A 144179-nucleotide genomic window follows, 5' to 3' on the forward strand; every position below is an offset into this window, starting at 1 on the left:
AAAAAAATTAATGGAATGTTAGCAGATTAGCAATATATGATTGGTTTGATGGTGCAAGTATATAAAAATAATGTTCCCTTCAGCCTCACCATAAAGATGTCTGCATACTGTGGGACCCATTGCTGCTCCTATTAGCTCCATTGGGGGAACCTGAGAATGCAGCTGGTGTTTCTGCCAGCTGACCATAGAGCTAATTGGAAACCTGAATGGTGCCAATCATCTCTATAGTCTAAGAAATCGGAAGCTACGAGCATTTCATCACTTCAGTTTTGCAGGATATAAACAGTGCCAATCATCTCTATAGTCTAAGAAATCGGAAGCTACGAGCATTTCATCACTTCAGTTTTGCAGGATATAAACAGCGCCATTTGTAAATTGAGAAAGCATCTGATCACACCGATCTTGGTGAGATTAGAAAATGTAAGGGCAGAGGAGCTAGATCTCAGATTTATGAAAAAAGAATATATGACAATGCCCATTGAAGTTATAGGGGATATTTGAATTCCCTGTGATAGCATTAAAAGTGATAAAAAAATTTTTTTACACAAAATTGTCAATTAAATGATTTATTGCTCACACATGCCATGGCTATATATGGAATTACTCCATAAAAGTACATTCTGCTACTTCTCCCGAGTATGGGGGTACCACATGTGAGAGACATTTTGGCAGTCTAGCCAAGTACAGGACCCCAAAATCCAATAAGCACCTTCAGGCTTTTAAAGGGTTTTATGTCCTCATTACACTTCCTGACTACCTATCACAGTTTTGGAGGCCCTGAAATGCCAGGATAGCACCTAACCCCCCCAAATGACCCCTTTTTGGAAAGTAGACACCCCAAGGAATTTGATAAGAAGCATGATGAGTATTTTGCAAATCTCGTTTATTGCCACAAGCTTTTGGAAAATGAAGAAAGAAAACAAAAACATTTTTTCTTTTTTTATATTTCAAAACCTTGTGAGAAAAAATGCAAAATACTCACCATGCCTCTTTTTAAATCCCTTGGGGTGTCTACTTTCCAAAAAGGGGTAATATGGGGGGGGGGGGTGCTATCCTGGCATTTCAGGGCCTCCGAAACTGTGATAGGTAGTGAGGAAGTGAAATGAGGAAGTTGTGCACCTTCTGACTTTCAACGTGGTCATTGGATTTCAGGCTCCTGTATGTGGCTAGGCTCCCAAAAAGTGGTATCCCCATACTGGGTAGAAATAGCAGAATGTATTTTGGGGTGTAATTCCACATATACCCATGGCTTGTGTGAGAAATATATAATTTACTTGACAACTTTGTGTAAAAAACCCCCAAAAAACTAGCTCTGATGAAGAAGGGACACCCTTCGAAATGTGTCAGCTGTACTGAATATCCATCCCCTCGATGGGATTCGCGCTATCTTCAAGTCCCTTTGAGGACTTACATGCCTGATTTTATTCGCTGTTTGTGAGTATATTTTTATAATTAATTAATACATTTTGGTTACTGAGGTAATGCGCAAGGTTGGTGCGCTTCATTTCATTCTCCACATATACCCATGGCTTGTGTGAGAAATATATAATTTAAATGACAACTTTGTGTAAAAAAAAAAAAAACTTGTGAAAAAAAAAAATCTTCCATGGACCTAGTATGCCTCTCAGCAGATAGCTTAGGGTGTCTACTTTCTGAAAAGGGGTCATTTGGGGGTATTTGTACTGTCCTGGTATTTTAGCACCTCAAGAAATGTGATGGGCAGTCAGAAAGTAAAAGCTGTGTAAATTCCATTATCTATACCATAGTTTGTAGATGCTATAACTTTCACACAAATCAATTAGCATGCAGTTAGTGGGATTTTTTTTTACCAAAGACATGTAGCAAAATACATTTTGGCCTAAATTTATGACGAAATTTGAGTATTTTTATATGACAGAAATGAGAAAATATTTTGTTTTCAAAATTTTCTGTCTTTTTTTGTTTATAGCGCAAAAAAATATATACCTAGAGGTGATCAAATACCACCAAAAGAAAGCTCTATTTGTGTGAAAAAAGGACATAAATTTCATTTATGTACACCATTGCATGACCGCGCAATTGTCAGTTAAACTAGCGCAGTGCTGTATAGCAAAAAATTACGTAAACTGCAGCAGAAGTGGGAGCGGGTAGCTGTCAAAATTGGGTACCCGCTCCCCCAAGACGCCAATCCTAAATGGGGAGAGGGGGACAAAGCATCAAAAATTGTCAGTCTTTTTTTGTTTATAGCGCAAAAAATAAAAACCGCAGAACCAATCAAATACCACTGAAAGAAAGCTCTATTTCTGGGAAAAAAGGGACGTAAATTCCGTTTGGGTGCAGCGTTGCATGATCATGCAATTGTCAGTTAAATTAACGCAGCTCCATATCGGAAAAAATGGCCTGGTCAGGAAGGGGGGTAAATCCTTTGGAGGGCAAGAGGTTAATAAAGGACTTGTCAAAAACCGTTGCTCTATTTTTACAAATTTTTTCCACTTTTTTGGTGAATGATTCATACTCGTTCACTTGGGGAATGCTGGGATCTGGGGGCCCCCTTTGTTAAAGGAGGCTTCCAGATTCCAAATAAGCCCCCACCAACAGACTCCCACAACCACCGGCCAGGTTTGTGGAGAAGGGGCCCATGTCCCATGCCCGCCTGCCCCAAAGCACCCCCCCATGTTGAGGGCATATGGCCTGATATGGCTCGGGGGGGGTGCTCACTCATCCCCCCCTTTCCTGCATGCTTGGATAAGGATCTGATATGGATATTTGCGCTTGGGGTTGCCCTCAAAATCCATACCAAACCTAAGGGTCTGGTATGTGCTATGGATTTAGGGGGGACCCACACCGTTTGTTTTTACATTTTGTTGTGGGGTTCCCCTTAAAATCCATACCAGATGCTGTTTTTTCCAGAATTTTTAACCCCGCTGACAGCTGATGACTTATTAGATGTTAAGGACATGACGGCTGCCTGCTCCTTAACAATCATGACAGTTACTGGTTGTTAGGGACGCTGGCGGATGCTGGCTCCTTAACAACCAGTTAAAATAGAATACTTTCATTAGCTACCGCATGCTGGATCACCACTTAATTACCACATGCATTTAACTATTTATTTCCTTCTGTGAATTGACTTTAACCCCTTTTTATGCGGCATTTACCAAGCATATTGACCTAAATACTGCACGTGATCTGCTGTTGTGAATGGAGCCCAGTATCATCAGAGCAGATAGCCAGTGTACCCGACCACTAGCCACCCCAGTATAGTGTCACCATAATGTACTGGGGTGGCTAGTGATAAGGAGCGCTGACTGGCAGACACTCTACTGTGTAAAAACAAAAAAAACAAACTGCTACCAATTATACCAGTGCAGCCAGTCAACCCTTGATTGTTGCTACAACAGTACAGAGTCACCAGACCAGTTCAGCCAGCAACAATGTCCCTGATCACCATCACATGAGTTCCAGTTTCATCAGACCAGTATTCCTGATTACTACCACACCAGTCCCAGTGGTGCTAGACCAGTGTAGGCCAGCAACATTGTTCCTGATTGTTAGCCACACCAGTCCCATTGTCATCAGACCAGTGTAAGCCAGCAACAGCATTCCTGATTGCTGCTCTCAGTTGACCATGTTGCTGCCTGCCACCTAATCTAACACAGCTGCATGTCCCACTGACTATGTTTCTGTGAGACACTATTCCTTATTCCCTAGTCTTTTTCCTGAGGACTCCTACCCTTCTGGAACCACAGGAACTCTTTTGTTCACCTTTTGTTCTGACTCCTGTACTTCCTGGGCAGTGAATATAGCATTCTTGAGGGCAACCTTATACCAGAAGGCTAGGTTTGCTTGGCTTAAAGGAATGGAGACTTTGAGGAGATGAAGCTACATTAAGATATATTCCTTGACCACTCATACAGAGGTGAGCAATACAGTGCACTGTTTTTGGTACAATATTGGTTAATTTTTGTGATACACAAGACAAAATGTCCGGTATATAATCAGTCCAAACATTGAAAAAGACTTATACTACTCAGGAGGTGCAGCAGAATGTATTTTGGGATGTAATTCTAAGTGTGTCCATGCTATGTGTGAGAAATATCCTATTAAATGTATGTCATTTTGAAAAAAAATAAAATTACTTTTTTCTTTCCACATTTTCCAAAAACTTGTGGCAAAAAATACCTCAGAGTATCTGCTTTCCAAAATGTGGTAATTTTGTGGTTTTTTCTACTGTCCTGACACTCCATGGCCTCCAAACATGTGATAGGTAGTCAGGAAATTAGATGCCATGTGAAGTTATGCCATGTGAAAGATTGAAGGTGCTCTTTGGATTTTAGGCTCCTCTTCGTGGCTTGACTGCAAAACAGTTTCACATATATGGTATCCCCATACTAATGAGGAATAGCAGAAAGCGTTTTGGGGTATGATGTGAATGCTATGTGTATGTCTACTCTCTGAATAATATCTTATTCATTTACAGTTGTGGGTAAACAAATACAGTGTATTTTCATTTTCTTCATTTTCAAAAAAAACTTGTGGCAAAAAATGTGATCTTCAAAAGAGTCAACATGCCTATAATTAAATATGCTGGAGGGTCTACTTTGCAAGATGGGATAGTTAGGAAATCAGATACAAAATTTATGCCCCTTTTAAGTCTAAAGGTGTCCATTGAATTTTGGGCCCCTCTACGCATCTAGTCAGTGAAAAAAATCTCAAAAAAGGTGGTATGTCCATACTTGAGGGGAGTGGAAGAATGTGTTTTTGAGTGTAATTGCAAGTATGCCTCTGCTGTGTGTGAGAAATAACTAGTTAAAATGACAACTTTGTGAAAACAAATTTTAAATACTTTCTTTATTTTCAAAAAACTAAACTTAACAAAACTCAAAATCCTAAATACATTGGACTGTCTTTTTTCTAAAAACTTTGGGGGTTTAGTAATGTCCTAGAGTTTTAAGGGCCTCAAGAAATTAGATAAGCAGAAAGAACATAAGGGTTAATAGAATTCAAATATACAGAAGGTACAAAAGAAAGCTCTGTTTCAAAGAAAGTATAAAATTCTTATAAATACAATATCGCATGACCAAGTACAGTAATTGTCAGGCAAAAGTATCACAGTTCTGAAAACTGAAAAAAAAAAATAGCCTGGACTGGAAAGGGGTTTTAACACACTGATCTTCATGTGGTTTAAAAGGAATGTGACAGCTAAAACAGGAAAAACATAAAAAATATACAGTATACTGGATAAGATATTTAGAAAACAGCACCAAACTATGTTAAGAAAGAGAAAGACCATTTAACAACACTTATATGACTGGATATAGCAGCACATTAGCACATTAGCAGCACATTAGACCATGGTCAGAATCTACCCAGTTTAAGTGCTGAAATATATAAAAAAAACACAAAAGGCAAAAAAATGCATTCTAAGTATAAACCCAAACTGAGAGATATTAATAAATACATTAAAAATAAAGCTAATTATGTTTAAAAAAGAAAAAAGTTAATGATGTGATGCAAAAATATGCCTCTTATAAATATGTATAACTACGGTAAAGTGCTCAGTTCCAGAGATGAAAACACTAATTACGGTCTGTCTGTATACTGTCTGACACTTCTACAAATATACAGCTGTGTGTGACAAAGCAGATAAAAACATTGAGAAAAAAAATCTAACTAATATCTGAGAATTTCATGAACATTTGCAAAAATAATAACTTAACTCCTTATCTCCCCCTAAAACTAAAGCTTATCTAAACCCAAAAAACAAAGATGTAATATTGCAGCTCACCAGTTCTTAGATGTGTTGGTCATATTAGGTTTCTTTTTGCAGGAATCTTCCTTTATTTCCTCCTGTGATCTTGCCTATAGCACCCCTCCTGTCCTAGGTTGACAAAGTTCACTCACTGTACTGTATTTATAGAGAAACAATGGTGTAGTCCTAGGATGGATCACAGAACATCTAGTATAAAGGGAGGGGTTCTGTAGTCCTTATAGATATTTAGGCACAAAGTAGTTGATGAGAGTGCAAATAATGCACAGGAAGTTGGCAACTTACTAAATTTCGGGCAGGATCTACAGGTATTTTGCACATTGAACAGACAACCAAAAAATGTTGATTTACATCAATGGTCATGGTTAGAGATGAGCGAAGTATTCAAAAATTCGATTCGGCTGATTCGGCGAATTCGAGGAATAAATTTGATTCGAGTCGAATATATTCGCTGCGAATTTAACTTATAAAAAGGGTGTTTCTAGGCTTCAGAGAGCCTTTATATTAGTGCAGAACACTGTACCTTTAATTTAAATGCCCTTGGAGTCTGTTGGGGAAGAGAAATAATACTGTCAGTCAGTATGACATGCAGATGAGTGCCGTCGATCTTAGAATCACCGCACACTTCACTCATTTGGGCAGTCACGGGGCCAAAACCAGAGTGTGGAGCCACAGTGTGGCGGTGGAGGCAGCAGCAATGGGAGGCCATACAGCACCCTATGACAAAATGGAACCCACCAGCAGTGTGAGGAGACCTGAAAGTGGCACATGGCAGAGTGTGGCGATGGAGACAGCAGCAATGGGAGGCCGTACAGGGACCCATGACACACTCTGGACCTGGCAGCAGCATGAGGAGGCGGTACAGGGGCCCATGACAGATTACAGGCCTGGCAGCAGCATGAGGAGTCGGTACGGGGGCCCATGGCAGATTACGGGCCTGGCAGCAGCAATGGGAGGCCCGTAATCTGCCAGCACCCTATGACAAAATGGAACCCACCAGCAGTGTGAGGAGACCTGAAAGTGGCACATGGCAGAGTGTGGCGATGGAGACAGCAGCAATGGGAGGCCGTACAGGGACCCATGACACACTCTGGACCTGGCAGCAGCATGAGGAGGCGGTACAGGGGCCCATGACAGATTACGGGCCTGGCAGCAGCATGAGGAGTCGGTACGGGGGCCCATGGCAGATTACGGGCCTGGCAGCAGCAATGGGAGGCCATACAGCACCCTATGACAAAATGGAACCCACCAGCAGTGTGAGGAGACCTGAAAGTGGCACATGGCAGAGTGTGGCGATGGAGACAGCAGCAATGGGAGGCCGTACAGGGACCCATGACACACTCTGGACCTGGCAGCAGCAAGAGGAGGCGGTACAGGGGCCCATGGCAGAGTGGCGAAGCGTAAGCAGCTTAAATTGAAGGCCATACAGAGGCCTATGTTAAAAATAATAACATGTTTGGGGCATGATTCATGGCGGATTTAGTCAGTTGTGTCAGGAACTGGTGGTTTGAAATCCAGACTAATCCACTCCTGATTCATTTTCACAAACGTGAGTCTCTCCACACTTTGGGTGGACAGTCGTGTCCTCCGCGGAGTTACAATACCTCCTGCCGCACTAAACACGCGCTCCGATGCCACGCTACTGGCCGGGCATGACAGCCTTTCAAGGGCAAATTCAGCTAGTTGGGGCCAAAGGTCAAGTTTCGTTGCCCAGTAGTCAAGGGGATTGTCTACCTCGGTTGGCAGGGTGCTGTCCAAGTAGGCCCAAGCCTGTTGTTTGAGGTCCTGCTCCAGGTCCACCTGATGCTGCTGCTGCTGCGGCTGGTTAGTAGTTTCCTCACTGCGCTGGTGAAGAAAGCTACTCATCATCGACTGCAGACTGAGGCAGCCGCTGCTGGTGGAGCTGCCACTGCTCCTACCACCCCACCCCTCCCCTGCTGCCATGGCAGCGGAACGCGAGCGCACAGGGCCCACAGTGTCTGAGGATGGACGTTGGTGCAGAAAGGCAGAGACCAACTGACTACATAGGTGGTTTTTATAGTACGTTATTTTGGCCTCCCTCTCAGCAGGTGTGAAAAAGGCCACCATTTTTGATCGGTAGTGAGGGTCCAACAAGGTGGACAGCCAAAAGTCATCCCTCTGTCTGATGGTTATTATTCGGCTGTCGCTACGCAAGCAACCGAGCATGCTATGGGCCATTTGTGCCAAGGAATGCGAGGGACTCCCTGCCTCCATCTCCACAGCATACTGCCACGGTGCGTCTGGGTCCTCTGTCTCCTCCTCTACCAGATGCTCCTGCTCCTCCACTCCTGTCCGCTGAGTGGAAAAACCACCCATTTCACTCAATAATTCCTGAGCACCAATGTCCTCCTCTACCTCCTCCTCTTCTTCCTGTCCTGCCCCCACAGGGGTCATGTGGCATTGAGATCTGTGCGCCACGTCTACCGCACCCTGACCAGCCATTGTTAACAGCATTTGTTCCAGGACGTGCAACAGAGGAATGACGTCGTTCATCCCATAGTCCTGCCGACTCACGAATAGCGTGGCCTCCTCAAAGGGCCTGAGCAAGCGGCAGGTGTCACGCATGAGCTGCCAATGGCTGACATCTAAGTTACACAGGGGAGTACCTTTATCCGCTTGTAACATCAGGAAATCGGTGATGGCCTTTCGCTGTTCGTAAAGGCGGTCTAACATATGTAGGGTTGAATTCCACCTTGTTGCAACGTCACAGCATGAGGAGTCGGTACGGGGGCCCATGGCAGATTACGGGCCTGGCAACAGCAATGGGAGGCCCGTAATCTGCCAGCACCCTATGACAAAATGGAACCCACCAGCAGTGTGAGGAGACCTGAAAGTGGCACATGGCAGAGTGTGGCGATGGAGACAGCAGCAATGGGAGGCCGTACAGGAACCCATGACACACTCTGGACCTGGCAGCAGCATGATGAGGCGGTACAGGGGCCCATGGCAGATTACGGGCCTGGCAGCAGCAATGGGAGGCCCGTAATCTGCCAGCACCCTATGACAAAATGGAACCCACCAGCAGTGTGAGGAGACCTGAAAGTGGCACATGGCAGAGTGTGGCAATGGAGACAGCAGCAATGGGAGGCCGTACAGGGACCCATGACACACTCTGGACCTGGCAGCAGCATGAGGAGGTGGTACGGGGGCCCATGGCAGATTAGGGGCCTGGCAGCAGCAATGGGAGGCCCGTAATCTGCCAGCACCCTATGACAAAATGGAACCCACCAGCAGTGTGAGGAGACCTGAAAGTGGCACATGGCAGAGTGTGGCGATGAAGACAGCAGCAATGGGAGGACATACAGGGACCCATGACAGATTACGGGCCTGGCAGCAGCATGAGAAGGCGGTACGGGGGCCCATGACAGATTACGGGCCTGGAAGCAGCAATGGGAGGCCCGTAATCTGCCAGCACCCTATGACAAAATGGAACCCACCAGCAGTGTGAGGAGACCTGAAAGTGGCACATGGCAGAGTGTGGCGATGGAGACAGCAGCAATGGGAGGCCGTACAGGGACCCATGACAGATTACGGGCCTGGCAGCAGCATGAGGAGGCGGTACAGGGGCCCATGACAGATTACGGGCCTGGCAGCAGCAATGGGAGGCCCGTAATCTGCCAGCACCCTATGACAAATGGAACCCACCAGCAGTGTGAGGAGACCTGAAAGTGGCACATTGCAGAGTGTGGCGATGGAGACAGCAGCAATGGGAGGCCGTACAGGGACCCATGACAGATTACGGGCCTGGCAGCAGCATGAGGAGGCGGTACAGGGGCCCATGACAGATTACGGGCCAGGCAGCAGCAATGGGGGGCCCGTAATCTGCCAGCACCCTATGACAAAATGGAACCCACCAGCAGTGTGAGGAGACCTGAAAGTGGCACATGGCAGAGTGTGGCGATGGAGACAGCAGCAATGGGAGGCCGTACAGGGACCCATGACACACTCTGGACCTGGCAGCAGCATGAGGAGGCGGTACAGGGGCCCATGACAGATTACGGGCCTGGCAGCAGCAATGGGAGGCCCGTAATCTGCCAGCACCCTATGACAAAATGGAACCCACCAGCAGTGTGAGGAGACCTGAAAGTGGCACATTGCAGAGTGTGGCGATGGAGACAGCAGCAATGGGAGGCCGTACAGGGACCCATGACAGATTACGGGCCTGGCAGCAGCATGAGGAGGCGGTACAGGGGCCCATGACAGATTACGGGCCTGGCAGCAGCAATGGGAGGCCCGTAATCTGCCAGCACCCTATGACAAAATGGAACCCACCAGCAGTGTGAGGAGACCTGAAAGTGGCACATGGCAGAGTGTGGCGATGGAGACAGCAGCAATGGGAGGCCGTACAGGGACCCATGACACACTCTGGACCTGGCAGCAGCATGAGGAGGCGGTACAGGGGCCCATGGCAGATTACGGGCCTGGCAGCAGCAATGGGAGGCCCGTAATCTGCCAGCACCCTATGACAAAATGGAACCCACCAGCAGTGTGAGGAGACCTGAAAGTGGCACATGGCAGAGTGTGGCGATGGAGACAGCAGCAATGGGAGGCCGTACAGGGACCCATGACAGATTACGGGCCTGGCAGCAGCATGAGGAGGCGGTACAGGGGCCCATGACAGATTACGGGCCTGGCAGCAGCAATGGGAGGCCCGTAATCTGCCAGCACCCTATGACAAAATGGAACCCACCAGCAGTGTGAGGAGACCTGAAAGTGGCACATGGCAGAGTGTGGCGATGGAGACAGCAGCAATGGGAGGCCGTACAGGGACCCATGACAGATTACGGGCCTGGCAGCAGCATGAGGAGGCGGTACAGGGGCCCATGACAGATTACGGGCCTGGCAGCAGCAATGGGAGGCCCGTAATCTGCCAGCACCCTTTGACAAAATGGAACCCACCAGCAGTGTGAGGAGACCTGAAAGTGGCACATGGCAGAGTGTGGCGATGGAGACAGCAGCAATGGGAGGCCGTACAGGGACCCATGACACACTCTGGACCTGGCAGCAGCATGAGGAGGCGGTACAGGGGCCCATGACAGATTACGGGCCTGGCAGCAGCAATGGGAGGCCCGTAATCTGCCAGCACCCTATGACAAAATGGAACCCACCAGCAGTGTGAGGAGACCTGAAAGTGGCACATTGCAGAGTGTGGCGATGGAGACAGCAGCAATGGGAGGCCGTACAGGGACCCATGACAGATTACGGGCCTGGCAGCAGCATGAGGAGGCGGTACAGGGGCCCATGACAGATTACGGGCCTGGCAGCAGCAATGGGAGGCCCGTAATCTGCCAGCACCCTATGACAAAATGGAACCCACCAGCAGTGTGAGGAGACCTGAAAGTGGCACATGGCAGAGTGTGGCGATGGAGACAGCAGCAATGGGAGGCCGTACAGGGACCCATGACACACTCTGGACCTGGCAGCAGCATGAGGAGGCGGTACAGGGGCCCATGGCAGATTACGGGCCTGGCAGCAGCAATGGGAGGCCCGTAATCTGCCAGCAACCTATGACAAAATGGAACCCACCAGCAGTGTGAGGAGACCTGAAAGTGGCACATGGCAGAGTGTGGCGATGGAGACAGCAGCAATGGGAGGCCGTACAGGGACCCATGACAGATTACGGGCCTGGCAGCAGCATGAGGAGGCGGTACAGGGGCCCATGACAGATTACGGGCCTGGCAGCAGCAATGGGAGGCCCGTAATCTGCCAGCACCCTATGACAAAATGGAACCCACCAGCAGTGTGAGGAGACCTGAAAGTGGCACATGGCAGAGTGTGGCGATGGAGACAGCAGCAATGGGAGGCCGTACAGGGACCCATGAGACACTCTGGACCTGGCAGCAGCATGAGGAGGCGGTACGGGGGCCCATGGCAGATTACGGGCCTGGCAGCAGCAATGGGAGGCCCGTAATCTGCCAGCACCCTATGACAAAATGGAACCCACCAGCAGTGTGAGGAGACCTGAAAGTGGCACATGGCAGAGTGTGGCGATGGAGACAGCAGCAATGGGAGGCCGTACAGGGACCCATGACACACTCTGGACCTGGCAGCAGCATGAGGAGGCGGTAAAGGGGCCCATGGCAGATTACGGGCCTCGCAGCAGCAATGGGAGGCCCGTAATCTGCCAGCACCCTATGACAAAATGGAACCCACCAGCAGTGTGAGGAGACCTGAAAGTGGCACATGGCAGAGTGTGGCGATGGAGACAGCAGCAATGGGAGGCCGTACAGGGACCCATGACAGATTAAGGGCCTGGCAGCAGCATGAGGAGGCGGTACAGGGGCCCATGACAGATTACGGGCCTGGCAGCAGCAATGGGAGGCCCGTAATCTGCCAGCACCCTATGACAAAATGGAACCCACCAGCAGTGTGAGGAGACCTGAAAGTGGCACATGGCAGAGTGTGGCGATGGAGACAGCAGCAATGGGAGGCCGTACAGGGACCCATGACAGATTACGGGCCTGGCAGCAGCATGAGGAGGCGGTACAGGGGCCCATGACAGATTACGGGCCTGGCAGCAGCAATGGGAGGCCCGTAATCTGCCAGCACCCTATGACAAAATGGAACCCACCAGCAGTGTGAGGAGACCTGAAAGTGGCACATTGCAGAGTGTGGCGATGGAGACAGCAGCAATGGGAGGCCGTACAGGGACCCATGACAGATTACGGGCCTGGCAGCAGCATGAGGAGGCGGTACAGGGGCCCATGACAGATTACGGGCCTGGCAGCAGCAATGGGAGGCCCGTAATCTGCCAGCACCCTATGACAAAATGGAACCCACCAGCAGTGTGAGGAGACCTGAAAGTGGCACATGGCAGAGTGTGGCGATGGAGACATGGGCCCCCTGGCCACGCTTGACTTTCTGGCCACATAGTCGACATACGGCTACGATTACTTCCTCGGGCGGCTTGACGAAAAATTGCCACACCGCCGAGTAGGAAACTTTGCCCCCGCTACTTCTCACTGGCTGACTGCTACTTCCTCCGTGCACACCGGCACCACTACTGGCCGTGGTGGTAGGCTGCAGTGGAGCTGGTGCTCTACTCCGTGGCCGTTTGCCTCCACTGACACTGCTGCGACCCTGCTGCCTCCTGGGCAACCCACCGACTGTTTTGCTCGCTGCCAAGCTGGCACCCTCTTCTCCTGATGATGCGGAAGCAATAGCCTGATGACGACGAGGCTGCCAAGTGCGATCAGCCTCATCATCATCAATTAGGGTCTCCGCCTCACTACTAGCCCCCTCGGCTGCGTGTGGGTCAGGAGACAGACCTGTCTCTAGACCGGCTACCGAGCCACTCTCCTCGCCAGTACTTCTTCGCCTGGCTGCTGAAGAGGCGGATGTCTCCCCCCGTTCCTGACCGCCCTCTGTTAGCTCTTCCTCACTGTACAGTGGGGCTGAGCCCACAGCATGCGATACTTCGCTTGGTGAGGGAACACCAAAGGACAGGGGCAGGTAGAGGACACGTGATTTCAGTGGGCTTGCTCCCGGGCTATGCCAACTAACGGTTGTGTCTGACGTACCCACCGACCGTTGGCTGTAGGTGTCAGAGGTGACCTGGGAAGAGGAAGACGACCGAGCCAACCAATCGATGACGGCAGGGTTGTCGGTGGAGACACGACCGCTGGATGACACCGGGAGCACTGGCCTCTGGCTGCGACTAGTGCTGCCTCGACCCCTTCCTCTGCTGCCACGTCTGCTCGCTCCTGAAACATTGCCTCCTCTGCCACTCCTCTGCGTGTTGTCTGACATACTCTTTAATTCAACGATTCTGTGTCCCTGAGTAACGATTCTGTGTCCCTGAGTAACAATTCTGTGTCTGTCCCTGAGTAACAATTCTGTGTCCCTCAGTAACAATTCTGTGTCCCTCAGTAACAATTCTGTGTCCCTCAGTAACAATTCTGTGTCTGTCCCTGAGTAACAATTCTGTGTCCCTGAGTAACAGTTCTGTGTCCCTGAGTAACAATTCTGTGTCCCTGAGTAACAGTTCTGTGTCCCTGAGTAACAATTCTGTGTCCCTGAGTAACAATTCTGTGTCCCTGAGTAACAATTCTGTGTCCCTCAGTAACAATTCTGTGTCTGTCCCTGAGTAACAATTCTGTGTCCCTGAGTAACAGTTCTGTGTCCCTGAGTAACAATTCTGTGTCCCTGAGTAACAGTTCTGTGTCCCTGAGTAACAATTCTGTGTCCCTCAGTAACAATTCTGTGTCCCTCAGTAACAATTCTGTGTCTGTCCCTGAGTAACAATTCTGTGTCCCTGAGTAACAGTTCTGTGTCCCTGAGTAACAATTCTGTGTCCCTGAGTAACAGTTCTGTGTCCCTGAGTAACAATTCTGTGTCCCTGAGTAACAATTCTGTGTCCTTGAGTAACAATTCTGTGTCCCTGAGTAACAATTCTGTGTCCCTCAGTAACAATTCTGTGTCTGTCCCTGAGTAACAATTCTGTGTCCCTCAGTAACAATTCTGTGTCCCTCAGTAACAATTCTGTGTCTGTCCCTGAGTAACAATTCTGTGTCCCTGAGTAACAGTTCTGTGTCCCTGAGTAACAATTCTGTGTCCCTCAGTAACAATTCTGTGTCCCTCAGTAACAATTCTGTGTCCCTCAGTAACAATTCTGTGTCTGTCCCTGAGTAACAATTCTGTGTCCCTGAGTAACAGTTCTGTGTCCCTGAGTAACAATTCTGTGTCCCTGAGTAACAGTTCTGTGTCCCTGAGTAACAATTCTGTGTCCCTCAGTAACAATTCTGTGTCCCTCAGTAACAATTCTGTGTCTGTCCCTGAGTAACAATTCTGTGTCCCTCAGTAACAATCCTGTGTCCCTCAGTAACAATTCTGTGTCTGTCCCTGAGTAACAATTCTGTGTCCCTGAGTAACAGTTCTGTGTCCCTGAGTAACAATTCTGTGTCCCTGAGTAACAGTTCTGTGTCCCTGAGTAACAATTCTGTGTCCCTGAGTACCAATTCTGTGTCCCTCAGTAACAATTCTGTGTCCCTCAGTAACAATTCTGTGTCTGTCCCTGAGTAACAATTCTGTGTCCCTGAGTAACAGTTCTGTGTCCCTGAGTAACAATTCTGTGTCCCTGAGTAACAGTTCTGTGTTCCTGAGTAACAATTCTGTGTCACTGAGTAACAGTTCTGTGTCCCTGAGTAACAATTCTGTGTCCCTGAGTAACAATTCTGTGTCCCTCAGTAACAATTCTGTGTCCCTGAGTAACAATTCTGTGTCCCTCAGTAACAATTCTGTGTTTGTCCTTGAGTAACAATTCTGTGTCCCTGAGTAACAGTTCTGTGTCCCTGAGTAACAATTCTGTGTCCCTGAGTAACAGTTCTGTGTCCCTGAGTAACAATTCTGTGTCCCTGAGTAACAATTCTGTGTCCCTGAGTAACAGTTCTGTGTCCCTGAGTAACAATTCTGTGTCCCTGAGTAACAGTTCTGTGTCCCTGAGTAACAATTCTGTGTCCCTGAGTAACAATTCTGTGTCCCTCAGTAACAATTCTGTGTCCCTGAGTAACAGTTCTGTGTCCCTGAGTAACAATTCTGTGTCCCTGAGTAACAATTCTGTGTCCCTCAGTAACAATTCTGTGTCCCTCAGTAACAATTCTGTGTCTGTCCCTGAGTAACAATTCTGTGTCCCTCAGTAACAATTCTGTGTCCCTCAGTAACAATTCTGTGTCTGTCCCTGAGTAACAATTCTGTGTCCCTGAGTAACAGTTCTGTGTCCCTGAGTAACAATTCTGTGTCCCTGAGTAACAATTCTGTGTCCCTCAGTAACAATTCTGTGTCCCTCAGTAACAATTCTGTGTCTGTCCCTGAGTAACAATTCTGTGTCCCTCAGTAACAATTCTGTGTCCCTCAGTAACAATTCTGTGTCTGTCCCTGAGTAACAATTCTGTGTCCCTGAGTAACAGTTCTGTGTCCCTGAGTAACAATTCTGTGTCCCTGAGTAACAGTTCTGTGTCCCTGAGTAACAATTCTGTGTCACTGAGTAACAGTTCTGTGTCCCTGAGTAACAATTCTGTGTCCCTCAGTAACAATTCTGTGTCCCTCAGTAACAATTCTGTGTCCCTGAGTAACAATTCTGTGTCCCTGAGTAACAATTCTGTGTCTGTCCCTGAGTAACAATTCTGTGTCCCTGAGTAACAGTTCTGTGTCCCTGAGTAACAATTCTGTGTCCCTGAGTAACAGTTCTGTGTCCCTGAGTAACAATTCTGTGTCCCTCAGTAACAATTCTGTGTCCCTCAGTAACAATTCTGTGTCTGTCCCTGAGTAACAATTCTGTGTCCCTCAGTAACAATTCTGTGTCCCTCAGTAACAATTCTGTGTCTGTCCCTGAGTAACAATTCTGTGTCCCTGAGTAACAGTTCTGTGTCCCTGAGTAAGAATTCTGTGTCCCTGAGTAACAATTCTGTGTCCCTAAGTAACGATTCTGTGGCCCTAAAGTCTCTTTGGCCCTAACTCTGTCCCTAATACAGAGAGGTCTGTCTCTCTTGAATGACCGGAGGCTAATGAAGAATTCTAAGATGGCCGCAATTTATAGCTCGACCATTACACAGTGCTGGCTGGCTGGCTGCTGATTGGCTAATGCGATCACATGTCATGAATGAATGCATTATGGGTCAGCGTGCCTTGTCTGCGCGCCTTCCCAGAGATCCCCGCTCCGTCGCCACACATGTCGCCGCCATTTTTGGAAAATTTCGATTCGCGCATCCGAAGTCTGCTAATTTTCGGATTCGGCGCGAATCAAATTTTTCCTAATCTTCGAAACGAATTCCACTTCGCCAAGTTCGATTCGCTCATCTCTAGTCATGGTCTTAAACTGCTAATGGGTGGGCTTCTGGTCTTCTTTTTTAAGGAAACAAACTGTAATACTTGTTTTCATGCACCTTTGAAGATATTAGCTGATTTAGACTAAAAGTTCTATTGAAATGGAATGTGTTTAAATACAGATTAATAGGCAGTGCGCATGCGCGGCCGCCGGGATCGTATGTCCCGTCGATAGCTCCGCACACCTCCGGCGCCGATAACAGCCCATATAAGGGCATAGTGTGACACCCTCCACTCCATATAAGGGCATAGTGTGACACTCCTGGAGCCCCCCTCGGACCTAGACCGGACCTCGGACACCCGCATGATGCCAGGAAAAACGGCGGAGAAGAGCCGTGGTGGCTCCCAGATGCTGCTCCCTGTGGGGACTGGGAGGCCCAAGATGGTGCCCGGATCAGCTCCCGTGGCTTTTGTCACCTCCTCTGCCTCTCCCAAGGCAGCACCTCTCCTCCAGAGGAGAAAATCAGGCACTTCATCCCCACCAGGATCGAGGAGGACTGTGCCAGCATCACTGGCTAGGGTGAGTGACCCCTTGCAGCCCCCCCGGTCACCTTCCAGCCCTGTACCACCAGAGTCCCAGGCTTCGGCTTGTTCCTTAGGCAGTGACTCCCCTGTCTCTTCGCCATTGAGTAACAAGATTGCTGCCATCTCCACCAGCCAGAATAGCGGTCCAGAGCCAGCAGATGACAGCCCTGCCTCCTTGCCAACATTTCCTCCAGACCTGCCACAATATTCAGGTGACGCGACCCTGATAGCTCGGTTCGCAGATTTGCTGCAACGCGAACTGGATAGAGCTACCTCAAAGTTGGCGGCTGACCTTAAGCAGGATTTCCAGGTCCTGGGCCAACATCTGGACAGTATCGAGGCTAAAGTTGATGCAGCAGCCCATAGTGTCTCCCAAAATTCCAACATGATCACTGACTTGCAAGATCGCCTAGAGGAAGCATACTTGATGATTTGGAGAATCGGGCCAGGCGATGCAATTTTCGCATTCGAGGGCTCCCTGAGTCGGTTAAGGAGCTCACTAGCTGCACACAAACCCTCATGCGGTCTGCTTTGCCCGATATTAATGACCTTCATCTTGAGATAGATCGTATCCACAGAGCATTGATCCCCCCTCGGTAGGGGGGGGCCTCCCATGGATATCATCATCAAGGCTCATTTTTTCCGGGTCATGGAAGCGGTTATGAAGTATGGCAGGGAGAATCCAGACCTGGAGCTTACGGGGCACAAGATACAAATATTTGCTGATGTCTCTCCGGCCACTATCCAGAAGCGGCGATCCCTCAAGCCACTACTCTCTCACTTAGTACAGAAAGGCGTTAGATATCGCTGGGCCTACCCCTTTCGCCTGCAGTTCACTCTAACTGGCAAGCCCTATGGGTTTTCTACATTCCAGGATGACGAGGAATTGCTGCTTCAGCTGGGTGTTATCTCTCGCAGTCCAGGATCCCATTCCCCTACGGGATCAGCTTCTCACCCTCCATCGCGCTCACCATTGTGGACTACGCCAAATTCTAAGAAGAGGGGGTCACGGAAGCCACCTGAGAAGACCTCTTGAACTTCCTTATCCTTTTGGGATCCTTTCACTGTGCTTTTTGATAGGTGGTGGCCTCTCTGTGGCTCCTGGGGAGCGTTGGCCGCTGCTGCTTTGTTGTTGTGGTGGGATTGGTGGGGGGGTGTGGAGGGGACTGGGGGATTACATTGCATTTGTTTGCTGAATATAATTAAAGAAGGTTCAGTTGTTTTGCTCTTATATTTATATGCACTAAACGTTTGATATATTGCTGATGGGTTACTGTTACTGTCGGTGCCGGAGAGTGTCTTTGCGCTCTCCTTGACTGGAAGACTTTTCCCCGAGATCGTTTCTCTGGGTAGATCCATTCCACTACAGGGCTATTGCTCTGTTTTTCTTGGTACATAGTCTACTTCGTTTATATAGTATTGTTTCGTGTACCGCTCTTGGGTTACTCGACATGCGGTTTTTTGTGCTCCGCATGTCTTCTTTTCTTTTTCACCATTTCTTCTCTTCTTATCTTTCCTTGTTTTCCTCCGGGGTCAGCTGGCAACATTTAGGGACACTTTAGAACATTTTCACTTGTCAGGAATGGAGGGTCTCTATCCTACTTAGTTCCTTGATTGTTTATAATGATTTCCCTACGGTCCTCTAGAGGAGTGATTCATCTAGTTTCCCACAATGTTTAGGGGCTCAATTCCCCCTCCAAACGCATACAGGCTTTTAGCTCATACCATGCCCTTGGGGCGGATATTGTTGCCTTACAGGAGATGCATTTTCCCCCCTCCTTCTCTCCGCGATATATCCATAAGAACTACCCTGTCTGCTTTTTTGCTAATGCTATGGAGAAAAGACGGGGGGGGTGGCTCTTTGCTTTCTCGCCGACTGTCCTTTACCGAATGTAAAATTGTCCGGGACAGGGAGGGGCGTTATCTTCTGGTGAAAGGCCACTTGGGAGGAAACCTAACCACCTTTCTAATTTATTACACTCCAATCAGGTGGAATTTTTTCAGTCCCTGTTATGCTTTATGGTCAAGGAATTTGAGGGTGATGTAATTCTGGCAGGTGATTCCAATTTAGCACTGGACCAGACTCTGAATTGTTCCCAAACCGTTACGCTTCAGCCCCCTTCTAGACGGAGCCGTAAGTTGGCCCAAGTATTATATCGCTATGACTTTATTGATACGTGGAGAGAAGCTAATCCTACTTCTCGAGATTACTCCCATTACTCCAGGGCTCATAACAGTTACTCCCGCATTGATCATATATTTCTTCATACACATTCACTCCCCAGACTTCTTACTGCTAAAATTTTCTCCACACCCTGGTCTGACCACGACCCAGTTTCTATAACTTTGTCATCCGGGACACCTGGTAAGACGGCTTTTCATTGGCGCCTTAATGACTGAATCTTGGGTAACCCCTCTCATTGTTGGGAAATCTCCTCACACTTGCAAGCATTTTTTGATCTCAATAAAGCAGAGGACACGAACCCGACGGTTAATTGGGCAGCTCATAAAGCCTCGGTCAGGGGATGTTTTATTCAACTTTCTTCTCAATTTAAAAAAGCTCGAAATGACCTACTTACCACTCAAACTCAAATTTACGATGACCTGGTTGCTCAACATAAGCAAAATCCCAGTCCGGATTTGTTACTTAAACCTGACCAGGCCCGACTGGAACTTAATTTATGTCTTACTACCATTGCTGACAAACAGCTTCGTTGGTCTGATCATAAATTCTTTACTTGGAGGGAAAGACCTGGCACTTTATTAGCACACAAGCTGACTCCCAGGCATTCCCAGATGGCTCTCCCCAAACTCAGATTGGATAATGGTTCGCTATCCCAGGATCCTGCTAAGATCCTCCACAAATTTCAGTCTTTCTACACTAAACTTTATAGCTCACCCCAGGGGGGTACTTCTTTATCTATTGACACCTTTTTGGGGTCTGTCTCGCTTCCCACCCTTCAGGAGGCCCATAGGGAGATAATGGAGCGGCCTATCTCAGGTGACGAAATCGGGAATGCTGTAAAATCTCTTGCTTCTCATAAGGCCCCAGGACCAGATGGTCTTCCCAATACTTATTATAAAGCTTTCCCTAATATTCTGATGCCCCATATGGACCTCTATTTTAATTATTTGCAGATTGGGGGTATGGTACTCCCGGATAAAAATAGGGCGTTCATCAGTGTCATCCCCAAGCCTCTCAAAGACGCCTCTATGGTCTCCAATTATCGGCCAATTTCCTTGATTTATTGTGATTTAAAGATTCTTACTAAAATCTTGGCCCTACGTCTCCATAAATTTCTGGCCCTATATATTCATGATGACCAGTCTGGTTTCATAAGCGGTTGACAAATATCAGATCAAATTCGTCGGACTCTTAACATTACTGTCAGCTGTGCAGTCCAATTGGGACGGGTCATCACAAAGGGAAATTCTACTACTATCACTGGATATTCAGAAAGCGTTTGACAGTCTGTCTTGTGACTACTTGTTTCAGACATTAGACAAGTTCGGGTTTGGCCCTCATTTTACAAAGCTGTTACAGGCCTTATATTCTAATCCGTCCGCTCAGGTTTCCATTCGTGGATATAAATCAGCCCCTTTTTCGATAGAACGAGGAACTACACAGGGATGTCCTCTTATTCCATTATTGTTTGCTTTGGAAATGGAACCACTTGCGATTGCTATCCGCGCTGATCCCACTATCTCGGGCGTCTACTGTGGTCAACGAGATCATAAATGCGCCTTATTCGCTGATGATGTTCTCATGTATATATCTAATCCTCGAACGTCTCTACCTGGTTTCTTCCATTTGTTTCATCGGTTCTCTGAGGCCTCTGGTCTTACGCTTAACTCGTCTAAAACGGTTGTCCTAAATATCTCGTTACCCGATTCGGAGGTTCATTTCCTCCAGAAAAATTTTGATTTTCAGTGGGCCTCTGGTTCTCTCCCCTATCTAGGGATTCATCTCACGAAATCTATCTTGACGTTATACAAGACCAACTATCTCCCGCTTTTCAAACGACTTAAAAATGACTTACTAGACTGGCAGGATCTTCCACTTTCCTGGTTTGGTAGAATCAACTCTATTAAAATGACCTTTTTACAGAGACTATTGTACTATTTCCGGACGTTCCCAAACATGGTCCCCAAACGGGAACTGTTATTACTGCAAACTGCAGTCTCTAGATTTATATGGAGGGGAAAACGCCCTAGGATTAACAAGTCTACCTTATTCTCCTTGAAGAGGCATGGCAGTTTGGGACTCCCCAATCTCTTGGCCTACTTTCAGGCGGCTCAAATAGCACAGTTATCGTGTACTAAGGCCAGGGGGTATGTCCCCCATTGGGTTGGGATTGAGGCTCTATCGTGCCATCCATATGCTATTGGTACTCTAATGTGGCTTCCCAGTGGATTGCGTCCTCCTATTTTGTGCCCTACTCTATCTTATTCGTTATTGGTGTGGGATAGATGGCGAGAGTGCAAACCTTTCTCCTCTCCACATACCCCATTAGCTCCAGTATTTGGTAATCCTGAGTTTTCTCCGGGTCTATCTCCATCTGTGTTTCAATGGTGGTTGAATAAGGGTTTGTTGCGTATCAGAGACTATTTAGATGGGTTTCGCCCCCGGTCCCTTCAACACTTTTTGACAAAATATCAGATGCCTCCCAGAGAGATATTTCGTTATCACCAACTTTGATCTTTTATCACTAGCAAACTTAGATTACTCCCAGAACCTTGTGCGCTTACTTCCCCTGAGGTCTCCTGTGGGGCAAGTGGGATGATGCGAGGTCGTTTATCCATTATTTATGCATCCATTGTTGATCCCCTCACTAAATTATCTTACATGACCCAGTGGGAGGGGGATTTAAATAGTTTGTTAGATCTGGATACATGGCAGAAAGCAGCTCATACTTTATCAAAGATCTCAATTAACACTGATCTTATTGAATCAAATTATAAAACGCTACTTCTCTGGTATTTGGTTCCTACTCACCTAGCCAAAATGTACCCCTCAGTATCATCTAGCTGTTTCCGACGCTGTGGTCAGGAGGGTACTATGTTCCACGTTTGGTGGAAATGTCCAGTAGTGAGTAGGTTCTGGATCCGCATGTTTAATTTTATATATTCAGTAACAGGAATTAATATCCGTAGATCACCGGAAGTGGCCTTGTTTCATATACTACTCGCTCACGTTCCCAAGAAATTGGCTAAACTAATTCTATACCTCTTGCTGGTGGCTCGTATTACCATAGCTAGAAGTTGGAAACAATCTTTGATCCCATTAGACTGGGTAAAACGAAAACTTAATTGGATAATGGTGAACGATAAGCTTAGAAGTATTGTCAATAACAATGTGTCCAGATTTGAGGGAACGTGGGAGCCTTGGATCAGTTATATTTCTATATCATGAGAGTCTTAAGGCTGACCCCCCTTCTCTCCCTTTCTTCTTTATTAATTGCTGAAACTTGAATATCTTGATGGTACTGGCACTCTCTGGGTATATCACTATAGCCATTGTAAGCCACTTTTTGTTTGCGTGCCTATCTGTGTTCTGATCGTGTTCTATATGTCGTTCCCCCATGTGGGTGGACTTTATTGCCATCTCGTTTTATGCTATTGTTTGCTTGTTTCTCAATAAAAATATTGAAATATCAATACAGATTAATATTTAAAAATCTAAATACAAAAAAATATGTATTTTACTTACCTTTGAAGGTGCAGTGTGCTTCAATTCAACAGGTATTTAAAAAGTGCACAACAAGGGGCCACTGGTTGGTGCTGAGAAGCATATAATTTGGCTGCTCAGACCTACAGTTCCAGCCCTATTACAGAAATGATATTGGATCGCTCTCTCACCACCTTGTTCATTCACAAAATGTCTTGTATGAGTTTTAATAAAGGGAAATATATACACGTGCATTTCTTAGTAAGAGGCAATAAAAAGCTTCACTAAGAAATGGCAGAATGGCAGTAATGAGTACCTGGCCTAGAGAAAGGGCCAAGGTAAGCAGGTCAATCAATAAAGAAAAAAAATCTTCTTTAATCCAGACATCATGCAGAAGCTTTGGATCAAAACGTCTCTGTCAATGCTGTGTATAGAAGCTGAAATAGAGGACAGTGCATATTGGCCAGTATGTGTTCTAGAACCCAACCACAAACACATAAGTGAATAATTTGTATGTCTCTACCCCCATTTCTTTTAAATGTACTACTAGAACTACAATGGCTATAGAACTGACAAACAGTAAATATTCCAGTTTACCTTAATTTTTAGTACAAAAAACAAAACAAAAACAACACCCCTAGTCCTATGTATATGCCTATGCAGGTCCAATACAGTGTCTAGTTAAACTGGTAATATGCATGCTGTCACTAGTGGTGGACATTTACTGCAATAGAAAAATCAGGAGATGGGGGCTGATTTACGGAAGACAAATTAACTGTTCACTTTGCAAGGGAATTTTCCCAGAGCTTAGTGAATGCTGTGAAAATTCACTTAGCAAAAAACACCCAATCACATGCAAGGAAAATGAAACCATAAAAAAACAGTACTTTTGTTTGCATATTATTGGATGATGCAATCTGCAAAGCTTCCCCACATTCACTAAGCTAGGGGAAGATGCCCTTGCAAAGTGCAAACTACCTTACAAAGTGAACAGCTTATGTCTTAGTAAATCAACCCCAGTGTCTTGGCTGTGCTGCCTTGCAGGGAGTACTGGACTTACTCCCCATCTTTCTCTTGGAGGACAAACACAATGCTGATTATAGCATACCGTGCATAACACTAAGTTAACAATACAACAGAAATGTATTTACTAGACAGGTGAAAGTAGGCTTTATCCACAAAAATAAACCACCATTTTGTGAGAATATAAAGTGGTGGTATACCATTTCTTTTTGATTACTAAACTATACAGTAATAAAAACAGGACACACTTTAACATTTCATTAGATTTATTTACATATATTTTTGTTACAGAGACATAATAGTCAAACTATTGTGAATAGAATTACACATAAAAATGTTATTGTGTGGCTTAAACTAAATTGAAACTCTGCAAGCTTTGTGTTAAAGTAATAATGGAATCTCTCCAAAATACATCATTAACATACATTTGAATGACCTTTCATAACACAAAATTCTGCTAGGTAACCGCATTTACAGCGGTTTCCTTTTTTTAGCATTAGCAAGAAAGTTAGTATCATGAATGCAAGGAGGTTAAAGAAGAACTCTGATCTACAGGGAAAATGTTCCCCTAGTTTATACCAACAGAGCTGATAAGATGTCTCAGTGAGACCTAGTAGCAAATCTGCTGACTATTTTTGTGTTATAAAGCTAAGAAGCAAATGATTGGAAATTACCTATTAAAATCTTTTATGGGTAACTGCACACAGATTTGTTTTTTTTCAGCTTGTTAATACCAGTTTGAAGTGTATAATTTTTCACTTTCATGGTGGATTCCCTTTTTAAATGCTTTAGAAATGCTTGCTTAGCATATTGTTCTTCATACTAGTGTTTACAAATAAAATTAAACAAATGTCCATGTATACAGCCTAAATCATTTTTTAACTGGGTCCACCCTGCTTCATGAGTATGGGGAAGCACGGAAATTAAACTCTGTCAATGGCCCACCTCACAGGGGAATGTATGGCATATGATAACATGGCAAGAGAGCTATTGGTTTACATCAACAGAGCTTTTCTGTTTTTGGCTTAGACCTCCAGTTTTATTTTACTTCTTATGCATGTGTTTGACTTAATGTGTACCACCCCTAGCAAAAAGTATGGAATCCCCACTTTTTGAAAATGTTCATTCAATTGTTTAATTGTGTAGAAAAAAAACTAATCACAGACTCGCCTCAAAAATATTTCCATTTAACATTCTAATCTTGTGGCTTTAAGAAACTTAAAAAAGAAAAAAGAAAGAATTGCAATTGCAACTGTTTTTGCAGACTGCTATATCTTCATCTATTTCTAGAAGCCCATCCATCATGGATTCTAGAAAGCTGATACCAATGTCAATGTTAGCCAATGATGTGGAGGTCAGGTCATTTTAGGGCTGCATTTTGTTATAGAAAGGGTTAGAAGTATCTCTGAAATTGCATTGTAGTTATGCATTATATTTGGCCAGTTTAGATAAATAGTGCCTGGCAGAGTTCTTCTTTACAAAAGTCATAACACCATGCTTGCATTTCAATTTACAAGTCTAAAGGCAAGAGTAACTAGTGTTCAGTGGTAAAAATAAAACATCAAAAGAATGAATTACAAATATTCACATTTCTACATATATTCTGTAACTCACAGCTGTCATCGTATTATGTAAAATGGTAAACAATAAAATACAGACAATGGGGTAGATCTATTAAAAACTAGAGTATGTACAGGTGTGTTATCTGATGAAATCTAACTGTTAGATGTGGAAGCCAAGGCACATTGGGGTTTATTTACTAAAGCTGAAGAGGGAAAATCAGGTGCACTTCTGCATAGAAACCACTCAGCTTACAAGTTTTATTGCCAAAGCTTAATTACACAAGCTGAGGTTAAAAACTGATTGACTACCATGCACAGCTTCACCAGATTCCGAATGAACTGGCTTTAGTAAATCTCCCCCATTCTCTCTTCCAGGTGTATTCATTCCAACCCATTATTTAGAAAGTCGCACAAACCCATCCAACATTTACTAATTTCATGTAGTCAAGTCCCCCTTCTCAAAGCTCCGTAGAGTCCACATGTATGGAAGGTAGGTTAGCTTCTTGGTGTGTTGGTTTCATGTTCCTTTGTGGTAATGTCACTGACAGTAGAGTTAAATGTGTTAGAAAAACCCTTCCAGATGGTGGCATTTTTTTTTACATAGGACCACCATTTTCCAAACCCACTCCAAGGAAAAAAATTTGAACAAAAAGGGATCAGACAGTTCTAGATTTCACATGACCTTGACTATTTGAGCCTTTTGAGCTTAGAAGATTGGTTTACAGTATAGTCACTGAACATATAAAGAACCACACAGTGCTGCACAATGGGTACCATAGGGAGAAGATGTTAATGCCTGTCTACAGCACTGTCACAGCTTCTTAAAAGTAGTGTAGGCACAACCTCATTTTCAATACAGCTCTTGATACTTGAGCAACCTATAACCAGACCCAATTGCTTTCACATAGGGGATTCAAGCATGGCTATGCAAATAGCAACTTTCAGAAAGTTGGATCAGTGGTGCTATTAGATGGGTATGAACAAGCCTACAGTACATGTTGCCCATAATCTTAACATCTTAAAAATCAAACAATGTTTGGTAACAATACAATTTTAATTTAAATAGACTACAAAGAATAACCTTTAGTGTGTATTTTACGTTTCTAGTTTTATCCTCAAAATCACAAAATTCTTGTGTTCTGTATTCTTAAAAATTAAACATTTGATATATTATTATCCAGCCTCTTTAGTTAATATAAAATTATATTTCTAAGTTCGCTAGTAATGCTACAAACCAAATGTAAATAGGGAACTCATTTTATACAGTTTGCTTTGTAGTACAAGAGGTGTGACATTTCCTAGTTCTGCAGTTAAGGCAGCACAGAACGAGGACAGTTACATTAAAGGCAGTGCTACCCTCTTACATATATAAATGGCATGGATACAAGTAAAATAAATGTAGTAGTAAATGTGTATAAAATATAAATTAGAACTGGATAATTAAGTTTTGTTCTGTCTTCTCGACAATATTTTTACCATGTATTGCAAATTGGGTTTAAAAAAATGATATAACACATTTCCTAATAGTAAGCCCAGGCTAACAGATGGAGTGACTATATTCCATAGGAAGAATGATAAAATCTAGAGCCTGAAAATCTACCCAAACATATACATTCCAGCACCACACATACTACAACACACACTTCCTGCTATAGTATGTTTTCCTTCAAAGACAAATTAGCTAGAATAATCAGATGATGGCTCTGTTGAAAATAGCTTATTGTTTTGATAACACACAGTATATGTAATCACCTAGTTGGCTAGGATGGTCACTGCTTTTTTCATTCTTTCATCAGCTACTATAAACACACAGTACAATATTTATTTTTAGACCTGCAAATTGCAGCAGAACATGAAGTAGCCAAATTGTGTTTATGAAACAAAAAGGATATTCTTTTATATAGCATAAAAATAGTAATTTATATTGACAAAACAAAATAAAAATCTCCTGTTGCATTATAAGTCAATATACATACATTGCATTTGATTTTGCTTTAGCGCACATATTAGTAGTCATTGAAATTAATATTTATAATGCGTTTAAACCATAATATAAACAAAATTAGTTTGCCTTAAAAAAAAAAAAAAACTTTACTAATGGTCTTCTGTTGCCAATAAACTGGCACTTTTAATCATGTTGCATATATTATGTTATTATGTTGACGCATGCTTTGTAAAATTACATATGTACCCAGGAGGATATACTTTGCCTAAGCTAAATGTACTCTATTTTGAGGTTTATTTTTTCCTAAACCTAACCAACAATACAGTGTTTGACCAATCGCACATCATTAGACAATTTACTTGATCCCAATTTTGTTACCAGATGTGAAAACTACATTTAGTGGCCATAGCTAAACCATATTTACAGGAAACATGCACGGAGCAAAATGTTAGCCTGCTGGTTGTTTAGCCGACCCAAAGGCTTCCTTTAATTTCACTAGCTGCATGCTTATTCTAAGTCAGTGACTCGTAATGTACTGAGAACAAAGTCAACCAGAGCACTAATATTTTGCCTCCTCAGTCTCTTAGCAGAGGTTTCCTTTACCTGCTAAAAAATCTGGTGATGGCAAACTGCTACTTGCTATACAACCTTTCTAAACCACAGCTAAATGCATGGATCTGTACAACTTCCCTCTGTCTCAAAGTTCTTAAAATGTCTTAAGATCTGGTCATTTAAAATCAGACAAGCACATGCGATAAAATGTAGTTTCTGATAATCAAATATATTCAGTAACAAAGCTGTATTTAAAAATTCAAAAGAAGCAGGTAATATAAACTCAAAAATTATAAGATATAAAGGATTTGGAAGCTATATGTGTCATAGAATTATCAGTAAATGAATAGGTATAACTATATTACTGTTCAGTGTTTATGCTTTTGTGCCTACGTTTTTATGCATGCTAATTTTATTAGTGAATACACATAGTTTCATGTACATCTTTTAAGTCATCGTGCAACTAAATACGAACATTACACTTTGCCATAATTCTCTATAAGGGTAACCTTGCTTGGTAAGGATTTATTTTTCATTTTAACTTTCCCAATATTCAATAGTAGTTATTAGAAGTTATAGTCTTTAGTATATATTATCTAAGCATAAACATATCTTTATCAGGGTTGGACAAATGAATATGGTATTTTGCATTTAGTTATTCCACAACAGAAGCTGGTCTTTAGTGGTTGTGTGCACAAACACCCAAGTCCTACCTGTTTAAAGCTACACTTGAAGAAAGTGAATAAGAGTGGGGATCTTTAAAAAGGAACTAAACTCTTGAAGTGGTGCCCTAAAAAAAGCAAAAGACGATTCACCATCTCTTGTTCTGCACTGTCCTTCCATGGAGGCATCCATCTTGGTAGACACAGGGTTTTGTTTTCCTATGCCAGAGCCTCCAGCAAGGTGATCAGTGAGCAGCATAGTGGTGGCATCACCAAATCTTGTGTCAAATCTCCTGAGACTAGCAGTCAGATGCAGCAGGGCCTTAGATCTCACACTGCACTGTACAATTATGATGCTATAGGCACAGGAGTGCCTAGGCACCTTCACAAAGTAGGAAGTGCACTTCTATTTTTTTAGAAGGAATTAAACAAAAAATTAATTCTTTCATGGTACAGCTAGGGCACAGTTTTCCTACATGTTCCCTATAAGATAGCAGAACTCCACTTTTTTTTAGTTCAGGTCTACGTTAAACCCTACTGGCAAACCAAGAAGTGCTATGGAGTATAGGTTGATCCAAATGCAAACATTTTAGGTTCCTAAGTGGCACCTTTTGGGGAAAATGTCATTGAATAAAACTTAAAAGGATATTTTCTTTAGAGGGTGAACTCTATAGCTCAAGGGATTTATCCAACCTGATCCGTACATGACATATATATAATATTGGATGTGCAATAAAAATGTGAACATGCAAAGCATATGTATGTTTAGCGCCATAGTACAAATATGACTAAAATTATTGTTTAAAAAAGTATTTTTTCTTTTCAACCCGATAACTGAATATAATCTCCAGTTTAGATTATATATGAATGAAAAAATAAAATATATAATATGCACAAGTTATACATATAGGACTGGTTTAACAAAAATATATTATATTATTATGTTCAAAGTAAGGTTGAGGGGAATTAGATTAAAAAATTATCCATCTAAATTAGACTGTAAATTTCTACTGGTCATTAAAGGGACCCCATCATTATCATCAATTTAGTTGGGCAATCACATAAAATAACTATATATATATATATATATATATATATGATGTGTGTAATGTGTGTGTATATATATTTTTATAATTGTGTGTGTATTCTATTTCTTAGGAGCACTGCTTATCCTCCACTAGCCACCATCCATCTTGGGTAAGTACAAAGCAAGGGTAGTATATGTTTCATTTCTTCCATGTCCCGCAGTGCAATATACCCCAAGACACTGATATTTAGGGTACTATGGTGCACTGAAGTGACTGAGGAGGTAACGAGCATTCTTGACAGTGCCCCTTTCAAAGTGTTGCCTACACAAAATTCTAACTTGTTTTACTCATGAGCACCTGGCACTGTCCATTAGATTCTGGAAATGTAGCCATAGCCATTCCATAATTATTGACATTGCAAAGTTCTTACTAGTGACCTATTTTGTCTTGCCATGGTATGTCAATGTACAGTTTTCTGACTTTCTGTGGTGTATTGTAATATGCAGGGACTGATTTACTAAAGAATATGTGTGTGCATCAGCACACCAATTGTTCACAGACATCTAAATCATATCCTTACAATATTGATTATGTGCCAGTGACATGTGTGGATACAGGTTAGTAAGTGGTGGTTGGAATGTACACTCCAGTGCCCGAATATACAGTAAGCCAGCTGAGCCATGGCATGCCTGCCTAAAGTACAGGGCATTTTCTCTTTTATGTTTTGGGGTCATCTAACTGCTACTAACATTCTTAAAGCTGGATTCCAGGTATGGATATTTTTGCATAGTTACACTGGCCTAGCTTAGACCAATGTCGCTATGCATGTGCCATACCTGACTGATCTCCATGGAAGCTGGAAATCACTGTAGTAGACACTGCTTCTACAGTGATTGCTGCTAGCTTCATGGTCCCATGCACGGGCACCATTCAGAGAACATTTAGCGTTTTCTCAACCATACTTAGACCGTGCATATTATTAGCCATATAGATCTGTTTTAAAACTATATTATATGTGTGTGACAAGGACATCATGGTCATGATAATGATTGGAAATAAAAAAACTGACAAAAGTGTCAAGGATAAAAAAAAACTGGCTGCTCCTCTATCTATTCTACAAATTCAGAGTCAGGAATGATAGACTTGTGGCAGGTGAGATGGTTCAAAGTAATTGCATCCAATGGCTTATACTGCCATAAATATGCCATTTATATATTCTGAAGCCATAAGACCTTAGTGCAGCCAGAATAAAGAAGCTGAAGGAACAGATGTGAATACTGTGTTTTGGTAAAATAAATAATTATCATATTATACACAGTATTCATTTACTCAATACGTTACAGCAGTAAGAACATTTAACTATATAAATGTAAATTGTACATTATCTCCGCTACCTTCTGCTCATCAATGTATCTGCATTCAATAGCGTGGCGCACTATAACACATGTACAATTTTTCCTAAACTTGCTTCTATTACATAAAAACTAACTTCTGGTAGATATAGGATTACATGACATGTACTTTCATGACTCAACTTAATTACTAAAAAACACAGTCCACACAATAGTAGTAAAATTTTGAAGGCAAACATGACCCTCCCATTGACTGTCATGTACATTTTATTCTCCAGTGTTTCCGAAGTGTAGATCTGCGATACATCCCCATCAATCTATGCGATGTCTTTGTACCATTACCATCTGTACTATTACATTTTACCAAGTGGACCACCCAGCTACACTGTTACAACACTGCTTTAGCTATAGTAGATGTTACTGAGCAAGGTTATCCAGGAACTCTAACTACTGTATATTGACTGGTGTGTTGGTAAGAGCTCAAATGTTTAAGGCATTGAGTCTTAAAGCTGACCTATAGTCATACCATTAAAGTTATATTTATATTTCTGATGATAAGAAATGCTGTGGAATATACTTATTATAAGTGAATTCCAAACATTTATATCTGAAATCACTTGCAATTACCTCTATTGACAGCCTGTGCCAGGCAGTAATGGAATGTCTGTGGCAGTGGGTGCAGACTCCAGTACATCCCAATCTCATTACATTTACAGAGTATGTAGTGGTGTGGATTAGTGGATAGAACAGTTTCCTGACATCCTCAGCTAGGCCTGTGCCTATATTATCAGTCTGCAGCTGCGCAGCCTGGCAGCAGCAAACTTTCGAAAAAACATCACTAAAAGTAAAGTGATGAAAACATTTTTTAAAAACACACTAGTTTAGCTGTGTTACATTGTATTTTCTAGAAAGCTAGAGTTCAGCTGTAACTGTCAGGTCTGTGGGTACTCACAGCCACATGATCTGGCTTTTTTTGAACAAATTGGTCAACAATCTGATGTCTGAAGGGGTCCTTCCAGGCAGCCGCTTGCTTTCAGGGACAATGGTCAATTGATCGACTTAGAAACCTGATCAACCTTTCCCACTGATATGCTGCCTTTCTTCCGTTCCCTGCTACACCTCCCATCTTTGCTCAATAGAGTTTATCTGTAAGCTGAATCAAGCTGAGCTTGCAGGCATATGTGACTTGTTTTTTGCTCCAGCTGCCTCAGGATGTACAGACTACATCTGACTATCCTCTTCAATATATTGGCGGCCTTGGGTGTATATTGACAGCAGGAGGAGAGGCAAAGAATGTGGTCAGTTTGCAAAGTGTACCTGTTTGCCAGATTACCAGCTGTTTTTCCTTCAATTACTGCCATATAATCTCACTTGCTATTTTACCTATGTAAACAACTCATTGGTATGAAGTGGTCTTACTCTAGTTATATTTATACGTAGCTTAGAGGAAAGCTTGCCCTAAAATGATTGAAAAAGCAGCTCGAGAGTAGATCTGGCAGTTATCAAGTCTAGATCATACACTATTTAAAAATACATGCAGACATAAGCAAGCCAAATATACATGTTTATATCTTGTGTTGTGTAGGTTATTAACATTAATTCAAAAATATACACAGGCGTGAGCAAACAGATATACATTTTTATGTTAAGTGTTGTGAGGGTTAATAGTGTCTCTTTCATTAAATATCTCCCTAGTGTGTGCATATTAATAAAACTGTTAATATTGAGATTAAATTGGGAGTTTAACATTGCAAACATATAGTTTATAACAAAGAAGGGCCAATTTCAGAGTGGCTGTTTTTATATATTTCTTGAGAGCTGCAGTAGTTACAGTCTATTTATATACAGTAGTATTTGGGCGAGTATTTAAAGCAGGGCAGGAGATGTCAGCTATATACTCTTTCTCTACTCCCTTAGAATTCCTAAGAGGTGATAATGACTCTGACTACTATTTAGCCCCTGGTGTTCCTTAAAAATGTGTGAGTCTATTGTGTCAAATTCTTAGTGATACTACAAAATGTCTCAAATATGTGAGAACCGTATTCCTCCCAGCACCAATACTACTTTCTACTGCCTTTAAAACATTCCCACCAATAATTACAGTCAATTCAGCTAAAGAAAGCAGTATATATATATATATATATATATATATATATATATACATACACACTTATTTCAAACACACACATATACATACATACATACAGCTGCTGTCTACTGTTTTGCTAATGTACCACAATCTTTATAACACTGTGGCTAGATCACTGGACAATAAGTGTAAAGGAAATCTAAGTCATTTTTGTTACTATTTAGACCACTTTCTATAATACGAAACTTACCTAAAGTAACACACGTCATAAAACCCTGGGTGACTTCATTTAAAGAGAGCCTGTCAGGCATTTTAAAACTTTGCCAGTAAAAGTCCTGCCCAAAAGTAGGAACTACTAGATGTCTGCCATTGATTTTATAAGGTATTTTTCCTTCATGGTTAGGTACACTTTGTTAATAAGTATACACTGACTTCCCAGAATTCTGCCCTATGAAGCCAAATGTGCAGCAGCAGTCTATCTATGCTCATGTTAAAAATTTTCATTACATTTTCTTTATTTTAGGAGTTATGTCAACCACTGCAGACAGATTTCAGAGAGCACCTCACAGGGTCATTTGATGTGTACTTCTGTTCTCTGTATAATCCCATTTCTATTTGAGCGGAGTGTACCTTTAAATGTTAAAATGCCTGGCAGGCCACTTTATGTAAATTGAGATGTGTTTATAGGCATATTTTCAAACTTTTTCAAATTTCTTTCATAATAATCTGTCATTAAGAGAAGCCTCTCTCTCAGAAGCATCTGATGGCATTCTATGATTTCTGGGCTACATACAAGTTCTCAGGTAGTCACTCACATTAAATCTAAACAGGCTCAGTTTCACTGCCCCGAGACAAACAATCAATCTGTAAGTCTTGAAATGGCAGATAACATCAGAAGCTTCAGAGACAGGTGTTTTTCTCCATGTCATATTCCTTTAGGTGCTTATACCAAAAGCATTATGGCTTGCTCTAAGTGCACCTGCATTTAGCAGTCCCCTATCACACAGTGCACCTTGCAAACTATTTTGGGCAATTAAATGCCAACTTGGGAGAGAAGTGAGAGTAGTGTGTAATTTACACTTAGAGCTGCATCCTTAATCCTGGCAAAACCTTTTGAAAGGCCAGGTCTGAGCTTTTTCAATATTGGAGAATAATGAACTTCCTGGACCCTGGAGATGTCCAACTGATTTGTTGTAGCAAGGAAATGAAAGTTCAGTACAAAGATACCATAAGTCACTCAGCCTGTAATTTTCAAGTGGCGGAAAAGCAGGCAGAAACCTTTAGCCAGAATTAACACACTAAACTCACTTTATTTTCTTGCCTATTCCCAGTTGATACCTTAGAGTGGTGTATTCTCTGCTCTCACAGTGTCAGGGTGTGTGGTGCACGTTTTAAAGATCAATAACTGATTAATTACCTCAAGTTCTTTCAAACTATAAAACTACAATACATTATAAAAGGATAATATTGCAGTCACTGTTTTATGTGATATAAATGCAAGGCAAATATATGAGGACTAAAATTAACAAAAGATTAAAAATTGGTAGCTGCTTACAAGATTTTTTTAAGAAATAAACTTATAAGCAGCATCCTAATTGAAATCTATTGCTACCATCTAAAACAAGATTTTTCCTTATCAAAACATATTACCACCTGTATCCATTTAACAGCTTTCATTTCCATATAAACCATGACTTAAAATCAGAGGCTTATATATCAAAACCACCTTAAGCACTTTGGTCTATTTGGAGAGCAGTTGACTGAGTAGGTGCTTCATAGGATTCTTCTAGTTCCTCAGGTGTTGGCTTATATTCAGTGCTAAATGGATTCTCGCTTTCAAAGTCCACTTCATTCTCATCTTCATCTTCAACAATAGCCAACTCTGTACTTTTCCTTATCACTTGTACTTCCTCAGTTTTGTCTTCTTTATCTGTGGCATCTTTAGTCACCTTCTCTTCTTCAAACACCTTTGCATCCTCTGTTGGAGAAGTGTTTTCATGTTCTGGACTGCCATTCTGCTCATTCACAGCTTGTTCTTCTACAGCTTCATTTTTTCCTTCAGACTCTGTATGTGTCTCCTCATCATGAGATTTCTTCACACTAAAGGCTATTGGAACTTTGAATGATGAGCCTTTTGAATTTTTATTATGGGATGGTGTAAAGGACTTTTTAATTTTTTCTCTTCTTTCTGGTGACACAATTTTAGTGCTAATCTTGCTCATTTTCTTTTCTATGTTTTGACGAGAAAAAGCTTTTTTCAGGCTATCTACTTTCTTTAGACTAGATCGCTTCATTTTCTCAGCTCTGGTGGGCTCTAACTTTTCATCTATACTATCGTCATGGCCATCCTCATCATGATTAATTTCGTCATCTGAAGATAGGTCAATTGTATGCATGGTCTCCTCCTGTAACTTGTTTGGGTCAGCAGATTCTTCAGTGCCTTCTGTAATGCTGGGAACTGGTGTTGGTTCTTTCACAAAGACGCTTGCAGGTATTTCATTTTCTTCCTAAACACAAAAAGGCATTGCATTACTAAAATTTAGATATTTTGCACGTGGAAACACAAATGACAAAGTAAATACTGAAATCACCTTAAAAATGGGCATAATATTAATGTTACACTAGTCATCAAAACAAGAAAAAGGCAGTCTTGCCTCTTCAAAATGTTTCCTTTTTTAAAATGTGATTTTTACTAATATCACCACATAATCAAATGAGACTTTTTAAATAAATTTTCATCATAATGAGATTTATGGGTAAAAGTGTCTTTCACAATGCTTACATTCAGAAATAACAGTTTACTTGTAAATTGGTTTATATATTTGTAAAATATGTTTTGAAGGAAACCTGTAGTAAGACATAAGATATATATATTATATATATATATATATATATATATATATATATATATATACACACACACACCTAAAAAAATTAAAGGAACACGTTGAAAACACATCAGACCTCAATGGGGAAAAAAATATCATGCTGGATATCTATAATGATATGGAGTTGGTAATATGTTAGGAACGTAATGATGCCCCATCATTTGATGGAAATGAAAATTATCAACCTACAGAGGACTGAATTTAAAGGCACACTGAAAATCAAAGTGAAAAAATGATACAGCAGGCTAGTCTATTTTGCTGAAATTTCATTGCAGCAACTCAAAATGGAACTCAGTAGTTTGTATGGCCCCCATGTGCTTGTATGCATGGCTGACAACATTGGGGCATGCTCCTAATGAGATGACAGATGGTGTCCTGGGGTATTTCCTCTCAGATCTGGACCAGGGCATCAAGGAGCTCCTGGACAGTCTGAGGTGCAACCTGGCGGCATCAGATGGATTGAAGCATGATATCCCAGAGGTGTTCTATTAGAGTTAGGTCAGGCGAGCATGGGGGCCATTCAATGGTATCATTTCCTTCATCCTCCAGGAACTGCCTGCATACTCTCGCCACATGAGGCCGAGCATTGTCGTGCACCAGGAAGAACCCAGGATCCACTGCACCAGCGCAGGGTCTGACAATGGGTCCAAGGATTTCATCCCGATACCTAATGACAGTCAGGGTGCCATTGTCTAGCCTATAGAGGTCTGTGTGTCCCTCCATGGATATGCCTCCCCTGACCATCACTGACCCACTGCCAAAACGGTCATACTGAACGATGTTACAGGCAGCATAACATTCTCCACAGCTTCTCCAGACCCTTTCACATCTGTCACATGCGCTCAGAATGAACCTACTCTCATCTGTGAAAAGTACAGGGCTCTGGCAGTGCCCATCCTGTTCCGCCTTGCACAAAAGAGCAGATACCGGTCCTACGGAATGGTTAAGGACCTTCTACGGCCCTGTCCAGCTCTCCTAGAGTAACTGCCTGTCTCCTGGAAACTCCTCCATGCTCTTGAGACTGCGCTGGGAGACACAGCAAACCTTCTAGCAAAGGCACATATTGATGTATCATCCTGGAGGAGTTGGACAGCATGTGCAACCTCTGTAGGGTCCAGGTATCGCCTCATGCTATTAATAGTGACACTGATATACTGTATATGTGTATATATATATATATATATATATATATATATATATATATATACACACACACACCATTTTGAGTTGCTGCAATGAAATTTCAGCAAAATGGACTAGCCTGCTGCATAATTTTTTCCCTTTGATTGTTGGGGTGTCTTTGAATTCAGTCCTCAAACAATGGGGCATCCTTATGTTCCTAACACATTGCCCAGTCCATATCAGTATAGATATCCAGCATGATATTTTTCTCCATTGAGATCTGATATGTTTTCAAAGCGTTTCTTTAATTTTTTTGAGGTGTGTGTGTATAATATATATATATATATATATATATATATATATATATATATATATATATATACATACACACACAATTTTACGTCTTACTACTGAAGTGTTCCTTTCATTTTTTTTTAGCAGTGTATATATAGGCTTCCATTTCTAATCATCTACTGAAAATGCTAGTTGCATGGCTATCCCCTACTGCAATATATGATGCACTTGCCTAGAATAGGCATGCAGATCTGCATAGTCAAAGAAATTGATTTAATATGAATCATTAAATGAGGTGAAGCTCTGCTGACTTTCATCATCCAATCATGTTCAAGCAAAATCTGGTGCTGCTGTGCAGAGCAGCCAATTGGCTTCTAACTTCAGCTTGTTAAATTAAGCTTTGACAAAAAACTGGAAGCTGATTGGTTTCTTTGCAGAGTTGCACCAAGTTTTGCACTCTCCAGCTTTAGTAAATCAATGCCATAATGTTGTTTATTGTCCTTGCACATGATTGGGTATTATTTTTCTCTTGCAAAGGGAACAGTTAACTTACCTTAGTAAATCAACTGCAATGTCTTAGTAATTACTGAAGCCATTGGATCAGCATACAGGTAAGGGAACTTTTATTTTCACAAGAAGTCAACCTTAGCAGCCTGAAAACTTTCTTAGTACAAGTTTTCCTGTATCTCCTGCCATTTCAAGGTTATTCATAAATAATTACTGAATTCCTTACGACTGGTAGAAAAAGGTTTACCCTCCACATATAAAAAGGACTATTTACTGTAAGGGCTATTTAAAAGTGGGAACGTCTTCCATGGGAACTGGCTCTAGCTGACTCAGTGGAATACTTAAATAGGGCTGGGTGTTTTTCCAAATGTCCAAATTATATATGACTAAAAAATGTAAATGGCTACTAATACATACGGAAAATAACATTGTAGAATGTTGACCTGGGGAGTTATCTAGACACATTATATGATTTTCCAGAAGTTGTTCCCGCTGTTTAAAGCCCAAATAAAACTTTCAGTTTAAATTGAATACATTCAATCAACATCAACACAATAGGTGTTCAAAGTCTTACATTGTGTTTTTTTTAAAAAGTAGAAAAGCTGGTCCCCTGACAGAATTTTGCAGTGAAGGACCCGTGCTCTCTGTTTTGAAGCATTGGTTTTTCCACAAAGATATGATGCATTCCCTGCTCAGTCAGACCTATAGTGTTGCAATCAGCAAAGCTCATACCCTCTTCTGATTGGAAAGCTCTAGTTCTGACTTGACAGCGGGCATGCCAGATCTTAGCAGAAAGACCACTACTTCCACAAAGAGAGTAAGGGTCCTACTGTGTAGCTACAGTTGCTTTAAAACATGAAGGAAAACGTTAGATGTTTGGATTCTGCCCGAACTATGCTGAACTATCCACCAATGTCCACAACTAGCTTGGAGCAAAACAAAATATCTAATAAGTCAGCTCATCTGACATTCCAGAGAGAACAATTTTTTTCTATCTGATTTTCTATGTTCTATGTATATAGATAGCACATGTATATGGACCTTATGTGTATCTCTTGTTAAAAGAGAGCGGATGAAAGAATTCATGAATGGATCTTACAATGCTGGTGAGGTGCAAATGGATGTCTCCAAATGACAAATATAGCCAACCTCTGTATGACTGCTGAAGTAAAGGGCAGCTGTGGACAATACCTTTTTCTCACATATACTTCTGCAATGTAACATGTCAAGACTGACCTGAGGGTTGTGTCATACTTCCAATGTGCTGATTGTTGTCTTCCCAGGACCCTTGCTATTTCATGTACTAATAAAATCACCAACAATGCTACATGTACTAATCTCTTAATTTTTCTAGCTGATAGTAATTGGATAGTGGTATAAAAAACACAGCTAGCCTTATGTGTAAAAATGACACATTCCAAATGGCTTCTACAGTTCATCTAAACTAGGGAATTGTCTGTCTGAGGTTCTGAATGTTTTTACCCTTCATAAGCCAGGCCATTTTTTGCTATACTGCACTGTACTACTTTAACCTAAACTAAATTTATATCATTTTTTTCACACAAATAGAGCTTTCTTTTGGTGGTATTTGATCACCACTGGGTTTTTCATGAAAATGTTGAAAAAAATGTTTTTACTTTTTACCATAAAACATATCTAATAAAAAAAATTAATGCATGTCTTTGCTGCTACATGTCATTGATAAAAAAAATCCCAAGAAGTGTATATTGATTGTTGTACATGAAAGTTATAGTGCCTACAAACTATGGTATATATATTGGATTTTCTTTTCTTTAGACTAGTAATGGCAGCAATCAGCGACTTATAATGGGGCTGTGGGAGTGCGGAAGGCAATTTGACACTAACTGACACTGACTAACTGCCACTGCCATCACCAGTGACATTAATACAATGATTGGTGATAATACTATACACTGTCACTGTACCAATGACACTGGCTGGGAAGGGGTTAACATTTAGGGCAATCAGGAGTTAAATGTGTGCCTATGTGTAATGTGTGTAAAGTGTGCTGCTTTTACTAAGAGACCTGTCAGTTTCTCATCTCTGCTTTGCAGAAACTGACAGAATACTCCCTGTGTACAGAACTCAGTGTTGAACGTCAACACGGGGCTCTGAGCTGTGACAGTACACAGCTGATCAGCAGGTCCTGGAGATTAATCATTGGCTAGGACTTGCTAACAGGGTGGGGGAAGGTTGCATGCACGCGCCCGAAACTCAGAAGTAGGCAGTGACGTACCCATGCATTGCTCTGCCTACAGCGGTAGCCAGTCTGCTGTATAATGCGGGCGGGTGGTTGTACAGGGGTTAATGTTGATTGTTCTACTTTGATGTAGATGGTCTATTTCATGCCTCTTGGAAACAAGTTCTCTTACTGATACTCATTAGAAGTGAAGACGTGGTTTCAAAAGCTATGAAACGTCTTCAACATTACAGAACAAGTTTAGTTGAATGTGAGTTGTTACTAGATTTACCATGACTTACCATGACCTGAATAAATGAGAATCTTCACAGACATACTCCACCTATCACCTGAGGAATACGTTCCTCTATACCTAGGAGAAACTAAGTTTTTCTCTTTGGAAGAGTGGGCAAACACAGTGGTGTTCAAGTGAATGGAAGGTGAGTAATGTATAAACCAATCACACAGGGAGGGGACAATAAGATGCACCTGTTTTGCCCTGGAAAGGCAAGGCCCAGATTCACTCTAATGCTTAAATTGAAATAAACCTTAGCATGCTTTTCCACCATTAAAACAAATTAGTAAAACTCGCATGAAAAAACTGCATGAATAAATCAAAATAACCCATGTATTCACATTATGGTTCTTCTGTCAGAACTTCATAACAGCTATGGCTGGAGGCAGAATATAAGTTCTATGCTAGTGAAATTTATAATACATCATCTCTCTTCTGCTACTTTTATACATAAAATGATGAAAAGGAGCCATGTTCTATCAAAAGGAACGTATAGTGTATTTTCTATGATCACGTATTTTTGGTTCTTATTGCAATGTTAATGTCTTTCTTTATTTTGTTTTAGTATTAAAAGTAGATCAGACACCTGAATCTACTACTGAGGAGCAGAGTAGCTACTAAAATATCTCTAACTGAATTGTATAGGATTTGTATAGGCATGACCAACATTTACCCCCAAACCTCCTTCCCCTGTATTATTTTTTTTTTATTTTTTATGCAACCAGAAACAGCTTGTATTACTCCCTGTAATGTCATCAGCAGACTTGTAAAAATATTTTTGGTTGGAGGAATCAGCAGGGTGCCATAGTGCTTATGGACGCATTCCCCACAACTTCATCTCCCAAGAACAGGCTCTTGGTAGTCAAGTCAACAGTATTGTTTTCCAGGAAAGAAATAAATGTATGAATATGGAAAAGAACAGAGAGGAGTGGGGATAGGTGACGGTGTGTGGTTTAGCAGGCAAGGATGACACTGCTTCTGATTTTAGAGCAACAAAGGCAATGTTGTCAGCCAGCAACAGGATTTCCAGCGGAGAGATACTGCACAGTGCACACTTTAACAACTGTTAAATGATGAGATTTCGACTTACATTGGAAGTACATTGTTATCAAATTTGTTTTCAAGTTGTTTAACACACAGGTGTCAAACTGGCGGCCCTCCAGCTGCTGCCAAACTACAAGTCCCATGAGGCATTGCAAGATTGACAGTTACAAGCATGACTCCCAAAGGCAGAGGCATGATGGGACTTGTAGTTTCACAACAGCTGGAGGGCCGCCAGTTTGACACCCTTGCTGTAACAAATTAGCTTTGTGTGAAGGAAAGGTAAAGCACAGTCAAGCAGTGTAGTGCAGTGTATACTACAGATATGTATACACATCACTTCAAGTGATTATTTACATTATTCTGCTCATTTGTATATCTACAAACAACATTAAAAACAATGTAAATTCTATCTAGGCAACACTATGGGGTTGATTTACTAAAGCAAATATTGCAAATTCACTTGACAATGGAAGTTATACATTGCAAGATAATTTTACCCAGAGCATAGTGAAATTTTACTTTTTAAAGAATACCCAATCACGTGAAAAACAAAAAAACAAAAACAAAAGAACCTTTTGCTTGCACATGTATGGATGGTGAAAGTCAACAGAACCTCACCTCATTCACTAAGCCCTGGGGAAATTTTTCTTGCACAGTCAATGGTCTATTTACCATTAGTAGACCCTGTATTTGAATAGGTTACATATTTTCCTCCCATCTTTAATTCAAATGCTCTTATATTTATAAGCAACTATTGTAAACAAATGGAGGGTAATTCTTAGAAACTAGAGCAGCCAATATCTGGAGCAGTTTTGCGTGGCAACCAATGAGCTTCTGTCTTTAATTTTTAACACTTAGCTGAGCAAACTGAAGATAGAAGGTGATTGGTTGCCATGCACAGCTGCTCCAGATTCTGTCTGCTCCAGTTTTGATAAATCCCCACCAAATACTTCAATTTTTTGTCTAATTTCAGAAGAGTTTAAAGAAAGATTGTACAAGGGGAGTTGCTATGTTTTCTAGTCTATATTCGAGTTAATTAAGTGAAGGCATTTAACCCATCACATAATGTGTTATTCTTCTCAAAGGCTGTGTCAATTCACAGCCTTGTTTGGTACACCAGGAAGGCTTTGCCAAGGAATGCTCAGCCATTTCCTGACAATTATCACAGCAAGAGATACCAATTATATCTTTAAAAATGAATGTTTTTTTCAAATCCAATCACAAATAACTTATTTTCATCCTGTGAGCTATTAGATAATAATTATAAAAAATGAATTAAGCACTATTCTCATAGTCACTTTATCCTGAGGTAGTATTGCTTAATGAGATTATTTCCTGATGCTTGGCTGGCTTGTATTCAGGAGTTAATGACCAGTAAAATGGACAGAAAATGTTTCTGAAACAGGGAAACTGTGCCACAAAATGATATTATGTTGCTGAATTCCTAGGCTTTAGCAATTAGATATCGATAAGCCTTAAATAGCAGTAGAAAATGTTGTTATCAGTCATTCTCCTTTGTATTAAAATAATAAATTATTTTAAAATGAACCTATATGGAGCTTTAGTCTCTTCTGGCATTACCACTGCTGAAATCAGTTTATCTGCCTGTTGGTGGTTCTTATTAACATATCAATCCCTTATAGCAGTATTCTACTCAGGTATGCTGAGGCATTCAAATATTTTAACCTGCTATTAAGCAGACTAATGTGTGCCAGCAGACCTAAAACCTTTGATCTAAGACCAGATGGATCCATGCCCATGTACATCAAATTCAGATCAATATCAATATTTGCATGTTGCAGGATCATTTATAAATCATCAAACCAGGCATCCCTTGATTGTCCAGTTTTGATGAGTTCATACTTACTTTGGTTCTCTGCTGACATTTGCTATAGTCCTACTTTTGACCAATCACCCCATGTTGTGCAGGCCATGAGATTCCCTCCTATACACCTCCGTTGTCTGGGCATTCAAGTTGTGGACTTCTCCATTTACCATCAACAATATATTTTTGCTCACAGAACTGATGCTCACAGGATCTTTTTTTCTTAACTTTTCTCAGTTTCTGAACCTTTACAAGCACAAAATAACCTCTTGACCATGTCAGCATGTGTTATATTTGAAATTTCAGCCATGGATATCTTCCTCATATTCCTGGCAGACAGGGTCTACTTATCATTTAGCTGTCCATGCATAGATCGACATTCACAGGGGACAACCAAGCCTGTTAGTTCTAGACCAATGTTGTGATTGGTGGGTAGCTCCTGGACCCTGTAGTGAGAGCTATCTGTGATCTCTGTATTCCTGTACAGCATGTGCCCCCCTACTGGCTGGTGAGTCCTGTTTTATTAGTCAGTGCTAATAAGAAGCTGTATATTTGTTGCCCTAAAGTAAAGCATTTTTTTATGATAGAACTTTGTTTGTTACCATTACATTTCTGTTTATTGTGTCTGTAGTGATCTAGAATTTTTAGGTGTGGAATTTTTAGGTGTGTTACATTAACCACTTACCTACTGAGCATGTTCACCCCCTTCCTGCCCAGGCCAATTTTCAGCTTTCAGTGCTGGTGTACTTTGAATGACAATTGCACAGTCATGCAATATTGTGCCCAAACTAAATTTTTATAATTTTTTTTAGACAAATAGAGTTTTCTTGTGGTGGTCGCCACCAGGGTTTTTATTTTTGCTAAACAAATGAAAAAAGACCAAAAAACTTAAAAAAATGTTTTCCTTTCTTTCTGTTATAATGTTTTGTAAATAAGTGATTTTTCTTCTTCACTGATGTTCGCTGATGAGGCTGCACTGATGGGCACTGATGAGGCTGCACCAATATGCAGCACTGATGGACATTGATAGGCAGCACTGATGGGCACTAATGGGCATTGATAGGTGGCACTGATGGTCACTGATAGCCAGCACTGAGGCAACACTGACAGGCACTGATACAAAGTACTGATGGGCACTATTAGCCGCACTGATAGGCACTAATGATTAGTGCACTGACAATTACTATAGATGTCCCCTCTGAGAAATGCCACTTACCAGCTCTCCTCTGCTCACGTGCTATCAGCATGAGGAGAGGACTGCCAATAACCAGCATTTCCTATTTACACTGTGATCAACTGTGATTAGACGGCTCTGATTGGCCCTTTACCTGGACACGCTATCAACTGTGTCCAAAGGACAGAGTGATCACAGCTTGCACATGGTGCACACTCCAAGGGGTGGTTTGGTTCTGGGGGGGAACATCGATGGATGTCCTCCCAGAACTAGCCTTCTTTGTAGCTGTCTTTTGGCTATAGCATGGTCGGGAACTGGTTAGATGGGTATTTTACTGGTAAAAGACGTCTTTTCCCATATATGTTCTTCTCATGAAACATTTTATCACCAGCTCAATGCCATCTTTTCCACCTCTCCACAACAGAAACCCCCAATAGAATGTATAGTTAACTCCTGCTTGAAATGAACAACATTCAAGTAAAGAAAGCCTTGTTGGTAATTTTGGGAGCTGATTTTTACAACCTAAATACCATGAACTGTTAAAATATATTGGTTATCTAAAGGCTGTGAGGATCTGTGCACATGTGTGCTAGCTGTTCATTTTCCTCATTTTGTTATTACATTTAGAGATATAGGAATGTCAGGGTCTTGAATTAAAACCATTCATTTTGGTGGATTGAAACAGAATAGGCATGGCTATTAGCAGCAGTGAAATGCTTTTGAAAGGCAGAGAAAACAGAGTGTCAGCATATGATCATTATCAGTTGAAAGCTCTTCAGGATTATCAGTCACATTGACCCACATCTAACATGTCTCAGCTTCTGAAAATAATGTATGTAATATTTTAATGCTTCACTGATTACAACTCCTCTGCCTAATATATATGAAGTGCTCAATATAAGCAACACGTTTAAAAGGAAAAAATTTAAACCGAAGCTCATGCCAAAGCAATACTGTTTATTTGATATAAAGGAAAACTTTTCCACGTTACATGAATAACAAAAGAAAAGGCCATACGTCCAACTTCTATTTTGTAATGCCAAAAAGTTGTAAGCTTTAGAAAGTGTTATTTAGTTTAACATTTAGTTTAACATAAGTGACAAGGTTTATCTTCAGTTAATACTTTCAGATATTCCCCTAAAGGAGATTGTTTAGATAAAACTGTAAGCTATTTTTCATGGAAGAGGTCCAAACTTAGTATCACATTTCACACACCTCTACTACAATCATCTAAGTGTAGTAAACTAAAAATAATTTCAAAAAGGAGGAGACACACTGAAATGTAACATTGTGTTAACAGATAAATGTGCTTTTGGAGGTGATACTGTTTCAGCAATAGTTAAAGTGGTTGTAAACCCTTACATATATACATTGAAGTGACTGGCCTCGGGTGATAGATTAAATAAAGCCTCCTACATAAGTTGTACCTGTCTATCTGCAGTCTTCTCTTCTCTACATCTTTTCAAAGTGCTGAATTTATAGAGCTTATCTGAGAGTTCAGAAAAAAGAGAAGAGAGCTGAAATTACACACTGCAGAGCTCTGAGAGCTGATTGTTGGAAAGAGAAGCACCCCCCCTCCACACAGCACACAGGAGCAGAACTGAGGCTGTCAATCTGATGCAGCTCCCTAACTTGTCATTCTTTTTCTCTTAGTGTCAGGAAAACATGTCTGAAGTTATTCATGCTGACAGCAAAGGTATGAAGCAGCAGACAGAAATGGCACTTAGTGCTCTTAATTGAGACAAGTACACATTATAGAGGAATATGCTTTGTTCATATTTGATGTCTGAGTATTACAACAACTTTAAATTACTTCATGCATGTTTTTGATGCTACTTTAACATGTAAATATCATTATACAAGTGGCTGGCCCAGTGGCTTATGTACAAAATAAGGCTTTTCTTTCCTGGAATAAAACACTCACGGGTTTAGGGTCAAATGTGTCTTGACTTCCCCTTTCTCTGTTCTCTAGAAATACAGACAGCTAAAGGTTTACCCCCAAACTAAAGTCTATGACCAGCTTTACAGCAAGGCAGGAGCATCATATTTAGATTGTATCCTTCATTATTCTATGGAAGTAAAGAGATCTAATAAAAACACCAGGAAAATTTTCCATAATTTGCTCTTTTCCAAATGAGCAGAGTTCACAAACTAAGGTACATTGTAACCTAGTGCAGGTTTAAGTGTTTGATCTTCATACCATATTCTGTGGCTAGTATGGGGGCTCTCAATATGCAGCGCCTGACAATTGATAGGCTTACTTATTAAGCCAGAAAGAAACAGACTTCAGTAATTAAAGCAGAGCTCCACCCAAAAAGGGGAAGGTCCGCTTTAAGCCTTTGTCCCCTGCTCTCCATTAAGAATTGGCATGTGAGGACAGCAGAAATATTCTTTTATTTTTGTGTTGTTTTGTTTGGGGCCAAACAGTCAGCTCCCCTGCTTTGTCTACCATTTGGAGTTCCTGTGCCCACAGGGGGGGGGGGGGGGGGAATGGGATGGATCTCAACAGGGAACAAAGACAGCATGGTCTTTTGTGGCTGTGAAAGACCACACCAGACCAGTTCTTAGCAGGAAGTTGGGGGGTGGGGACAATTGAAAGGGACATGCAGTCTCTGGATGAATAGGAGAGCTTGAGAGAGGAAGTCAGAGTCTCTCCTGGCCGAGCCCTAACTAGGAGATGCATTGAACTGTGCTTTGCTGGGACTTGTGGTCCCATATTGCTTGTGTAGTCTTGAAGCTGCGGCCAAGACACACAGCCCTCTGAAGACCTGTTGGTCCCCTGCCCTGGAAGAGAACAGCTGTGTGAGGTCTGAGCTGAGGCCAGACCCCACAGTCCAGACCCCGCTGAGTGTCTGCTGACCGCTGTGTCCCTGGAAAGCTGAGTGCCGCGAGGGTCCCTGTCTACTGGCTGCTGTCACCCCTGAAATCGCGAGTGGTCCTGCACATGGTCCACTGGTTGCCCCTGAAAACTATCTGTCGTGAGTGCCCCTACAAGCCGCATGTGGCGGAGTGTGGAACTGTCCTTATTGTGTGCCCCTTGCCCTGGCCTGGTCTGCCTAAACGTGTGCCCATATCACCCCTGCCTGGACTGCCCTCTTGAATTCCCATCTTTCCCTTGCCTGAACTGCCCCGTTGTGTACCTGGATTAATACCTACCTGAACTGCCCCATTGTGCACCTGGATTAATACCTGCTGAACTGCCCTATTGTGTACCTGGATTAATACTTGCCTGGACTGCCCCTATTGTGTACCTGGATTAATATTTGCCTGAACTGCCCCTATTGTGTGCCCGGATTATTGTAGCTACCTGGACTGCCCCACTGAGTGCTCGGATCATCGCTACCTGAATCGCCCTACCAGGGGCTGGATTATCACTGTTTGGACTTCTCGCTCTCTTCTCTCCGTTTTGGGTACCCGGACGCTACCCTTGTTACCCTGATTGAGTGTCTCTCCTATTTTAATAAAACTTTGTCTGTTTATCATCCTCCATGTGCGTTCTGTCCCGCCTATGCTTCCATCACATGGCACCTTTGGGGAGCAGGTACCCGAATTTGCCAGGCACCCATTTCCACTGCAATCGCCTAGGTGACTTGAAGTGGAAGTTGTCCCCCCCCTCCCCGTAGTCTTCTGGGACATGTGACAGGTCCCAGAAGACTACGGGGCCATTCACAAGTGCAGCGCTTATCGCGCATGAGCAGTGGGAACCCTGCTGTGAAGCTGCAAGCTGTCACAGCTAGGTGCCCACACTGAAGATGCCGGCGCTGGGGAGAGAAGATGACCGCTAAAACCAGCCATGGTGAGGACATCGCTTGACCGAGGGACAAGTAAGTGGCTGTATTTTAAAAGTCAGCAGCTACAGTTTTTGTAGCTGCTGACTTTTTTTGTAGCTGGAACTCCACTTTAAATGAAAACTAAATCTTGAGAGGTACAGGAGAGCCCTTTTCCCTCTAACATAGGCAATGTACTGAAAGTATCTCATGATGTTTTTTCCTAGCCATGGCATTTACGTTTAACAGCATAAAGAGTAGTGCAGGTTCACTTGAAACAGAACGTTCTGAGAAGGGCACATTTACTTAACCCCTTTAACCTACTTGAAATGATAACTTTCTAGCAGTATCCTTCCAGCCATATGTGGAAACCTTGTGAAAAAGCTTTTCAAGCATCCCATAAAACACCCAATTTTTGCTCAATCTTATTTTCTTGATAAAACAAAAATGCTTCTCTTTTGAAATGCTAATATTCATAAAATTACAATTCTTTCTAAAACAGACACCAGGGAAAACAAGGGGCACAAAATTCACCTAGCCATGATATGTTAGTTTTTGAGCTAATCTCATGGCAAAAACTGACAGACACAGAGTACTTCCATCGGTTGACCATCCCCTCCTCCTCAAAAAACTCCACTCTCTTGGCCTCAGAGACTCTGCTCTCTCCTGGTTCTCCTCCTACCTATCGCAGCGCTCCTTCAGTGTTACCTATAACGCTGCCTCCTTCTCTTCACTCCCACTTTCTGTAGGGGTACCTCAAGGTTCTGTCCTTGGACCCCTTCTCTTCTCCATCTACACCTCCTCCCTTGGTCACTTGATAAACTCCCACGGCTTTAAGTACCATCTCTATGCTGATGACACACAAATCTATCGTTCTACCCCTCACCTCACCCCTTCAGTCTCTTCTCGCATTACTAACCTACTAAGTGACATATCGGCATGGATGTCACTCCACTTCCTCAAACTCAATCTTTCCAAAACTGAGCTCTTAGTATTTCTTCCAGCCCGTGCCCCCTCCTCTGACTTCTCCATCAAGATCAATAACACAATCATCAGTCCCTCCTCTCATGCCAGGGTACTAGGTGTAATCCTAGACTCCCATCTGTCCTTTCGGCCCCAAATCCAATCACTGTCCAAATCTTGTAGACTTCACCTCCGCAACATCTCCAAGATACGACCGTTCCTAACCTCGGAAACCACTAAGCAACTTATTCACTCCCTTGTCATATCTCACCTTGACTATTGTAACTCCCTCCTCATTGGCCTACCTCATCGCAGGCTATCCCCTCTTCAGTCTATCAAGGATGCTGCTGCCAGACTCATCCACCTTACTAACTATTCTGTATCTGCCACTCCTCTCTGCCAATCCCTCCACTGGCTTCCCATTGCCCAACGGATAAAGTTCAAAACACTAACAAGAACGTATAAAGCCATTTATAACTCTGCCCCAAATTACATCAACGATCTTGTCTCTAAATATCACCCAAACCTTACTCTCCGGTCCTCGCAAGAGCTACTACTCTCTAGCTCCCTTGTCTCCTCCTCCCATGCTCATCTCCAGGACTTATCCAGAGCTTCCCCCATCCTCTGGAACTCTCTACCCCAATTTATCAGACTATCGCCTACTCTGCTCACTTTTAGGCGATCTCTGAAAACCTATCTCTTCAGGGAAGTCTATCCTGCCCTCAGCTAATATTGGAATCTTCTACTCTTCCAACCAGTCCATCCCCCACAGTTACTACCTTTTGTACCACTAGCCCCTCCCTCCTAGATTGTAAGCTCCAAGGAGCAGGGCCCTCAAATCCCTCTTGTATTGAACTGTATTGTTACTGTATTGTCTCCCATTATATTGTGAAGTGCTGAGCAAACTGTTGGCGCTATATAAATCCTGTATAATAATCTCCATACCTCAAGTAAAGCAGTTTTAAGAACCCATTATTTTAAAGTAAACCTACTGCCTATACTAACCAATGTAACATGTTTCATTTGCAGGGGAAACCAAATGCTTTCTACATGCTCCCTTTCAACTGTCTGTATTACAATCTAACCTAAAAAATAGTACCCTGGTAAAAACTACAATAAAAAAATTGGTAGTTTGAAGCATACAGGAGTGTTTGCTCACTAACCCAAATAAAGCATAATCTGATTTATTTCTATGACTTAAAATATATGATTTTGGAGTAAAAAACTGATTAAATTAGAGAAATTGGATGCAGAGAGAATTAAAATCACTGGCATAGTTAGGATAAATTAAATTAAATAGCATAGGATAATTCATCCTACATAGTTTATAAAAATGAAGTGCGGGGCATGGATATAGTGTGGGAATGGGAGACACAAATGTGTCCTAGATCCATTCCAAACAGCCATGCTGAAAAATAATGAAGAAAGAGAAAAACAGACAGTGTAACTATAATACAAAATGCAGCTTTAATTAAATCTGAACTGTAGCCAATGGCTAATTATTCTTCAGATGCCTGACCATAATCCCTTTAGCCGTCAGAAGGCAATCTGTCCCCAATGTCCCTATGCACAGCAGCTGCATGTTGGCAGGGAAGAATGTGTGGCTGCTATACATCACAGCACCCTGTAATAGGATCTGCATGCCTACAGGATCTCCCATTTTCTGTTGTGCTATACTGTAGGTATAGGCTGCCCTGAATTCCTCCATCGAAAAGCAGCAATACAAACATGGTCGTTTGTTGGCCACAATGATGAAAATAGTTTCTGCTGGCATAAATACATCCACTAAAGGTAATTTTCTGTCACGGGCACATTTTAAATACATACAGTTGATGCAACTGCTTACTGCTGTCTGCCTTTTTTTTTCCTATTTCAAATAAAAATTTTATTGAGCCGCCTATGTAAGACACAAAGACCTATAGTATGTTTTAAACATACAAAAATTAAGACAAATCACTGTTAAATTCAACAAGATTGTGTGACAAAGATACATATCACAGTATGATTATGAAACTAGCAGTATAGCAATCAAGTAAACCAGTTAGGTAGGCCTCTAGAGGTAATGTTGACATGTTTGAGTGCATAGTAAGAATAAGTAAAAATTAAACTTAAGACAAAGAAAAACTCTGAAAAGGCCAGCAAACAAACCCTATTGCCTGCTATGAAATTGTAATATAAAATTAGCTATCCATAACAGTAACAGTCTTTCCATGACTAATTGGTGAGGAGCTAGCCCTGGGGTCCTAAGCCATGGCTGACATTACAAAAGTACTTACGGTGCGCATTCCTATGTTGGCAGGTTCGTTTTCCTGGATCAAAATAGATTTAACCTGATCAAGCCAATGTTTTGTGGTAGAAACATGGGCAGATATCCAGAACAGGGCAATTTGTTTTCAGCTATGTATAATAATTATATGAAGTGGTGCCCAGTAGATATACTACAGGATCCATCGTAACTGTAAGCATACACACAAGAAATTGTGTCAGTAACTTCTTTCCAATATTGAAAAAGTTTCGGACATCTCCATACCAAGTGTATAAGGTCACCTGCATCCCTGCGACATTTAGGGTAAAGAGGAGGCTTACGTCTACCCCATTTATGCAAGTGGACTGGCGTGCAATAGGCTCCATGTAACAGAAATAATTGTGATAGTTTATATGGTGGTGAGACTGAACTAAGGGGAACGGATTGTAAACCTAACTCCCAAGTTTTTTCTCCAAAATCATCCAGGTCTTGTTCCCATCTGCTCCAACAGAGAAATTTAGCAGAATCCTATATAGCAGAGACCACAGTTGGGTAAATCCTAGAGATTATGCCTTTTTTATTTTTAGCCAACATCACCCGATTACCCAGGCCTCAGACATTCCAAGAATATGGTTTCTAAACATAATGCTTATAGAATAGATTGGCAGAAAGGATAATCTGGGAAGTCCCATCACTTTCTCTGCCACATCTGAGGACCATAGAGCCTTTTAAGAGACAGTAGGGATAATATATCAAAGACAGGCAGGCATGCATATCAAAGTTCAGGGTGGATATTTGTAGTACCAAAACCAACCAGAAGGACAGTAGAGTTCTAGATGTTAAAGTTTTGTAGGAATGTAGAACTAAACATAAAGAGAACCTGCAGGCCAACAGGGTCTGCAAATCAAACAATAATGCAAGATAAAGTTCACATGGGACAACTATTGGAGGTTCAATAACAGCTGACCTGCTCCATATTGAGTATTCCAGAATTGTAGAATAGAAGAGCTATCTCCTATATTGGATAGATTTACCAGGCATTTAGGTGTATCTGCCTTGCCAAAGGAGCCTAGGGCACAAGCTTAAAATTAAAAGGGAATGTTAAGGTTCTAGCAGCAGGTACTCAAGGAGGCAAACAGTGCCGTGCAGTCGCCTCATGTAGATTACTTCTCTTGATCCTGCCCCTGCACAATCAAAGATGGTTTCTCAAAGAAGCAAAGTTCTCATTTAGCCACCACATGGAGTCGAGTGGAGTACAACATGGCATATGGAAGACACAAGGCCTGCAAGCATTTCTTCACCTCAGTACACTGAGCTCTTTGCTTCTGTACTTCAGCTGAAAAATCAGGAAATAGAGAAACTTTAGAGTTATCTATCACCATTGCAGCATTCATGGTTCTAGCTTTAGATAGAACAACATCTCTGTCCATGTACTTTAGTATACAGAATAAGAAAGGGTGCGAAGGAGTACCCAGTAGTTGGAGTGTTGCTGGAAATCTGTAAGCTCATTTATGAGAGAACTTGGGGGAGAAAGAATATTTCCAAAATATATTGAGAAGCCATTGTTCAATAAAATGTACAGGGTTTTTACCCTCTGCCTTTTCTGGAATTCCTATTGCCCTAATGTTGTTCCTCCACAGCCTGTTTTCAAGATCACCAGCTGGGATGAATGTTTAATGGCAATAGCATGAGTATAATTAACATCCCTCTGTAATGTGCCCAATTGTCTTTAACCTCCCTGGCGGTATGATTATTTCAGATTTTTGGTGCTGAAAGCGGTACCATTATTTTGCATGGAAATATGTAGTTTTTTTATTGTAGGCCTGTAATATTTAGGAATAACTCACTGAAATCTGTCCGAACAAGAGTCTAGTAAACATCCCGGGTAGGATAAAATTTGAAACACAAAATCATAAATTATAATTTAATAAATAATCATAAAAAAATAATAATATAATAATAATACATTTAATTCAATAATATAATCAAACCAAAAACACTGAAATTTGAAATATAGCGCCATAATAAGTTCGCACATTGCTGAGCAAAGTCGCAAAATCGTTTTCAGTGTCTGATGACGAATTTCCCCAAAAATCATTATCACTCAATTCTGCAAGTGGTTCTGATTTACTATCACTGTTCTCCTAGCTGATCTAAAACCGCTTTTGACCTAAAGGGACACTTTTTGGATGCCATGGACGTTTCTCAGTTTCCAGGCAGAAAGAACAGACAAAATGCAGGCGGGGCACAGGACAAAGCATTAGGGACAAGATGTATGTGAAATTGGTTGAGACAGCAATGTTTTACTATGTAAAATGTAAAAAAAAAAAAAATGACATTATTTAAAATTTTTTAATTTCCCGCCGCCGGCGGCGCCCGTACGTCCCGACGTCACAGGGACAGGACACAGAAGCCGGATGCCGGCATCGGCCAAAGGATATGGCCGGGGACGCTGCAGGGGACACATCGTGGGAGCGCAGGGTAAGGTAAGTGAAGAACAAATGCTGGAGCAGTGCCGCATGGTATTCCCGAGTGTAGCTCGGGGTTACCGCTCTTGGTACTGAAATGTTACCCCGAGCTACACTCGGGAATACCGCCAAGGAGGTTAAGGGAAGCTTTTGCACATCTTGTTGAATGTGATTTCTTTTTTTTTTTCCCTGAATGTCCCTAAGTGTGGGTTCTGGCCCATCTGGGTCCAGGGCCTGTGTATGTTGCAGGGAGAATCTATCTGCAAGCGTACTCACTGTGTCCCAGGCTGGTAAAGGATCAGAGGAATCGTCCAGTGGTACGATGTCATCTGCCTCGGACTGTTCTGGTTGGCAAAGAACTTCTACACGGCCTCAGAATACTTTTTCTTGGCCAGTCTAGGAGGCAAACCGCCATCTTGAGCCACATGGTCCGTAATGGAGCGGGCGTTCTTGCCACACTCAGTCATGGTTACCAACTTTGAGAGTGCGATCTAATGTAAGCCCAGGTCCTGAGCAATCTCACACTGCAAAAACTTCCACTCAAGATGGGCCAGGAGAGGTGTGAACAGGATCAATGCACGGATGTTTAGCAGAAAGAGCAGACCCAGCGTCCGGTTACATCCGCTGCCAAGCCAACACCCCCCCCCCCTTATTGATGTCTTTACTTCAATGACTATAGATCAGATTTCCAATGTGAGGGACCCCCCCCCCCCCTTAGACAGTTGTCATGGGAAAATTCAGTTGCTAATGGTACCATGGCTTATTCCAATACTGAACACCAATAGCAGCAGCTAGAGTGAGCAACGAAGGTGAATTGATAATGATGATTTTGTAAATGCTTTAAGTGAATGTTACCCCATTTCATATTTCTGTATGTACTTGTATTTACTGTATGCACCTGTATTAGAAATGATCCTGTTGTCTTTGCTTTGCTTTCTTTGTGTGAACTACTTGGTGATCCTGCCAGTCCTCTTGCTTTCCTGTTTCAAACTGACCATGCTAGAACATGGAAGCAAATCCATCCCAGCATGATCAGTGTGCTTCTTTGCGCTCTAATTATGAGAACAGCCTGCCTGTACTTCAGTTGTCACACTGCCATTGACACGCCACCTTGCAGAGCTCTTCATTGGGAAGATCAGTGTGCTTCTGTTTCTTTGCTACCTGCTGACATGCCCCTCCCGCCCAGCCCAGAAGAAAGAAAAAGAAAGAAAAAGAAAGGAAAAGAAAAGAAAAAGAAAGGAAAAGAAAAGAAAAGAAAAAGAAAAAGAAAAGAAAAGAAAAGAAAAGAAAAGAAAAGAAAAGAAAAGAAAGAAAGATATATATACACATACACACACATACATATATATACACACACACACACTATATTATAATTTAAACAGACACACACATTTTGCCTTGCATTTCTATTTTACACTGAATGGGTTGTTTTACAAGGTAAACGTTGACATATACAGTACGTAAACTAGGCTACTTCCATAAGTAGCTTCCTGCTGTTTGGTATTCACATTGCAACTGTGGCCTTGACTTTTTCATAAATATAAAAAGTGTCAGACAGGCAGACTGATTCCTGGCTATTTCATATAATTGGATCCATATACTCAACAAGTCTCACAAGATGGCTGCTTATATCATTATTGATTAGCCACCATATTCATTACTTGATTTTTAGTTTGTGTTGGTTGAAGACATACTTTTGATTTCCCCAAAAATAAACCCATCAGCATGGAGAAAATATGATGATTCCTCAAAAACTCGTCGAACTATGGGCTCAATTCTCTAAAGCAGAGATCTCCAAACATTCTAAACAAAGGGCCAGTTTACCATCCTTCAGGCTTTAGGGGGGCCAGACTGTGCCCAGTGGGAGTGAACAATGTCCCATCTTTGAAATAAAAGGAATAAACGTAGGGGCAATATCTACTGATAGATCCATTTGTAAGAAACCTGGTAAACTGACTCTAGTTATGGTTCCAAGAAATGATGTGCATCAGGAATCTGTAGGAAGGAAGCCACAAATTTTGAAAAAGTTGCCTAAAAAAAAGAAGAATCTTGTCAGGATACTAAATTTGATGGATAGTAAAGGTTTGATGAAAAAAAGATCAATTTATTTAGTTTTAACCCCAGAATAATGATTAGGATTAGACGTATTTGATTTTTTAAAAAATGTGTCCTCTACTCGCAATATACACAGCAGATGACAAGTTCTTTTTTTTAAGGGACAACAAGGTTCCAAACAGACCCTTCTACAGCAGATGGAGTTCAGAAACACTGATTCTCCAATCTTTTTTTGCTACTTGAGCAACCTTGCTCATACATCAATTCGGTAGATGTTATTAGGTATGCTTTCAAGGTTAAAGCATCCCACATCTTCCAATGCAGCTGTGAAGTTCTACTATTACTTTCATTGCCAAGATACATTACATTCATCATTGCTCACCTAAAGAATCTGGACAAATGATATGGAAACTAAAATGAGTTTGAATCTTTTTCATTCAGTTTACAATTTTTAAACCATTGTCTTATATACAGTTAACAAATATACAGTACATACTGTGAGGCACTCTCTGGGAGGACCATGGATGGTGTATATGTGTCATTATGGTTTCTCACTTACTGTACACATGGTGAGGGGCTTCAGGGTTTATGTCTGCTATGGAGAAATCAAACTGTTGTTTTCTCAGATCATAATACAGGTCTTGGTCCTTGAGCCCGGAGACTATGTAGAGCTTTGGGTTGAAAAAAGCCTTCTCTACTAGGTCCACATCTTATTGATTGGCCAGGCCTGACAATTATTCTCAGCTGTCCACTTGCCTTTTTATGCATAAGCTGACTGATGCTAAAGTCCTTCTTGCTCTTTTTCACTCTCTCTGCTGTAAGAGCCTCTTGTTGGGTGGGAAGGCTGCCTTCTGACAGAACACTATTGACAGAAGATACCACAGCTCCATGTTTTGTTTGGAGAAATCATTAGCTAACAGAGAACACTGTTAACCAAGGGCTTCAGTTTAGTTAGTGGCTTGAACAAGCAGATGTTTACTTTGTTTTGTTTTAGGCTATGGACTTGCTGTTCAAAGCTTTCCTATATTGATAAATGCATTTTTAGTGACAGGTTGAATTAAAATGCAGGGCAAACCAGCATTGACTGTTCCTTGGTGATCCTGTCTTGTGACTGGTTTATCACTGTCAATACCAGATAAACCTGTCCCCCTTACAACATGCACAAACATTTAAAGATAAACATTTAATACATGACAAAGGATTCCTATACTACAAAGGTTAGCTAAAGAGATGCCAGCTGCCTGCTCTGTCTGATTAATTCTTGGGATTGAGCTGACCAATAAGCTTGTGCAGTTGTGTGTACATATCAGTTTTAGCCAGTAAGCTGAGTAAACAGCAGACTTATTACAACACAGAGGATAAACTGGAGGATAATAGGGAAAACATGTAAAAGGAGATTAAAGCTCCACCTGTTGAGTCAAAAGGAGAATACAAATAAATGATACGCAATATTTTATATTTAACGGACTGTTTAGTTTTGGTCATAAAAACACATACCAAATATATATATATATATATATATATATATACACACACACACACACACACACACACCTCAGCATAAATGAAGACCCCAACAGATTTGTCAGAAAACTTTTACTTTCCTTTCAGTATCAACATTTTCTATGGGACACTATACTACAAAATACTCATACAAATGTGGGCCATTGATAGGAAACAAAATTTGTTAATTTGCACACGAAAAAAGTATTTATCCTAAAAAATTCATTCAAGACCATATTGCAAAAATGAATACATCCCAATGAAAGTCGTAGGAGCAAAGCTACATTTTGGACAACAAAATCCTAATTAACAAGAATTCAACTACATCTGAATCTAATTATTCATTAAACAGGTGTCCAGCAGATAGCTGATTATAAAAGGGCGTTACTTTCAGAGAAAACCCCTTCTCATTTCATGCAGTCAGCAATGGCACCACATGGAAGAGAAATATCACAAGGCCTGAGAACGAAAATAATTTCTTTACACAAGAAAGGTAAAGGCTACAAGAAAATCAGCAAAGCTTTACTTATCAGTCAGAATACTGTAGCAAGAGTGATACAAATATATAACAAAGATGGAACTGCAACCATCTCACAAATATGTCCAGGCCGTCCACAGAAGTTAACACCCTGACAGGGGTGTCTTCTGATGAGAAGGGTTGGAGAAAATCACCATGCAAGTTCACTGAAGTTAGCTAAAGAAGTAGAAAGCCAAACTGGGGTAATTGTTTCCCATGACGCAATACAGCATACACTGCAGAGGAATGACATGCATGGGTGTTGTTCATGAAGACCTCTCCTAAAGCTCATGCAAAAAAAAGCCCACCTAGAATTTACCAGGGCCCATGCTGAAAAAGAAGAAGACTACTGGGACTCTGGAGTGATGAGACCAAGATAAATGTTTTTTGAACTGATGGCTTCAAAACTGGTATGGCATTGCAAAGGTGAGGATTACAAAGACAAATGCATGATGTCTACAGTGAAACATGGTGGTGGCAATGTCCTTCTGTGGGCCTGCTTGAGTGCTGCTGATGTCAGGGAGATGCATTTCATTGATGGTATCATGAATTCACAGATGTACTGCTCTATATTGAAGGAGAAGATGCTACCATCACTCTTTGCCCTTGGTTGTCATGCATTTTTCCAACATGACAATGATCCAAAACACACATCTAAGGCCACTGTTGCATTTCTGAAGAAGAACAGGGTGAAAGCGATTCATCTATGCATCCAGGCTCTAAAAGAGGTCGTTCTTGAGGAATGGAAAAATAAGTTGCAATATGTTGCCAACCTGTTCTTGCCATGCCTAGAAGACTTGGTGCTGTCCTTACAAATCATGGAGGTCATACAAAATACTAGATGTAGTAGTTTTTGTTGTAGGGTGTATTCATTTTTGCATCAACTAATCTGAGTAAAACTGAAGATTTTGTCATCCAAGTTATATTATTAACCTTACTTTCATGTAGTGAGTTCAACAAATGTTCTATAAAACTCAGTTTCGTTAAAATTTTGGAAAGTGTTGTGTTCATTGAGATATTGATTAAAATCTTACTTTTCAAAAGGGGTGTACTATGCTGCTATGCTGAGCACTGTACACACACACACATACACAATATATATTTCTCTTTGATAACTTTAGGATACGTAATCAATGATTTGTCAAATTTGCAGTACTTGTGCACAGTAAAACGTTTCATTTCGAATTAAGGCCTTTTGAATTACTTCTGCTTCCAAGAGTTTTCACAAAAATGCACATATCTATAGCAGGCACTATGGAATTCTTATAATTTTATACTGTATATGTATGATACTGAATCTTACATATCATAAATATAGAAATAATTTCATAAAGTCGTGTCCAAGAGACCTACTTTAAGTTATCCAAGTGAAGCTGGGCAATAAACTTGCAAAATTCCTGTTTTTCTTCTGAAAGTTATTTTAGATTCAAATCTCAACCTATGCAGTTTACAATGCAACACACACTTGAAAAAAAAAAAAAGAAAAAAAAAGAAGATTTTAAAAACTCCAGAGGGCCAGGAACATTTTCTTTTTAAGAAGCACTGGCAGTGCTAAGGATTCTGGGCTTGATGCCATTCTCTGTTTCTAATTCTCCAAGTTTGTATTCTGAAAGTCTGGGACAGAAAAGGAAAAAATTACACTGTGGAAAATATACCAATACTGAATCATGTGTTTGCCAGTCTCCTAGTGGAAACACAAAAAGATGGAACATTATGGTCAATATACAGTATGAACTTCTTGTTCTCACATCAGTAAATGTTATTTAGGAAGCTAATTTATTGTACAGCTTTTAGGGTCCAGAATATGTTATCTGATTAGAGGGAACTCTTAAGATAGCTAGACATGCAAAAATATTTTTACCTCAAAATCACTACGGCCTGCATAAATCACAACGGGGGTACAAGAGATTCACTTATGCATAATCTATTCAGGCATATGTTTCTTTTAGCAGGGACAAAGTATAATTTTTCACTGTGCAGGAGCAGAGAACATGGTTGCCGATTTTCCATAAAGAAGGACTCTAAATCCATTGAAAAAAAACATTGTTTAGAAATAGGGACTTTACTTCCTCAGACATCTTATACTTTCATAAAAGCAAACAAAAATGTGGTGAATTTCCTTTATCCTAACCCTAGAGAACCTCTAATACAGGGTGGGCTTATTTTTTCTGGGATAGAACATTAACCTTAAAAAATATTTCTACCTTTTCTCAAGTGTTTAGACACCTGCAAAAGACTAAAGTTTTTTTTATCCAATGTTTAATATATATTATTATGGCCAGAAGTTCAGGCCCTCTACTTCCAATATATCTATCCAAAGGGACAGAACTACATTTAAAATGAACACCTTTCTTCTACACATGGTGGTGGCAGTGTCCTTCTGTGGGCCTGCTTGAATGCTGCTGGTGTCAGGGAGATGCATTTCATTGATGGTATCATGAATTCACAGATGTACTGCTCTATATTGAAAGAGAAGATGTTACCATCAATCTTTGCCCTTGGTTGTCGTGCACTTTCCCAACATGACAATGATCTAAAACACACATCTAAGGCCACTGTTGCATTTCTGAAGAAGAACAGGGTGAAAGTGGTTCATCTATGCATCCAGGCTCTAAAGACTTGGTGCTGTCCTTACAAATCATGGAGGTCATACAAAATACTAGATGTAGTAGTTTTTGTTGTGGGGTGTATTCATTTTTGCATCAACTAATCTGAGTAAAACTAAAGATTTTGTCATCCAAGTTATATTATTAACCTTACTTTCTTGTAATGAGCTCAGCAAATGTTCTATAAAGTCTCAGTTTTTCTGGGATAGAACATTTACTGTAAAAAATATTTCTACCTTTTCGCAAGTGTTTAGACACCTGCAAAAGACTAAAGTTTTTTTTATCCAATGTTTAATATATATTATTATAGCCAGAAGTACAGGCCTTCTACTTCCAATATATCATCAAAGAGACATAACTACACTTAAAATGAACACCTTTCTTCCAAAAGTACCATTTTGCTCAGAGAGAGAATTAGTTCCATTGTTTCGATGTCCCTTAATACTTAAGCAAGCCATAGAGTAACCAAATCTCATCCGGTTCAACATGGACCAGAAGAAATTTTATCCATTTATGGGCAGGCTGGATGTACCAAAGTTGATCCATCGATTGAGTTGGGTACAACCAGCCTGTCGGATTTTTTACATGTGGTTACTGCTGGCAGCTATAGTAACGAGCAGTAATCATTGTGTTCTGCTGGCCAAGAAGGCTCCCCACTGGCAGAACACAATAGCGCTGCAGGAGGGATTACCCTATAAGCACTGACTGTGTTGATGGGGGAATGGAACAACTTTTTTTCCGTTCACCTGTGATGGAAGGAAATCAAATCAAATCATCTATGGCTTGCCATAGAACAGAGCTCAAAATTTCAATTCCTGAAATACTAGCCAGGACTTAAGAGGAACTTGCCACCAGTTGCCCCACCAAACCCCTAATTCTGCCTCTAAACACCACCCTCATTTGCCTGTAAGTTTTGCAAGTGGACCCAATCGGACTCTCCATTCACCTCTATGGAGTGTTGGATGTAAACAAACTTGTGTCTGTTTACACCCGTCTACATCCAATCCAGTCTGCTAAAAAAACAGAAGGGGATCTGTCCTCCTCTGTCTAGGTGGATTGGATCAGAGGGCAGTTGGGTGTAAATGGACAGTGGAGTCCGTTTTACTCATAGCGCAGGGTGGGCTCTGTCCGTGTCCCCTCTGCATAAACTGAACGGATATGGATCTGTCATCTGCCCTCTTTGCTCTAATCAACGTGTAATCAACAGACAGATCCCCTGCTGAGCAAAGCAGAGTCCATCCCGTGTCATAGGGGCCTATGGCAGGCCATAAATGGTGCGATTTTCTTTCCTGCAACCATGAGTTCAAGGAAAGAAAATAGCTCGATTCCCCCATCAACACATCAATGTTGGTGGGGGAATCCCTCCTGCGGACCTATTGTGTTCTCCAAGCAGGGAGTGATTACTGCTATAACAGCCATTGACAAAAATTGCACGTAAAATCCGACATGCTGGTTGTATCCAAATCATATAACAATTGACTTGAGTACAATCAGCTTGCCCATAGATCATTAGAATCTCTGCCGCTCCTTGTTTAACCAGCCGAGATTCGAACCATCTATGGCTGGCTTGCATTTCACTGTTCTTCCTTCGATGATCATCAACATTATCATCATGATAATCACACAGTACAGGTGCTGGGGTTCAAAACACGTATATTGTTTAAGAGTGTGACTATGATCATGATGATAATGATGATCACATTTGGCTACTTCCTGCTATAGAACTGGAAATAGGCACAGGTCTAGGCATAGGGAAAGGTGGTTGCTGTCATGTCATGAGACTGTACCTGTCCTGTGTTTTCTGCCAGAGTCTCAGAGTTTGGGATCTCTCTGTCTGCACTGCTGGGCTGGCTTCTGAGTGGACCTGTACACTGATCGCTTCCACTTTCAGCCAACTGTCCCCAGCCTGCTAGTGCTCTTATTCTGCCTGACTTACATGCTGAAGGAGTCAGGCAATGAGAAAGGCAAGCAGAATCAATCTGCCAGACCAGTAGCAGGGGACTTACTGCATCCCAGCACAAGATAGTGTGTGTGTAAATCCACTGCCATCTACAGTGTCCCGGATGGCCAGCTCTCCCCCAGTGACATGACAGATTCTACATGAAGTCTGAAGCTGTCAGCTACGCCCCCCTGCTAGGTGATGGGGCCTGCGCCCCCTACAGGAGGCCTGGTGATAACCCCTTATGGGCGGCCACCCCCCTCCAATGCAGCGCTTTGGACATACTCGCCCCCACGTAATTTTGAGGCTTGCCTGAAACCACAATCTCTTGGGCAGAGACAATTGCCCATTCCTCTGATCTTCCTTCATTTTAAAAGCAACAGCCCCTTCACATACATGACATGCTGTGCACTGAGGTTCCTTCTACCAGTCCCTACATTTCTACAGGACACAGTAGTGACACAGGGGCCAGTGAAAGGGTTTAAAGTGTTTTGCTGAGGATGCAGGCGCCTGCCTGTTACTAAAAGTATTGAATGCAAATAAAAATCAGGTGGCTGTAGCTCCTGAATGGACTGAAGAACAGAAGAACAGGCAGGGGACAGGATAAACCTTCTTCTTTTGAAGATGGTATTTTGTTTACATTTTTCTAACCAGGGTCACTTTAGTTTGTGATTTGTTACATCTTACTGTATATAATGTTGTTATAGGGTGTATATCAGGTGAGGTACATGGTCGAAAAGATTTCCTTGTCATCTCAACAACAGCGCCAATCTCCAATTTATTTCCATATTTCCCCATCACTTACAGTTTAACAAAAAAATTGTTTTGTATCGATTTGTTGACATGAATTTGGTTTAGATGCATTCGTAACAAAATTTGTTTAGTTTTGTTTCATTTATTAACTTTTGACTGGATTCAGATTATTTCCAATGGATTTAAAGTATTCGAATAAAAAAATATTGAATTAATTTGAATTCATTGTAAAGAATAGCTGGTTGTTAAGGAGTGGGGTGGTTTACTGGCCACTGCATCCTTAACAACCATGACTCATTAGCTATCAGTGGGATTCCCAGCACAAAATAACTGAAGTGGTCGGACTCAGGTGATACACGGAGATGAAATCCTTCTGCATAAGTTGTACCAGTTTATCTGAGGTCTTATCTTCTCTAGATCTGTTCAAAGTCCAGAATTTATACAGTTTGTATGGCTTCCAGAAAACAGGGGGGCGGAGAGCTGAAATTACGCACTGCAGAGCTCAGTGAGCAGAGGTCTGAGAGCTGATTGGAAAGAAGAGACATTCATCTCTTCATACAACTAACAGGAGCAGAACTGAGGCTGTCAATCTCCTTTAGCACCCTCCCCATCAGCATGTTTTCTCTTGGTGTCAGGAAAACTTGTCAGAAGAGAGAGATTAATTCTGATAGCAGAGGAACGGGGCAGCAGACAGAAATAACTCACTGCTCTAGATAGAGACACAATATAGAGAGATATGCTTTGTTTTCATTTTTCATGTTTGAGGTTTGCAACTACTTTAAAACTGATCTCCAGGTATACAGCTAAACACACAAATGAAATACATAGAAAAGATCTGTTTTGCCTGTCAAAGATTTTTTTGGCCATGCAGTTCTGAGATTTACAAAGCAAAGATCTGTACGGCAAGAGACTTGATTCTTTTCTGAGAGGGAGTAAACCCTGCTATCCTGCTATCCTCCTTCTATTGCAACCAAGGAAACTGCTCTCTTAGCTACAGTTGCCATGGTGCAGCACATATAATTGGTTTTGACATGAGCCATTTGATGGCTTGACAGCTCTGTAACTGTGACAATTATCACTCACAGCATGCCTTGAATGCAACTGTTTTGGGAAACAGTTAAATTGATGGGTTTAGTTCAGCTTTAAGCATCCCTTACAGATTTCCTCCCATAAACTTTAAACTGGACAGCGAAAGAAGAAGCAGCACAACATTGAGCTCATCTGTCTGTCACTCTGCTCTCTCCTCCTATTACTGCACATGAGCACTTCAGCAAACATGATTGGCTCCTTTTGCTGCTTCTCTAGCTCTCAGTTTGAGCTCTGCTGTACAAGGGCTGTAAGAGACTTCTACCAGGTCAAATTTAGATATCCACACTAGTTACTTCGAAGAAAATGTAATGATGCATTAATGATTAGAAATTTGCATTAATTCATGTCTTTTATATCTGCCTGTAATTCAGTTTTAAACACTGTGGCTATATTGCAGATTTAATATTTACTTAACATCTAAACAATCCACAATAATCATGCAGTTATAACAACTGTCATTCACTGAGTGGTCATGTCTGTCCATTCAATACTTACCACAAGCACAAAGATCAATGCAGAATTACACGATACAGTCCCAGTGATCCATATCACACATCTACTCCACCAACAGGTCCTGCACTCCAAATCTTAACAGGCTTTGCAGCTTAGAAATGAATGCATAGCCCTGGGCAACAATGACATATACTACGCAGCAGTTAAATTACATGTCAGATTAACTCAGGGACTACTGCCTTTTGAATATATTATATAAACGTTATGCAGCTGCAAAGCAATATAAGAAAAAAACAACAATTAATGAAGATCAAGGTATAAAATGAGATTACCAAAAAATCAACTAAAGGGTGTGCAAATGTAAAACTATAAAACGTATGCTGGTGTTGGAAAGCCATATGAAAACTAGCTACAGTCAGGACATAACAATGCAGCTCAGTCTTATCCTGGGTTGGGCCTATGTGCACAAAAGGAATGTAAACTATTTAGAGCTGGGTTTACACCACATACAGAAATGTGAAAGGAGTCCAAGTTTTTCCCAGTTCATGGAGAAACAGCTCAAACAAATACTTGCTACAAATGACATTTATACATTCAGCAGCCATACCACAAATGTTATTAGCTAGGTTGTTATTTGAAACAATGGTACACTGTATTTTAAGCAAATTGCAATATTAAAGCTGAACTTGGGGCACATATAAGTTCATTTAAAAATATTTCACAATAGACACAAAGGATATGATCCACACTAGGTGCATCAAATGCCTTTACAAACCCAGATATTATCATTTAAAAGTAGAAGTGACAACATCACTGTGCAGAGAGCAGAGCAGTGGGAGAGACCCTGCAGGCTTACCCACTACAGGCTGCCTGAGGATTACTACAAGGGGATGGATACAAGACCAGTCACCTGATCTTGTAACCAGCATTGACTGGTCTTTATTACAGCAGGTTCCTGCATAAAGGCAAATTATGAACAAGCAACAGTGGTTTGCCACTAAGAAGGCAATGTGCGGTAGTTGGCAAAGGGAAAGAATGAGGAAAGAACACGGGACTAAAAAAACCAAAACATACCATCAACAAATTAAGTGAACTATTTTCTAAGTAAAATGTAGTGCCATGGCCCACATGTTCCAGGGGGTGGGGCAGGGGTATGGATCTGGCCACCCAGGAAGAGGGTGTCAATGTGGGTATATAGGAAAAAAAAAATCTGTAACAACAAAATATTAAGAGCAATATACCATCCTCAAACATAATGGTGGCATGGGGTTATAGATGGCAGGCTGACCAGAAAGCGCAACATATAATGTTAGATGGGAGAAAAAAAAGGAGGGGGGAGTGAGAATAAAAAACACAGTGAACTGAAAACATGTCTGGCTACTACTGCACAGCAGCCCAAATTGCCCCTTTGGTATCCCTAAATGCCACCCAGGAAAGGCCTATTTGGACCCACTTAATTTCTGATCCCTCCCTACAACAATGTCTTTGGCAATGGAATTCGATGACATATTCTGGTAACTTGATTTCACCCCACCTGATGTTTTCAGAAATCCTTGCTACCCCCAATCCCAGCCTATGAAAACCCCCTTGCATTCCTACAGTGGCGTACAAAGGGGGTCAGGTACATATATGAACTGCTGACTATTGACAACATCAAATCCTTACATTACCTGCGAGAACACTGGGACTTGCCTACTGGAGAAATCTTTTGCTGTACTCCAATACGGTATTATCTCGCCAGTTTAGATACACGTTGTATTAAATGTCCCAAGCTCCTGACACCGTTCCAAAAATTGCTGCCAGAAGGATCCCTAATCTAGGGGCTTGGTTTCTGACTTATACGTATCACTCATGGACTCTCTTGGCTCCAGTATATTCCCTTATATGGACAAGTGGGAAAAAAGACCTGGGCACCACTCTTGACCAAGCCAAGTGGATTGGAATGACATATGGCTGGCCACCTCCCAATGCCTGCTTAAGATTTTAGCCCAGGAAAATGCTTATAAATTAGTTTTGCATTGGTATATGACCTTAGACCGTATATCCAGATTTGTCCCTAATGCCCCCTGACTTGCTTTCGGGGCTGTAATGACCATGGTACCCTACTGTACATCTGATGGTCTTGCTTTCTTCTCACTTTTGGATATGAGTGTATACCATGCTTCAGTTGGTTCTAAACATTAATCTTGCCCACAGCCCATGTGAAACTCTATTTTCTAAGCCTGTCTCACACCTTGATAAGCATCAGAGACAGCTGGTGGGGTTTGTGTTCTTGGAAGCTTAGCAAACACTAGCTAAAGTTCAGAGACAACCATCAATTCATTTTGTTGAGGTAATCAGAGGCTCATGGGGACCATGATACATGAGAAGCTTACCTCCATACCTACCATACCAAAACCCATGCTAAATTTTTGAAGGTTTGGAAACTGTGATTGGACTATACCAATTACCTACACTTGGACTGCTCTTCCATCCTTTTGATGTAACCATGCAGACTCTGTTTACAGGTTGGGCCTCACCCTTACCCTTTCCTCTGCATTGCTCCAGACCTCTCTTTAGCACTCACTCCTTTTCTCCCTCTTCTTTCTCTGATTTTTCAATTTTCCTTTCCCTCTACTCTGTCAGTTTTTTTTAATGATTCACATATCTGCAAACTTACTCTCTCTTTTCACACAGAGGCACCTGTTGGCCTTGTTGTTGAGGAATCCTCATGGTATTTCATGTCCTCTGTTCACTGCCTTCCCACATACTTTTTACATACCCTCTGGATCAGAGGCTTTACTTATCTTTGTGTTTGCTTGTTGTTGTGGACAATGGGGGTTTTCCACACCCCTTTTTGTTTGCGGCATTTATATACCCATGCCTTACACAAACGTTTGCTGTATAATACCTAAAAACTCAATAAACCTTTTGTGCAACAAAAATACACAAAAGACACCAAGATACAAGAATACACATGCCCCATTGTATTTGAACAATATTTGTTTTTCCCATAGTACTAGTACTTTCTTTATTATTAGTATATTTCATCTATTTTTGGAACAATATTTATACCCAATATTCTATCTATCCAGTATTTTAGTCATGTACACGGGGGTTTCTGAACCATAACAAAAAAGTAACCTGCTACTGCAGATCCCTTGACACTGTTAACACAATCCCATAACAGTGTCTTGAGGATTTTTCACAAAATAACTTTACTATATTATAAACCGAAGGACACAACACAATATCATACAGCATATAAGTGTGACTTGAGACTGCAATTGGTGCCAACATCTTTATGAAGATATGCATCCAAATAAAAAATCTAAGGTGGGTGTATGGGAGATGTCCCTGGTCTATAGATCTCTGTGGCTGGCTGTACCAATTGATGGACCTCACCAAGTGCGCTTTCCTGTTTCTCTGCTGACTTCTGGATCTCTGTGTGCTTTCCTGTCCCCCTTCCCTTCTGGAATTGCCTGCCACTGAAGTGCATGGGCTAGGTTTTTAAAATTTGGTATTGACTGACAATACATGTCTCTCATCAATGGAGTTCAATTGTTACCCTGTCGAAAATCGAACTTGAAAATTGGGAATATACTGTACATTAAGACACAGATGTTCCATTGTTGAGGTCTAATTATTGACCAGCAAACTATGATATGATAGTGACATCAATACATGTATAGTGATGAGAGGAAATTTGTAATGCTGTATACTCAGCCTATTATTTTTGTTTTAATATTGTTTTGATAAAACACTTTTTTTTATCACATATATATGTGTTTGTAGAAAATAACTTTGCAATTACTGCATCTGTATTCACTGGAAATGTTTGAGATACGCCTAAAGCACAACTCTGGGAATAAAACATTCTCTACCCCACCTACACCAAACCAGTCTTTGTTTAAAAAAATGTTTCTAACATCCAGAAACATTTACCCCCATCCACTGTAACATCACCCTGTGCTGTGTTTCTTCTGATAGTGGACAATCCATGGCTACTCCAAAGGCACCACCTGGCCTTTTGTGAGACTGCAATTTCAGGTAAGTAATTGGGGCGTTTACTTTTCTCAATTAAAACAATAGATTAGCTAAAGTGGGGCAGATGGGAAAGGATTTTTTTTTTTAGATCAGTTTTTAGCATGTACCAGGGTTTTTCTTCTAATTTTAAGAAATCCTGTTACAATACCTAATAGTGTAATTTTATGTACATTACAGTACAGTTACAATTCTCATATTTGGACAATAGTTATATTTAATAACTGCAGAATTTAGGCATTGAAAATAATGAGAAGAACTTTGCACTTTAGGGTGTGTCAGACTGATGTCTTTTCTAGCTGCTTGCTGGTAAGGGGAGCAGCAGTGGCCAGCCAGAAAGGCACAGAATCCAAGATGGAAGTGTTGGATTCTTTACATTTTTCCTTGCACCTATAACCCTGCAGTTCTGAAATTAAAGCATTATCCAAGGTCACACATGTATTAAAGCCCATATACAGGAATTAGTAAAAAATTACACTTGCAGTAGGGCTCCGCATGCTGCAAGGGTTAAATGCTCATTATGTCTAGGGGCACCAGAAAAAGGAGTAAATGCCTACAGTACTCCATGCTCCAGCCACAGCCTCCTCTGAGGTTGTGACCATGGTCACATGCATGCCCCGCACCAGGTGCAGTGCAAGGTTACTACCCCTGAATTGTACATGATGACATTGAGGGACTGGCCACAGCCCGGAGCTTTGGGGAGAAGAGGGCATTACCGGAGCTGGTGGATAGGGTAAGTAACAAATCCTGTTCTTGTACCCCCCTAGGCATAACAAGGGCCCTCTAGACATATGGAGGGACCCCACTGCAATGGTAGTTGGGCTTTAACTTTTAAGAAATTCAGTATGGGGATAAAAAATACTTCAAGTAGGTGTATCCTCGTGAATCTCCATTATCCTTGTCTGTTCTTATCATTAAGTAATGAGCCCATATGAGCACAATTCACCGCCAAGTTTCTATATGGACAGCACTAAAGCTCCAACTAAAGTGGAAAAATGTTTACATTGTAAACACCAATTTTCTTTGAAGTTACTCTGGTTATTTTGTGAAATATGCACTATTGGTTCCACTAGAATCTCATAATGTCTAAACATCCATATTCTCCCATCACTGATGCAATCAAGAATACGTGGTTCAGTCAACATTCAGTGGCACATGAATATGTACACACCACACACACACACACACACACACACACACACACACACACACAAAACTGTACACACACCAACACAGATGCACATACACTCACTTTCACTCCCTTTCTCTAGCTCTCTTAGTGATGGGAAATTCACATGGCAGTTAAACTAGGACTCACAAACCAAAAATGGACATATGATAAAAGGCTGTTTAATGTTTCCATTTTTGGCCTTCATAATACATTTTTGGCCTCTATAATCTTTAACAGATAATATTGAAATTTACTGAAACCTAAAGGTAAATTTAAACTTTTTAATGGCCAGTTTATTGTAATATTAATTTCAGTGCATTTAGTGCAAGTAGATTATTTTAACATTTTATCTCTATTCTGTATAACAGTGAACTGAATTAATGTAGCTTACTTACAATAACACATACAGTGCACTCAAGTGTGTTTATATACATACTATATATGTATATCTTTAAAAAAACCTCTAATTTAAGGAGCGACACAGTTTCATAGCTGACTCTGGAGTAAATGGACACCATTTAACTATATACAGAGCTCTGAATAATACTAATCTACTGTACTTGGGATAGTGACATTGAACAAGCCATCACATAAAGCAAAACTCAACTTTGCAGCAATGACACTATAGATAATGGGATTTTTTTTTCTACTAGTAATGGCGGCGATCAGTGACTTTTAGCGGGACTGCGGCAGACATTCTGACACTGGGGAGGAACTAACCTGGTGTCACTGACACCTCAGTGACACCAATACAGTGATCAGTGCTAAAAAAAAAAAAAGCACTGACACTGTACTAATGAAAATGGGCAGGAAGGGGTTAATGTGAGGGGCAATAAAAGGGTTAACTGTGTTCTCGGGGTGTTTTACTAGGGGGCAGGGGGTGTGTTCCTCACTTTAAGCACACTGATCGGGATGGCTGTACTGTGCACAGCCATCCTGAGCAGTGTGCTTGTGCTGACAGGGAGGAATTACGTATATATATGTGATTCTGCGCACAGGTGCAGCCATGTAGCAGTATATCTACTATAGGGCAGTCCTTAAGTGGTTAAAAAACAAAAACAGGCAGCATGACCATTCGTGATCCTTTCATTTTACTCTAAACTGGCCTGTGGGAGGAGTCAGGTGGAGCCAGCACAACACTGCAGTAATGGCCACTAAACAATGATTGATATTTAACAAATACCTATACTAACACACAGTTTTACCTAAATAGAAGACATTAAACCTCATACTATGTGTTACTTGTGCTTGAAGCCCATATCACGCTACACAGACACTGGTTCTAGCTCCCCTTGACTACACTTTACTGCTTCAGCATAAGTAAATAATAAACTACAAATACAATAAGAAACATGGCAAGTCAATTCTACCCACTAAGAAATACCACTGCATTCATACATAGAAAGAAACAGCCCTGTACAGTTCACGGTTTGCTGTAGTCCAAGGTAGGATTCAATGTTCTGTAGGGCTGGGCTATGCAAGAACTCTTTCTCATCCAGATGAAATTGACTCAGGGGCGGACTGACAACTCATGGGGCCCTGGGCAATAGGGGATCATGAGGCCCTTGTGTCCTTGCCCAAACTTAAAAAAGCCTATGAAAAAGGTACCAGGGGCATTTCATGGGGCCCCCTACTGACCTCGGGCCCTCGGGCGGTGCCGAGTTTCCAAATGGTCAGTCCGCCCCTGAATGGACTCTTGAAGTTGTGTGCACAAGAGAGGCCACAGCGGCTGTTACTAAAAGCTCCAAAAGCCCAGAAGGACATGTCAAGAGAGTCTAAGGTATTCAGGTTTTGTAGGAGTTTAGCTGTCTGCAGACAGGAAGTATATCTGCAAAATGCCCTTCAGTGACAAGTCATGCTCAATGTGGAAGGAAAGTGGGGTAAATGAAAGAGCAACACAGTTTTCCACCAAACATCAGAGACAGAAACAGATTGAACAGAATCATATGAGGCTGTAGTTCTTCTCTAAAAAGAACCAAATGAAAGTGTAAGACCTCTATGCCCTGTAGTGATGTAGGCATCAGTGGATCAAACCACAGAGTGTAAGGAGGGGGGGGGGAAGGGGCACTAGCAGCCAAAGTTCCTAGAAGTGTGCAATACTGGAAATGTTTTTATGTTTTTTGCAAGCTGGAAGATAACCGAGTTCTGCAGCTCAGACAGTGAGAAAGATAAGTATTAAAAGTTTTTTTTGCAGACAATGTATTATTTAAATTTTTTGGTTTAAATAGCAACAAAATTGCTTTAAAGTCCCTTCTCTTTGTGGGTCCCTTGCAACCACTCTCTGCTCCTTCTTCCTACAGTTGCCCCCTTGCGGGAGTGCTCCAGAACTAGGCTGTGTAGGTCCATAGACATACACAGTGTCGGCAAGCCACCCCCTGCTTCCTCCTAACAGGAGTTTGACTGACAGCAGCAGGAACCTAGCAGCAGGTAAGTGTTTATGGATGGGAGGATAACAGGTAGTCAGAAGATTGTTTGTGTAGAGAATGCATTAAGGTAAACGCCACTTAGACTACAGAACCACTTTAAGCACAGGGAAGGGGTTAAAATATATATAAAGCCATATACTGTATTGTTTCAGGTTTGGATACAATATAAAACAGAGAATTTATATATATATATATATATATATATATATATATATATATATATATATTTATTGAGGTCTGTGTCCTGTTTGGGGAATTTTACTTAAAGTAGAGCTATAGGCAAAAAGTTTTTCTTCATTTTGGACAGAGTAAGGGAGGGTATAACCCCGTCAAATGTTTTCACCATCTGCGTCCCATTACGGAGATTTTCCTTCGCTTACTGTCCCATAGCCAAACAGGAAGTGAGAGGAAATCCCTGCAAATTAAGGGGATTCCTTGGGGACCCCTAGGTCACCAGAACTAGTGTCCCCATTGGAAGATTTCCCCTCTATTACTTTTCTGGGGACAACCCAAAATTTGGGATTTTCTTTTACTTTCACTTTCAATAAAAATGGTAAACATGACAAATAGAGGGGGTGAATCTATCTATTGGGGGCACTGACGGCAATACAAACCTGACAAGTGTTCTATCCTCTTTACACTCTATCCAAAGCTAAAAAAAAAAAAAGTTTTGCCTTTAGTTATACTTTATCTAGGTGGGCGATGGTTAGGTGTTAGAGCAGTGGTTCTCAACCTTCCTAATGCCGCGACCCTTTAATACAGTTCCTCATGTTGTGGTGACCCCCAACCATAAAATTATTTTCGTTGCTACTTCATAACTGTAATTTTGCAGTGGGAGGAGTAGTGCCACGTCATTGGTGTCAGTGGGAGGAATAGTGTCCCATCACTGATGTCAATGGGAGGAATAGTGCCCCATCGTTGGTGTCAGTGGGGGAGGAATAGTGCCCCATCGTTGGTGTCAGTGGGGGAGGAATAGTGCCCCATCGTTGGTGTCAGTGGGGGAGGAATAGTGCCCCATCGTTGGTGTCAGTGGGGGAGGAATAGTGCCCCATCATTGGTGTCAGTGGGGGAGGAATAGTGCCCCATCGTTGGTGTCAGTGGGGGAGGAATAGTGCCCCATCGTTGGTGTCAGTGGGGGAGGAATAGTGCCCTATCGTTGGTGTCAGTGGGGGGAGGAATAGTGCCCCATCGTTGGTGTCAGTGGGGGGAGGAATAGTGCCCCATCGTTGGTGTCAGTGGGGGGAGGAATAGTGCCCCATCTAGTGCCCCATCATTGGTGTCATTTGGGGGAGGAATCGTGCCTCATCGTTGGTGTCAGTGGGGGGAGGAATAGAGCCCCATAGTTGGTGTCAGTGGGGGGAGGAATAGTGCCCCATCGTTGGTGTCAGTGGGGGGAGGAATAGTGCCCCATCGTTGGTGTCAGTGGGGGGAGGAATAGTGCCCCATCGTTGATGTCAGTGGGGGGAGGAATAGTGCCCCATCGTTGGTGTCAGTGGGGGGAGGAATAGTGCCCCATCTAGTGCCCCATCATTGGTGTCATTTGGGGGAGGAATCGTGCCTCATCGTTGGTGTCAGTGGGGGGAGGAATAGAGCCCCATCGTTGGTGTCAGTGGGGGGAGGAATAGTGCCCCATTGTTGGTGTCAGTGGGGGGAGGAATAGTGCCCCATCGTTGGTGTCAGTGGGGGGAGGAATAGTGCCCCATCGTTGGTGTCAGTGGGGGGAGGAATAGTGCCCCATCTAGTGCCCCATCATTGGTGTCATTTGGGGGAGGAATCGTGCCTCATCGTTGGTGTCAGTGGGAGGAATAGTGCCCCATCATTGGTATTAGTGACACCAATGATTGGGCACTATTCCTCCCACTGACACCAATGATACTTACCTTGCTGACCCCTGCTCCAGCCTGGGCTCGCTCGCTCCCTCCCTCTCCCATGATACAGACACTTACCAGTCAGCTGTTTTCCTTCTCCGGCCGCTCTCCTCCTCTTCACTCGCTCGATCTTCACGGTGCCGCTCAGCTCCTCCTCTCCAAGCTCCACCTCCTCGCCGGTGATTGGCCGCCTGTGTACCTCTCCTGATCTACAGTTCCGGCGGCCAATCACCGGCGAGGATTAATCCCGGGGGTGTGTCCAGATGACAGGGGCGGCATGTCATCCCGCCCACACCTGGAGGCGGATAGAGGAGCGGTGTCTCGGTTCCTACGACCATCGGAAATATGTGTTTTCCGATGGTCTTAGGCGACCCCTGTGAAAGGGTCGTTCGACCCCCAAAGGGGTCGAGACCCACAGGTTGAGAACCTCTGTGTTAGAGGGTGCTTTAGGGTAATACATATTTTAATCCCCCTGCCTTAATGATATAGCAAAGGTTTTGTTTACTTTCAGTGCTGGGAGCCTCTTGACAAAAGTCAGCAATGTCCAAATCAGAAATATATGAAGAGGAAGGTACACAGCACAAGCTACTGAGAGTACAGTCATACTACTGACCCTGTAAGATGGTCTATGAAATATTTCAGAAATCTTAGTGTGTTGAGTAGCAATTATAGATCACTGACTGCTTTTGCTTGTTCCCTGAAACTGCTCTTTAACCAAAGTACATACATAAGAATGTAATATCAGGTTATTAATATCAAAGTTCCTGCAAATAGATTCACCAGTCTTCAAAAAGTGTTTGTTACAGTTTTTTTTTTTATTTAGAAGTGACTTTATTCTGAAAGGAACTGTTGACGTTGTGGCAGTAGATGAGTGGTGCTGTGCCGGAATATAAAAACACAACAAATCTGCTGAAGGACTAATTGGGGGACTCTGGAGCCTCCAATTGGGACCCCAAGGTAGTGGGGTGAAGCAGTAGGGTTAAGTAAAATCCACATTTTTGATGAAAATTTAGCGATTTTTTTTTCATTTTGGAAAAAATTCATTGTAACTTGGGGATTGTGACAATAATGTGGTAACAATATTATAAGACACTATATGAATATTCAAGAGTGATAAATGGAAAGGCGCTTACTTAACATATATGAAATACTGAACTTATAAGCAAAGTAATATGTCATAGGGACAGCTGCTTAATTGTCATTGTAATTATTTGGTTGTTTCTGTTTAGAGGTTTTTGAGCTATATATGGTATAAGTAGGCGCTACGATATAGAGTATTTGTGATATGCAACTATATAAATATTATTTTCCTTATTTTGCGTGTTTTTTTTTTCTTTTTCTTGTGGACAAACATCAAATAACAAAATACACCAAAAGTTTTTTTATTGGTTAATGCCTTATTTACCAACAAATTAGATCACCATGTCCTCACTGATCTGGCTCTGTTGATAAACAAAAGCCACATGAAAATGATAAATTGTGACCTCAAGGCACCTTTTACAGACCACCTGTGTGTTTTTCAGGTGGATCAGATTGGACCATCCATTGTTCTCTATGGGGAAGCGAGTGTAAACGGACTTGTGTCCATTTACCTCCACCTGCATCCATCTAGCAGAGCGGATCGGATGAGAGTCAGATGTAAATAGAAAGGCGGTCCATTTACATTCGCTTCCGCATAGAGACCACCCCATAGAGAACAGTGAGCTGTCATCCACCTGCTCAGTAGGGATCAGTGGACAGCTCCTCCGCTGAGCAGGAATATCCGCCTGTGTGAAAGAGCCCTAAAAGGTGAATGTAAAACCTTCAGCTGGCCATGCATGGATCAAAATTGGGCCAGTTCAGAAGGGACCTGCTGAATTTCGATCTATGTATGGGCACCCTGGTTGTACAGGGTTGTTCACCTAGCAAACCTTTACATTGTATTCTGATGGTGGGGAAGGTTCCCCACTGACAGGATACAATAGCACAGTGGGACTGATTCCCCCATCCACATCTATGTAGATGGGAGAATCAGATCTCTCTTTTTTGGTCAAGCTGCTGGTTGTGAATAAAAAATGATTAAAGTCATTGTAAAGGTTTAAGGGTTGTTACCTTCATGCATTTTTTGAATGAAGGTAAAAAGCTGTCTGTGTGCAGCAGCCCCCCTAATACTTACTTGAGCCCCATCCAATCCAGCAATGTGCACCAGAGCCTCTGTATCCTGCTGCTGTCAATCAAAGCCAGTGAGCCAATAAGGAGAGAGAGGGAGTCGGCTGAGCCGCAGCTCTGTGAGGACACTCAGTGCAGCAGCTCAGGAGGGAGCCTGCTGGGGTGCCCCCCAAAGCAAGCTGCTTTCTCTAGGGCACTCAGCAGGGGGAAGGGGCCAAGAGGGATAGCAGGGGACCAGAGAAGAGGAGGATTGGGGCAAACCATTGCACAGAGCAGGTGAGTATGACATGTTTGTTATTTAAAACAAAATGCCTTTAATATCACTTTAATGTATGGGCTTCCTTGGTCTGAGGATAATGGTAAAGCTAATGAATGGTTCTGCCCTTAACAATGAACTTCTCTTATTTGCTCATTTTTGGTCTGTTAAATATATCATTGAAAGTGTTTTATTATATCTGATAAAAAAAATGTTGATCTTGACAGAAATCTTGTCAGCTGATGACTTCCAGCCCTCTCTGCTTGTACTGCACTGTTATCAATTATATTATTCTGAGGATTACAGGACCCTGCTGATCTATATTATGGACAAGAATAATGGGGGAGAGTTATTGTCCTGTTTCAGTGGGATGGGTGAGAGTTGTCATCGTAGGACTTGAAGTGTATTACAAGCAGCTATACCATGTAAAGATAAAGGAAAAAACTTGAATAAAGAAAATGTTTTAGAGCTCCCCTTTAATAATGCCCACAGTTGCCCTAGTGAGGTAGATTACCCAAAAACTTCCATCTTCTAAAGTAATCCTTGTAAAAGTAGACTCTCCTCACTAAATAAGTTCTTGCTGGTCAATATATAAATTACATTTGAGTGTTTATTGTAACCATTGCTGTTGTTATCATGTCTTTTCATTCACATGAATATCATATTTATCATTTTCAGTTACAGGTGGAGCTCCATTTCAGGAGCTCTGTGAGGGAACTTCTTACAGCTTTTGCATTAAACCAAAAGTGAATAATAGGCAGTCAGGAACAGGAAGGAAGGAAGCTTATCTGAACCTCAAAACACAAACTGAATATTTCAGCTTAATATGATGGATTAATTACTATACTTCAGGTTTATTTCCCCCTATATTTTCACCTGTGATCCTGCCAGCAATGCATGTTCTATACTGTGACTATGGAGGAACAGCGTTGTCACCCTAGGCTGTTCTCCCCCTCTCCTCATCTCCATTACATAGGAAGGATGGGATTTACAGAAGAGAGCAGGGAAAGCTGATAATTTATCAGTTCAGTGCAAAGGAAAGTACAGGGATGCTGGAATTCTGGCAAGATTAGCAGGTATTCTCTGCTTACAGGAAATGTGCTTAGCCTGATAAAAAGAACCCTAATGCAGCCACTACATTTAAAGTGGAGCTCCACCCAAAAGGTGAAGTTCCGCTTTAAGCCTTTGTACCCCGCTCCCCATTACGGATCGGCACCCTTGGGGAGTGGGTACCTGAATTTGACAGATACCAGCTCTCACTTCCACTGTGATCGCCTAGGTGAAGCAGAAGTTGTCCCCCCCGTAGTCTTCTGGGACACGTGACAGGCCCCAGAAGGCTACGGGGCCATTCACAAGCGCAGTGCTTCTCGTGCATGTGCAGTGGGCAGCCGCAAGCTGTCAGAGCCGGGTGCCCACACTGAAGGTGCTGGGGAGAGAAGAAGGCCAGTGAAACCAGCCGTGGTGAGGACACCGCTGGACCGAGGGACAGGTAAGTGTCTGTATTTTAAAAGTCAGTTTACGTAGCTGCTGACTTTTATTTATTTATTTTTTCAGCTGGAACTCCAAATTAAAGTGATATTATGGGGATTTTTTTTTAAATGACAAACGTGTCATGCTAGTTTTGCACAGAGCAGCCCCAATCCTCCTCTTCTTGGGGCTCCTACCAGCGCTCCTTGCACCTTCCTCCTGCCTAGTGCCCCCACAGCAAGCTGCTTGCTATGGGAGCACCCAAGCAGGCTCACTCCTGAGCCACTGCTCTGCAAGCTCATTGAAACACAGAGCCACGGATCAACCCACCCTCTCTGTCTCCTCATTGGCTCACTTGCTGTGATGACAGCAGTGGGAGCCAATGAGGAGGGAGAATACATGAAGGTTAAAAACCTTAAGCCTTTGCAACCACTTTAAGGAATAACAGGCTGCAACAAATTCAGTTTAGTTCTTCCTCCTGCATAAGTTGTACCTGTCTATCTGCAGTATTCTCTTCTCTACATCTGTGTAAAGTGCTGAATTATTTAAGCTTTTCTGAGAGTCAGAAAAAAAAAAAAGAGGGCAGAGAACAGAAATTACACACTGCAGAGCTCAGTGAGGAGAGCTCTGAGAACTGATTGGAGGGAAGAGACATACCAGGACAGAGCTGAGGCTACCAATCTGCTGGAGGTCCTGCTCCTGTCACCATTTTTCTCTTGGTGTCAAGAAAACTTAGTAGAGGAACCAAGCAGAAGACAGAAATGACACTTAGGGCTCTTAATTGAGACAAGTACACTCTACAGAGGGATATGCTTTATATATATTTCATGTATGAGGCTTACAACCGCTTTAACAGCTCACTGACACTATAAGAATTATACAAGCAGGGCTAGGTTTTCTTTGCTTTGTGTGTGATGGAAGCACCTTGGAATAGGGTTAAATTAGTAAAGATTTATGAAAAATAATATAGAGCACCCCTTTTCCTATCTCTGTCTCTTTCCTTTCCTTATTTCTTTTTTGCCTTTCAGTGTAGGTCTTCCCTTCTCACACTTGAGATTGGGGTATGGTAAAACCCCATGGCTGAGTCGTGCTTTCACCCCCCCTCACACCCCTTCCAACTGCTATCCCCTTTAGCTGCAGAAGAAGTGGCTATAGTTGTACCCATGCCGTGGCTACGATGTTCAGTGATGAAGTACCTGCTGAAAGTGACTCATGCAAGTGAATGGGGCTGCTTTACAAGAGTTCGGCAACCATGTGCAATAAATGTGGCTGCAGTACACTAGTGCAGGATTCAAGGGAATAAAGAAGGTAATGAGGAGGCAACACAATGCATATGTTCAGTTAAAATTATGCAGGTTTGTGAGGGCTATGCTTTGAGAGCACAATAAAAGATAAGTTTACCTTTAACAAAAGGTACACTCTCTATCCAGCCTTCTAATCCAACCTCTGTACAGGCTTACAGTTTGAAAGCTGAAGAGAGAGTGAATGGACAACAAGCACACTAATCAGCATGCTCGCAGTCCATTGAAACTACCAGTCCATCTGCTGCAGTGGCAGATGGGACTTGTAGTTTATTCATTCACAGATTTCTATGACTCCCCACACAGGAGCTTTGTTTCTAATATGTGACAGTGGATGCAGAGGAGAGAACTGCCTGCCCACTGTCACAGGGAAGAGGGGGGTGCGGAAAATTAGCTGAACACATTACACCCTAAATACAGGTGTAACATGTTCAAAAGATAAACGTATCCTTTAATACTGGCCAAATGCCTGGCAATTTTGTTTCTTTCAATCAGACTTTAACCACCATGTTTCCTGGTTTCAAGAGAGCAAAAGGTAGAAAATTAACGAAAATACCTTTTCAGGTGGCACTGTGGTGTTTTGATCCATTTCCACTCTATTTTTTTTATTATTGGGGAATAAGGAAACAAATATGATCGTAGGCCACCAAATTGCCTTATTTATGGTGATACTAAAGGAATTGTTTTTTTAAATAACCAATTTGTTATACTTACTTTTCTGTGCAGTGGTTTTGCACAGAGCAGCCCTGATCTTCCTCTACTTGAATCCCCCGTGGCACTCCTGGCTCCTCCCCTTGCTTAGTGCTCCTAGAGCAAGCCGCTAGCTATGGGGGCACTTGTGAGTACGTACGCCCCAAGCCCCGCTCTGTGTGTCCATTGACACACAGAGCGGGGCTTAGCCCCACTGCCTGCTCTCTTCTCACTGGCTGTGACTGACAGCAGCAGGAGCCAATAGCCCCTGCTGCTGTGTCTGAGCCATGGAGGAGGGAGAGAGCTGGGAGATCAGCTGCTCTTGTGCACACCCCTGGATTGAGATCTGGCTCAGGTAATTATTGGTGGGGGGCTGTGGGGGGAGCTGCACACAGAAGGTAAAAAAAAAACCCTTCAGTCTTTAGAACCACTTTAATTATAATTATTTTTATAGGCAAATCTGTAGAATCTCTAGCCCAGTGAACAGGAATTTTTCACCTAATAATACAATAGTTCAGTTCATAGCCTATGCCTAGGTGACATACATTAAACAAGTTTAACTTTCCATAGTCATCCTGGTTCCTGATGAATTATGTGCCTACTGTGTGTATGGCTACCCTTCATTGTGATACTTTATACTGCAGCTAATATAAAGATAGTACACGCTGTTATCCAACAGTCAGCACCAGCTTATTACAGTTTACCAAGTTCTAGGATATCATACTAGGTTGTATTTTTAATTAACTCCACTATCAACTTTAAAACCTATTTATAGGAAATGAGAAACCTTGTAGGCTACCATTGCTGACCCTCCTTCCGAAAATACTGGTTTTCTGTCTGTCATATTAACCCAATACTTTTCAATGCTTTGAGACACAGACCTGGGATAAGCATAGGATCAGGAATTCTGAGTTCACTGGCTTATGCATGCTTGTTCCAGGCCAATAACAAAGAAAGGATTATAGGTAGAGGTGGCCAGGCAGCAAGCATTTTTACAGAGTTAGCCATGATAGACCCTATGTTTCTCTCAGTACAAGTTTCCTTGTGGATATTCTGCAGGTTATTCCTCTCGCGGCATTTGTGAAATACAGTTTTTGCCAAGCGACCACACCCCTTCAGCTATGTAGTGTTTCTGCCCTACAAAAAAAGTTTTAATATTATTTTGAACTATGCAGCCTAGTTGAAGGTGTCATAGATATTAACCTACTTTGTTGTACTTTATCAGCTTTGCAGTGCAATCAGAACATCCTTACCATATATAATAATATTATTATATCCTCACTTATATCTTAGAAGTTACTTGTGGCTCCCTGATCCTAAACCTGGTCATTATATAGCTTATTAATGTACAGTTCAGTCTTTGCTAGCTTGCTGGCAATCATAGAAACAGAGTGACGGCAGAAAAAAGACCATGTAGTCCATCAAGTCTGCCCCCTTTTTTGTTTTTAACCTTTTCGGCTGAGTATAGATTTATATTTGTCCCAAGCGTGTTTTAATTCACTTACTGTTGACTGAATCACTACCTTTGCTGAAAGTCTATTCAAAGCATTAACTACTATTTTGGTAAAATCATACATTCGAAGGTTAATTTTTTACTTTCCTCCTGCTGGTTTAAAGTCACGTCCCTGTGTTCTTGATCTTAGCTTCATAGTGAAAATACCATATCAAGGTTTTCAATCATGCCCCCTCCCTTTCCCTTCTTTCTTCAAGACTGTATATATTATGTTCCAGCAGTCTCTCCTTTTGCAGTCAGTCCAGAGTGTGATACTCAGCAGTGCTAGAGTTAATAAAGTTAAGGGGTGCAAAAAAAGGTTTTATAAGGATAGAAGACTGTAACTGCACAGATCAGGAGATTAGATGATACTGCTACATGATACAACTAGTCTCAGATGAAGAATGTAGATATTCCTATACAGTATAAAACAACCAGCTGCAGAAGAGTAAAACAGGAGTGGCTTTGTCAGGGTACCAGCTTGTATAAAGCGTAGCCAGGGTGGAGTTGGAAAAATGAACACATACATGGCGACGTATACAGAGTCTGACACTACCCAGCTCTTTAATAATCTCCAGTCATTTTCAAGTGCAACCTACCCGCAAAATCATAATTTTGATGTCCATGAGTAACCTACCTACAAGATCAGGACTTTGAAGTCCAAGTGTCACCTACTTGGAAAATCAGGACTTTGAAGTCCAGGGGGGTGGGGGAGTATTTACTAAAACTGAAGCACACAGAACCTGGTGCAGCCGTGCATAGAAACCAATCCTCTTCAAGGTTTTATTGTCAAAGCCTAATTGAACAAGCTGAAGTTAGAAGCCGATTGGTTACTATGCACAGCTGCACCTGATTCTGTATACTCAAGTTTTAGCAAATCTCCCCCAAAGTGTCACCTACCTGAAAGATTTGAACTCTAGTCCAAGTGTCACATACCTGAAAGATTTGAACTCTAGTCCAAGTGTCACCTACCTGCAAGATCAGGACTGTGAAGTCCAGGTGTTACCTACTTGGAAAATCAGGACTTTGAAGTCAATGAGGGTATTTACTAAAACTAGAGCACACAGAATCTGATGCAGCTCTGCATAGAAAGCAATCAGCTTCCAGGTTTTATTGTCAAAGCTTAATTGAACAAGCTGAATTTAGAAACTGATTGGTTACAATACACAGTCGCACCAGATTCTGTGTGCTTCAGTTTTAGTAAATACCCCCCTCCCCAAATGTCACCTACCTAAAAGATCAGGACTCTAAAGTCCAAGTGTCACCTACCTGGAAAATCAGGACTTTGAAGTTATTTCTTCTCAGTAGCTGGCTCTGGTTGTTCTCCAGTTTTTTCACTTGCGCTGTCTGCTTGTCCATACGATCCTTTACTTCCCTCATGTTAGCGCTGACTTTGCGAGACTTTTCCAGAAGTTTGCTGACAGTGTTGCTTGTAGAAGTGTGGCTCTTGGATAACTTTGTGATGTCATTCTGAATCCCCTTGACGGAGTTTTCTATGTCGATCTGCCTCTTTTCCATTTTTTGCTGGTTCTCTTGTACTGAGTCCAGCATGTTGACCAGCTTATCTAGCAGGGTGAGGACTGTGATGGCGTTGACCTGGTTGGTGTCTTTGATGGAATCCACACCATGTTGTTGAGGTATGGGGCTGGAGCTCGGTGATTCTGCAGGGCTGTGGCTGGGCACCACCAACTCCTGACTTTCATGCTCCTCAGCCTTGTGAAACTCTTCACTTATGGCATTCTCAATTTGAACTGAATTCTCTTCCATGATTCGGCTGTGATTTAGTCAGATGCCTAACTTTCCTTCTGTTGAGCTGTATTATAATAGAAGCCGTAGACAGTCTGCTTGTATAGAATAGTATGCGATGTACCAGGCTGCAGCAAAACACTCCTAACATCTACATTCCAGCTTCTCTTGTAAGCCTCTGCTCCACCCAGTGGGAGGTGAAAGATGAATTATCCAAACTACAAAAGGCTAACTTTCAGATCCAGGGGTGTGTCACATGCATACCCTCCATCTGAACTAGATTTTAGAAGTGAGGGTTTACATATTTTTTTTTAACTTGTTGAATTTCAGTAATGACTTCATGCAGGCAGAAAACTCCCTCTCCTGGCCAGCTGCCAGCTCCTCTTCCCTTAGCTGCAGGGGAAAACTTTTGGCTGGCTGCTGTGATCCACTGGAACACTAAGCATGTTTTTTTCCTGGATGAAGTTATTTTCAGAGAGAAGCATTGTTTGCATTTGCCAGGGGAATAATAACTCATTATGATATGTTTTCACATCTACATTTCTTTTCACACTACAAGTGCAGGTTAGAAGGCTCACTTTCCCAGAGCTCTTTCAGTGGAGAGTACTGTTACAGTTTAAGGTTTCCTTTTCTTTGTTGCATTAGTTTTCTCAAGCAGGAGATTCTCATATGTTTCCTTAAAGCTGAAATCTGGGCTGACTTTTTTTTTTTCTTGACCTACTGTAAGCCTGGTTTCACATATATGCGGTGCGGTTTATCGCATGTGATTCGCTTAGAAACCGCACCGCATTCCTGTGCAAATCACATGCGATTTGTGTGCGGTGCGATTGGAGCTATATATTTTGTATGGCGCTAATCGTACCGCACCCGCACCAAAAAGGTGCAGAACCCTTTTTTTGGTCCACACTAGAATCGGATCGCATGGGTATTCACACCTATGTGATCCAATTCTGCACATCGCACCGTGTTTTGCGGACCGCTTTCGGGGTGTTGTTAATATACACACCAACGGTTCTCATGAACGGGGTGCGATTCCGATGCGGTGCAGAATGCGCACAGAAAACGCTGCGAATTCCGCACTGCATCAGTGTGAACCAGAGCTTAATGTCTTTTCTTAACTTTCAGCAACTTCTCCATGTTTTCAAAAATGAGAAATAACCTTTGGTAGCACTCATAGGAAGGGCTCTGTCCACTTAAAGAATATGTAAACCCAATACTTTATATTTATAATATGTGCCTGCTGTACCATGTACTTGTATAAAAAAGTATCCTGTTCTCTTGGTATAGTTTCCTTTTGTGTGAAATCCCTGGTGTTCCTGCCAGTCCCTCTGCTTTCCTATTAAAAACTTACCACACTAAGCAGGAGAACAAATCATAGTCAGTTTTCTAGCTGTGCTGGGAATTCAGCCTGCTCTCCTCCAATGATCAGACTTCTCCTGACACCCCCCCCCTCATTCACTGGGAAGATCAGTGTGTTGCTGTTTTTTCTCCCCAAATTCTTATGCAGCTGAGAACAGAGGAAACGTGACCATTTTTAAAAAAGGGAAAAAAAGTGTTTATATATTTTTTTTTCTTTACAAAAATGTTTTGCCTTTCATTTCTAGTTTAAACTAAATGGGGTCTTTTACAAGGTGAGGGTTTACATCAGGGGTGGACTGACAACACAAGGGGCCCCCGGGCAATAGGGGATCATGGGGCCCCTGTGTCCTTGCCCAAACTCAAAAAAGCCTATGTAAAAGGTACCGGGGTATCTCATGGGGCCCCCTATTGACCCCGGGCCCTCGGGCAGTGCCCGAGTTTCCAAATGGTCAGTCCGCCCCTGGTTTACATATACTTTAATCTTTTCCCTACCAGGTCCGTACAGCGTATGGACCTACAGCACTGCTTCTAGCTTGCCAGGTCCATATGCCGTATGGACCTGCATTCCTCCTCTGCTAAACGCTCATGGTCACTTCAGTGACCATGAGCCTATAGCAGAACTGTTCAGCAGATGTTGCTGAACAAACTGATAGCTCTGATCAGTGGCTGACAAGCCACTGATCAGAGATATTTACCTGAAGTGTGACCCCCCTTCCCTGCCTCTGCCTCTCTGCCTCTATGTGTCCCGCCCCTACACCCACTTGTGCTGTAACGGACTGCCTGACAGCACCTCTATCAGTCCCCTGGTAGAGCCTCCTCAGAGTGCGGAGTCTAAGCACCGGAGCACTTGTTCACCAGGGCCCCTGATGGTGGGGATGGACTTGGAGCTTTCCGGTACCAGGTCGCAACTACTAGGTATCTCCAACAGGGGTAGAGGAGTCTGACAGGGGCTCCAGAGAGCTAGGAGTATGATGTAAGGGAGCCTAGTGATCCCTGCGGGGTGGGTGGATGGATGAGCTAAATCAGAGTCGTGCAGGCCGGGTCGGTAACTAGCGGATCGGTAAGGTACAAAACGGTAGGCAAAGGATAGTCGGGTCACACGCAGGGTCAATACCAGGAGGTCAGATCTAAATGGGAACATCCAGGAGCAGAGTCAGGCAAGCCAAGGGGTCAGGACGGGAGAAGGCAACAAGGTCAAAACAATCCAGATCAGAAGTACTCACACACAGGTAACAGGATACAAAGACCATTCGGCAACAAGTGTCTGTGCAGGGCTAGTTTAAATAGCCCGCTCTGCACCTGACAGGCATAGCCTGGGTCCCAGTGCCTGCCTAGTACTGTCCAGACAACGGGTGCGCCTGGGTCCTAGTGCCCTGCCACCTATACGTCTCGGCAGACACCTACGCATGTGTAGACCCATGCGTCGCGATGGTTCCTGACATGTGCTGTCACCTAAAATGCCCCCCCCAACTCTCCCTTACCCTGCACTTCGCCTCCCCTACTCTGATTCCCCCCCCAGCACTGATTCCCCCTCCCTCGCAAACCTATATCCCCTTGTCAGCTGTCAGCTGTCAGCTTCTCTCCTCTGCCCTCCTGCTCTGACCCCCTTTCGGTGCCACCCACCTCCCTGATGGCCGGGTGCCCCCTCCCTGAAGCTGCTAGCCAGCCTCTCCCCCAGCCTTCCTCCTTCCCCTCTTGCCAGTTGCAGCCGCTGACAAATCGCTGTCAGCATGGGGAATGGAGGTAATGTGTTTACCACTCCCCTTTCTTTCCTGAGAGGTGGGGGCTGGTAAAAATACCCCCTTCCTATCCTGAAAAAATACAACCAGTGATCACTACAGATTGCTCCTGTATTTTTTCATCACTGGCAATTGTATTTATTCAGTGACAGTTTGTAAATGAAATATTTCATGAATGAATTATGAGTCTGTGACTCCTATCCCATTCATCTTCAGTGTAGCTCAGGCTGCAGAGAAAGGTCTTCAGTCCCTTTCTCTGTTTCAAAAAAGAGATATTAGAGGTCTGTTTAGAGCCCTGATGTCTCTCCAAAGCCCCCTCTTCCCCAAAAAGTAATAATTATATAAATTAATAAAAATGTACATGTTAAAAAAAAAGGCTCCAAGTACACATAAACGTTTATCTGCTACATGTGGCGAAACCACGTGTAAACGCAGTACCACATTTAGCCATGTTTAACGCTTGGCCATTTATTTATTTCATTAGCCAGAGTACTTGCCACTAAAATTAATAAACACCCAAGCACTAAACGCATTTAGTGCTTTGGTACATTTAGACACATTTTTGCCTCGTTTAGTGTTTTTTGGCCAAAATGTTCTTTTCCTGAATGTGACTCTTCTGCGTTCAGGAGAGGGATGCTTAACTGGCCCTAAACTCTGCCGCCCTCAACCGCATGTCTAAGCAAGGCCTAAAGCCTTGTTTACATGGGGCATAAGTTATCTGCGCAGGCACTGGCCATGTTTATCTGCACAGGGATGCACAGGTATTCCATACATCGTCATACAGGCAGTCCCATTGATGTAATTTGGGACACATCGGCTGCACAGGAATGCACAGGTGTTCTGTGCAATCCTGTGCAGGCAGTCCCATCCATATCAATTGGGATCCCAACTTGACATCCATGTGGGTGTATGTCCCTAACTCACACTGTCTGTGTTTGGGGCCATGGACCTACACCCGCATGGATGTCAGATCTGTCCTTGCAGCTGCTGTGTTGACATGAATTGGACTGCCTGAACAGGGATGCACAGAACACCTGTGCATCTCTGTGTGGGTAAACGTCACCCTCCATGGGCGTACGCTTTACACACCCCATTGAATGAGGTCTTAGCAGGAATTAAGCAGGAAGTTATGTTTTGGTTTTGTGTGGAAATAAGGATTTTAGTTGGAGTTTTTTTTGTGAAAATAGCAATTTGATAAACATTTGCACAACTATTATGGTGCCTAAAGAAATCAGTAGCACCTTCTTTTTTATTTTACTGGTCATGTGCTTTCAGAACATATGGTTTGGAGGGTCTTTTACAAACTCTGAAAACTGTTAAGTGAATAATGAAAACCTCTAGATTTTTAGAGAAATTTTTGTGTACGTTCCATTTTCACCATTTTGCAAAAAGGCACAATTCAAAATGTACAAATATTTGTTATTTATTAACTCAATACAGGTTAAGCTTTTATATGTAGTAAGAAATTTAGCTGGAATTTTGTAAAATTTCCTGTGTTGGTATCTGCTAATAATGATTTTCATGTATTTTTAGCAAAAATATCACTTGGATAAACATTTGCGCAAACATCACAGGGCCTCAAAAATCAGTAGCTCCATATTTGTATTCTACTGGCCATGTGCTTTAGGAAAATATATGGTTTGGAGGGGTCTTTTACAAACTATAAAAGCTGTAAGTGAAAAATGAAAAGCTCCAGATTTCTAAAGAAATTTGGTTATTTACAATTTTGGATATGTTCGATTTTCACCATTTCACAAAAAGGCGCAATTTAAAACGTCCAAATATTTATTTTATAACTCAGTTCAGGTTAAGCTTTTATATTTAGTAGGAATTTTGTAAAATGTGCTGTGTTTATATCTGCTAATAATGATTTTAGTGTATTTTTAGCAAAAATAATGATTTGATAAACGTTTGCGCAAATATCATGGGGTCCTAAAAATCAGTAGCATCTTCTTTTCATTGTACTGGTCATGTGCTTGCAGAATATAAATGGTTTGGGGGGTGTCTTTTACAAACTCTAAAAGCTGTGTGAGAAAAATAAAAAAGCAATTGAAAAATTGCAAAAATGGTCTGGTTACCTAGGTCTAAAAGTGGAGCACAGGGCCTGACAGTGAAAGGATTAAAGCAGAACTTCACCCTGACTATATTATCCTCCACTTTCCTGTGTCGCCATTTTTCAAAATAGCTGCATTGCATTAAAATGCATACCTTTTGCGATTTAACGTAATGCAGGTCAGTGCAGCATTGTAGTGTGAACAACTGTTTTTATGTCTCTATGCATTAACCTGCATTTTTACAAGTGTGGTAAAAGACACAGAAAATGGATGGAAATGTACATCCAATTTCCCTGCAATTTACTGCAAGTCATTGTGAATGCAGCCGCACTTTTATCAGCAGCTACAATTCCCACTGTATGATGGAAATTATAGTTTCAACAAGGGACACCATGTGGTGAGCAAAGGTAATGGTGCCGCTTGCTTGATACCTCCTCCAGATGCAAGATCATGGTTGCTCTTTCTCAATGGAAACTCTGATGTCACCAAATTTAAAAAGGTAAATCCGCCCCCTCCTGTAGTTCTCTGCAAGCATCCTGAAGTGGATGGGTCTGCTGGTCTCTCCCACAGTTCTGCTCTTTACACAGGCTAGGTGCAGCAAAATGGTGATACTACCACTACCTTTACAAGGTAATAACTTTTTTCAAAGGCATTTGGTGCACAGAAAGTAGATTAAAATCCATTGTGTGTATTAAAGTACAACTTATGTAATTAAATGAAAGAGTTTGAATTTGCAGTTCGGGTTCATGAGTTCTTAGCCCTAATGCAATCAGTGGGCTAGTTTTTGATGATGGATGTCAGTTTAGAGGTATAGGCATTCCTAGGCAGGCTGCATTGGCATGCAGACCACCCCAGGTGGCACTCACATATGACGCTAGACCTTTGTGTTTAAAACTACTAAAATCAAATGAATGGAAGTGGGAGGCCAGGGCAGTAGGGCTGCGGGGGAAAGAGCTAGATGATGCTGGAAGTCCTCGAGGAAGGAAATGAAGATGGCTCTATTTGATGTGCTGCATCTTTTAATGCACACTGTAAGGAGCTCCCAGTATACAGTGAAATAACAGTAGGCAATTTCAGTACTAGAGAGGAGCCTCTACAACAGTGCATCACTGAAAGTAAGGCTGGAGTTCAGCTTTGAAATCACTTTTTTTGTATACAGGTACCTCCATATTATTGCCTATGCAAGATATTCAAAGCAGAAATCCAAACAAGGTAGTATGGCTCTGTACACATGGAATTGTAGGCTAGACCCTTTAATACCCTTTAATAGAATATATAAAAGCCTGGCATCATATCTGGCTAAAATTGTCATTACACTGTATTCTATGTTTTAAACAGTTAATGCAAATTCAAAATGTACTTAATCAAATACAATACATTGAGACCCGGTTCACATATATGTGAATTGAATGCATTTGGAACTGCATCTGATTCACATTACATGTGAACCAAAAGTCTTTTCTATGGAGCCGATTCACATATGTGCGGGCTGGCCACAGTGTGATTTGTAAATGAGTCCTGTGCCATTTTTAGTCCTATCCAGGTGCAATTTCCAATGTCATATACTTTAACAATTCGCATTGGTATCGCACCTGCACCATTGAACGAAATTGGACGGGACTCCTTTACAAATCGCACTGCAAACCAACCCCACACATACAGTATGTGAACCCAGGCTGAAAAAAATGTACCATGGGGCAGTCCAGTCAAAAAGAGTCAAACTGCAAACAATAAAATGGAACATTTGAGTCGTTTTACCCCATCAGAGCAGGTGACACTAGCACATACTAAGGCAGCCCATACATTAGCCTTTTTTTTTTTTGGTCAACCAGCGGGTTTCCACTGCGCTATTTTATTCTGACCAGTGGGGAGAGTTCCCTGCTTCTGAATACACTATAACCAGTGGTGCAGGTCGTGCAGAAATTTTCCAACAGGCTGGTTGTACAGATCATATTTTGTACAACCAGCCTGTTCATTCATGGATTGAAATTCATCCGGTCTCTGCTGAACTAGCCGAATTTCTATCCATGTATGGTCAGCCTAAGACTGAGATAAAAGAGGGTAAAGTGGGTGTGGGGTAGGGACTCGCAGGTGCCAGAGTCCACAAATTCACTTCTATTTTGGAGCAAGGTGTGACAATAAGGAGGTCTGATGACCCCAAACTGAGTGAGGACAAAGTCGTTGTCAGCTTGCACATGGTGTCATCCTCATTTCTCTAAAATACTCTGTAATAAATCATTTAGACTTAAATATGTTGTTCGGTTCGTAGCTAGGGATGATAATTTTTTGAAGGGCACATGTCTCTTCCTCCCACCAGAACACACAAAGGGGTCAATTCACTAAGAGAAATACCGCATGGATTTTTTTAGATAAAATAACTCATGCAGTATTTATTTCAAAAGTAGTCAATTCACTACTAAACATGCGTTATTTACCGAATGCGTTAAATATTTATGTTTTGGGATATTTAGCAGTTCAATTTTGTGTTATTTTTGGTGTTTTTTTACAATTTTTTTTGCAGGCTAACATTGCACCAGAATGCACACAGCAATACTGTGAAACTATGAAAACATTATAGTGTGCTTCATTTTCAAAAAAAGGATCTCCCTCAGATGAAATTTTACAATTTATTTTCATTCCTGAGCTCAGAGAACATTTTTAGATTGATACATTGTATACTTTTCTCTTTCTGGCCAGTGCAGAGTTCCTCTAATTGTTATTTTGTACATTTCTAAAATACCGCCAACAAACACCAGGTGATAAATAAGGAATGTGTGTTTCTTAATGAATTGACGTTAATGATTTGTCTCATGTTTTTTTGCGGTATTTATCTCACTATTTTAACAAATGTATTTACCTCACATTCAATATTTTAATTTGATGAAATATCATTCTTTTATTATTTCATGCGATAATTCATGCAAATGAGTCATGTGACTGTGTTATCACATGCGGTAACTTTTAATGAATTGACCCTATTGCACATTAGGGAATGGAATGCACTTCAACAGCCTGTAATGAACACAAGCATGTTGAATGAAGAAACCTGACAGCAGGGCTACAAACCCTGCTTAACCAAAATCTATGGTAGAGAGGATGAGGCCACAACCTGAAATAAGTGTGTGGTTAGCAGAGGAGTCCATTAAATAAAATGGTGCTTTCAATCGGGAATTCCATATCGGTAATATCTGTATTAATTGATCATAAAACAGGTTAAAACATAATCAATGCATTTCCTGGCTCTTTAGTGGCCATTTCATCAGATATACAATACACTGGATGAAATACATAAAAATATGAAAACAAAATCCATGTGAATTCAATGGATGGAAATTATATACAAAAATATATATGTAATTAAAAAAGTGGTAAAAGGCCCTTTAGTTGTAGTGATTGTAGGTAAAATTCATAAAGATCAAAGTTAAACTATGTAATGGTTTTATGTATACTGGGTGTTGTAGTAAACTAGGCGTAAGTGATGATTTGTACTGTAATATTTTGTGGCAATGGTTGTTTGGATATAATCTCATATCAAGCATCCCAGTATATGGTGGTGTGATAATGTTGAATGAAACAGATTGTTAATGGTAGCCCAAGAATAGTAAGGCTGTACCAGAGTTGGACTGACCATTGGGAAACTCGGGCACTGCCCGAGGGCCCGGGGTCAGTAGGGGGCCCCATGAGATGCCCCTGGTACCTTTTTCATAGGCTTTTTTGAATTTGGGCAAGGACACAGAGGCCCCATGATCCCCTATTGCCCGGGGGCCCCATGAGTTGTCAGTCCACCCCTGGGCTGTACCATGTGCCCATATACTATATAGACATAAAGCTTTTATCTAAATAGGGTGCAAAACATGTTGGCATTCATATGTTATTGCTTTGTTCATATATACACACACATATCTAGACTAAGTATTCGCCGGTCAGTCATAACTTTATAATCACCTACCTACTATTGAGTAGGCCCCCACTTTTGTCACCAGAATGGCCCCTTTTTCCACCAAAACAGCCCTGATGCCAGTAGAGATCTGAAGGTATGCTGTGGCATTTGGCACCAAGCTGTCAGTAGTAGATCCTTTAAGTCCTATAAGTTGCGAGGTGGGGCCTTCATGATCAGGCTTGTTTTTCCAGCTCATTCCACAGATGCACAATGGTTTGAGATCTGGAGAATGTAGAGGCCAAGTCAACACCTCAAACTCATTGTTGTGTCCGTCAAATCATTCTTGAACCATATTTACAGTGTAGTAGGGTGCATTGTCCTACTGAAAGAGGCCACTGTCATCAGGGAGATACTAATTCCATGAAGGGGTAAACTTGGTCAGCAACAATGTTTGGTATGCATCATGGAATATTAACATGAATGGCAGGTCCCAAGGTTTCCCAGCAGAACATTGCCAAAAGCATCACACTGCCGACATGCCATTTTCCCATACTGCATTCTGGTGCCATGTCTTCCCTAGGTAAGTGACACACATGCACCCAGCCATCCACATAATGTAAAAGAAAATGGGATTCAACTGACTAGGCCACCTTCTTCCATTGCTCCATGGTCCAGTTCCAATGTTCATGTGCCCATTGTAGGTGCTTCTGGCTGTGGACATGGGTCAGCAGGGGCACCCTGGCCAGTCTGGAGCTATGCAGGCCCATACGCAACACACTACAATGCCAATTTTTTCTGCTTTCTACACATCGACTTTAGGGACAACATGTTTACTTGCTTCCTAATGCATCCCATTGACTTTCATATGCTGTTGTAACAAGATCATCAATGTTATTCATTTAACCTGTCAGTGGTTATAACATTATAGCTGATTGGTTCCTAGCCTATTCCTAGCCCTAACACATATTCTATATGGTATCTGTAAAATATGTGGCAGGGCAAAGAATATACTAATTACAATCTGTATCATGCAAAATTATCACTCCACCATATACTGGGATGCTTGATATGAGATTATACTCAAACAACCATCAGCTCATAAAGATACAATTCAAACCCTCACTTATGGATAGCTTTTTTTTTTACCAAGAAGACAAAATCTTTTATTGAATGAAAATGAAAGCATAAGTTTACAGTAGAGCATTTGGGTTGTATAAAGGTTAGACAGGAATGGTGACAAACAACCAAAAAAACTAAAAAAAAGAACTACATGGTAACAATATAAGTAGAATACAGATCATGACATAGAAATGGAGACCTGTACAGAGTACTGTATATATTTGCCTGCTGCAGGGGAAAAGAAACCAGTCAGCATATCCATTTATGGAGAGGACATGTCCACTTCAGGAAAGATAATATACGTGGGTAATACATGCATCTATACAAAGAATAAAAAGAGAAAAAATAATTGTACAGTCTATATATGGGGCCAAGCCAAATCTATCCTATCTAGGTGCAGGTATCCCAAATTTTATTACATTTGCTAGGACCACTTATGCATAGTTTACTACAACACCTAATATACATACATCCATTACACTTAACTTTGCCCTTTATCAATTTTAGCTACAATCACTATAACTAAAGGACCTTTTCACCACATTTTTTTTAAGATCCTCCCATCTGGCCACTTTGTACTGTATAAATGGCTAGACAGTTAATGTCCTCTTGCTCCTGCTGCCTGTGTGCAAACTCTATGGCATGCAGCAACGCATGCTGTGATCAAATCACAGGCCAGGGTACAGGGTCAATGAAATTGACCTTATACTATGTGTTCGCTGTGGCCAGTCATAATGAGCACACTTGTAAACTAAGCCAGCATGATGCAAACTTTTCTCTGTTTCCTCTCACAGTTACTGGCTTTGAAAAGAAACAAAGTGTTTCCTACAATGCTCAGCATTGTGGGAAACAGTGTGCACAAGTCAGCAGATCAGCACAGTGTCACTAAGGTGACATTGTATTGCTGTGGCTAGTGATCAGGTACACTGGCTGACTACTCTGATATCACTGTATGACAGAGCAGCCAACCAGTGTCTCTGATCAGTAGCCTGAGCAGTACAATGTCACCACATCAGTACAGCCAGTCTCATTTTCTTTGATCAATGCCACACAGTCTCAGTGTCACCATAATAGTGCAGCCAGTCAAAATGTACATGATCACCACCAGAACAGTCACAGTGTTACCATACCAGTGTAGCTGGTGTTCCTATATGTATGAAAAATCAGCAAGCGCTTGAAAATCGTACTGCAGCAAAAGGCACTAAAAAGGAACATGTGACCTTCAAATAGCATATGTGATATAGGAGTGCAGCTCTATAAATTCAACTAATATAATGCAAATGATAAAAGTATAAGATTACGTAAAGTGCCAAGTGCATGTGAATAAAAAAAAATACAGTTATGAATACGATAATGTGCATCAAATGAACTTATGTGCAATCAAATGAATAAATGAATAAATGTCAATAAAATAAAAAATGTCCAATATGAGTATGAATTGTCCTTAATTGTGGAATAAATCTTGTGTATTCTTCACCAGAATACAAGGAATTCTGTATTCTGGTGAAGGTATATTTTATGTGACCAATAATTCATTTGGTGAAGTGCGGAAGGTAGTAAAGGTATCACTGACCAGCTGGATTCAAAGATGGCCGTTCAGACCTCTGTGAGGCTCTGGCGGGATGACGTCATGGCATATAGCTCCTCCTCCTTGCTGCAGTGCTTTTCTTACCCTGATTCCTTCACATGTGTGGTTTGTCTGCTCACCTGTCATAGGTAATAGCTGATGTTACAGTAAGCTGTATTCCCTGACCACTCATAGAGAGACAAGCATTATGGTACTCTGTTTTTGATAAAACTGGTTGATTTTTGTGATACACAGGATACAATGTCCAGTACCTAATCATTCCAAACTTTGAAAAAGTCTCACACCTGTAGTATCCCCATGCTTGTGAATAGTAGCAGAATGTACACAAGCAAAATTAACAACCTTCTGCTCTTGAGGTAAATGTTCCAGCAGTGGAGGACCTTAGGTCTTTGACATCTTGAAGCTGGGCAAGACTTTGCATCCTCCTGAGGACTGGGGAAGCCCAAAGGAAACAATGGAAAACCGAAAAAACAGAGGGCACACTAGCCTTGGGTATTACCTTAAAAAATCTTTTTATTGAAGAAATAAAACAATTATGTACTCACAAACAGCACACGATATCAAGCTCATCAATATCCAGTGACCTGCACACTCCACTGTGCCAACCCCAGCATAGGTAAGACACTTCCAATATTGACACATTTCAAGGGTAGGTACCCTCTTCTTCAGAGCTCTGACGAAGAGGGACCTACCCTCGGAATGTGTCAGCCATTGGAAGTGTCTTTGTAGACAAAGGATGCTGCTCCAGGTAGGCTCACTGTGCTAAATCCCCACACACACCATCCAATGGATGCCAGCCCAGCTCACAAACTGCATTCGGGAAAGACAAGAAGATCTGGATGGCTGCACTCCAAAATGATCCACTTTTGCATAAAAGACCAGTTATGAGTAAGCGCTTGTAGCGCGAAATGCGTTAACCATCATCTCCCCCCCCCCCCTGTGTCTGTACTAGCCTGTGTTTTGGTATTTTATGCAATAAAGTGGTTTGCTTTGGAGTGCAGCCATCTGGATCTTCTTGTCCTTCCCATTGGAAGTGTTTTCCCTACGCTGAGATTGACTCAGTGGACCAGAGTGTGCCGGTGTGTATATAATTGTATTATTTCTTCAATAAAACAATTTTTTAAGGTAATGTGCAAGGCTGGTGCGCCCTGTGTATTTTTGTTTTTCTAGTAGCAGAATACATTTTGGGTTGAAATTTTAAGCATTCACTTTGGTGTGTGTCAAAAATATCTTATTAACCACTTGCCCTCCTGAGGATTTACCCCCCATTCTGACCAAGCCATTTGTTGCATTATGGCGCTGCATTACTTTTTAAAATTTATTTTTAACAGTAATGGCGGTGATCAGCGACTTATAGCGGGACTGCAACAGACATTCTGACACTGGTGGGAACTGACTTGGTGTCACTGACATCTCCAGTGCCACCAATACAGTGATCAGTGCTTAATAAAATCACTGACACTGTACTAATGGCACTGGGCAGGAAGGGGTTAACATGAGGGGTGATCAAAGGGTTAACTGTGTGCAGGGAGTGTTTTACTAGGGGGCATTGTGTGTGTTTTTCACTGTAATGACACTGCTCTGGATGGCTGTGCTGCTCACAGCCATCCAGAGCAGTGTGCCCAAGGTGACAGGGAGGAGGACTGTTAGTAAACAAAACAGTCCTCCTCCCTGTCGGTGATTGTCGGAAATCACCATGCGCTGGCAAGTAATTACTGGCCGGGAACTGGTGATTGACAGCCAAGGCCGCAAATGGCGCTAGCGCCCCCTACCTGGAAATGAAAAATCACATATATACAGTATATATGTGATTTTTGCACCCCTTCCGCCCTGTAGCAGTATTTCTGCTATAGGGCGGTTGGGTTGTGGTTAAAGGACAAGTTCACCTTTTAACAAAAAATAACGAATGCACATTTTTTTTGCAGGTAAAAAAATATGCTTTTATTATTTTTTGTTTCTCGAGCCTGTAAAGCATTGCACCAATGATCAGCAGATTGCTGGTGCCATTAAGGTCTCCTGCAGACCTGTCAGTGTATCTGTGTGCCCATACATTTCGTACTGGCAAGCAGATACTTACTGACAGGAAGACTCAATGAACTACCACGGAGCTCCACAGCACCATGGTAGTTCACTGAGAACTACAAGGTTGACAGCTGCAAAGACTGTTGGAACCTGTAGTGTTCTTATTCACAGAATTGTAAAAAAAAATTGTGACAGCTATCAGGGAGGAGAAGATCCCTGCTAGCTGTCACAATGGGGATCAGGGGCCGGTCCATTCGTAACATGTTACACATTGAATATGGGTGTAACATGTAACATGTTAAGAATGGTGAACTTATCCTTTAACCACTCCCTTACCACACTAGCCAAATGACGACTACAGAGCGGTCATCCAGTTCTGGGAGGGCATCATATGATGTCCTCCCAGAATGTGCCCCCCGCTTCACGCACCTGGCGCTGTCTGCAATCACTGTGTCTTTTGGACACAGTTGACCACATGACATGGTAAAAGGCCAATCACAACGGCCTTTTACCACAGGATCAGCTGTGTCCAATCAAAGCTGACCACCATGTATACTTGCCGGTTATCGGCAGTACTTGCCTCACGTCACAGCTAGAAGAAAGTACTGCCGATAATCGGCAACTGTCAAAAGAAACATCTGCACTGATAATCAGGGTACTGATTATGAGTGCCCTGACTATCAGTGCAGCCCCAAAAGTGTCCAACAGTGCTGCCCATCAATGCCCATCAGTGCTACCCATCAGTGCCCAGCAGTGCTGCCGATTAGTGCCCAACAGTGCTGCCCAATAGTGCTCAACAGTGCTGTACATCAGTTCACAACAGTGCTGCTCAGCAGTGCTGCTGCCAATCTGTGCCCATCAGTGCTACCTGTCAGTGCCGCCAAATCAGTGCCTTTCAGTGCTACCTATTAGTGTCCATCAGTGCCGCCTATCAGTGCCCATCATTGCTGCCTATCAGTGCCCATCAATGTTGCATATCAATGCAGCATTGTCAGTGCCTCCTCATCAATGCCCACCAGTGCAGCCTATCAGTTCCACCTCATCAGTGCCCATCATTGCTACCTATCAGTGCCCATCAGTGCTGTCTATCAGTGCAGTCTCATCAACGCACATCAGTGAAGGAGAAAAATTACCTGCTTGCAAAATTTTATAATAGAAACAGAAAAAAAACTTTAAAAAAAGTTGCTCTTTTTTCGTTTATAGCGCAAAAAAAATAAAAAACCCAGTGGTGATTAAATACCACCAAAAGAAAGTTCTATTTGTGTGATAAAAATGATAAAAATTTCATATAGGTACAGTGTTGCATGACTGCGCAATTGTCATTCAAAGTGCGACAGCACTGAAAGCTGAAAATTGGCCTGGGCAGGAAGGAGGTAAAAGTATCCAGCAGGCAAGTGGTTAAATTGTCAGCTTTGTGAAAAAAAACATTTAATTTTCTTTTCACATTTTACAAAAATGTATGGGGAAAGAATTTTTCTTTTTTCATTTTCCAAACATGTGGCAATAATTACAATCGTCAAAGGACTTGCATGCCTCTTAAAAATATTTCTGGGTGTTTTCTTTCCAAAATGTCATCAGTTTATGGGTTTTTCTACTGTCCTGGCACTTCAGGGCCTCCAAAATGTGATAGGTAATTAGGAAATTTGAAGGTGTAATTTATGGCCCTTGAAAGCCTAAAGGTGCTCCTTGGATTTCAGGCTCCTCTATGCGTCTAGGCCAGGGTTTCTCAACCAGGGTTCTGTGGAACCCTAGGGTTCCTCCAAAGGTTGCTAGGGGTTCCTTGAGCAATCAGCAATGTTTGCCTTCCAGGTATGTTCCCACTGACACCATTGATCTATTTAGCAATCTGTAAAGGGGTAATCCGTCCCCATGACCACAAGTGTAAGGAGCATTCTTACCTCTGACTTCACAATAATGTATCATAAGTTGTAGATATAAACATTTTTAGCAGGTGTTTCCTGAGACCGGAAAGTTATGTCAAGGGTTCCTCTGCATTGAAAAGGTTGAGAAAGGCTGATCTAGGCACTGAAAAGGTTTCACACATGTGGTATACCCATACTCAGGAGGAGTAGCAGAATGTGTTTTGGAGTGTAATTCTAAGTATGCCCTTGTTGTGTGGTAGAATTACCTTATTAGTTTAGAACTTCGTGTAAAAAAAAATTATTCTATTTCTGCATTTTCCAAAAGCTTATGGCAGATAAATAAAATATTCAAAAGTCTCTTAAAAATACTTTGGGTTATCTATGCTTCAAAATGTGGTAATTTTGTGGGTGTTTCTACTGTCCTGGCACTCAAGGGCCTCCAAACATGTGATAAGTATTCAGGATATTAGATTAAGAACTGAAGGGATAGGAACTGGGAACTGTGCAGATTGAACTTGTAGGGACTGTGCAGATTAATCTGGGGTGGGGGTAGGAACTGTGCAGACTGAACGGGTGGGGGGACTGTGCAGATAAGTGGGTACGGGAAATTGTGAAAAAACTAACCATCTATGGACAGATCAAAAAACTCCTGCACTATGATAGTCTCGCCTGGAAGTCCTCCACAACTCGCCAAGCCATTTCTAAAGTCCTATATTAACTTTTGCTCGCATAACAGAAGTACTGTTTATGCACGCTCCTTACATTGTTGTGGCCGCGCCAAAACCCTGCAATTCACTCTAAACATCTTAGAAATTTTATCAAAGTGCCCTATCGGAGCCGTGCTGCGATTTTCAGCGTCCAATTCACCCCCCCTCACTCCAGTTCAGTCTGGGCAATCCTGCCTCCCCCCAGCTCCTCTGCAGAGGTTTCCTTCCTCCCTAAAGTCACAGAACTCACCTCAGAGTTCCAGACACATCTCCCACAAACATTGGAGATTTCCTTTCTCCTGGGTTCCAGTGGGTGACATTAGCGCCCTGCACCCTTCAGAAATACAGCACCCACCCCCAGACAGCTGCTCTGAGCTCCAGCAAGAGGACCTGTGTGTGACTGAGAATGGAGTCACACAGGATTCTTCGTGACAGGATCCCGAGAGGGGGCAGTGACAGGCACAGCTGCAGGGCTTCAGGCTTGTCTCCTCCATGGGTCCAGTGTGCGTCAGAGCACAGTGGGCCCCATCCCCCTTGGGGCCAATGTGCACTGCACACTTCATACACATGGACAATATGCTACTGCGCTTGTGTTTTTAAGCCAAACTCATTTAGCCAAAATCTACACAGTGGTCATCAAGCAGAGACCTTCATTTAGGTGTGTTATTAATGGACTAGATCCTAATTTCATCATAAATAGGTTAGCATACCATTAAGGGAATAAACATTCTAATCTGCTGTTTGTGTCACTGACAGAATCAAAACCTACACATATTGAAAGTAGCAACCAAATAGATGGATACAGTCTAGATGAGCAAGAAGAAGACAGAAGGTAGTCCCAATGTCCACTTTCACCAAAAGCACCAAATCACCCACAGATTACATCACAAAACAATGGGTCCCTGCAGGTTTAGGCTGTATGAATGGCTGAGGCTGTGATGATGTCACTCCTGCGCATGCACACGGGAGCGCTCAGCTACAGCATGGAGCTCTGAAGGTTCGGAACGATATGCCGTCCCTTCAGAGTGCATGCACCGGTGATGTCGCCTGCTGCATGTTATGTGAACATCTCCTAAACAGTGCAAGTGTTCACTGTACCTACAGGTAAGCCCTATTATAAGTTTACCTATAGGTTCAAGTTCCAAAGTGGACTTTACTTCCACTTTAAGGACATGGCTTTGTGAAAGGAGGCATATTGATCCCCTGATTCTTCCTTAGAAAAGTTATCACTTTCAGACAATCCAAAGGGTAATGAAAGGTGATGAAGAAGGCAATACTTGCCTTGTTCTTTTCTGGGGACAATTGAAGTGGAGACACTGTAAGTTGTAATAGGGAGAAGCTCAAATGGGCCAGTTATGTACCCCATGTCCAACTCCATTCCAATCTTTTCAGCTGCAACACACAGTGTACCACTTGCTGTAGCTTCATTACACATCCTGTCAGGGATCTCCTCGATCCCCGCCGCAATGGTCCCGGTGCAGGCGCAGTGCGCGCCCTGTGCAGGGACTCGGGCACTAGGTCCGGACCGGCCGCGGCGTTCGAGTTCGCGCATGCGCAGTAGAAGCCGCGGCCACCCGCTGGGCACCAATGGCAGCGCAGGGCGGGATATTTAAATGGCCCTGAGCTGTCATTCAGTGCCTTCTGGTCTTCCCTGTATCCTGTACCTGCGAACCTGTGAATTGTAAGTTGCTGATCCGGATTGTGCTCTGACCTTGTTGTATTCTCCTGCCCAGAACCTTGCTTTGCCTGACCTCTCTCTTGAATGCCCCCTATTGGATCTGACCTGCTGTTGCTGACCTGGCGTGTGACCCGACTATTCTCTGCCCGCTGCCTTGTACCATACCGTCCTCCCTGTTACCGACCCGGCTTGTCTGACTTCGCACCTGCTCAGCCATCCATCCATCCCTCCCAGTTGGGTCTTCTGACCTCCTCATATCAGGCTCTTCCCCGTGGGAGCCCTCGGCGTATACCACTACCACTGACGGGTTTACCCAGTAGCCACGACCTGGTCTCGGGGAGCTCCAAGTCCATCCCCACCATCAGGGGCCCTGGTGAACAAGCACCCTTGGACTTAGACTCCGTGCTCTGGGAACGCCTATTTAGTGGAGTGCTAGTGGTACCGCCGGGTGGTCCCTTACACATCCGTCAGAAGTCTTTTTTGGATACTGCAGAAAACTCTGGAGATAGTGACAGAAGCATATTTAAAGGAGGCCTGTGCAGACATATGAGCAACAGGCAGAGGCTACCATCCTGATAATCAAAGTGGAACTCCTTATGCACTACCATGTTCTAGATGAACTGCGTATCGCAACTGAACAAGCACTTCCCACTGTGCTGTTCCCCTCATATTTGTTATTTAACTGTGCATTGTATCACCAATTCTTATTTCACCACGTTTGTTTCTATGTCTTGATCTGTTGCTGCCATCTGCTGGCCAGAATTTGCATGCTGCATGCCTTTGTTATAGCTAGTAAGTGTTTTCTCTTCTGGGTGTGGTTTTAGGCAAGCCTTGGTTCTGGTCACTTCCTGCAGCCATTTTATCTGCTATATAGCTGTGTGACAGGACATTCAATACCCTGGGCTTGTGAAGGCATCAGTTTTTGACCAGCAGTTAGCCTCAGAAAAGATATCACAGGACAGCATCAATACCTCTACTACATTACAGTATTGTATCACTGTTTGTCGCTGTATTTTGGACCAAATAAACGCTGATTTCATTCCCGTGTATACGTTTGGATCCATCTAACCTGAACATCTGCCGGTCCGGTCTGCTCCACTGCTTGGATACGAAGGTAGGAAGTTACACAGCTATTATCAGTTATACCTTCATTCGCCTTCATGTGGGGACAGAACACCCACCATACACTTTAAAGGTTCCCCAGATCAAGTCTAGATAGCAAAAAAGAAAAAAAGAGAAGAGCTTAAAGAGGGGCTTCAGTCTCCTGTGTAAAAATTAAGTCAGCAGCTACAAAAACTGTAGCTGCTGACTTTTATTAAACAGCCACTCACCTGTCCCATGATCCAGTGATGCTCACCCCAGCAGTTTCCACCTCTCATGTTCTGTCTTTGGCGCTGACATCTTAACTGTGGGCACTCAGCTGTGACAGTTCATAGCTGGGTGCCCACTGCACATGCAGCTCACTTTACATTTTGAATGGTCCCACAGTTGTCTGGGACCTGTAATCTGTCCCAGAAGAATACCGGGGGGTAGGAGATCTTCGACTTCTGATTGCCTAGGGGATCAAAGCGGAAGTGGGAGTGGGTACCTATCAAAAACGGGTCCCCTCTTCCCCCCTCTCCCCAAAAGTGCCATTACAAAAAAGAGGAGTGGGGCGGAACTTAGCCTTTTGGGTGGAGCTCAACTTTAAGTCTGGAAACAACTTACAGAAATGATTATGAGTACGCCGGCTAGTGCTAAGATGTAGGGGTGGTGGCTCATTGGTATGTAAAGCCGCTCATAGGGCACTTACAGCAGTAGTTTGGGAGTAGGCACAAAAAGGATTAACCCAAGGAGCCTTGTGAAGTAATTGTGCTAGCAGCCCCATCTGAATTTCTGAGGCCAAATTACATTCCCACTGCCAATTGCAGAGTTAATCCCCTTCCCCACTGGGACCTCTCTTCAGCACCCGCCTTACTCACCGATCCTTCACTAGCATCTGGCCAGAAGGGATCTCTGTGGCTCCAAAGCAATAGCCGTCTACCCCCCTGCTGTCACTCCCAGTGGCAATTGTTAAGCCCTGGACCCTATGAATATGTGCATCGCACGAAACGCGTCAGGGGGGCAGTAGCAGCAGGACATCTAACTACTTGAGGAATACATATGGTCAGTAAACTTTTTGTTTAATCCTTCTATGTACCCCATACCAACCAACCCTGAATAAAGGCATCTAAAGCAGTATCACGCTATGAGGTCTCTTATTGGGCACTCTGTATGAGTGCCATCATTCGCAGTGCCCATTTGGAGGATTCAGGACCCTGATGGTGATACCTGGTAACGGTTTCGGATGACCTTGCTTCCGCGGAGCCGGGATGGTAATCTGGGTACAATCTGATCTGGGATCTGATGATCGTTTCATGGCCTGGTGACGCAGGATTACATATTGCGTGTATTAAACGCACATCTGGTGAGTGCGTTTTTCACCTATTTGTGTGAACACACCTATCATCACACCTTGGATCAGGACGTCCACTCACCTTGAATTAGGATCCTGTATGATCCGCACTATTATATAGAACTTTTATTTTCATTGATCACCCCTAGAGTGATATCACGCATGTGTATATATATTGTGTGTATAAACTGTGCTCTAGTATTCAGCGCTGCACCATTTTATTTTATTTTAACACATATGTTTGATTGGAGGTTTTATTTGGTTACCTTTTCGGTGTATCAGCTGCTCAGTTATATTGTCTGTGTATACGCTTTTGTGTACACACATTTATACATTTTTTGGCATTTAGTTGCGCTCACTTTAACATCCCATATTACAATTGTTAAACCCCCCGCTAGGACCCCCTTCAGCACCCCCCCATCCACTGATCCCCGACGGCCCCCCATGCAGCTTTGCTAGCCGGCTTCCTCTCCACTGCTGCCTGGGAGATTGGCGAGGGGAGTGTAAGGATGGAGAATAGGGAGAGGGACTGGTAAACATGTGTTTACCAGCCCCTTTTCTTTCGTGAATGAAAAAAGTGATCAGTAGTGATCACTCTTTTCATTCATCACTGACAGATAGTAAACTGTGTTTACTATGTGTCAGTTTGTGCATGAATAGGAGTCTCATCTCACTCATTACAGTGCAACCCAGATTGCAGTGAAAGGGACTGTTTTCAGTCCCTTTCTCTGTCTCAAAAAAGAGACATTAGGGGTCTATTTAGACCCCGGAAGTCTTTCCAAAGCCCCCCCCCCAAAAAAAGTAAAAATAGTACATTAAAAAATTAAATATCTGCCTTCCCACCACTTTATCTACGTTCTACTGGTATTGAACTTCGTCAAGAATATTGCCACAGATAAACTCAAAAGATTTTGCACTTCTTTAGTTGACACACTTCTTCTGCACCGACAATTCAAAGTTTCAGATATTTATAGCCTACTCAAGCTACATTTCTATAAGCCTCTGGATTCCTCATCGATATCTTCCTGGGCCAAAGACCTTCACATCACTATAACTGTAGATCAAATACTAACAGGCTTCAACAACATCTGTACCTTTATGTCAAACAAATTTTCAGTTATTGGTCTCTAACAATCTAGGGATCCTCTCAGATTCATCTTGGGAAATTTTGATCATGATGCTCCAACGTCATCGAGTTTGAATAAAATGATCTCCCAATGCAATAAACCTTGCTTGACAAGCTAGGCAAGCCATCTTAAAGAAATGGACTTCATCCTCCTCGCCCTCTATAGCTGACATCAAACAAGATCTAAACAGCTTACTCCGTAAGGAGAAACTGGATCTACACTTATCCATCTCTGGATCCATGGAATCCTTCCGACAAAAATGACATCAATACATTACTAGAACATTTCCAGCATCTGAACAATCCAAGCTCTTGATGCAGTCTTGTTCCACCCTTCTCAAGTCACACGATTATCAAAAGAATAATTACTTCTAGTGCATTACTGAGATGTCGTTTAAGGGTATCCTTTACGCTCGTATGATGTCCTCTCAGAATGCGCTCTCCTGCCCCCCCCCCGAGGGCGTGCACGCGGCAATCTCCATGACCTACGGACACAGCTGATCACAGGATATGGTAAAAGGCCAATCACAGCGGCCTTTTACCACGTGATCAGCCGTGTCCAATGACACACTGAGCACCGGGAAATGCAATTGCTGGTTATCGGCTGCACTTTCCTCACGCTGTCACAGTTTGAGGAAATTACTGCCGAAAACCAGCAGTTGTCAGAGGAGGGATCAGCACCGATCATCAGAGCACTGATGATCGGTGCCCAGCAATGCCACCCACCAGTGCTGCCCACAAGTGCCCAGCAGTGCCATCCACAAGTGCCAACCAGTGCCACCCATCAGTGCCCATCAGTGTCGCCCAGCAGTGCCATCCATCAGTGCCACCAATCAGTGCCCAGCGGTGCCGCAAGTCAGTGCCCATCATCAGTGCCGCCTATCAGTGCCGCCCATCAGTGCCCATCAGTGCTGCCTATCAGTGCCCATCAGTGCTGCCTATCAATGCAGCCTCATCAACGCACATCAGTGAAGGAGAAAATTTACATGTTTGCAATATGTTATAATAGAAACAAAGAAAAACTTTTTTTTTTCAACTTTTTTGCTCTTTTTTTGTTTTTAGCGCAAAAAATAAAACACCCAGCAGCGAGTAAATACCACCAAATGAAAGTTCTATTTGTGTGAAAAAAATGATAAAAATTTCATATGGGTACAATGTTGCATGACCGCACATTGTCATTCATTCAAATTGCGACAGCACTGAAAGCTGAAAGGAAAGGAAGGAGGTATAAGTGCCCGATAGGCAAGTGGTTAACCACTTGCCTACCGGGAACTTATAACCCCTGCCTTACCAGGCCAATTTTCAACTTTCAGTGCTATTGCACTTTGAATGACAATTGCGCGGTCATGCAACACTGTACTCATATGACATTTTTCTAATTTTTTTGAGACAGATAGAGCTTGCTTTTGGTGGTATTTAATCACCTCTGTTTTTTATTTTTTGCTAAACAAACTAAAAAAGACTTAAAATTTTGAAAAAAAAGGCTGTAGTGATGGGCACTGATAGGCAGCACTGATGGGCACTGGTGAGGAAGCAGTGGTAGGTGGCACTGATGGGCATTGACAGGTATCACTGATGGGCACTGAAAGACAGCACGCATATATGGCACTGATAGGCAGCACTGATAGGCGGCACTGACTGGCACTGATAGGCAGCATTGACTGGAACTGTTAGGCGGCCTTGACTGGAACTATTAGGCGGCAATGATAGGTGACACTAACAGGCACTAATAGGTGCCACTGACTGGCACTGATTGGCGGCACAGGTAGGTGGCACTGACTGTCACTGATAGGTGGCACTGACTGTCACCGATAGGTGGCACTGAAAGGCAGCTCAGATGGGCACTGATATGTGGCATTGATATGTACTGGTAGGCACTGATATGTGGCATTGATGTGGCACTGATGGGCATTGACAGGTATCACTGATGGGCACTGAAAGGCAGAACGCATATATGGCACTGATAGGCAGCACTGATAGGCGGCACCGACTGGCACTGATAGGGAGCATTGGCTGGAACTGTTAGGCGACCCTGACAGGCACTGATAGGCGACACTAACGGGCACTAATAGGTGCCGCTGACTGTCACTGATAGGCATCACTGACTGGCACTGATTGGCGGAACTGGTAGGTGGCACTGACTGTCACTGATAGGTGGCACTGACTGGCACTGATAGGTGGCACTGAAAGGCAGCTCAGATGGGCACTGATAAGTGTCATTGATATGCACTGGTAGGCACTGATATGTGGCATTGATGTGGCACTGATGGGCACTGACATGTGGCATTGATGAGCACTGACAGGTGGCATTGATGAGCACTGACAGGTGGCACTGATGGGGCTACAATGATCATCAGGGCACTGATCATCATTCGTTCACACCATGGTGCAGAGACATCAGTTTTTCTGCACACATTTTGCAAGGGCACAACAACATCAATTGTTCTCTATGTGCCCTGTTCTCACCACAACACTAGTATCATGTGCAATTTTTTTTCTGTGCAGGAATCTGCAACAAGTAGAAAACTCATTGAAGCGTGCATGAAAACAGATGAAAACTGATGTCACTGCAAGTGAAATCTGCGCCTCAGTTTCCACCAGTTTTTCTGCACATGTGATGTGAACGAGACTTTACATTAGGAGTGAGCTCTTTCTCTGATTCAACCCCCTCACATGCTTTTTCTTTCCCCTGATACAATAGATCTGAGCTCAGTGGTAGAAGGTTCACTCCTGTGATGGTGGAGGTGAGCAGTAATGATTAGGCATCTCTTAGAGACATCCTAGCAATGTCCTAGCAATGTATTCTAGTCAGGCTTCATGAGGTATGTAAATGGGCTATACCTATAGCAAGGGCATTATTCAACTTTAGTCAAAGCTGCATAGTTTGTTTTCATCTGCAGATGCCCCTTATCTGCAAAAGCAGTTTTTTGGTAAAGGTGAACTAACCTTTTAAAATACAGTACATACTTTGTTTTTTGTCCATAATTAATAGGGCTCCAAAATGCACACTATCCAGTATAATGAATGCTGGAGAACAGGAAACGCCATGTACATAGCAGGTGGGAATGCTAGAGCAGATAGTGATAGAATTGGTGCTTTACCTCACAATCCAGGGGATTGAATTAGATATTTAATAATTTGTACCTACAAGTGAAAATGCCATTCTAAACTCTCCAGAATTACATTTAGATTTGGTGTTGCAGGCCAAGTAATCTTTCAAATCCTGTTTCCATCGTATGGGCCACAGTGGGGAGAAGATAAAGGAAGGAACCAGATGTGAGCTGTCATGTCACAGGCATTTCCACCTCAATAGCACAACAGCAGCTAAAATGGATCTAAAGCCAAAACCATTTCATTTTGTTTTGGATAGAGTGGAGAAAGGTAAAAACCTCTGTCAGGCTTTCACTGCATAAAACTACATTGAATAGTTCTTGTTGCAAAAAACAGTGAAACAGTCATCTGAAGAATAATTTTTTTTTATATATAGATATATATATCTATATATATATCTATCTATATATATATATATAAATACAGTGCTCAGCATAAATGAATACACCCCTTTTGAAAAGTAAGATTTGAATCGATATTGCAATGAACACAAGAACAATTTACAAACGTTTGACAAATTTGAGTTTTATAGAACATTTGTTTAGCTCATTACATGAAAGTAAGGTTAATAATATAATTTAGATGACAAAAATGCAAAAATGAATACACCCCATATCAAAAACTACTCCATCTAGTATTTTGTATGAACTCCATGATTTGTAAGGACAGCACCAAGTCTTCTAGGCATGGAATGAACAAGTTGGCGACATATTGCAACATCTATCTTCTTCCATTCTTCAAGAATGACCTCTTTCAGAGCCTGGATGCTGGATGGAGAGTGATGCTCAACTTCTCTCTTCAGAATTTCCCATAGGTGTTCGATTAGGTTCAGATCAGGAGACATACTTGGCCAATGAATCACTTTCTTTCTGAAGAGTTCTTCTTCATAAATGCAACAGTGATCATAGATGTGTGTTTTGGATCATTGTCATGTCGAAAAATGCATGACGTCCAAGGGCGCAGAGTGATGGTAGCATCTTCTCTTTCAATATAGAGCAATACATCTGTATATTCATGATACCATCAATGAAATGCAGCTCACCGACACCAGCATCACTCATGCAGCCCCACGGAAAGACACCAGCCACCAGCATGTAGGCACCATACATTTTTCTTTGTACTCTTCACCTTTGTGATGATGCCATAAAGTTTTGAAGTCATCAGTTCCAAAAACATTTATGTTGGTCTCATCACTCCAGAGTAGAGTCCCAGTAGTCTTCTTTTTCTTCAGCATGGGCCCTGGCAAATTTTAGGTGGGCTTTTTTGTAAATGGGCTTTAGGAGAGGCTTTCTTCGTGGGCAACACCCATGCATGCCATTCCTCTGCAGTGTACACCGTATTGTGCCACGAGAAACAATAAGCCCAGTTTGGCTTTCTACATCTTTAGCTAACTGCAGTGAACTTGTATGGTGATTTTCTTCAACCCTTCTCATCAGAAGACGCTCCTGTCAAGGTATTCATTTCTGTGGACTGCCTGGACATCTTTGTGAGATGGTTGCAGTTCTATCTATGTTAAATGTTTGTATCACTTTTGCCACAGTATTCTGACTAATAAGTAAAGCTTTGCTAAACGTCTTGTAGCCTTCACCTTTCTTGTGTAAAGAAGTTTTTTCTTTCTCATTTTTATTCAATGTGGTGCCATTGCTGACAGCATGAAATGGGAAGGGGTTTTCTTTGTTAAGTAACGCCCTTTTATAATCAACTATCTGCTGGACACCTGTTTAATGAATATTTAGACTCACCTATAATTGAATACTTGTTAATTAGCATTTTATTGTCAAAATTTTATCTCTGCTCCTAAGATTTTCATTGGGTGTATTCATTTTTGCAACATGGTCTTGAATGAAATTGTTAGGCAAAATACTTTTTTTCTGTGTGCAAATTACCAAATCTTGTTTGCAATCAATGGCCCATATTTGTGGTGGTATTTTGTAGTATAATGTCCCATAGAAAACATTGATTCTGAAAGGAAAGTAAAGGTTTTCTGACAAATCTGTTGGAGTGTACTCATTTATGCTGAGTAATATATATATATATATATATATATATATATATTGGCAGTGCGGCGATACCCTGGGGATGAAATCTCCAGTCCTGGGTCCAGGGTTTGTGAACAGCCAGCTCACTAGAGATAAAAGTGTTGATATGAATATGGTTAAAGATATACTGTTGCCCCTAGAATCCAAGGCTGCAGAGGTGTCTCTAGAAACCTCCTGGGAGCTCTGTGTGTTGAAGCCAGAGGTTGCCCAGGACAACTATGGTGCCGCTCTAATGACAGGAGAGTACTTGAACCTGGCGATGAGAATAAGTTAAATGCTAAAACTGAAATGTTTGAAAATGCTCGACGGTGATAATGGGTTAATGCAGTCTGTCAGTACTTACAATAGAAGGTATAAAAGTGTTCATGAGTTTAATAAAGTGACAACAGAGCATAGTGGTGAGGGTGTGGTATTCATAGTTGCTAACATTTCAAAAAACATTTTAGGGACACTTTTTTTATTGTATGTCCAGAAAGCCATTGTAGGCGGAGTGATATGTAAATTAAGGGTGGGGTGCATCAATTGTGGGTGTGGTTTGAAAATAAAAATATGGTACCGCTAAGCGCGCTGCACCAAAAAGTGGGTGTGGCTTAAATTACTCTAAATGTTGGGCATGGCTTAAAGGGGATGTGATTAAATAGAATCTGAGATTTTCTTGGGCTCCCCCATACAATTTTGCTCTCCACACCAACAGCCCAAAAAACAAATAAACACACACATAGCCATCTGAAAAAAAAATCTTTACTAATATAAGCATAAAGAACTGGTCCACACTAGAGGTTATTGCCATTAGTACAGGGGAGGGTCAGAGACTGCAGGAGTAGTACAGGAGATAGTGAGAGACTGCAGACATAGTACAGGAGATGACCAGAGACTGAAGACACGGCACAAGAGATAATTAGAGACTGTGAACATGGCACAAGAGATAGTCAGAGACTGCAGACATGGCACAAAGGATGGTCAGAGTACAGTATGCTCCACTACAAATATTACAGATGCTCCAGCATAAATATTACAGTATGCTCCATCATAGATATTACAGATGCTCCAGGATAAATATTACAGTATGCTCCACCATAGCGTTACAGATGCTCCACTATAAATATTACAGTATGCTCCACCATAAATTTCACAGTATGCTCCACTATTGAGCAGCATCTGGCCGGTCCGCAGCCGCTCTGACAGTGTATCCATGTTGTCCTCTGCCTCCTCACATGCTACCAGAAGTGATTTGCTGAAGGTGGGCTGGCATGGTCACCCTTGGCTGGCCACGCTCCCTCACTAATACTGGCCAATCATGTAAAGAGAAAAGCACCACCTGACTTCCTAGAGGTGGAGTATCGGAGTGGTCTGGGTCTATGCGTTCCATGTCTGCTGTCCGTGACAGATCCAAATTTTCTCTGGATTCTGCCCGGGATGAGCTTCCAGCGGGACATTGGTTCAATATACAGGACTATCCCGGGCAATTTGTGACTGTTGGCAAGTATGGGTATTGCAACCTGTTGTGGTTAAAAACCCTGAGAATGAGTACTGGAATAGGCATGTATGTGTCATATCCTTATCTAAGGATAAGGATATAAGGGTATATAAGGAGGACTGCTTTTGCCTGAAATTTGTACACACAGCAGATGTATATCTTGTAACAACTAAGGTGAGAATATTAGATCTCCGGCCCAGAACTCATTAGCTATATTACACTGCTGGAAAGTTGTTCAGATGTCTTTGTTGACTTTTTGGATTGATAGGCTTCTGTGGCGGAAGATACACCTTGGTCTGGTACCTAGGGCATTCCCAAAGGGACATTACTTTTGAACCATAGAGATACAAGGTTGATATGGGGATTGTGTAGGTTTATAAGAGGTTTTTAATGCTGTGGATTGGGGATAAATTGGATTCATGTAGTATATTTCTTTCTGTTCCACTTTGTAGTAATCTTTGGAATGTTTAGTCCATATTTCCACACTATAATCTCTGAGGCTAATATAAAAGCAGCTGGTTAAAAATGACGAATTGTATATTCCCTTCCCCCCTCTGAGTATATCTGGATCTATGAAATCTGTTATAACCTATACTACCATACATATGTGGTAAATTATATGTCCTTGATAATTGCCGGGACACCCAGAGAATGAGAAATAGAGTTAAAGCTATGTTACCTACATCTATATTTGTTTGTTATTCAATTTAGTGGGGCCTATGATAATTGCACCCTTAAAATGCGAAGTGCCTATGAGTCCGTTCGGATTGAGTCCCATGGGATGGTTTGTCCTCTTTGTATGCTCCTGCATCTGCACCCAAGACATTTTAACCATCTGACCATCTATTTTGTACATATGCCCTCATCAGGCAAGCATGCGTCTACATTTTTCATTACATATGTAATATAATATAGTGTTTATTTTATTTGTATAATTACACTTGTGCTATACTCTACAGTTTATGGCAACACCTACCCAACCTGTCCAGAGGAAGTGGGAAAAGTTCACAAAATGCTTTGACAAATTGAGTATGGAGATGCTGGTGGCACTTTCCAGGAGATATCTAATCATGTTTATGATCATCAACTGACACTATGACGTTATGTTGATATATGACACATACATGCCTATTCCAGTTTTCAGGGTTGGGTGTTTTGCTGTCTCAGAAGTTGCCTAGTGTTATGCCGATAAAATCATCCTTTTTTGAGGAACATATGTTCCTAAGCTAGTTGAATATGGGAACATCGTGAATGTAAAGGACAGAATTAAGAATGCAGTGTACATGGGGAAACAAGCAAAGCTTAGATCAGAGAGTAAGAGAGTGCCTATACATAGAATGCAGAGAGGGACCATTGTAACCCCAATAAAGGAGCCCACTCTTTTTGTGTTCACCTTTGAATCGGTCATGCTTTTAAAGGGAAAAGGGTTGGCAAAAGTGCTTTGTAGCTTTATTGGTATCTGACACCTAAAGCTCAGGTCTCAACCTCATGATCAGAGAGATACCAATGTTTGTAAATTCCTTAATGGTAAGATGACTTGTGTGTTCCCAAGGAAAATAGGGAGCCAATGCTTTTGGGCGCGTATCCATAAAAAGCCACAGGGTTTTTATAGAGCCCAAGTCAGTGTATCAGTGGCACACAGGGAAAGTCACCTCATAAGACAGGAAGTAAAGCTTTCCTTTGAAAGTTATGTCAGTCAGGAATGGGTCCATAAGGGTTATAGCTGACAAGAGGTGCCAAATTGAAGAGTTTAGGCTTATGTGTTCCGCCCCCTCCTGGGTCAAAACAAGGGGGGGGGGGTGATATGTGGCAGTGCGGTACCCTGCCAGGGTCTAAATGAGGATTATAATGCAGGATTCTCAACCAGGCTGATTGAGGGGCTCCAGGGGGTTTGCCTAATGCAGAGGAAACTGGCTTTTCAGTTTCCTCATTGTTTTCTAAAGTCTGTGTTGAACCTGGAGCCTGGAGATTTCTAAGAGATCCGGGTAGGATTAAATCCACATGCCTGGGTCCAGGGTTTGTGTACAGCCAGCACACTGATTACACAGGTGTGTGCAGGCCTCCACCCTGCCAGACAGCAGGTCTTTGCCTAGGAGTCAGGAGGGCTCCACCTAGTACAGAGGTGGGAGCCACATCAGCAAGGGGCTTTTATCAATTTAGACAGTGTTGGTAAGAAAGCAGTCTGTAGGAGACAGGCAAGGGCCTGAAGTGGAAGACAAGAACAGCAGTGTTGTCTGTACAAGCCAAGAGGCTTAATGTTTATTTATTTGCAAGAGTGAAACCCTGCAAAACCCCCGTGAGGGAATTCTAAGATTTTGAGTTTTCTAGAAGTTTGTACTTTCTTTTAATAAAATTGGGCCAGAAAAGCCCATAAAAAGAAGAAAACGAGTGGAGGTATCCTTTGAAAGCTCTAACAATTTGATGTTAGCTCTATCTCTCTCTTTCTATAAATATATATATATATATATATATATATATGCACACTGCTCAAAAAAATTAAAGGAATCGTGTGCACGCAAGGACAATAAACAACACTATGGCGTTGATTTACTAAAGCTAAAGAGTGCAAAAATTGGTGCAACTCTGCAAAGAAACCAATCAGCTTCCAGTTTTTTTGTCAAAGCTTACTTTAACAAGCTGACGTTAGAAGCCAATTGGCTGCCCTGCACTTCTGCACCAGATTTTGCTTGAACATGATTGGATGATGAAAGTCAGCAGAGCTTCACCTCATTTACTGATTCCTATTAAATCAATCTCTTTGACTATGCAGGTCTGCATGCTTATTCTGGGCAAGTGCATCATATATTGTAGTAGGGGATAGCCAAGCAACTAGCATTTTCAGTAGATGATTAGAAATGGCAGCATATATATACACTGCTCAAAAAAATTAAAGGAACACTTTGAAAACACATCAGATCTCAATGGGGAAAAATATCATGCTGGATATCTACAGTATACTGATATGGACTGGGTAATGTGTTAGGAACGTAAGGATACCCATTACTTGATGGAAATGAAAATTATGAACCTACAGAGGACTGAATTCAAAGATACTCTGAAAATCAAAGTGAAAAAATGATGCAGCAGGCTAGTCCATTTTGCTGAAATTTCATTGCAGCAACTCAAAATGGTACTCAGTAGTTTGTTTGGCCCCCACGTGCTTGTATGCATGCATGACAATGTCGGGGCATACTCCTAATGAGATGATGGATGGTGTTCTGTGGTATTTCCTCCCAGATCTGGACCAGGGCATCTCCTGGAAAGTCTAAGGTGCAACCTGGTGTCACTCCAGAAGAACACGTCTCCACTGCTCTAGAGCCCAGTGATGGCGTACTTTACACCATTGCATACGATGCTTTGCATTGTACTTGGTGATGTAAGGCTTGGATGCAGTTGATCGGCCATGAAAACCCAGTCCATGAAGTTCTCTATGCACTGTTGTTGTGCTAGTCTGAAGGCCACAAGAAGTTTGGAGATCTTTAGCTATTGACTCAGACAGTTAGCGACTTCTGCGCACTGTGCGCTTCAGCATGCACTGACATGCACTGACCTACGTAGCCTACCACTTCATGGCTGAGTTGCTGTTGTTCCCAGTTGCTTCCACTTTGCTGGGTTTTTTTTGCCTTCCTCTGGATCAACTGTGGGTATAGGATTATAACTTTTTTTTTTCCTATGGTTGAACTGAATGGACTTTTGCCTTTTTTCAGCCAGACTAACTATGTAACCGCTAACAGTTGACCGTGGAATGATTAGTAGCAAGGAAATTTCATGGGTGGACATATTGCACAGGTAGCAGTCTGCATGCCTAGGTGCTTGACTTATTCACCTGTGGCCATGGAGGTGAATGGAACACTTGAATCCAATGATTTGGAGGGGTGTTCCAATACTTTTGGTAATATTATATATATATATATATATATATATATATATATATATATATTGGGGAAAACATTTGTTTAATCCCTGCAGATTTTGTAAGTTTTCCCACTTACAAAGAAGTGAAGGGTCTGTAATTTTTTTCACAGGTGTATTTTGAATGATAGAGATAGAATATCAACCAAAAATCCAGAAAAAACATGATACAAATGTTATAAATTGAGTTTCAGTTCAGTGAAAAAAATAAGTATTTGATCCCCAAGCAAAGAAATGACTTAGTACTTGGTGGAGAAACCCTTGCAGGCAAGCACAGAGGTAAGACGTTTTTTGCAGCTGGTTACCAGATTTGCACACATCTCAGGAGGGATTGTGGTCCACTCTTCTTTACTGATCTTCTCTAAATCCCTAAGGTTTCTTGGCTGTCACTTGGCAACTCAAAGTTTCAGCTCCCTCCATAAATTTTCTATAGGATTAAGATCTGGAGACTGGCTAGGCCTCTCCATGACCTTAATGTGCTTCTTCTTGAGCCACTCCTTTGTTGCCTTGGCGGTATGTTTTGGGTCATTGTCATGCTGGAACACCCATCCATGAGTCATCTTCAGTGTTCTGGCTGGAGGGAAGAAGGTTCTTATGCAAAATTTTACAATACACGGCCCCATCCATTGGCCTTTTAATGCGGCAAAGTTGGTCTGTACTGTTAGAAAAGAAACCGGCTCAAGCATAATGTTTCCACCTCAATGCTTGACTGTAGGGATGGTGTTCTCAGGGTCATAGCCAACATTTTTCTTACTCCAAACACGGCCAATCAAGTTAATGCTCAAATTTTGGTCTCATCTGACCACAGCACTTTCTCCCAATCCTGCTGTGAATCATTTAGATGTTCATTGACAAACTTCAGATGGGCCTGAGCATGTGCCTTCTTGAGGAAGGAGACCAGCAGGATTTCAGTCCATGGCAGCGTATTGTGTTACCAATGGTGTGTTTGGTGATTGTGGTCCCAACTGCCTTGAGATCATTCACAAGCTCCTCTCATGTAGTTCTGGGCTGATCTCTCACTTTTCTCATGACCATCCTTACCCCATGAGGTGAAATTTTGCATGGCACTCCAGACCGAGGATGATTGATTATTTTATATTTCTTACATTTACGAACAATCGCTTTGACAGGTGTCCCTTTCTCACCAAGCTTCTTGATGATGGTCTTGTAGCCCATTCCTGCCTTGTACAGGCCTACAATCTTGTCCCTGAAGTCCTGTGACAGCTCTTTGGTCTTGCCCATGGTGGTGCCAAAAAAAGAGATTCTGTGGACAGGTGTTTTCTATACACATAACGAGTTGTCATTAGGAGCACCTTTATAAATTGACAGGGCTTATTTGTGTACCACATGAGCACATAGTCAGTCTGTGGGAGCCAGAATTATTGTTGGTTGGTAGGGGATCAAATATTTATTCTACTCACTGAACTGCAACTCAATTTATAACAATCGTATCATGTTATTTCTGGATTTTTGGTTGATATTCGGTCTTTATCATTTAAAAAACACCTATGATAAAAAATTATAGAACCTTAAGTTCTTTGTAAGTGGGCAAACTTACAAAATCTGCAGGGAATGAAATAATTATTTTCCCCACTATATATCTATCTATCTATCTATCTAGATATATAATATGTGTGTCTATATATATATATATATATATATATATATATATATATATATATATACATACACACATTATATATCTATATATACAGATTAGATAGATATAGTATATGCACCACAAAACATACTGGGGGAGATTTACTAAAACTGCTGCACACAGAATCTGGTGCAGCTCTGCATAGTAACCAATCAGGTTTTATTGTTAAAGCTTAATTGAAGAAGCTGGAGTGAGAAGCTGATTAGCTACTATACACAGCTGCACTAGATTCTGAGTGCTCCAATTTTAGTAAATCTACCCAATTGTGTTTTGGAACACACACTTTTTTAATAATTTTAATTTGTATAATAACCTATAATGAAGTAAGTCTGAACACAGGGCTGTCTTTAACTTGGGGCAAAAGGGGGGCAGCTGCCCCAGGCCCAGTCATTGTTGTGGGGCCTAAAGCAGCTGCTCCTTCAGCACGTGTTGTCCAGGGTTGCCTGCACCGGACATGGATGGAGCAGACAGCCACATTTACCTCCTCCTCCAGGACAGAGTAATCTGCCCTCTTCCTCTCCCCACACGTCTTCTATCCCACTGGGGTAGCCACCATGTGCTGGCACATGCAGGGAGTCTGGAGCCGTTCATCTCACGTCCTCCCTCCTTGGCCCCACTATGACAGTGTCTGACCAATCCCATCACTACACAGCAAGTGCCCCATGCCACCCTGTGCACACAATGACAGACCTGACTGGCACTTGCTCGCTGTGGAGGGGAGAGTTGTACCAGGCTCAACTGAGTCAACTCAGGTAAGCTCACATACAGGGCACACACCGGGCGGGCACCTTAACCCCTTCACTGCCAGGGGGAGCACAGTGTTCCTACACTATTGTTACTGCACTCTACATTGATTTACTATCCCAGGATCTTTCCATTTTAATGTCACCCTACAATAGGAGGAGCCTGTGGACAGGAGATAGTAGTTTCTCTATGGAGGGGTCCCTGGCCCCTACACTAGAGGTGCAGTCTCCTTCTGGAGGGGTCCCTGGACTGGAGGTAGCAGTCTCTCTATGTAGGGTCTCCATAGAGAGACTGCTACCTCCAGTCCAGGGGCCCCTTCTTAAAGGGATTGCCATCTCCAGTCCATGGGCCCCTTCACGAAGAGATTGCCACCTCCAGTCCAGGGACCCCTCCATAGACAGACTGTCACATTCAGTCAAGGGGCCATAGAGAGATTGCCATGTTAACCATCTAGCAACCAATCTAGCTAGCAACCAATAAGTGAGTGGTAAAGATGTGTAATAACCTCTAGCAACCAATTGGTGAACAGTAGTGATCTGCTGTAGCCTCTAGCAACCAGTTAGCAGCAATCATGTGCAGTAACCTTTAGCAAGCAATCAGTGAGCAGTAAAGATGTGCAGTGACCTCTAACAACCAATCAGTGAGTGGTAATGCTGTGCTGTAACCTCTGGGAACGAGTTGCAATTGCTGCCTGATCTGCTGCAGTAAACTGATTTTGAGTTTAGCTGCTATTTATTGCATGTCTCAGAGCAGGTGGAGAGCGAAATTTCAAGGGGTGGGGCCTGGGGCCCTGTCTGAACAGCTGCTTGGGGGCAGAAATGAAAAACTGGGAACACTTTCTCAGGGATTGGCTAAAGCCCAATAAATATGCAGACTGTTTATCTGATTTCCCAGCCCATCATGGTTCTGTAATCCTCTATATACACTGCTCAAAAAATTAAAGGAACACTTTTTAAACAGAGTATAGCATCAAGTCTTAAACTCCTGGGATATTGATCTGGTCAATTAAGTAGCAGAGGGAATGGTTAATCAGTTTTAGCTGCTTTGGTGTTAATGAAATTAACAACAGGTGCACTAGATGGGCAACAATGAGAGGACCCCCAAAACAGGAATGGTTTTACAGGTGGAGGCCACTGACATTTTTTTCCCTATTTCCCTACTTATCTGTTCTGACTGTTTTTCACTAGTTTTGCATTTGGCTAGGGTGAGTGTCACTACTGGTAGCATGAGACTATTCCAGGAGACAGGCAGTTACTCTAGGAGAGCTAGACAGAGCCATAAAAGGTCTTTAACCCATCAGCAGGACCGGTGTCTGCTCCTTTGTGCAAGGAGGAACAGGATGAGAACTGTCAGAGTGAATGTCTCTGACCAAACAATCAGAAACAGACTTCATGGGGGTGGCCTGAGGACCCAACATCCTCTAGTTAGCCCTGTGCTCACTGACTGGCACCCTAGAGCTTGATTGGCATTTGCCACTGAACACCAGAATTGGCAGGTCTACCACTGACGTCCTGTGCTTTTCACAGATGAGAGGAGGTTCACCCTGAGCAAATGTAACATACGTGAAAGGGTCTGGAGAAGCCGTGAAGAATGTAATGATGCCTGTAACATAGTTCGGCTTGATCGTTTTGGTGGTGGGCCAGTGATGGCTTGGGTAGGCATATCCATAGAGGGATGCACAGACCTCTACAGGCTAGACAATGGCACCCTGGCTGCCAGTAGGTATTGGGATGAAATCCTTGGACCAATTTTCAGACCCTACACTGGTGCAGTAGGTCCTGGTTTCCTCAATGCCTAGCCTCATGTGGTGAGCGTATGCAGGCAGTTCCAGGAGGATGATGGAATTTATACCATTGAATGGCCCTCCACGCTCGCCTGACCTACATCCAATAGAACACCTCTAGGATATCATGTTTCCTTCCATCTGATGTCACCAGGTTGCATCTCAGATTGTCCAGAAGCTCAGTGATGTCCTGGTCCAGATCTGGGAGGAAATACCACAGGACACCATTCATTGTCTCATTAGGAGCATGCCCTAATGTTGTCAAGCATGCACACAAGCACGCGAGGGCCATACAAACTACTGAGTACCATTTTGATTTGTTGCAATGAAACTTCAGCAAAATGGACTAGCCTGCTGCATCATTTTTTCACTTTGATTTTCATGGTTTCTTTGAATTCAGTCCTCTGTAGGTTGATAATTTTCATTTCCATCAAATGATGGGCATCCTTACATTCCTAACACATTACCCAGTCCATATCAGTATAGATATCCAGCATGATATTTTTCCCCATTGAGATCTGATGTGTTTTCAAAGTGTTCCTTTAATTTTTGCGAGCAGTGTACATAGTTAAACAATCATAGTTACAGTTACATAGTTAGTCTGGCTGAAAAAAGACAAAAGTCCATCCAGTTCAACTATTAAATAAAAAAAAAAAAAAGTTATAATCCTATACCCACCCAATCAAACCTGCAGCTTGTGAAACACGGTACAGCCCTAAGAAATCAACAACTTCTCCACTGACTAAATAGGTGCCAAAAAAGAACTAAATTTGCCTAACATCTTAGCAACCTATCTAGGAGTGTGCTACACCTATAACAAACTCCAACATGGTTCTCTTTCATACTCACTTTCTGATCACTTCTCACATAAATACAGACACCACCACATTTACTCTTTACCCTGTGTCTCCATAAGAGAGCATAATTAGGAATAATAATAGCCAAATCAAGTGAAGAATGAAGCCAAGATTCAGCAATACCAATTAAAATATAGTTATCTTCATGAACCAAAGCTTTCACTCACCTATTTTGCTTGGTAGATATCTGACATTGGTGAACAAACACTTTCATTCATTGTCACACTTTCAACTAGTGTTTGCATATTCTGTTTTGTAATGCAAATAGTACTATAATTTCCAATGGTAACATGGTAGCCTTCTTATCAGCTGCCATAGCCCTTCATCTTCCCCCATTCCACCTACCATTAGTGTATGACCACCTGTCTGACTTGTCTGCCCTGTTATATTCGAAATACTCTTTTATACATGCTGCTGCAGAGAATGCCTCTGCTGTAGACGATTGGCTCAGTACAGGTGAAAGCCTCCAGGCTCACTCATGTGGGTTCAGGCTAGGATCCAAGCACGCCTGAGCTCATCCCTACTGCTCAGAGACCGTTACCTTACATAATAATAAGCAAAGTGAAATGCAAATATTTTGACTGATGTTATTGTAGCAGGGCCATTGCTGTTTCCCTTTTAAAGAACTGTTTCCCTTTTAAGACTGCATGTTGTCAGAAAGGGTTTGATTGGCTCAGCTCTCAGTACTAGAGTGTTTGTGGGAGTTGAAGTTTCATCACAGAGGCAGGCAATGTAACTTTATACTGCACAAGACTACAGGACCAGGATGCTTTGCAAGTAGGAGGGAAAGGAGAGCCACATGTGCCTTTGCAGAGGACATGTGGGAGCTAGTCTGCAGCCCCTACTGTTGAAGTACACTGACACTGTTTCCAGAAAAGCAGAGGTTGCTAAGGACAACGGTTATCTACAGCAGCTGAAGTCATCAGCAACTGTGATTATTGGTACCAGTCACCAGCGACGGCAGTTACCGACAGCAACATCATCTCCCACTGCAGAGAGAGAGGTTAGAGTGTTGGAAATCGCAGAGGAGGCGTGTGACCATCCCAGGTGAGGCACCTCAGAGATTGTGCAGCACCAACAATTGACAACAGGAAAAAACTAGCCAGAGAGACAGAGCTCCATTCATCATCCCTTCAAGGAGTTAACCCCTGGAGACTGTTCTTCTTAGATGTAGTGAGTAACTGCTAACAATTGACTTGTCAGTCCTTAAGAGCGCTCAACCGATTCACTAACACAGTCCTGTGCAACACATAGACTCACACAGTGTTACAATCCTACAGTATACAAGTAAATTTGGGACTGAGCCTAAAGAGATGTCAGTTTAGCTGGGTACAGTTGCAGGGAGTTAATACTGATCTATAGCTATGCCAGTATACTGTATATACAGTATGGTTCATCACTGAAGTAAGGACAGAAGTGCCCGTTAATTCCAGCGGCTCCTTCGGGGGTGAGCGCTACATTATTATGAATGGCAATTACATTGACTATATTAAATAGTGCAAAGTCTATGGTAAGTATAAATGAAATGACAGCATTTACATTTTGGCTACATTTAAAAGGGCATGGAGTATAGAAGAGCATCCATTTTTTGGAAACTCCATTCAGTCAGTGCAGTCAGCACTCTTCTGTCATGGGAAGCCTTTGAAGTAAGTGGTAACGCAAATGGTAGTGCAGCACATTTGAGTTGGCATAATACCTATTAAACACGGAAAAGGACTGCTCAGTACAACTTTTTATACTTGCCAGTTGTTTGTGCCTGTTAAGGAATGAAAACTCAAATGCTCTGTTTGGGTTCTGTGTCAATAGAGCTTAAGGTGATTGTAAATGTTCTTAAGAAATAAAACAAACAAACAACAGCAAAAAAAATGGTGTATATTTACCTGCTCTGTGTAATGGAATTATGCAAATTGGACACCTAACCACCTCTTCTTGGGTCCCCTGTAAGCACTCATGTTGGCTCGTTGCTGAGCCTCGCTGTCTGTATCTATTGACTGGCCTCCCCCCACCATTCCCTCCTTACTGACTTTGATTGACAGCCATGGGGGCCAATGGTTCCCACTGTCTCAGCAAAGCCAGTGAGACGAGAAAGTGAGGGGAGAAAAGTGATGCTGACAGGCACAGCGCTGGATCAAATGAGAGGGGGGGGGGGGGGCGGATACTGATGCCTAGACATTTTTTACCTTATTGCCAGGAATGCATTAAGGTAAACAATGTTTAGGCTTTATAACCACTTTAACAAAAGTCAACTGGGTCAAGTTCACAACATTTTTTTCAAATTTCAGTCTAGAAAAGCCATATGTTGTCGATGCTCAACAGAAAACTAGAACCTGAGAGCATTTCTGACAGATCAACGGGTGATTCCTGTCTTTGGAGTCATGTGCATGAATTACAGTGGTGTTCTACCATTTGTTTTTATTTTGCTGTGACATTCATTTTATTATATTGTGCAACCAGTGTGCAGAGAGCTTTGTTCTAATTATCTCTAGGATCGATTGGTTGGTTCCCTAATTAACCTATTAAATGTTTTGTTTATTGAAGAATAGGCAATGCATCAGAGACCTGAGCATTCTGTAGCATTGACACATATTACGTGTATGTCCCCACACACACACTAGCAAACACAGACATATGCAAACTCTTACATACACTGGAAGACATCAAATACACAGACTGTCTCACATACTGATAGACACAAACAGATGCTTCATTTAAAACAAACCCACCCAAAGCATTTATTTACAGGAAACCTGTACAGAGAGCAATATTTTGGTAGCCTTTGTTGACTGTCTTCTGATTCAGGTCAGCTCTTCTAGTGATTCCAACCATTTCACTTTACAAAAAGATTTATGGATAATGACTAATATGCGGAAACAAATCTGTGTAATTTTTAAAGCATGTGGGCAGTTGTTTTCACATTTGCAAGCCTGTCTATAATAGCTTTCCTCTGACCCTGGAAACAACTTGCCTGCCTCATGAAGCAGACAATCAGTGTGATGTGTGGGAAGGAAGTAGTTAGTGCACAGGAATTGCTGGCACTGGGCAACTGGGTCATGTGCTCCGCACCCATCCCCTGGTCGACCTAGGTCTATATGCCGTAACCACCAACTATTTCAGTAGCTGGAAAGTGTCCCCATCAGGATACTGTGGCTAATACAGAGCTGAGAGAAGCAGCTTGGGGAAAGGGATTTTAGGCTTTAAGGACAAATAGTTTTGTTAGGAGGGGTAATTTGGGCTTGGAGAGGGCAAAGGTTTGTGTTGGAAGGAGGATTTGAACTTTGGGTAATGCAAAGATTTGTGTTGGGGGGGGGGGATTTGGACATGAGAAAACAAAGATTTGGACTAGGAAGGGGGTATTGAGCAGAGGATGATAAGTACTGGGCAGATGATGAAGTTTTGCTTGAGGAAGGAATTTGTTACAGGCCAATGACCCCTGTATTCGGTGTATTACATACTCCTGATCCCTGCACTCTTGCCATTGCACAACCTTCCAGACCCCTGTACCTTAGGTATTATGGATTCCTGACACTTGCACATGTGTTACATACTCCCAATCCCTGTGCTTTGTGCATTACATACTCCTTACCCCTGTACTCTTTGCCCTTACATACTCCTGACCCCATGCTCTGTGCATTACATACCCCTGCATTACAGACTCCTGCATTGTATATACTAGCTTTTACATCACATACATCCAATCCAATGCACATTTTTTTGTTATAGTTCATATAGTTAATTCACACTCTTGACTATAATATTCATTGTCTAAACAATTCATGTTTGTGAAACAGGTCCCATTTTAATGAAATTCTTTATTAAGGTGGACATGGAAACGCTCTGTCTATATGACATTTTGAGACTCTCCCACTGCTGGCATATGTTGGCCACATCCCCAGTTCACAGCACGCCACATCTTTACTCACCATAGGGGGCCTAAAGGTGCCTCAGGTCTTTCTGTGTCCACTTTAATGCATAAAGAGTGGAGTTTTCAAGCTGTTTTTTTTCAGGAAAGAGCAGAGGCCTATTTTGAAAAAAAAAAATATCTGTTATATAGATCCCTGAGTCTGAAAAGGTATGTCTAAACTCAGTGTATAAGAACTCATCTTTTTGTTGGGAAAAGTAGAGGTCTGTGAAACCCCCCCCCCCCCAAAAAAAAAATAAAAACAAACCTTACTGCTTAGTCCAGCTACAGTTGAAACTCGAAAAATTTGAATATTGTGCAAAAGTTCATTCATTTCAGTAATGCAACTTAAAAGGTGAAACTAATATATGAGATAGATTCATTACATGGAAAGCAAGATAGTTCCAGCCGTGATTTGTCATAATTGTGATGATTATGGCTTACAGCTCATGAAAACCCCAAATCCACAATCTCAGAAAATTAGAATATTGTGAAAAGGTGCAATATTCTAGGCTCAAAGAGTCCCACTCTAATCAGCTAATTAAGCCAAAACACCTGCAAAGGGTTCCTGAGCCTTTAAATGGTCTCTCAGTCTGGTTCAGTAGGAATCACAATCATGGAAAAGTCTGCTGACCTGACAGTTGTGCAGAAAACCCTCCTTGACACCCTCCATAAGGTGGGAAAGCCTCAAAAGGTAATTGCAAAAGAAGTTGGATGTTCCCAAAGTGCTGTATCAAAGCACATTAATAGAAAGTTATGTGGAAGGGAAAAGTGTGGAATAAAAAGGTGCACAAACAGCAGGGATGACCGCAGCTTGGAGAGGATTGTCAGGAAAAGGCCATTCAAAAGTTTTGGGGACATTCAAAAGGAGTGGACTGAGGCTGGAGTCAGTGCATCAAGAGCCACCACACACAGACAGATCCTAGACATGGGCTTCAAATGTCGTATTCCTCTTGTCAAGCCGCTCCTGAACAACAAACAACGTCAGAAGCGTCTTACCTGGACTAAAGAAAAACAGACCTGGTCTGTTTCTCAGTGGTCCAAAGTCCTCTTTTCTGATGAGAGCAACTTTTGCATCTCATTTGGAAACCAAGGACCCAGAGTATGGAGGAAGAATGGAGAGGCACGCACTGCAAGATGCTTGAAGTCCAGTGTGAAGTTTCTACAGTTTGTGTTGATTTGGGGAGCCATGTCATCTGCTCGTGTTGGTCCACTGTGCTTCATTAAGTCCAGGGTCAACGCAGCCGTCTACCAGGAGATTTTGGAGCACTTCATGTTTCCTTCCACAGATGAGCTTTATGGGGATGCTGACTTCATTTTCCAGCAGGACTTGGCACCCGCCCACACTGCCAAAAGCACCAAAACTTGGTTCAATGACCGTGGGATTAATGTGCTTGATCGGCCAGCAAACTCACCTGACCTGAACCCCATAGAGAATCTATGGGGCATTGCCAAGAGAAAGATGAGAGACATGAGACCGAACAATGCAGAAGAGCTGAAGGCCGCTATTGAAGCATCCTGGTCTTCCATAACACCTCAGCAGTGCCACAGGCTGATAGCTTCCATGCCACGCCGCATTGAGGCAGTAATTGCTGCAAAAGAGGCCCAAACCAAGTACTGAGTACATATACATGCTTATACTTTTCAGAGGTCCGATATTTTTCTATGTACAATCCTTGTTTTATTGATTGCATGTAATATTCTAATTTTCTGAGATTGTGGATTTGGGGTTTTCATGAGCTGTAAGCCATAATCATCACAATTATTACAAATCACGGCTTGAACTATCTTGCTTTGCATGTAATGAGTCTATCTCATATTAGTTTCACCTTTTAAGTTGCATAACTGAAATAAATAAATTTTTGCGTGATATTCTAATTTTTCAAGTTTCACCTGTAGTATATTCAAATATGAATTTATATTGGAAACAAGGGAAGAAATAGATCTTGTTTCTCTAAGGTTCATGCTTGTCAGATTGGTGCAACTCATTATGTCACCCAAAAATTAGAAATGTTAAGTATGGATGCAGCAGAGAAAATTCCTTAAATATTTAAGGAAGTAGGGAAGGTAGAAGCATCAGTAGCTTCACACACTTCTGACCTATGTACCATGACCTCTAGTGTTAAGAGACAATCACTAAAAAGGTAGTTGTTCTTGCCATGCTGGTTCACCTGAGAAATGAGCTCGATTTTATCAACGACAGGCCTAAAGCCAACATACTATTAAGGAAGAAAAATCATCATTAAAAAATATTTATCCTATTCTAACTGAAGGCTGAAAGGTGAACCTTGTACCATCTGTAAACATCCTCCAGATCAGCATACCTACCCATACTATTTACAAAAATATTATATTAAACCAGCTGCTCCCTTTAGCTGCTCCTGTTTTTGCACCCAGCACTGAAGTTTGGTTCCAGATGATCAACATTGGCTCACAATTGATATGATCCAGAAATATTTAGACAGAATAAAGATGAATAAAGCATCTGGACCGGATGGCATACACCCACAGATCCTAAAAGAATTGAGCTCTGTAATTTCAAAGCCATTGTTTCTAATTTTTAGGGACTCTTTAATGACTGGCATAGTACCACTGGATTGGCATAAGGTCAATGTGGTACCTATATTTAAAAAGGGTCAAAATCTTTACCAAGTAATTATAGACCTATTAGTTTAACATCTATAGTTCAGAAGATACTGGAGAGTTTAATAAAAGACGACATAAAAAAATATGTTAAGCAACAGACAGCATGGATTCATGAAAGACAGAAGTTGTCAGACAAATCTGATTTCTTTTAATGAGGGGGTGAGCAAAACCTTGGACAGAGGGGTGGCGGTGGACATGGTATACTTGGATTTTGCAAAAGTGTTTGACACAGTTCCCCACACACAGCTAATGTGTAAGGTAAAGGCTACAGGCTTGGAAAAATCTGTATGTAAATGGGTAGAAAACTGGCTAAAAGAGCGTATTCAGAGAGTAGTGGTTAATGATTCATATGAATGGTCTAGGGTTGTCAGTGGTGTACCCCAAGGTTCAGTGTTAGGACGCTTACTTTTTAATATATTTATAAACGATATAGGGTCTGGGATTATAAATCCCATTTCAGTCTTTGCTGATGACACCTAGCTATGGAGTGGAATAACATCCTTACAGGATGTCTCCAAATTACAAGCTGACCTCAACGCACTGTTTAATTGGGCAACTATGTGGCAAATGAGGGTTAATGTTGATAAATGTAAGGTTATGCATTTTGGGACTAAGAATATGCATGCATCATAAATACTAGGGGGTGTACATCCGGGGGAATCAATGGTGGAGAAGGATCTGGGAGTTCTGGTAGATCATAAGCTTAATAATGGCATGCAATGCCAAGCTGCAGTTTCTAAAGCGAGCAAAATCGTCTCTTGTATTAACCTCTTGCTGCCCTGCCACTGTATATATACGTGTGCAGGGCGGCACTGGGGCACAAAACCACGTTTTAAAACGGGTTCCGCGCTCCCGACGTTTTCGCCGGCAGGGGGCGCACGCGCGCTCCCGCCGACCCGCGGGTGACACCATTCGATCCCGGAGGGATCAATCATTAGATTTCAGCCAGTGATGTCCTATCCTGTCCTGTGTGGACATTTACACAGGACAGGATATTATTATTATTATTATTATTATTATACAGTATTTATAAAGCGCCAATAGTTCGCTCAGCGCTGTACATTACAAAGGGAGACAGAACATGTGACAGAACAATACCAATACAATGCAAAACATGAGGGGATCGAGGGCCCTGCTCTTTCGAGCTTACAATCTAGGAGATGATATTATTCTTCTCTGCCTGGACACATTCCATTCCAGACAGAGAAGAAGATACAGTAAACGTGAGTAAAACACTACACATTTACAGTAAGAACACACCTAGGTCACATTTAACCCCCTGATCGCCCCCCCCAGTTAACCCCTTCACTGCCCTGTCACCAGTGTCACTGATCAGTGAACCGATTTTTACTGATCACTCTATCAGTGTCGCTGGCGACTTCCGATAGTGTTAGCACCCCTCCCAGATAGCGCCAGTTTGCCCGCCAGTACACCAGTATCCCGTTTAACCCCTTATCCCCCCCCAAGTTAACCCCTTCACTGCCCTTTCACCAGTGTCACTGATCAGTGAACCGATTTTTACTGATCACTGTATCAGTGTCACTGGTGACTTCCGATAGTGTTAGCGCCCCTCCCAGATAGCGCCAGTTTGCCCGATAGTACACCAGTAATCCCATTTAACCCCTTAATCTCCCTCCCTCCCCCAGTTAACCCCTTCACTGCCCTGTCACCAGTGTCACTGATCAGTGAACCGATTTTTACTGATCACTGTATCAGTGTCACTGGCGACTTCCGATAGTGTTAGCGCCCCTCCCAGATAGCGCCAGATTTCCCGCTAATACACCAGTAATCTTGTCTAACCCCTTGATCGCCCCCCCCCGGGTTAACCCCTTTACTGCCCTGTCACCAGTGTCATTGATCAGTGAACAGATTTTTACTGATCACTGTATCAGTGTCGCTGGCGACTTCCAATAGTGTTAGCGCCCCTCCCAGATAGCGCCAGTTTGCCCGCCAGTACACCAGTATCCCGTTTAACCCCTTATCCCCCCCCCAAGTTAACCCCTTCACTGCCCTTTCACCAGTGTCACTGATCAGTGAACCGATTTTTACTGATCACTGTATCAGTGTCACTGGTGACTTCCGATAGTGTTAGCGCCCCTCCCAGATAGCGCCAGTTTGCCCGATAGTACACCAGTAATCCCATTTAACCCCTTAATCTCCCTCCCTCCCCCAGTTAACCCCTTCACTGCCCTGTCACCAGTGTCATTGATTACAGTGAACAGATTATTACTGATCACTGTATTGCACTGGTGACTTCCGATAGTGTTAGTGCCCCTCCCATATAGCGCCAGTTTGCACACTAATGCACAGGATTTTTTTTACCAAAAACATGTAGCAGAATACATTTTGGCTTAAATTTATGACTAACTTTGAGTTTACGATATATTTTTTATAGCTGAAAGTAGAAAATATAGGTTTTTTTTCAAAATTTTTGTGATTTTTTTGTTTATAGCGCAAAAAATAAAAAGCGCACAGGTGATAAAATACCACCAAAAGAAAGCTCTATTTGTGTGAAAAAAAGGACGTAAATTTTGTTAGGGTACAGCATTGCATGACCGCGCAATTATCATTTGAATTAGTGCAGCGCTGTATAGCAAAAAAAGGCATAAATTACAGTATCTATACCATAGTTTGTAGACGCTATAACTTTCACACAAAGCAATCAATATACACTTATTGGGATTTTTTTTACCAAAAACATGTAGCAGAATACATTTTGGCTTAAATTTATGACTAACTTTGAGTTTACGATATATTTTTTATAGCTGAAAGTAGAAAATATTGTTTTTTTTTCAAAATGTTTGTGGTTTTTTTTGTTTATAGCGCAAAAAATAAAAAGCGCACAGATGATAAAATACCATCAAAAGAAAGCTCTATTTGTGTGAAAAAAGACGTAAATTTCATTTGGGTACAGCATTGGATGACCGCGCAATTATCATTTGAATTAGTGCAGCGCCAAACAGCAAAAAAAGGCCTGGTCATTAAGGGGGGTAAATCCTCAGGAGCTCAAGTGGTTAAAAGAGGTATAGATTCCAGAGAGAGAGATATCATTTTACCCCTGTACAAATTACTAATACCTCATCTGGAATATGCAGTTCAATTTTGGGCACCAATTCATAAAAAGAACACTGGGGAACCGGAGAAAGTACAGAGAAGGGCAACCAAACTGATAAGAGGCTTGGAGGAGCTCAGCTATGAGGAAAGATTAGAGGAACTGAATTTATTCTCTTTAGAGAAGAGGAGATTAAGGGGGAATATGATCAACATGTATACATACATCAGTGGTTCATATAGTGAACTCGGTGTAGAGTTATTCAGCTTGAGGTCATCACAGAGGACAAGGTGGCACTCTTTTCGTCTACAGGAAAATAAATTTAATCTCTAAATACGGAAAGGTTTATTCACAGTAAGGGCTGTGAAAATGTGGAATAGACTCCCTCAAGAGTTGGTTCTGGCCAGCTCAGTGGATTGCTTTTAAAAAGGCCTGGATTCTTTCTTTGATACACAAAATACAACTGGTTACTAACATTTATAGGTAAAGTTGATCCAGGGAATATCCGATTGCCTCTTGGGATATCAGGAAGGAATTTTTGTCCCCTGCAGGAGCAAATTGGATCATGCTTTGCTGGGTTTTTTTGCCTTCCACTGGATCAACTGTGGGTGCAGAATTATAACTTTTTTTTTTTTTATGGTTGAACTGGATGGAGTTTTGTCTTTTTTTCAGCCAGACTAACTATGTAACTATGTAAGTTTCTGTAAAAGCATATCCTGTCTAGAGCTGTAAAATTTCCAGAAATTTTGAAGCCATGAGAAAAAAACAGTTTTATTCCCCAGAAATAAATAGAAATTTTAGGAAAAATTTTAAATAAATTCAGTATGGAGTAGTTTTACAAATTGAAATCTATTTTGTTACACTGGGACTGTGAAATGCCATGTATATATGTATATAAAAGTATAATGCTTAATATAAAAGTACGGTTTATTCAGCAACTAAACTAAACTTGCTTTTTAAAATTCATACTCTAACTGAAAAGAGGCTTGCTCAAGGAGTCTGCAAACAGTATGGTGATCGTAGTCATTTATATTTCAATCTGTTTAATAAAGTTTTTCAAACAGTTTAGAGCATATGCTTTATAAATGTTGCTAAAGGAGAAGTTCTATTTCATTTCAGCAGTTTATCGGCAGCTAACTATATGCCTCCATTCCCGTTGGCGAAACGTCCTTCTACACTATTGGAACAAGAACTTGATGGAACCTGATTTGGAACTCAAGATTCTGGAAGGATACCAGATAACTCTCAATCATATGATTAATGAATCCTGGAGGGAATCACAGTTTAAATTAATGCATAGAGCCTTTGTACCATTCCTCACTACTAAAATGGCTGCCAAAGCAGCATCTTGCCAACAATGTGGTCAGCCTTGACCATCTTTGGTTTATAAATTTTTGTCATGTACAGCAATGACCGTTTTTTTGGGAGCAAGTGCTCAATTATGTCCATAGTATCACAGGGACACAAGTATCTAAAGCAAGTCTCCTGTGTATTTTCAGCTATGATAAAGGCATTTCTCTTCTTTCATATGGTCGAGCAATAGTGATATCCACATGGACTCACCTGTGAATACTAGCTGCTTGAAGATCAACACTAAAGTTATGGACAACGCCTTCAGCCTCCACAATCACCATGATTAAAAGGGACCTACTCAATGTGTTATATAAGGAGAAGTTAGACATAGAGCTACAAAATGATTCAGCCATTGGGAAATTCTTTAGGAGAAATGTGCCTTTCACTGCCTGAACTAGCAACTTTGATGTCATCTTTCTGATTTACTGAGTGGTATCTTAAAGCAGACTTTTCCAACTCTCTTGGCAAATTAAAAATTAACTGTTTTTGTGTGACTTATTTTGTTCACTTTTAAACTGTTGGGAGTGGGAATTACTCCTCCTTCCTCCTAGTGCAGGCTTCAATGATCTACTCTGTAGGCACAAGTTTACCACCTCTCTTTTTTAGCAATAGGGATATGAGTCCAAGCCTCTAGCTTAGAATGGGGTATGCTATCAGTGTCTTAGGTTTAGGGCATCTGGTACATACGTTATAGCTAATAGTTTCCTATATAACCACTTGCCTTCCAGAAGATTTACCCCCTTTCCTGTCCAGGCAATGTTTTGCGATACGGCGCTGCGGTACTCTAATTGAGAAGTGCACGGTCATGCAACACTGTACCAAAATTTAATTTATGTCCTTTTTCCCCACAAATGGAGCTTTCTTTTGGTGGTCTTTGATCACCTCTGCGGTTCTTACTTTTTTGCATTATAAACAAAAAACGACAGACAATTCTGAAAAACCCAATATTTTTTATTATCTTATATAAAAAATATCCAATAAAAAAAATTTAAAAATCAAATGTCTTAATAAATTTAGGCCAAAATGTATTCTTCTACATATTATTGGTAAAAAAAATCCCAATAAGCATATATTGATTAGTTTGGGAAAAAGTTATAGTGTCTACAAACTATAGGACATATACTGGAATTTTGTTTAATTTTTATTTTTTTATACTAGTAATGGTAGGGATCAGTGACTTATAGCCAGACTGCCATATTGGGATGGGCATTTTTAAACTAACTGGCACTGATACTTTGTGAGAACCAATGAAAAATAATACAGTGATCAGTGCTAAAAATATATACTGATCACCATACTAATGACACTGGTTGGGAAGGGGTTAACATCTAGGGTGATCAGAGGGTTAACTGTGTGCCTAGCTATGCGCTTGGTGTACATTAGATGGTGCTGGTACAAGAGAAAGTAATGGATCGAGTTCCCAGCTCTGCAGGGAAACACAATTGATCACCTTCTCCAGTTAAAACACAGCTGTGCCTATGTAAACATAAGCACAGGTGTGTTCTTCCTCCCTGCCCAACAATCTGCGGGTGCTGGCAAAGATCCGTTCACCTGAACTCACAGATCCGCTTCTGCTGTGACAGTTTACAGTAGAAGCGATTCACCGGCGACTTGTGCTTGTCCCGTGAGGTGAAAGTATATACAGTATATGTGATTTTGCACAGGAGAGCCACAGAGGGAAACTGGGTAATGGATCAGGCATGTCTCCTTCAGGTACGATTATCGTTCTGTGGTTTCTAGAAATTTTACATGGATATGTAATTATCACTGTCATTGTGACAAAACTTATACAGTCATAAATGCCTGGTATTTTGTTATCTTCTTCCCTTTTTTGTAAAATTGAATAAATTACAAAAAGAACAAATAACATATCAGTGAACAATATCTCTCTATAGGTGAAGAAGGGTGTAATGAGGTTTCTAGAATGAGAATACTGGAGGGAAAAGCTACTTACACTTTCATTATGGTCCTCATTATTTAATTCCATAAAAATGTTTTAATGTCGTTAGGTTACCTCTGGCATACAAGGATGTTTTTGTCATCCTTGTAGCATTGGAAGACCTCCAATCTACTATCACGGCGTTATTTCAGGAATTTGCTCCATCCATCCCCATTGAACACCTTGAAATAGACAGAATTCATAGTACTCTAGCCCCATGCTCACAAGAGGGTCCCCCACTAGATATTATGGTGAAACTCCACTATTTCTGTACTAAGGAACAATTTCTAATGACAGCATGCCAAAAGGAGACCCTGGTTTTCCAAGGACACCTCTACCAAAGTTTCCATGATCTCTCAGCTAACATTGGCCAAAAGGAGAGCAATGAAACCCCATCTTTGTGATTTGCAACAACACAGCATCTCATATCGTTGGGGGTTTCCTTTTCAGTTCGCATCTCCTACAAGGGATCCTCCTATAATTGCTTTTCTGCTCATACTCACTCTCACAGTGAGCCTGGAAAGGACTACTTCATTATCGTAACTATACCTGGAGGTTTACTACCTCACTGTTGGTTTCCAGTATGTACCTTTTAGAGTCTTAAGACCTACCCATTAATATGCATATTTTTGTTTCCTCCTCTGTATCCCTTTTTCCCCTCACCCATATTTCCCATCTCCCCTTCCCTCCTCTCCCCCTCCCCCCTTCTCTACCCCTCCCCCTTCCCCCCTCCCCCCTTTTTTCTCTTCCCTTCCCCCTCTTCCCCCACTTCTTCCCCTTTCCCCCCTTTTTCCATTATTTCCTTCCCTCCCCCCCCCTTCATCCCACCTGCCTACTCTGCTCCCCCCTCATGCCTAACTCCTGATTGGCTTTCCCAAACTTACACCCTATCTGCTGGGTAACCATGGTCACCTAAGCTTACATTGTGGGTCCTTCATGCGGCATAGGTCTCTGTGTTTCCCACTGATTATGTGGTGATTTGGTCTTGTGACCTCCCCCACAATAAAGTACCTATTAACGTTTTGCACCCTATGTTCCAGCACTGTCTTTGTTGAATGTGCCTACACTCTGTATGCTGTCTTTTAGGCCCCAGTAATGGCCCAAGGGTGTCTTTTTGGGATCATTCTTACCTACCCTCTTAGAGATTAAGATTTTACTTGCTTGAGTATACTAGGCTCCCCCTTAGACAAACCTGTGCTCTCACATTACCTGGTCCTTTGAATTGGACCACCTCATAGCCTAAACCCCTTGGCCCAATTGTTTCTGTTTGTTAGGCCCATGGATTAATGCTTTAAACATATACTATCCTCCTTGGCAAGCCAAAGTTAGCTGACAGCTGATACTGTCTATGTTGTTTTTTTTTAGTTCTTTTTATAATTTGTTCCATGTTTATAGCTTGCAACATCTTCTGTTATAGTAGCAAGTGTATACTCAGTTGTCACAGTGGTTCCATTCCTGCTAACTAGCAACCCCTGTGAAATGTTAGCAGTAGGGACTTGCATTTTCTAACAGTACTTATATTTACTGTTACCTATAGGATGTCATGATCCCGGAGTCAGTCTCGGACCTGGTGGAGGTGCAGTGAACAACCACTATTGGGTGTTCTCTGACTACCCTCACGTCCATGGGTTGAGTCATGTCACACTCGCTCCGGACCACTGCTTTAGCTTTCCAATCATTGTATAAACCTCTGCTGATTCCCTGTTTTCCTCCTCCTACTCTTCCCCCTCACCTCCTGTGCTCCTGCTTTGATTTCATACCCCCCCCTCTTCTTTTTTTGAAGCTTCCACACACCAGTTATGGCACCCCTTAATATTCTTACTCTGACCGCACAGGGCCTGAACTCTCCCCCCAAATGCACCAAGGTGTTTCGCTCATTTGCATTGCTCAAAGCCCATGTGGTTTGTTTCAGGAGACCCACTCTTCCTCTCACTCTACTCCTACATTTTTTAGCCACCAATACTCACAGGTCTATACGTCCTCTGCCTCTGTTAAGAGAGGTGTCCTCATTGCATTACATCATACTACACCATTGGAGACCAGGGACCCTGAAGGTTGCTATCTTATCCTTATTGGCCACCTTCTTGGTAGTGAGGTCACGATAGTGTCATATTATGCTCCAAATAAAAACCCACTCTCTTTTCAGTCACATTTACTATCTGTAATAGCCTCACAAACAAGGTTTATTGTTGATTTGTGGTGACTTCATCCAAGTGCTGTATCCCTTCCCAGATAAGTCCCCACTTCCACCTTCCCCCTCTCCACGATGCTTAACATTCCAGAATCTCCTTAATCAACACTCCCTGAAAGACTCTAGGTGAGAACTAAACTCAGCAAAGGTGGCAGTACACCCACTATTCCTATCCCTACAAACGATTTTCTCGCATAAACCATTGTCTTATCACAGTAGGCACTTCCCCCCTTCTCCTAGCCTCCTCTGTGCTTGGTCCAATCATAATGCAGTCATCACTACTCTAGTCCCCCAACCAAACCACACAACCTGGACCATCAATGACAGCCTACTAGCTAACCCGACTCACCACTTGGAAATAGTGCTTTTAAGGATTACCTTACACACAGTGGGTCTATAGATCTCACCCCCCCTGACGTTATTGGTAGCCCATAAGCCTGTTATAAAAGGTGTGTGCATCAGCCAAGCATCATGAAATTGCAAAGAGAAACGTCTTCTCCACAAGTGCCTTGAGGAAGCCTTTTATAAAGCATCCACAGTGTTTCTGCTAACAAGGAGGAACTTTGAAAAAATGTTCTTTGAACTAGAACTCTTCCTGACCAGGATGGCAGAGAAAACTCTCCATAAATCACAGCACACGCTCTATATGAAAGCTAGAAACCAGATAGGTTTCTTGCTCTGGCACTGTGCAAAGCTGACTACACCCCCAAACCGGTGAGGTCAAAACTGTCTAGGGATACTTACTCCCGCAACCCAATGAAAATTGTATAAGAATTTTGTAGGCGCCTCAACAATCTCTATAAGGCACCCAACAAGTTCGACCAAACCACTCTAGCCAATCTTTTTTCTTGTGTCCGACTCACTTTCCTTTCTCCTTCCCAAAGAGATAGTCTTGATCGGCCCATAACGCTTGAAGAAACCCACTTCGCCATCCGATCTCTGCAGACCCACAAACGGCCTGGCCCTGTCTGTCTATCAGCAACATACTATAAAAAGTTTGTGGATATCCTTGTCCCTCTACTTGTGGGAGCCTATAATTCACTGCTGGAAGGCAACTCTTTTTGCCCTGAGACACTCACTGCTGCAGTCACAATGATTCCCAAACCAAACATTGATGACACCACCTGGTTGAACTATAGGTCAATCTCAATACTGAACCTAGATATCAAAATCTTGGTGAAAGTTTTATCTGCCAGCCTCAACCCACTCATCAGTTCGCTGATACACAAAGACCAAGTTGGGTTTATCCCATCCCATCAGGCAGGGGATATTATTCATCATGCAATATTGCTAGCCCACACTGCCCAAACACGTCAAATTTCTTTTTGCTTTATCCGTTTAGCCATACGCAAAGCGTTTGATACCCTCTTATGGTCTTACCTGCACTCTGTTCTACATTGCTGGGGTTTTGGACCGTACTTTACAAAATGGATTTCTGCTCTGTACACAAACCCCAAAGCCTTTGTGTACTACTCTCTTTCCTATAACACGAGGTACCTGCCAAGGCTGCCCCCTTTCTCCACTTCTCCTTGCTTTAGCAATCGAACCCCTTGCACATCTAATCACAAACCCTGACATTAAGGGCCTGGACCTGGGGGTCATCAACGTAAGTTTTGTCTCTTTGTGTACGATGTCCTAATTTTCATGACATCCCCCCTGATTTCCAGCCCTAATTTGCTAGACACGTAATCTCGACTTGGAAGAGTATTTGGTCTAGTGGTTAATCCGCACAAATCGTGAGCTCTTAATATATCCCTATCACCTTCCTTGCTCATCCAGCTACATGGCACCCTCCCCTTCATACGGGCCAATAAATTAATTTCCTACTTGGGTGTCAAATTTACTGCAAATCCCTTTGACCTATATGCAACAAACTATCCCCCCATGTTCTCTCATCTTGCAAACCTGATGTCAAAATGGTCTACCCTACCCTTGGCCTGGCTAGGCAGAAAAATGGTGCTCTAGATGACAGTCCTTCCTAAAACTCTATACCTTTTCAGGGTCCTACTCATACTAATACCCAAAATTCATGCACATTCTGCAACGTAGGGATTCACATTTTGTATAGGGTAAATTTAAACCCTGTCTTCCCAAAACTACTCTATATACCCCCAAACTGTCAGGGAACGAGAGGATCGCCGCGGCGCACGAATCTGCGCATGCGTGGAATCCCGACACGAACAGGCACGTGGGCGCTAGGACACTGGGGTGCACCTGTCACCAATGACGGCACAGAGCGGGCTATTTAAACTGGCCATTACTACAGCCAAGTTGCCGTATCCTCTGCTTGTGTTCCTGATCCTGAGTGTTTTTCGTTGCCGACCCTAGCCTGCTCCTGATTACTGCTGACCTGACCCCTGCCCTGACCCCTGGCTTGCCTCTGGACCATTCTTCTGCCTGCTCCTGATCTTTTGACCTCCTGTTGCTGAACTTGCCCTGTGACCCGACTATCCTTTTGCCTGCTGCTCTGATCCGTTCTGCCTCCTCGATACTATCTCGGCCTGTCTGACTCCGCTACTTGCTTATGGTGTGTCCGCATCCATCCAGCCCACACGGATCTATCCGCTTACCGCTCAGGTCTACCCTGCCTCTTCACATCAGGCTCTTTACCAAGCTACGTACACTAGCGGTCTTCTCTACCACAGTTGGGTGCACCCGGGGGCCGCGACCTGGTCTCAGCCTGCTCCAAGTCCATCCCCATCATCAGGAGCTCTGGTGAACAAGCAGACTGGGGCTTAGACCCCGCGCCCTGGGGAATCCCAGACTGTGGACCTATAGAGCTACCGTTAGAGAGTTCGTGACACAAACTCAGAGGAGGACTCAGCATACTCAACTTTTTGAAATACTACTACGCTGCACAATTAGCACAACTCCCTAAATACCATGTCACTAAACAAACACCACTATGGATTGCTCTGGAATCTGTGGATTGTGATCCCCTCTATACAGTGAACCTCTTATGGCTGTATCCATCGTCCTGTAAACCTATTGTGAACCCTGTTACCAAACATAGTCTCACCATTTGGGATAGGCTTAAACTTCGTTACGGTCTCCAATCCTCTCATAATCCTTTACTTTCCTTCCTCTGCAATCTGACCTTCTACCCAGCCTGGCCCTCGACTTCCTCTTTCAAAGTGTGGTCTGTGGTGGGACTCTTCTGGGCCAATCACTTCTTTAAACCATTCCCAACTCTGTGCGAGATGTACAAGCTTCCACTGGCAGAGTTGTTTCGATAATTGCAAATAAAGCACTTTTTCATTTCTCATATACCTCCTGCCTCCTCAGCCTCTAGTTTCTCCTCCTTTAAAAAGCTTGTAAGACTGATATGTACAGATGGGGACTTGTCTTGGAACTTTACGCATGCCTTTTGGAACCCTTATTGACAGCACCCATGTCCTACTCTAGTGAATGGGAAATGGATCTTACTATTACTCTAGACCCTGCTGACTGGAGTCGCATCTGGGACGCAACCAAATCATCCTCCCCTGGAAACCAACTAAAGAGGCTAGCCAGATAGTACTTGGTCCCCACCAGGATCTCTAAGTTTCTCCCACAATACCCTCCAAAGTGCTTTTTAGGCTGTATTGACATGGGAACACAGGCCCACATCTGGTGGGAATGCCCCCTAATACAAACCTTTTGCTCTGAAGTGTTGCAGATCCTCTCAACGCTCTTTGAAGCACCGCTGACACCTGACCCCACTGTGGCTCTCCTGAATAACAAACCTTTGGTCCTTACCCACCGTCAATTCAAGCTTTTACTCCAAGTCACCACTGCTGCCAAACAGACCATAGCGAGGGCTTGGAAGTCTCCCTCAATGTGTTTCTTAGCAATGAAGCACAGAATTACTAAGGTGATGACTCATGCCAAAATTTAAGCAATCTTATTGGATAGAGTGCCTTCCTATGAAAGACTCTGGAAACCCTGGGTCACACACTTCTTGCCACATGATTTTGATGATACTCTGCTTGTGCCTTGTCAGCTCAGCCACCATCTAGATGAACCAAACTACCCATGCTGTTGGTGGTCCTGGCCCCTCCTAGGGGATTCACCCCCCTTTCTTTCATATTTCCTCCCCCCCCCTTCTTTGACTCCTGCACTTCTTTTCCCTATCTTTCTTACATGGATTTTCTCATGCAGCATCCGGTTACTTCTCTGGAGGGAGTGCAGTGTTACAACCATCCCGGTTTGACTGATACCCATATACCCCATGGCTGGTGATTCTACTCTACCAGTCTCAAACTTGGATGCTTGTGCCACCAGCTTTTCTTGTTAAACAGTTAAGAAGCATTCCTCACCCTGCCTAACTTGCTGTACCATGTACCATACTGTACTTGCTGATATTTATGCTATTTCCCTTTTTTGTTGTATTTAGCCTATGTTTGGATTTCATCTTATCTCACATTGGATTATTTTCTTGTAATTTGCTCTGTAAAACTTTTCAATAAAATAGTTGAACAAGAAAGATAAATTAATTTGTCAGACAAACTTACCCTCTTACCTGTCAATCAAGGCTTGACAGCAAGAAATAAATTATCATCTACTGTATCCCAACAGCCTCCTAACTGTAGAAGGTACAAGATGGAGCCCACAAGAAAACTAAACTGTAGCCTATCTCCTACAATGCCCCCTAGTGTCAGAAATGCATATTTCTCTTGTTTAAGAACTGCATTGAGAAGTACAGTGTTACTTGAATTGTATTCCAGGATTTGCTTGTCTTCAGCTGAGAGAACGTGCAAAAACATACTTTATATAAAGTCTCAGAAATGTTTCATTAAGGTTTTCATGTTATATAGTTTGAATATCATGTCATAGATATATTATTTGCCATTGTAAAAAAACATATTCCACTCTTCTTTTAATTTTCAAATTTTCTGAAAAAAAAAAACCAAACAAACAAAAAAACTGCTTTGAATAAAATGGAAAATATATTTTTCCCCCAATTTTTCCTTTTTTTTCTAGGCCTTCCTATCTTTAATCCTGTGCCTCTTGGCATATGGAATATAGATATTAACTAGACACATGGTTTGTATTGTTACAATGAAATCTAAGATCATACATATTACATTTTCCAGTTCAATAATATTTAAACACATTACCATATTTTTTCTTACCACCTCTCCACTTTAGGACATCATGAAGAGCCACTGAGATATCAACACTTGTTCATTTGGAAGGGTGGATTATTATTATTATTATTATACAGTATTTATAAAGCGCCAATAGTTCGCTCAGCGCTGTACATTACAAAGGGAGACAGAACATGTGACAGAACAATACCAATACAATGCAAAACATGAGGGAATCAAGGGCCCTGCTCTTTCGAGCTTACAATCTAGGAATCTTGGATAAACCAAATCTGACTTGACTGTTTAATGTGATAATATGATGAACAATTAAAGTAATTTGGACTCCTTTACTATTCAGTTTGGAGCTCCCATTATTTGTGCTATGATTTTATCAGGGTCATTAAAGCAGTTGTCACTTAACATGGTCCTCTTCAGAAGAAAAGAACATTTTTTTGCATGAGAAAATGAGGTCTGCATTTCTGGGTATGGGAACATCCTCAAGCTGGGCATAGATGGAATGATTCTCATTCTCACAGGGTTGCAGGAAAGAAAATCGCTTGATGGGGAATCCCTCCTACAGAGCCATTGTGTTCTTCCCCAGGGAGAACACAGTGATTATTGTTAGTGGCTATAATAGCTGCTAGCAATGAAAGTTTCTCAGAACACTTTATCGAACCACATTTTAATTTGGCTGAGATACATAGATGATGTTTTCTTATTATGGGATGGTTTGATTAATGTACTTCAGGAATGTCTCAGAATTAAGAACACCAATTTCTGTAATTTAACCTTTACCATGTCTTTTGATAGAAAAAAAATAACTTTTTTTGATGTGGAAATAGAGTGAACTCCAGAGAGAACACTAGTCAGTATTTTGTATAGAAAACCATTTGCCGGTAACTCCATACTCAGAGCCAATAGTTTCCATCCCAAATCTCTCCTCTAATCCATTCCCTATTCCAGTATTTGTGTCTTCACCGCAACTTCCATATCTTGCTTGTGAAAAGCTTTCATTTGAGCTAGGAATCAGCCTCATCCCCATCTGCTGTTTGGCAATAGAGCTAGATCTGTTGCAAATAGTAAAAAAGCACTTAGGATCATCATAACGTTTAATCAACAACATGAAACTGTAAAAAACATGTCAAGAAATATTGGCATCTACTCAAATCTGATTCTAGAATCTCTCAAATTATCCACCATAGACCTCTATTCACTTACAGAAGAGCAACTTCCATCAGGGACAGGTTGGTGCCCTGTATTTTTCTAATTCTTTCCTCTTGTTACTCACTTATCCCCACGGGGGTCATACCCCTGTGCTGGATGTGATTAGTGTAAATTTCTATGCACATGTAGATCTTTCATTCTTCCGAATGGTCATAAACATTGACATAAACACTCTGTAAACTGTCTCACACAGGGAGTGCTTTATTTATTAAACTGTCCAAGCAGAGCATTTTAGATTGGGAAAACAAAGAGAATTTTAACATAGAATGAAAGAACACATTGACCTCTGGCAATATCCACTCCCCTATAGGTAGGAATAATATCCATGCACACAATTATCATGTCCCTGCACTGACATTTTGGGCTTTGGATACTATTATTCCAAATTCTAGGGGGGGGAGGTGACTAAAATGGGATATTATAGTAAAAAGAAACCCACTGGATACACCAGTTAAAAGCCATTGAACCCCAGGCCTGAGTGAGGCCTTTAGTTACAAACCCTTCCTTGAAGGTTTCTCCTCAGGAAGGTCCCAAGATCTCATGTAAAAATGCATTTAAGCTGCTAGTGGGGCATTTATGGTTTGATACAATTTACCAATTTTTCATTATTTTTTTTCTTTAGAAAATTTCTTTAGAGGAATTTCATTTTGTTTATTTTTTTGGTTTTCTTTTTGGTTTCATGAGATTTATTTTGAGTGTGTTGTAAGTGGTTGGATGTCTTCCAGTTGCAACTCCTTTCCCTTTCCAGGTTTTCTTTGTTTTGCTGTCCACAGGCACCTGGCATGTACAGTTCCCCTGGTTTGTTTACCTAGCTTTTAAGGTAAGGTTTTTCCTTCCTTGATCCCAGAAGCTTTTATCATCTTTTATCCCCTGGGATTCACAGCATGTAACTGTTTCTCCTTTTTACCATTTCCACCATGGTGGCCGTGGCACTTCCTGTGGCCAGAAATGGTTCTGGTTGCTCTATGCACATGAAGTGATATCATTTGCAGTTCCCCTGTGATTGGAGAATAACGGTGGGGGATACAAAGGGTAGGATTTTCCTCCTAGATCCTCAGGTGTGTTTATTGTAATTTCAACACCTATGTTTTTGCGCCCTTCATTTAATGTTCATTGGCTGATTTGTCACACATGACCTTGAAGGATGTATATTTATACTGAAGCTTTGTCCATTTCCCCTTGTTGGTTGTTTGCTGCATGTTTGCCAATAGTAGCTGGTGTACATATCGGCTGTTGGTCAATAGTTAGAGGATTGTAGAAGGTTTCCCTTTTATTTTTAAATATGGTAATAGGGTATAGGGTAATAGCTATATATGGCTTCAACAATACCCTTGTTGTTCTTTTGAATATGAATAGATTTAATTTACATTTTTTTTCTTTATTGTTTGTGTTTCCGTTTATTTTAGACTATGCAATGTCAATATATCAATATCAATGTAAAATGAGACACTTATATAATTGGGATTGTATATAGACATTTATATAATAATAAATATATATATATTGTAAGCTCCAAGGAGCAGGGCCCTCCTATCCCTCTTGTATTGAACTGTATTGTTGCTGTATTGTCTCCTGTTATATTGTAAAGCGATGAGCAAACTGTTCTCGCTATATAAATCCTGTATAATAATAATATATAAATTATTTATTTATTTATTTTCATCTTTTGTTGCATCATTCTGATTAGATCTTATACCGTATTTTTCGCTCCATAAGACGCACTTTTTTCCCCCAAAAAAAGGGGGGGAAATGTTAGTGCGTCTTATGGAGCGAATATGGAGAGGCCGGTCCGGTTTTTCCACCGCCGCCGTGTCAGAATACCGGGCCGGCCGCTCAGCTCTGCAGCAGGACCTTATGGAGATGACTGCTGACCTTTGGGGAGGTGGGGAGCGGGTACCTGAATTTGACAGGTACCCGCTCTTACTTCCGCGGAGTTGTTCTTTGACCTTACCTGTTCCTCTATCCAGCGGCGCGCTGTCTTCCCGGCTTCTGTAGTGTCGGCGCTGGGCTTGACAGCTGGGTGCCAAGTGCGCATGCGCAAGAAGCGGTGCTTTTTGTGAATGGTAAGGCGGTACCTGGGACACATGACAGATCCCAGAAGCCACCGGACCAATCACAAAGTGCAAGTGCTTCTCGCTCATGCGCACTGGGCACCCGGCTGTCATGTCGAGCGCCGACACTACAGAAGCCGGGAAGACAGCGCGCGGCTGGATAGAGGAACAGGTAAGATCAAAGAACAACTCTGCGGAAGTAAGAGTGGGTACCTGTCAAATTCAGGTACCCGCTCCCCCCCTCCCCAAAGGTCAGCAGTCATCTCCTGTACTGACCGCAGTCTCTGGTCATCCCTGTGCTGTCCGCAGTCTC

General features: G+C 42.1%; 1 protein-coding gene across 1 annotated transcript; it reads right to left on the reverse strand.

Annotated features, from left to right (window-relative positions):
- Positions 1–24055: 24055 nt before the first annotated feature.
- On the reverse strand, positions 24056–83526 carry CAVIN2 (caveolae associated protein 2). Its single transcript, XM_089687683.1, has 2 exons — positions 82816–83526; positions 24056–35504 (listed from the first exon to the last, which is right to left on the reverse strand). The coding sequence occupies exons 1-2, from the start codon at positions 83311–83313 to the stop codon at positions 34725–34727; spliced, it is 1278 nt and encodes a 425-aa protein (XP_089543809.1). The 5' UTR covers positions 83314–83526; the 3' UTR covers positions 24056–34724.
- Positions 83527–144179: the final 60653 nt, after the last annotated feature.

Source organism: Staurois parvus, unplaced genomic scaffold, assembly GCF_062004578.1.
Source record: "Staurois parvus isolate SC_StPar_1 unplaced genomic scaffold, SC_StPar_1.0 ptg000434l, whole genome shotgun sequence".
NCBI classification, from domain to species: Eukaryota; Metazoa; Chordata; class Amphibia; order Anura; family Ranidae; genus Staurois; species Staurois parvus.

What these genes read in the sequence shown, in the direction of transcription:
- CAVIN2 (XM_089687683.1), bottom strand. Translation starts at nt 83,313, where the DNA reads ATGGAAGAGAATTCAGTTCAAATTGAGAATGCCATAAGTGAAGAGTTT. An exon ending in TCAAAGTCCTGATTTTCCAG is followed by an intron (nt 35,505 to 82,815) that starts GTAGGTGACACT and finishes TTTTGTGTTTAG; the next exon opens with GAAGAAAATGAAATACCTGC.